Source organism: Rhinopithecus roxellana, chromosome 5 (assembly GCF_007565055.1).
Source record: "Rhinopithecus roxellana isolate Shanxi Qingling chromosome 5, ASM756505v1, whole genome shotgun sequence".
NCBI classification, from domain to species: Eukaryota; Metazoa; Chordata; class Mammalia; order Primates; family Cercopithecidae; genus Rhinopithecus; species Rhinopithecus roxellana.
In genome coordinates, this window is record NC_044553.1 from 132,860,699 (window position 1) to 133,004,877 (window position 144,179).

The 144,179-nt window shown below is 41.5% G+C and overlaps 3 protein-coding genes and 1 pseudogene across 6 annotated transcripts in view; 3 read left to right on the forward strand and 1 right to left on the reverse strand.

Moving 5' to 3' along the window:
- Positions 1 to 21,988: 21,988 nt before the first annotated feature.
- YLPM1 (YLP motif containing 1) lies at positions 21,989 to 97,781 on the forward strand. 3 transcript variants are annotated; one of them, XM_010382646.2, is made up of 21 exons: positions 22,113 to 22,988; positions 37,761 to 37,997; positions 39,753 to 39,932; positions 40,993 to 41,984; positions 57,582 to 59,699; positions 62,592 to 62,712; positions 70,034 to 70,451; positions 70,564 to 70,656; positions 70,874 to 71,069; positions 72,289 to 72,407; positions 73,278 to 73,432; positions 77,595 to 77,657; positions 77,957 to 78,076; positions 78,317 to 78,493; positions 78,580 to 78,663; positions 79,621 to 79,704; positions 82,456 to 82,536; positions 85,662 to 85,713; positions 90,630 to 90,760; positions 96,856 to 97,038; positions 97,366 to 97,781. In XM_010382646.2, exons 1-20 carry the CDS (start codon positions 22,113 to 22,115, stop codon positions 97,000 to 97,002), a joined length of 6,444 nt encoding a protein of 2,147 aa, XP_010380948.1. In that variant the 3' UTR covers positions 97,003 to 97,038; positions 97,366 to 97,781. The 3 variants fall into 3 exon arrangements, 2 of the variants coding, with proteins under 2 accessions (XP_030785946.1, XP_010380948.1); XR_004057239.1 differs by lacking the exons at positions 85,662 to 85,713; positions 97,366 to 97,781 and having other exon boundaries at positions 21,989 to 22,988; positions 96,856 to 96,993; XM_030930086.1 differs by lacking the exons at positions 90,630 to 90,760; positions 96,856 to 97,038; positions 97,366 to 97,781 and adding an exon at positions 88,774 to 90,128 and having other exon boundaries at positions 21,989 to 22,988.
- A 16,755-nt stretch (positions 97,782 to 114,536) lies between these two features.
- PROX2 (prospero homeobox 2) lies at positions 114,537 to 125,431 on the reverse strand. 2 transcript variants are annotated; one of them, XM_010382647.2, is made up of 4 exons: positions 124,127 to 125,431; positions 120,083 to 120,190; positions 118,472 to 118,666; positions 114,537 to 116,963 (listed from the first exon to the last, which is right to left on the reverse strand). In XM_010382647.2, exons 1-4 carry the CDS (start codon positions 125,429 to 125,431, stop codon positions 116,793 to 116,795), a joined length of 1,779 nt encoding a protein of 592 aa, XP_010380949.1. In that variant the 3' UTR covers positions 114,537 to 116,792. The 2 variants fall into 2 exon arrangements, with proteins under 2 accessions (XP_010380949.1, XP_010380950.1); XM_010382648.2 differs by lacking the exon at positions 120,083 to 120,190 and having other exon boundaries at positions 124,700 to 125,431.
- A 10,448-nt stretch (positions 125,432 to 135,879) lies between these two features.
- On the forward strand, positions 135,880 to 136,812 carry LOC104677579 (annotated as a pseudogene).
- Positions 136,813 to 144,156: 7,344 nt separating this feature from the next.
- The window catches only part of DLST (dihydrolipoamide S-succinyltransferase), a 23,702-nt gene continuing 23,679 nt past the window's right edge, over positions 144,157 to 144,179 (forward strand). The window contains exon 1 of the mRNA XM_010382649.2: positions 144,157 to 144,179. This exon is cut by the window's right edge and continues 95 nt beyond it. The gene's annotated coding sequence lies outside the window, so the exon portion shown is untranslated.

Consider the following 144,179-nt stretch of genomic DNA (forward strand, 5'->3'; position numbering starts at 1 on the left):
AAATGCTCATATTATTATTTTTTTATTATTATTATTTTTTGAGACAGAGTCTCACTCTGTCACCAGGCTGGAGTGCAGTGGTGCGATCTCAGCTCACTGCAGCCTCTGCCTCCTGGGTTCAAGTGATTCTTCTGCCTCAGCCTCAGGAGTAGCTGGGATTACAGGCACTTGCCACCACGCCCAGCTAATTTTTTTGTATTTTTAGTAGAGATGGGGTTGCACCGTGTTAGCCAGGATGGTCTCAATCTCCTGACCTTGTGATCCGCCCACTTCAGCCTCCCAAAGTGCTGGGATTACAGGTGTGAGCCACCGTACCCAGCCGCTCATATTATTTTTCTTCATACTAAACAAATGTGAAAACAAACCAAGCAACCATAAACACAGTGGTCCCCAATGTTTTTGGCACCAGGGACTGTGGAAGACAGTTTTTCTACAGATGGCAGTGGAGCATGGTTTCTGGATGATTCGAGCACATCACATTTATTGTGCACTTTATTTCTATTATTATTACATTGTAATACATAATGAAATAATTATACAACTCACCATAATGTAGAATCAGTGGGAGCCCTGAGTTTGTTTTCCTGTAACTAGACAGTCCCATCTGGGGTTGATGGGAGGAAGGGACAGATCATCAGGCATTAGCTTCTCATAAGGAGCACACAACCTAGATCCTTTACCTGTGCAGTTCACATTAAGGTTCACGCTCCTATGAGACTCTTAACATCGCCGCTGATCTGACAGGAGCTCAGGCAGTAATGTGAGCGATGGGTAGTGGCCGTAAATACAGATGAAGCTTCACTTGCCTGCCCACCACTCATCTCCTGCTACGTGGTTCAGTTCCTAACAGGCCGCCGGCCACCAGTGATTCGTGGCCCATGGGTTGGGGACCCCTGCATAACCAGATAAATGGATAAACAAAATGTGATGCATTCACACAATGGAATACTGTTCAGCAATAAAAGGTATAAACCACCGATAGAACAACATACATGAATCGCAAAATTGAGTCAAGCGAAAGAAGCCAGATATAAAATATACAGATAGTGCCTGTCTTAGGATGGTTTGACTTAGGATTTTTTGACTTTACAATGGGTTTACTAGGGTATGCATTTTCAGCTTACAGTATTTTGGTTTACACAAGATTTATTGGGGCTGGGCATGGCGGGCTCATGCCTATAATCCAGCACTTTGGGAGGCCAAGGCAGGAGGATCACTTATGCCCAGGAGTTTGAGACCAGCCTGGGCAACATAGGGAGACCCCATCTCTATAAAAAATAAAATAAAAAGAAGGTTTACTGGGATGTAGCTCCATTATAAGTCAAGAAGCATCTACACACTGTATGATTCCATTTACATGAAACTCTAGAAAAGACAAATGTAATCTATAATGATAAAAAGTAAATCATTGGCCGGGCGCGGTGGCTCAAGCCTGTAATCCCAGCACTTTGGGAGGCCGAGGTGGGTGGATCACGAGGTCAGGAGATCGAGACCCTCCTGGCTAACACGGTGAAACCCCGTCTCTACTAAAAATACAAAAAACTAGCCGGGCGAGGTGGCGGGCGCCTGTAGTCCCAGCTACTCGGAGGCTGAGGCAGGAGAATGGCGGGAACCCGGGAGGCGAAGCTTGCAGTGAGCCGAGATCAAGCCACTGCACTCCAGCCTGGGCGACAGAGCGAGACTCCTCCTCAAAAAAAAAAAAAAAAAAAAACAAAAACAAAAAAAAAAGTAAATCATTGTTATGGTATTAGTGGTGTCCATGAAAAAAAATAAAAAGAAAAGAAGAAAGTAAACGTTCACTGAGGTGGAGGTAGGGTATTGGCTGGGTACAGGCACAATGGAATTAGTGGGGAGGGGAATTCATTGTTTCCAAAAATTATCTATTTTGATTGTTGTGATGATTGCTTGATATATTGATTTGTCAAAACAAATGAAAATGCACACAAAATGATTGCATTTTATTGTGTGTAAATTATGCTTCATTAATTAAAAGATGGAAAAGGACACACAAAAGAAAAGATAGGCCAGGCTCATTACTATAATCCCAGCACTTTGGGAGGCTGAGTGGGTAGATCACTTGAGCCTAGGAGTTTCAGACCAGCCTGGGCAACATGGCGAAACTCTGTCTCTACAAAAAATTTAAAAGTTTGCTGGGTGTGGTGGTGCAATTGTATAGTCCCAGCTACTAGGGAGGCTGAGGCAGAAAGATCACTTGAGCCAAGGAGGTCGAGGCTACAGTGAGCTGTGATAACGCCACTAAACTCCCACCTGAACAACAGAGTGAGACCCTGTCTCAAAAAAATAAGAAAAAAATGGAAAAAGAATATGCTGTTTGAATATGCAAGATGGAAAATATTGAGGTTTTCTTTGTGGGCTAACACATGGAAAATGTCATGAAAGTACAATGTACACTTGAAAAGGAGGTGCACTCTCTGTTATGTAGGTTTAATATTTATCCATAAGATCTACCTAATTTAGGTCTGCTGTATGCTTATACTTTTTTTTTTTTTTTTTGAGATGGAGTTTTACTCTTATTGCCCAGGCTGAAGTGCAATTGTGTGATTTCGGCTCACTGCAACCTCCACCACGCAGGTTCAAGTGATTCTCCTGCTTCAGTCTCCCAAGTAGCTGGGATTACAGGCATGCGCCACCATGCCTGGCTAATTTTGTATTTTTAGTAGAGATGGGGTTTTGCCATGTTGTCCAAGCTGGTTTTGAACCCTTGACGTCAGGTGATCCACCCGCCTCAGCCTCCCAAAGTGCTGGGATTACCCACCCATGCCTGGTCTATGCTTATACTTTTTATTTTTGACTCAGAAGTCAAAAGCAGAAAAATACATTAGAGTGTCCTAATACTCGTGCATTCTTTTTTCTTCTTCTTCTTTTTGAGACAGAGTCTTGCCCTGTCACCCAGGCTGGAGTACAACGGCACGATCTCAGCTCACTGCAACCTCTGCCTCCTGGGTTCAAGCGATTCTCCTGCCTTAGCCTCTCAAGTAGCTAGGATTACAGGCGTACGCCACCATGCCTGGCTAATTTTTTGTATCTTTAGTGGAGATGGGGGTTTCACCATGTTGGCCAGGCTTGTCTCGAACTCCTGACCTCGTGATCTGCCCACCTCAGCCTCCCAAAGTGCTGGGATTACAGGTGTAAGCCACCACACCTGGCCTTTTGTTTTTTTTGGGTTTTTTTTTTTACTACTTAGTGTTTCCATTGCATGAAAGTTGCTACTGTATTGTTTTGTGCATAGATACTTATAACTGATATAGTTCTTCCTAATTGTAGCCTTTGGCATTGTACTAGTCCATTTGCATGCTGCTGATAAAGACATATCAGAGACTGGGTAATTTATAAAGAAAAAGAGGTTTAATGGACTCACAGTTCCATGTGGCCGGGGAGGCTTCACAATCATGATGCAAAGTGAAAGGCATGTCTTACATGGCGGCAGAGGAGAGAATGAGAGCCAAGTGAAAAGGGAAACTCCTTATAAAACCATCAGATCTAATCCCAGCACTTTGGGAGGCTGAGGCGGCCAGATCACGAGGTCAGGAGATGGAGACCATCCTGGCTAACATGGTGAAACCCCGTCTCTACTGAAAATACAAAAAATTAGCCGGGCGTGGTGGCGAGCGCCAGTAGTCCCAGCTACTCTGGAGGCTGAGGCAGGAGAATGGCGTGAACCCAAGAGGCAGAGCTTGCAGTGAGCCTAGATCGTGCCACCACACTCCACGCTCTGCTCTGGGCCGCAGAGCAAGACTCCGTCTCAAAACCAAACAAACAAAAAAACACAAAAACCATAAAACCATCAGATCTCGTGAGACTTATTCACTACCACGAGAACAGTATGGGGGAAATTGCCCTCCTGATTTAATGAACTCTCACCGGGTCTCTCCCACAATGCATGGGAATTATGGGAGCTACAGTTCAGGATGATATTTGGGTGGGGACATAGTCAAACCATATCAGGCATTATAATGTATCCTTTTGCCTCATTTAATGATTTTTGGCCTAAATTCTACTTTTTCTGATATTAAGAACAGGACTTCTGCTTTCTTTTTCTTTTTGTATTGCATTTGCCTGATATATTTTGTCCATCTTTTTATTTTTACCTTTTCTAAATTCATTATCCCCAAAGTAGGGTGCTCCAGACTAGTCACTGCTATGTGTCCTTTGTTTTCTTTTTCTTTTTTTTTTTTTTTTTTTTTTTTTGAGACGGAGTCTTGCTCTGTCGCCTGGGCTGGAGTGCAGTGGCCGGATCTCAGCTCACTGCAAGCTCCGCCTCCCGGGTTTATGCCATTCTCCTGCCTCAGCCTCCGGAGTAGCTGGGACTACAGGCGCCCGCCACCTCGCCCGGCTATTTTTTTGTATTTTTAGTAGAGACGAGGTTTCACCGTGTTAGCCAGGATGGTCTCGATCTCCTGACCTCGTGATCCGCCCATCTCAGCCTCCCAAAGTGCTGGAATTACAGGCTTGAGCCACCGCGCCCAGCCTCTTTTTTTTTTTTTTTTGAGACAGAGCCTCACTTTGTCACCAGGCTGGAGTGCAATGGCACAATCTGAGCTCACTGCAACCTCTGCCTCCCAGATTCAAGGGATTCTCCTGCCTCAGTCTCTCGAGTAGCTGGGATTATAGGCGTGCCGTCAACACACCCAGCTAATTTTTGTATTTTTAGTAGAGATAAGGTTTCACCATGTTGGCCAGGATGGTCTTGATCTCCTGACCTCTTGATCCACATGCCTCAGCTTCCCACGTGCTGGGATTACAGGCATGAGCCACTGCGCCTGGCTGCTGCTTCTTGTTCTTCTTTTTTTCTTTTTCTTTTCTTTTTTTTTTTTTTTTTTTTTTTTTTTTTGAGGAATCTCCCTCTGTCACCCAGGCTGGAGTGCAATGGGGTGATCTTGGCTCACTGCAGACTCTGCCTCTCGGGTTCAAGCGATTCTCCTGCCTCTGCCTCTGGAGTAGCTGGGACTATAGTTATGCACCACCACACCTGGCTAATTTTTGTATTTTTTTTTTTTTAGCACTGAGAGTTTCACCATGTTGCCTAGGCTGGTCTTGAACTCCTGACCTCAAGTGATCCTCCCGCCTCAGCCCCCTAAAAGTGTTAGGATTACAGGCACTTTTCTGTAAAATCTGGGATTACCCAGATTTTTTTCTTTTTTAAAATGGGAGTGTTCACTGTGGATGTTCTGTTCCTATTCTGCCATTGTATATGTGGTGTTTGAAGGCAGATTATTTGTCCTTTTGGCGCATAGATCTCTAGATCAAGTGAAGCCACACCTCCTGATATAGCAACTACTACATATACCCCTTGCTTGCATCACCGACATATACCTCTACTCTGCATCACCTAGATGTGGTGGTCCTTGAGCATGACGCCATTACTGGACAGGACTTTTAAGATTGTCTCTGTGGGTGAGGGAATTGTGTATATGTTGCCTGTGATTGGGAAAGTGAGTTCAACATTTGGTAAACAGAAGGGTAGAGTGTAGCAATGGCTTGTGCTGGTCACCAAGTATTTCTGGCTCTCTACTTTATGGACCAAGGTAGCATTGCTCTTCCCCACCACCTGTAAAGTCAGGTGTGGCAAGTTGACTTGCTTTGGCCAATGAAATGTGAGTGAAGATGACGTATCATTTCTTGACAAACTTTAAGTCATTGTGTGATTAGCTGTGCCCCCTTTGCCCTGAGTTGGTAATCATGAAAGCCTGGAAATGGAACCCAACTTGGCCTGGGTCCCACAGAACATCTTAGCCAGTTCATGGTGGTAACATTAGGGTGAATGATAAGTAAGCATTTCTTGTTTTAAGCCACTGATATTTGGGTTGTTGTTTGTTTGCTTTTATTACTGCAGCATGACCTTGGCCTATACCAACTGATAAAGTATATGTTAAAAAGTTGGAGTTGGAGCAGTTAGAAAAGAGAAACAAGTAAAAGATATCCAAATTGGAAAGGAAGTAAAATGATCTCTATTCACAGATGATGTGATCTTATATGTCAAAATCCCTAAAGAATTCACAAAACACTGTTACAATGAATAAATGATTTCAGCACAGTTTCAGGATACAAAATCAACACACAAAAATCAGTAGCATTTTATATAGTAATAATCACGACTGATCTGAAAAAGAAATTAAGAAACCAATCCCATTTGCTATACATCAAAAAGGATAAAATACTTAAGAGTAAAACTAACCAAAGAGGTGACTGACTTGTACACTGAAAATTATAGAACATTGCTAAAAGAAATTTTTTTAAAAAGATAAAAAATATAGAAAGACTTCCCACACTCATGGATTAGAAGACCCCGTATCATTAAAATGTCTATACTACCCAAAGCAATCTACAGGTTCAATGTAATCCCTATGAAAATTCCAATGGCAGGCGGGTCACGGTGGCTTATGCCTGTAATCCTAGCACTTTGAGAGGCCGAGGTGGGCAGATCACTAGGTCAGGAGTTCAAGACCAGCCCGACCAACATGGTGAAACCCCATCTCTACTAAAAAATACAAAAATTACCCAGGCGTGGTGGTGTGTGCTTGTAGTCCCAGCTACTTGGGAGGCTGAGGCAGGAGAATTGCTTGAACCTGGGAGATGGAGGTTGCAGTGAGCCAAGATCACACCACTGCACCCCAGCCTGGGCAACATAGCAAGACTCCATCTCAGAAAAAGAAAAGAAAAAGAAAAAAACAAAAGAAATCCCAATGACACTTTTTGCAGAAATAGAAAAAGCCATCCTAAAATTCATATAAAATCTCAAGAGACCCCATATAGCCAAAAAAAAAAAAATATATTGAAAAAGAAGACTAAAGTTGGAGGTCTCACAATTTCTGATTGCATACTACAAAGCAGCAGTAATCAAGAAAGCATGGTACTGGCATAAAGACAGATATGTAGACCAATGGAACAGAATAGAGAGCCCAGAAATAAACCCTTGGGTATTTGGCCAAATGATTTTCAACAAGGGTAATACTGGGGAAAGAGCAGTCTCTTTAACAAATTATGTTGAGAAAGTTGGATGTCCACATGCAAAATAATGAAGTTGGACCTTATACCATATACAAAAATTAACTCAAAATGGATTAAAGACCTAAATGTAAGGCCTAAAACTATAACACTCCTGGAATAAACTGGGAGTTTGATGGCTCACACCTGTAATCCCAGCACTTTTGCAGGCCAAGGTGGGCAGGTCACCTGAGGTCGGGAGTTCGAGACCAGCCTGACCAACATGTTGAACCCTCATCTCTACTAAAAATACAAAATTAGCCGGGTGTGGTGGCTTACGCCTGTAATCCCAGCTACTCAGGAGGCTGAGGCAGGAGAATCGCTTGAACCTGGGAGGTGGAGGTTGCAATGAGCCAAGATTGCACCATTGCACTCCAGCCTGGGCAACAAGAGCAAAACTCGGCCGGGCGCGGTGGCTTATGCCTGTAATCCCAGCACTTTGGGAGGCCGAGACGGGCGGATCATGAGGTCAGGAGATCGAGACCACCCTGGCTAACACGGTGAAACCCCGTCTCTACTAAAATACAAAAAAAAAATTAGCCGGGCACGGTGGCGGGTGCCTGTAGTCCCAGCTACTCAGGAGGCTGAGGCAGGAGAATGGCGTGAACCCGGGAGGCGGAGTTTGCAGTGAGCCGAGATCGCGCCACTGCACTCCAGCCTGGGTGACAGAGCAAGACTCCGTCTCAAAAAAGAAAAAAAAAAAGAGCAAAACTCTGTCTCAAAAAAAAACCCAGAAATTTATTTTTTCACAGTTCTGGAGTGTAAGGGAAGTCCAAGATGAAGGCACTGGCATCTGGTGAGGGCCTTTTTGCTGTGTCCTCACATGGAAAACAGATGACAAGCTAGTCGAAGGCTGCATAAATCTTCTTTTGTAAGGGCCTTAATCCTGTTAATGAGGGAGGAGCCCTACGGGCCTAATTACCTCTTAAAGATCCCACCTCTTGGCCAGGTGCCATGACTCATGCCTATAATCCCAGTACTATGGGAGGCCAAGGCAGATGGATCACCTGAGGTCAGGAATTCGAGACCAGCCTGGCCAACATGGTAAAACCCCATCTCTACTAAAAATACAAAAAAATTAGCTGGGCATGGTAGCGCATGCCTGTAATCCTAGCTACTCAGGAGGTTAAGGCTGGAGAATTGCTTAAACCTGGGAGGTGGAGGTTGCAGTGAGCCAAGATCATACCATCGCACTCCAGCCTGAGCAACAAGAGTGAAACTCTATCTCAAAATCAAAAACAAAAATGCCACCTCTTAATACTATCACAGTGACATCATGTAGATTTTGGAGAAGAGACATTCAAATCATAGCAGATGGTAAATTTAATGTTATCTTTAAAAAAAAACCACAAAAGTAAATATAGATATGTAGATCAAAGCAATGCAGAGTGGGAAATGAAAGTTTAATTATCAAAGGAACTGTTGCTCTGAACATCATATCCATTTAAGGTTGTTTTATTGGTTTTTGTTTGTTTGTTTGTTTGCTTTTGAGGCAGGATCTGGCTCTGTCACCCAGACTGGAGTGCAGTGGCATGATCTCAGCTCACTGCAACTTCTGCCTCCTTGGCTCAAGCCATCCTTCCACCTCAGCCTCCCAAGTATCTGGGACACCACACCCAGCCAATTTTTGTATTTATTGTAGAGATGGGGTTTCGCCATGTTGCCTAGGTTGGTCTCAAACTCCTGAGCTCAAGCGATCACCCACCTCAGCCCCCCAAAGTACTGGGATTACAGGCATGAGACACCATGCCTTCCCTAAGCTTTATTTTAAAGGCTGTTTTCAATATTATTTGAAGATTGGGCAATACATGATGCAATCAGACAAAACACAGGTTTCAGATATGTATAAATGCTTATGCTTTATTTCATATATAATGCTATGTGTTCCTTGACACACAGAGTTCTATGTATTCCAAGTGGTCACTGTAGTTTATCACAGCAAATATATCTTCAAAAGGAAAATGTTAATGCCCTAGAAATTTTCATCTGAGGTATCTAAGCTCGTAATAGGTCATCATTAAATAGTCTCTGAATTATTGTTGTGTATTATATACTGTGTGTATTGTATCTATTATATATTGTGTATTATAAGTTACACCACAAATACTACAATATGTTCGCTCACTCTAGAAATTTAAAAGTGGGAGATACACTTTAACAAGTATAACGGATTGACCCATAGATGACTTTTTATTACATAAACTACTGAAGACATATTCTTTGTGCTGCTTTTCTAAAATAGAATATGTTAATATAAACATATTTGAAATTCAAAAAACTTGGCCTGTGTCTGTTTTGTTTCTCAGTGCAATTTCTGTTATCAATGTACTTGTAAGTAATAATTTATTAATACTACTACTAAAAAATTAACATGATTGAGAGGAAAAAATCTGGATTAATTAGCTAAAGAAATAGAGAAGCATGTAAGGCTGGGCGTGGTGGCTCATGCCTGTAATGAGGCTGAGGTGGGCGGACCACGAGCTCAGGAGATCAAGACCATCCTGGCTAACAAGGTGAAACCCTATCTCTACTAAAAATACAAAAAATTAGCCAGGTGTGGTGGTGGGCACCTCTAGTCCCAGCTACTTGGGAGGCTGAGGCAGAATTGCGTGAACCTGGGAGGCGGAGCTTGCAGTGAGCCAAGATCGCGCTACTGCACTCCAGCCTGGGCAACAGAGCAAGACTCTATCAAGAAAGAAAGAGAGAAAGAGAGGAGAGGAGAGGAGAGGAGAGGAGAGGAGAGGAGAGGAGGAGACTGAATGAGACAGGAGGATCACTTGAGCCCCAGGAGTTTGAGATCAGCCTGGGCAACAAAGCGAGATCCTGTCTCTATAAAAAAATACAAAAATTAGTTGGGAGCAGTAGCATGCACCTGTAGTCTTAGCTACTTGGGAGACTGAGGCAGGAGGATTCCTTGATCCCCTGAGTTGAGGCTGCAGTGAGCTATAATCCTGCCACTGCACTCCTGCCTGGGTAACAGAGTAAGACCCTGTCTCAAATGAATGAATGAATGAATGAATGGCCGGGCGTGATGGCTCATGCCTATAATCCCAGCACTTTGGGAGGCCGAGGCGGATCACCTGAGGTTAGGAGTTTGAGAGCAGCCTGGCCAACATGGCTAAACCCCGTCTCTATTAAAAATACAAAAAATTAGCCAGGCGTGGTGGCAGGTGTCTGTAATCCCAGCTACTCAGGAGGCTGAGGCAGGAGAATTGCTTGAACCCAGAAGGCAGAGGTTGCAGTGAGCCAAGATTTTGCCACTGCACTCCAGCCTGGGTGACTGAGTGAAACTCCATCTCAGAAAAAAAATAATAAATGTATCTGTCTGTTCTCACACTGCTATAAAAATCTGTAATACCTAAGATTGGGTAATTTATGAAGAAAAGAGGTTTAATTGACTCACAGTTCTGTAGGCTGTACAGGAAGCATGGTGAGGGGAGGCCTCAGGAAACTTACAGTCATGGTAGAAGGTGAAGGGGAGGCAAACACGTCTTACCATGGCAGAGCAGGAAAAAGAAAGCGAGCTAAGAGGGGAGTGCCACTCACTTTTAAACCAGCGGATCTCATGAGAACTCGCTCACTATCATGAGAACAACATGGGAGAAGACCGCCTCCATGATCTAATCACCTCCCACCAGATCCCTCCCCCAATATTGGAAATTACAATTCAACATGAGATTTGGGTGGGGACACAGAGCCAAATTACATAAATAAATAAATAAATAAGAAACTAGCAATCTAAAAGAGAGGAAGAGAAGAGAAAAAGACAGGACAAGTGCAACAACTGAAAAAGCACAAAATAAACTTGTTAGATCTTCTCAATCTTAAAATATATATTATATATATATATATATATATATTTTTTTTTTTTTTTTTTTTTTTTTTTTTGAGACGGAGTCTCGCTCTGTCACCCAGGCTGGAGTGCAGTGGCCGGATCTCAGCTCACTGCAAGCTCCGCCTCCTGGGTTTACGCCATTCTCCTGCCTCAGCCTCCTGAGTAGCTGGGACTACAGGCGCCCGCCACCACGCCCGGCTAGTTTTTTGTATTTTTTAGTAGAGATGGGGTTTCACTGTGTTAGCCAGGATGGTCTCGATCTCCTGACCTCGTGATCCCCCCGTCTCGGCCTCCCAAAGTGCTGGGATTACAGGCTTGAGCCACCGCGCCCGGCCAAAATATATATTTATATATATATATATGTAATATATATATTTTTTATTTTTGAGATGGAGTCTCGCTCTGTCACCCAGGCTGGAGTGCAGTGGTGCGGTCATGGCTCACTGAAACCTCCACCTCCCAAGTTCAAGCAATTCTTGGGCCTCAGCCTCCTGAATAGCTGGGATTACAGGTACATACCACCATGCCTAGCTAAATGTGTATTTTCAGTAGAGATGAGGTTTTACCATGTTGGCCAGGCTGGTCTCGAACTCCTGGCCTCAAGTGATCCGCCCAGCTCAGCCTCTCAAAGTGCCGAGATTACAGCCATGAGCTACCACACCTGGCCTCAATCTTATAAATATTTTGACCTTTTTTACGTATTTTCCATTTCCTTCTCTTGTGTGCATCCTGGATCTTTCCCCAATTCTATCTTTCAGTTTTCTGATTCTCTCTTCAGCTTTGTCTAATATGCTGCTAACTGTTAAATTCACTTATTCAGTTTTTTATTTCAGTTAGATTTTTTATTACAAGAAGTTCTGTTTTGTTCTTTTTCAGATCTGTGTTTTCTTAGCTCATCTTTTCAAGTCTTTTTTTTTTTTTTTTTTTTTTTTGAGATGGAGTCTTGCTCTATTGCCCAGACTGGACTTCAGTGGTGTGATCTCGGCTCACTGCAACCTTCACCTCCCACATTCTAGTGATTCTTCTGCCTCAGGCTCCCGAGTAGCTGTGACTACAGGCATGCACCACCACGCCCAGCTAATTTTTGTATTTTTAATAGAGGTGAGATTTCACCATGTTGACCAGACTGGTTTCCAACTCTTGATCTTAGGTGATGTGCCTGCCTCAGCCTTCCAAAGTGCTGGGATTACAGGCGTGAGCCACTGCACCCGGTTTAAATTACTCTAAGTATATATTTATACTTCCATCAACACTATGTGTGAATTTCAGTTCTACACAGCCTCATTAGAACTTGGTATTGTCAGTGTGAGATACTGCCAGTTGTCCCAGGATCTACTTTCTCCTTCTTCCTTTAATAACAGATTTGATGAGTTTCCCCTGGATTGCAGCTAGGCATGCCCAACCAAATCATAGACAAGATGATGTGGCTGAAAGTAATATGCATCACTTCGGGGTCATGACCTTAGGAAGCATGCTCCTTAGAAGGTATGCTCCCCAAACTCGAGATCTTTTTGATTATGTTCTTTTTGTATTTGGTCTATACTTCCAAATTCCTTTTTGTGTCCCTGTATTTGAACACATTTGCCTGACAATGAAGGCCCCTTCCCCAGGGTAGTGAATATTTATTGTTTTTGCTTGCCCACATCCACTCCTTCTTCCTAATAGTACCTAAATTTTTTTTTCTTGAAATGTTACATTTTCCTCAATGTAGTAGTAGAATCTAGATCAGAGTGCCCGGCCCTTTCCTTATAGAAACTGAAGGGAAGCACTGAAGGCTCTTTCTTTCAGAACCTTTCTCTCACCATCATCCCATATATCTAAAAAGGCATTGAGTGGCTTAGGGAGAAAAAAAAAGAGTTGAACCTTGTTTCTTCCAGCATCCAGAGCCTTGATGGTGGAAGGGAAGAAGCACAGCATGAATATTGCCAAGGTTATATATGACCAGGTTACTGTGAGTCTGGACACAATCCACTGAGAATCCTGGTGAAATGCCTGCCTAAGGATAGACCCCATAGCATTTAATCTGCATCTAGATCCTGTTGTTTCCAATTGCATAAGCTACAAGAGCTAGCAGAGGTTTTATTCCACAGAATGGTACGTAAACCACGAGCCAATCAATATGTCCTCAAATCACTAGCTAATAAAATGTCACGTCCTCCTGGAGGCTTCATTCAAATCACTCTAGTAACCCCAAGAATGAAATGTAACAAGTAAGAAATGCAGCTGGGTTATAAACCTAGTCTGGAGGAGACTCATGGTAGTTGACTTTGACAGCACTGACAATTAGCAGCTGACTTCTCTGGGGTCTCCCACACAAATCCTTCTGTGTATTTGTGCTTTAACTCATCTTTTAGACCATTCTGAGTCAGAGCACTTTATATTTTTATTGTTCTTTACTTTTTGCGTTTGGAATTGGTGAAATTAATCTCTGAAAACTGGGCTGGGTTGGTCTTTATAATGTGAAGTCAATGTTACTAAGCTGTCGTGAGGAGACCATTATACCAACAATGAAGCTTCCTTTAAAGAATTTTTTGGGCTGGATGTGGTCATTCACACCCATAATCCCAGCAATTTGGGAGGCCAAGGCAGGAGAATTCCTTGGAGCCAAGAGTCTGAGACCAGTCTGGGCAAATAGTGAGACCCTATGTCCACCAAAAAGTAAAAAGTTAAAAAATTAGCCAAGAATAGTGGCGAATGCCTGTAGTTCCAGCTACTCTGGAGGCTAAGGCTGTGGGATCGCTTGAGCCCAGGAGGTCAAGGCTGCAGTGGCTGTGATTGCACCACTGTACTCCAGCTTAGGTGACAGAGTGAGCTCCTGTCTCTAAAAAAATTTCAAAAGGAGGTTGGGTGCGGTGACTCATCTCAGCACTTTGGGAGACTGATCACCTGACATCAGGAGTTCGTGACCAGCCTGGGTAACATGGTGAAACCCCGTCTCTACTATAAATGCAAAAATTGGCCGGGCGTGGTGGCTCAAGCCTGTAATCCCAGCACTTTGGGAGGCCGAGGAGGGTGGATCACCTGAGGTCAGGAGTTTGAGACCAGCCCAGCCAACATTGTGAAACCCTGTCTGTACTAAAACTACAAAAATTAGCTGGGTGTGGTGGCACAAACCTGTAATCCCAGCTACTTGGGAGGCTGAGGCAGGAGAATCGCTTGAACCCGGGAGGTGGAGGTTGCAGTGAGCTGAGATTGTGCCACTGCACTCCAACTTGGGCAACAGAGTGGGACTCTTCAAAACAAAACAAAAAGCAAAAATTAGCCATGCAAGGTGGCTCATGCCTGTAATCCCAGCTACTCGGGATGCTGAGGCAACAGAATCGCTTGAACCCGGGAGGCAGAGGTTGCAGTGAGCCGAGATCATGCCACTGGACTCCAACCTGGGCAACAGAGTGAGACTCCATCTCAAAAAATAATAATAATAATAAATTTTTAAAAATTGCCTGGCACAGTGGCTCCCAGCACTTTGGGAGGCCAAGGCAGGTGAATCACTTGAGGTCAGGAGTTTGATACCAGCCTGGCCAACATGGTGAAACCCCATCTCTACTAAAAATACAAAAATTAGCTGGACATGGTGGTGCACACCTGTAATCCTAGCTACTCAGGAGGCTGAGGCAAGAGAATCGCTTGAACCCAGGAGGCAGAGGTTGCAGTTAGCCGAGATTGCGTCACTGCACTGCAGCCTGGGCAACAAAGCGAGACTCCGTCTCAAACAACAAAAAAAATTAAAAATGAACAAATTTTTTGGAGACAGGGATTCTGTATAACGAAAATGACTGCTGGGTGCTCACACCTGTAATCCCAGCACTTTGGAAGGCCGAGGCGGGTGGATCACCTGAGGTCAGGAGTTCAAGACCAGCCTGACCAACAGAGAGAAACCCTGTCTCTACTAAAGATACAAAATTAGCTGGGGTGGTGGTGCATGCCTGTAATCCCAACTACTCAGGAGGCTGAGGCTGGGGAATTGCTTGAACCCGGGAGGCAGAGGTTGCGGTGAGCCAAGATCGCGCCACTACACTCCAGCCTGGGCAAAAAGAGCAAAACTCCGTCTCAAAACAAAAAACAAAAAACAAAAATGACTATGATCTTTGAAAAATAATTGCATAGGCTAGAAGCTTTGAGTGGCTGAAGTATATGTTAGTTCCGCAAAAGTAAGAATCTAGGGGATAGGATTCCCACGGCAGCTAGCACAACTTTATCTTGAAACAATGATGGGAATGTGAAACGGCCTGTTTAAACAGTGGTGCTGTCTCCCAGCTAGGTGCTGAAAGACCCTTTGTGTTGAGGGCAGGGATCTGGTTAGAGGACCTGAGAGCCGTAAGCTATCAGGCCAGACGGGAAAGGAAAAGGTAAAGAGAAGAGTTTACACCCACCTCCACCTAATCTTATCTTTCTGTGTCTTCCACTACCATCACTTTTTTTTTGTATTTCCCACCTTGTTTTTTCAAAACATTTTTTTTTTTCTTGATACAGGTTCTCACTCTGTTGCCCAGGTTGGAGTGCAGTGGTGTAATCTCAGTTCATTGCAACTTCTGCCTCCTGGGCTCAAGCCATCCTCCCACCTCAGCCTCCGGAATAGCGGGAACTACAGGCATGCACCACTATGGCTGGCTAATTTTTGTATTTTTTGTAGAGACGGGGTTTTGCCATGTTGCCCAGGCTGGTCTTGAACTTGTAAGCTCAAGCAATTGGCCCATCTCGGCCTCCCAAAGTGCTGGGATCACAGGTGTGAACCACTGCACCCAACTTAAAATGTTTTTTAAAATTGTAACACACAGTACACAGACAGGAAAGCACAAGGGATAAATGTTCAGCTCCGTAAGTTTTAACAAAGAAAATATTTGTGAAATTACCACTTAGTTCAAGAAATCGGCTAGGTGCAGTGGCTCACACCTGTAATTCCAACACTTTGGGAGGCCAAGGTGGGTGGATCACCTGAGGTCAGGAGTTCAAGACCAACCTGGCCAACATGGTGAAACCCCATGTCTGCTAAAAATACAAAAATTAGCCAGACATGGTAGTGGGCCCTGTAATCCCAGCTACTCAGGAGGCTGAAGCAGGAGAATCACTTGAATCCAGGAGGTGCAGGTTGCAGTGAGCCGAGAATGTGCCACTGTACTCCAGCCTGGGTGACAGTGCTAGACTCCGTCTCAAAAAAATAAATAAAAATAAAAATAAATAGAACATTGTAAGCACCCTAGAAACCCACTCAGGTCTCTTGCCACCAGGCCTATTCTTTCCCTTCTTCCCAAAGGCAACTACTAACCTCACTTCTAACATTATAATTTGTTTGCTTATTTTTAAAATATATGTAAAGTTAATTGCACAATAAATATTCTTTTGAACTACTGTTGTTCAATATTTTCATGAAGGTACATTTATTAAATTATAGCACATGAAAAAATGCACAAATCATAAGTGGTACAGCTTGACGAATTTTTCACAAACTGAATGTATCTATGTAACTAGCATGCAGATCAAGAAATGGAGCATTGTCAGAAGTCCCCTTTGTGCCTCTTTCTAGTCACTATCCCTCTCTCCCAAGAGTAGCTACTATCCTGAGTTCTAACAGTATAAATCAGTTTTATTGTTTTACCTTATATACGTGAACATATACAGTATAAACTCTTTTCTTTCTAGCTTTTCTTGCTCATTATTATTTGTGAGGTTCATCTGTATTGTTGCACATAGTTGTAAATAACTCATTCTCATTGCTGTTTTGTATTCCATTGTATAAATGTACCACAATTTGACGATTCATTCTAGTGGAGGTGGATATTTGGGTTGTTTTTTTCCATTTTCAGCTATTACAAATACTGCCTGTATGGGCAGACATGGTACCTTACACCTGTAATCCCAGCAAATTGGGAGGCCTAGGCAGGCAGATCATCTGAGTTCAGAAGTTTGAGACCAGCCTGAGCAACATGGTGAAACTCTGCCTCTACAAAAAACACAAAAATTAACTGTGCATCTTGCCACGCACAGTAAGTAGTAGTCCCAGCTACTTGGGAGGATGAGGCGAGAGGATCACTTGGGCCGGTGAGGTTGAGGCCACAGTGAGTTGTCATCATGCTACTATTTGCTTGTATATAAATAGTATATTTGTGGCCGGATGCAGTGGCTCATGCCTGTAATCCCAGCACTTAGGAAAGCTGAGGTGGGCAGATCACGAGGTCAAGAGATGGAGACCATCCTGACCAACATGGTGAAACCCTGTCTCTGCTAAAAATACAAAAATTAGCCGGCCGTGGTGGTGTGTGCCCGTAATCCCAGTTACTCAGGAGGCTGAGACAGAATTGCTTGAACCTGGGAGGCGGAGGTTGTAGTGAGCCGAGATCATGCCACTGCACTCCAGCCTAGTGACAGAGGGAGACTCCATCTCAAATAATAATAATAAATAAATAATAAATAAATAAATAGTATATTTGTGCACTGTTAGAACTCAGGATAGTAGTGGGAGAGGATAGTGACTAGAAGGGGCACAAAGGGGACTTCTGGCTATGCTTCCTTTCTTGATCTGGGTGATACTTAAATAGATGCATTCAGTTTGTGAAAAATTCATCAAGCTGTACCACTTATGATTTGTGCCTTTTTTTTTTTTTTTTGAGATGGAATTCACTCACTCTGTCGCCCAGGCTGGAGTGCAGTGGCGCTGTCTCAGCTTATAGGTCACTGCAACCTCTGCCACTTGGGTTCAAGTGATTCTTCTGCATCAGCCTCCCCAGTAGCTGGGATTACAAGTGTGTGCCACCACGCCTGGCTAATTTTTCTATTTTTAGAAGAGATGGGGTTTCACCATTTTGACCAGGCTGGTCTCAAACTGGTGATCTCAAGTGATCTGCCCGCCTTGGCTTCCCAAAGTGCTGGGATTACAGGAGTGAGCCACCGTGCCCAGCCTGTGCACTTTTTTATATGCTATGATTTAATAAATGTTTATTCATGAAAACGTTGAACAATGTGATCACTCCAGCCTGGGTGACATGGCGAGACTCCATCTCAAAAACAAAAATGAACAAATACTGCCAGTATGAACATTCTTATTTATGTCTCCTGGTGAACGTATCTATGTATTTCTATTGGTTATATGCCTTAGAGTAGGATTCCTAGGTCATGGGCTATGGGTCTGTTCAGCTTTGGTAGATACTACCAGACAGTATTTCAGAGTAATCATCCCAATTTACATTCCCACCAGCAGTGTATGAGAATTTCATTTGTTTCACAGTCTTGCCAACCTTCAAGATTACATCTCATAATTTAGCCATGTTGATGTGTTGTATATATATTGGTATCTCATTTTGGCTTTAGTTCACAAAACCCTGGTTTCTGAGGTTGAATTCCTTTCACTTGTATTGATAATTTAGCTTTTATTTTATGTGAAATACCTTCACGTCTCATTTTTCTCCTATAAGTTGTCTTTTTCAAATTGATTTGTGGGATTACTCTACATTGTCTAAATGAGTCCTTTGCAGGTTAAATGCATCACAAATATTTCCTTGTACTCTGTAGCTTCTCAGTTTCTTTATGAAAGGTATCTTTGTATAGATTATATATGTACATGTTTATTTGTATATTGGCTTTATGCCCAGCAATCTTTTAATTCCCATAATTTACCTGTAGATTATTTTGGATTTTGAATGTATACAATATAAATAAACAGTGATGATTTTGTTTCTTCCTCTCCAATACTTATTTCCTTCCTTCCTTCCTTCCTTCTTTCCTTCCTTCCTTCCTTCCATTCTTCCTTCCTTCCATCCCTCCTTCCTTTCTCCCTTCTTCCCTCCCTCTTTCCCTTTTCCTTTCTTTCTTTTTATACCCATTGCATCAGTAGGGCCTGCATTACAATGCTGATAGATATTGTATTAGTTTCCTAAGGCTGCTGTAACAAAGCATCACAAACTGGATGCCTTAAAACAACAGAAATGTATTCTTCACAATCCTAGAGACTAGAAGTCTGAAATCATGATATTGGCAGGGTCATGCTCCCTCTGAAACCTGTAAGTGAATTATTTCCAGCTTCTTCTTAGCTTCTGGCGGTTTGCGGCCAATCTTGGGATTTCCTTATCTTGTAGCAGCATAATCCCAGAATCCCAGTCTCTGCCTTCATCATCACGTGGTGTTCTCCCTCTGTCTCCGTGTCTTCACATGACCATCTTATTTTAAGGACACCAGATAAATTGGATTTGGTGCCCACACTACTCCAACGTGACCTGATCTTAACTAATTACATCTGTAACTACCTGATTTCCAAACGAGTTCACACTCTATAGTACTGGGTGCTAGAACTTCAATATATTTGACTCATAACAGATACAATGATAGTGGACGTCTGTACTTGATCTTAGTGGGAAAACTTTCAACTTTTCACCATTAAATATGATGTCAGCCAGGCCCAGTGGCTCACATCTGTAATCCCAGCACTTTCAGAGGCCGAGACGGGTGGATCACTTGAGCCCAGGAGTTCAAGACAAGCCTGGCCAACATGGTGAAACCCTACGTGTGTGTGTGCATATATATATATATTTTTTTTTTTTCCTTTGTTTTTGAGACGGAGTCTTGCTCTGTTGACCAGGCTGGAGTACAGTAGCACGATCTCAGCTCACTGCAACCTCCACTGCCCGGGTTCAACCAATTCTCCTGCTTCAGCCTCCTGAGTAGCTGGGATTACAGACGTGCGCCACCACACCCGGCTAATTTTTGTATTTTTAGTAGAGATGGGGTTTCATCATGTTGGTCAGGCTGGTCTTGAACTCCTGACCTCAAGTGATCCGCTTGCCTTGGCCTCCCAAAGTGCTGGGGTTACAGGCATGAGCCACCATGCCTGGCCTAAATTTATACATTTTTCAAAAGATAATGTCAGCCCAAAATGTTAAAAACACAACTAACTAGGATTTCTGGGTTGGGTTCCTGATCTGGGTGCTGATTTCACAAGTGTGATTGGCTTGTGAAAATTTACTGTGCTGTATACTTAAGACATGTATTAAATAAAATTTATAGCAAGTCTTGGGTTTAGACTAAACTGCATTAGGCCCAACAGAACAAACCAAAATGGAGTTTATTGATGAGGCAGTTCCACACCACCATGCCAAAATTAAAATCTTTATCTGCCCATTCAATAAACCAGGAGAGAAATAATAACCAAGTCTGCAAACAGTCCATTTTTAGCCAGCATGATAAAAAAAGTCCTCTCTGCTTTAACCTTATAAGAAAAGAAACTTTGAAACAAACAATCCACTTTTAGTTTTCTGTTTCTCTCTCTCTCTCTCTCTTTTTTTTTTTTAATTGAAATGGAGTATTGCTCTGTCACCCAGGCTGGAGTGCAGTGGCACGATCTCAGCTCACTGTAACCTCTGCCTCCTGAGTTCAAGTGATTCTCCTGCCTCAGCCTCCTGTGCAGCTGGGATTACAGGCGAGTGCCACATGCCTGGCTAATTTTTTTTTTTTTTTAGTAGGGATGGGGTTTCACCATGTTGGCCAGGCTGGTCTCGATCTCCTGACTTGGTGATCCACCCGCCTCAGCCTCCCAAAGTGTTGGCATTACAGGAGTGAGCCGCGCCCGGCCTTTGCGTTTCTTTTCTATGAAATCATCCCGATTGTTCTGCTTGTTGGAACACTGTTTCTGCTTTATAGAATGAGACGTTGCCTGATTCTAGAATAGCAGGTAAAAGTTAATTAAGATCTTTAAATTAAATTTGTTGTAATTTTGTCTTGTGACATGTAATTTTCTGTATATTCGTTATACTTCAATACAAAGTTAAAAGAAACATAACTACATTTCTATTTGAGAACAGAAGCTCTTCCTTCTGAAGGATGCCTTGCTACTCCACTTTCCATTCACATTCACCTCCTGAGAGAAGTGAAGATCTGGGTTGCTAAGATGGAAGAAGGGTCAATTCTGCATGTTACTCAAGTGATGCACTGACACAATCTTCTCACAGTTCTCCCCCCCACACACACACCTAACGGAATTCAGTGTATTAGCTTTGTTTTCAGTGATTCACTCAAGCTAAATAAAGAGTTTATGTTTGGTATTATGTTGAGAGTTTTTGGAAGATTGTCTTCCAGGTTGTCTTTAGACCATTTTTTTTTTTTTAATTTTTTATTTTTTTGAGACGGAGTCTCGCTCTGTCGCCCAGGCTGGAGTGCAGTGGCGCGATCTCGGCTCACTGCAAGCTCCACCTCCCGGGTTCACGCCATTCTCCTGCCTCAGCCCCCGGAGTAGCTGGGACTACAGGCGCCCGCCACCTCGCCTGGCTAGTTTTTTGTATTTTTTAGTAGAGACGGGGTTTCACCGTGTTAGCCAGGATGGTCTCGATCTCCTGACCTCGTGATCCGCCCGTCTCGGCCTCCCAAAGTGCTGGGATTACAGGCTTGAGCCACCGCGCCCGGCCTAGACCATTTTTGTATCTGGTTTTTGCTCTCTTTGCTTTCGCTCTGAGATTCTGCAACACAGATTTATAGGTGTTGAGATAGTCTAAAAAATTCTATTTCTCCCCTTTTACAATTCCTGCAGATGTTACTTACTATATGTCTGCAGGAATTGGTGTAATCTTACACTCGGCCTTGAAAACACCTTTCCATTCTTCACAGCTTTGTTCCCAGTAGAATTTTTGGGTAGACTTGAGTTGGGTCTATTCATTTAATTTGGGAGAAACTGACATCTTTACAATTTTTCCTCTTTTCACCCAGGATCATGGTAAGCCTCTCCATTATTTGAAGTCTAATTTCATCCTACTTGGATATGCTTCTTTATGACTCTGTAGTTTTCTACATATAAATCCTACATCTTTCTTGTTAAGAGTTTTTCCTAGTTGCGTTATTTTTGTTGTTGTTGTTGCGATTGTTGCTATTGTGAATGGAACCTTTTTTTTTTTTTCATTCAAAAATGAACCCGTGGAGCGATAGGATCTCTACTACCCCTTTCGGCTGAGAGACTCTATGGTTTTTCAGTTATATGAGAACATTCTACTCACGCCTACATTATCTGAACCCAAAGGAAGATGGCAACCACGAGTCTCCAAGCAAAGGGCCGCTCTATCTCGCCTTTGTTCTCCTCTCGATGGGTACTGCGCAGACGTAGTCGCCTAAGTCGCGTCCCCGCCTTCCCGGTCGCTGGCCCAGCTAGCGAGCGCCGGCGCACTGGCGCGCTCCGTTTACACGCTCCGGGGCCTGTAGGCGCCGCGAGTTCCGGCTGTCGCCGTCGCCGCCGCGGCTCCTGGAGGTCGGTTGCGACTAGTAACGGTGCCAGGACGAGCCCTACGCCTTCTTTTTCGATATGTACCCGAACTGGGGCCGGTATGGCGGGAGCAGCCACTATCCGCCGCCGCCGGTCCCACCGCCGCCGCCAGTGGCGCTTCCTGAGGCCTCGCCGGGGCCCGGGTACTCGAGCTCGACGACTCCCGCGGCCCCCTCCTCCTCGGGCTTCATGAGCTTCCGCGAACAGCACTTGGCGCAGCTCCAGCAGCTGCAGCAGATGCACCAGAAGCAAATGCAGTGCGTGCTTCAGCCCCACCACCTTCCTCCGCCCCCCCTGCCGCCCCCGCCGGTGATGCCAGGGGGCGGCTACGGAGACTGGCAGCCGCCACCGCCACCGATGCCCCCACCACCTGGGCCGGCCCTCAGCTATCAGAAGCAGCAGCAGTACAAACACCAGATGCTCCACCACCAACGAGACGGGCCTCCTGGTTTGGTTCCAATGGAGCTGGAATCCCCCCCTGAATCTCCCCCTGTGCCGCCCGGGTCTTATATGCCACCATCTCAGTCTTACATGCCCCCACCTCAGCCGCCACCCTCTTACTACCCCCCGTCCTCATCTCAGCCCTACCTGCCTCCTGCTCAGCCGTCCCCTTCGCAGTCCCCACCTTCCCAGTCCTACCTGGCGCCCACCCCTTCTTACTCATCCTCCTCCTCTTCCTCGCAATCCTATTTGAGCCATTCCCAGTCCTACTTGCCCTCTTCTCAGGCATCTCCTTCCCGCCCCTCCCAGGGCCATTCTAAATCCCAACTACTAGCTCCACCACCACCGTCCGCCCCCTCTGGAAATAAGACAACTGTCCAGCAAGAGCCTTTGAAAGAGAGTGGGGCCAAAAACAAGAGTGCTGAACAGCAGCAAGCCGCCCCTGAGCCAGATCCCTCTACGATGACTCCACAGGTAAGAAAGCATCTGCCTGAGCCTCATCTTTCACCTAGAGGGCCCTGAGTGAGCAGGCCGCAGGGCTTTAACCAGTGCTTAGTCTAATTCCAACACACAATGACCAGCTAACACTCCAAAGGATTCCACAAGAGTCAGAGGGCTGACAGCTCAGCTTTTTAATTAGCTAGATGTGAATTACTAAAAAAAACAGCGTTTGTAGATGTGTATGGATTACATGCAGTGGTGGGGTGGCTTAAAAGTTACCTCTCAGATATATTCCTTGGTTTCTTTGACCATCCTCTTAGATGGGAATTGTTGCTGTTGCAAATAGATTTTGTTGCAGAGGGTCTTGTTTTAAAACTGTATTTTAAACTGAAATTTCCATTTGAGAGAAAGCATGAAAAAGAGGCCTCTCCAAGGGCTGACGCTTGAATGTTTGTAAACCTTATGACCAGTTAGCTTCTTTTAAAACTACTACTTAGGGGCCAAGGATCGCTGTCAGCTTCCTGAATTAAGAGGTTTCAGAAAAAGGATGGAAATCTTGTCTTACCAGGAGCATCCTAATTATGCTTATAGGTACATATACAATACATAGGTGACCCTAGACCCTTTTGGGGATCAGTTGGTCCATTTTAGGAGTTGACCCAGACATCCTTTTCTCATATTATTTAAAGATTGTTTTAAGATAATGAGCAATTTTCTGCATTTCATTGTCATTGCCATTCACTCCAAATAAACAGCCTTGGAATATGGCCAACGTAAGAAAAAGTTTGGTGATACCTTTTCATGAGAGAGCCAGCCCTTCTTATCCCACAGAACAGGCAAATTGACAGGGTAACAGTAATAAACGAGTTCCCCCTTGAGACTCAGAGGGAAGGTCAAGCTAAAGCAGAATAAATCAGTTGTTATGATTTCCTAAAGCAATTACTAATTTACTTTAGATTCATTAAGGAAAAAAGAGAATCTTGTAATATAAACGCTCAGTTTTACCTATAAAAGATTTCCAAAAGATAGGATGCAGTATTATAATTTTACGATGGTTTGGCATTAGAAATTAAGAACAGAAGCAAGTTGTTTTAACAAATGATGCTTGGCATATCTTCTGGAGAAAACACTTGGGATGCTGAAATAAAGTAGTAGAATAATGATTCTCTTGGCTTACATCAAATTTGTACCATCCTCCCAGTTTATTTTCCCCAGATTGCCCTATTATAGAGACAGAATTTTGTCCTCTTTCCCACCCCACTCTGAAGTCTTTAGTGCTTTTGTTGTCAAACATTCTCAGAGTTAGTCTGAGCCAAAATAGGACATTTGTATTCTCACTCTACTAGACTGTTTTTCTGACCTTACAGAAAGACAAATTAGTTGTATTTTGGCTTTTTTTGGGAGGAGTGTTTGTGTCAGATCAGGCCTTAATATGTATAGTTACCACGAACAGTGCTATTACTTTTCTGCCTTGTACTCTTGTCTGTAATGAACTCAGTGTCTTGAATATTCAGTGCCTGCAATTCTTTGGTGAGAGGCAGAAAGAGTGGTGGAAAATGAGACTTGTGGTGCACATAGACCAGATGAAGAAGAGCCTTGAAGCCTGTGGCTTTCTTACTTCTTTCTAGAATTCATCCTAACCTCCTCAACCCTCTGTTTCCCCTTAGAGTTGTATTGCTTTCAAGGCATATCTCAAATATCAAGGTTTCCATGAAGCCCTGCTTGCGCTCACCCATCTGGTTTGGTTCTGTTCTTCAGATTGTAAGTTCTTTGCAGGCAGGAAGTATCTTGCTTATCTTATCACTGTAGCACCTAGGACAGTGCCTTGCAAATTGTAGGCTCTCCACAGATTTGTTGAATAAAATAAGAGAGTTGTCATGTTCTAGACTTAGGATATCTTGGTTTATTAGATGATAAATATTTCTTCATGCCAGTGCCAGTCTCTGACAGTCCTTCTACATATTTATTATTCTTCGATTCATATTTTGTTTTTGGAATGTGTCATTCAAAATTTCTTATTGTGAAATATTTTTAAAATACATAAAATAGAGAAAACAGTTTGATTCCCCATATATACCCATCATTCAGATTCAACAGCTATCAAGATTTTGCCATGTTTGCTTCACCTACACCTTTTTTTGTTTTTTTTATTTTTTTTATTTTTTATTTATTTTTTTTTTTGAGGCAGAGTCTCACTCTGTCGCCGGGGCTGGAGTGCAGTGGCCGGATCTCAGCTCACTGCAAGCTCCGCCTCCCGGGTTTACGCCATTCTCCTGCCTCAGCCTCCCGAGTAGCTGGGACTACAGGCGCCCGCCACTTCGCCCGGCTAGTTTTTTTGTATTTTTAGTAGAGACGGGGTTTCACCGTGTTAGCCAGGATGGTCTCGATCTCCTGACCTCGTGATCCGCCCGTCTCGGCCTCCCAAAGTGCTGGGATCACAGGCTTGAGCCACCGCGCCCGGCCACCTTTTTTTATTATTGTTGCATATATATATTGAGATAGGGTCTTGCTGTGTCTGTCTCCTAGGGTGGATTGTAGTGGCATAGTCTCAGTTCACTGCAACCTCTGTCTCCCAGGCTCAAGCCATCCCAAGTAGCTGGGACTACAGGTGCATGCCACCATGCCTAATTTTTTTTTTTTTTTTTTTTTTTTTTGGGTAGAGACAGGATTTTGCTCTGTTGCGCAGGCTGGTGTTGAACTCCTGAGCTCAAACAGTGCACTGCCTTGACCTCTCAAAGTGCTGTGATTACAGGCATGAACCACCACACCTGGCCGCTGCTGAAATATTTTAAAGCAAATCTTAGCTCTTAGGTCATTTCATCCCTACATTCTTAGTCAAGTACCTCTATACGTCTCACTCTGTTGCCCAGGCTGGAATGCAGTGGCGTGATCTCGGCTCACTGCAACCTCCGCCTCCCGGGTTCAAGCTATTCTCCTGCCTCAGTCTCCCGACTAGCTGGGATTACAAGTGCATGCCACCATGCCTGGCTAATTTTTGTATTTTTAGTAAAGATGGGGTTTCACCATGTTGGTCAGGCTAGTCTTGAACTCCTGACCTCGTGATCCACCTGCCTCGGCCTCCCAAAGTGCTGGGATTACAGGCGTGAGCCACTGTGCCTGGCCAAGACCTTTTCTTAGATAAACACACTGTTAACACCTAACAAAATTAACCGTTTCTTGGTATCATCTAATACCTGATCCATTCAGATTTCCTTTATTGTTTCATCATACTAATGGAATTAAAAGTAATTCTTTGATACCATCCGTGTTAAAATACCCCAAATTGACTCAACAATGTTGTTGTTGTTGTTTTCTGTCCCCAAACAGTCTGTTCTCAAACAGTGTTTTATTGGCGTATTCAAATCAGAATCCAAACAGAATACTGAAAAGACTCTTAGTATAGATCAGGGTTTCTCAGCTTCAACACTAATGGATATTTTGGGCAGGATGATTCCTTGTTGTGGAGGGACTTGTCCTGTGCGTTGTAGGATGTTTAGCAGCATCCCTGACCTCTACCCATTAGATGCCAGTGGTGCCCCCAGTTTGACAACCAAAAATGTTTCCACACATTGCCAGATATCCCCTGCAGACAAAATTGCTCTCAGTTGAGAACCCCTGACCTACGTCAGTCCCTCCTATTTTCTTTTTCTACCTCATGCCATTGAACTTGATGAAAAATCTGTGTTGGTTGTCTTGTAAAATATCTGACATTCTGCATTGTCTGCTTTTTCATGGTATCATTTGACTGGTTCCTCTGTCTTCCATGTTTTTTTTTTTTTTTAATTAGAAGTTAACTCTGGAACCTTCATTTAAGTTCAGCTTTCTTTTGGAAAGTGCTGCATTCCATCATGGGACACCCGATGCCTGGTTGTCCCACTGTTAGTAATGCCATTGGTCCCTCCACTGTAAAGCTTTCTGTCAATCTTGCATCTAATGTTTCAGTCTACTGGTTCATCAGTTGAAAGTCTTTGCCTAAGTAAATTATTTCATTAGACAGAGGTTGCAACCTGGTGATTTTTTTTTCTGCCATTTCTTCCACATTTACTATATAGTGTTCTATAAAGAAAAACTTTTGCCACAGATATTTGATTGGAAATACAGTTGGTATAGGAAGGACAAGATAAATACTTGATATTTTTCCAAGTGTTTTCTAGTTTTTTGGGTAAAGCGTTGATGATTTAATGGAATGTGTTTTTTGTTTGTTTGTTTCTGAGAGAGAGTCTTGTTCTGTCGCCCAGGCTGGAGTGCAGTGGCGAAATCTTGGCACACTGCAACTGCTTCCTGGGTTCAAACAATTCTGCCTTAGCCTCCCAAGTATATGAGATTACAGGTGCATGCTATCATGCCTGGCTAATTTTTGTATTTTTAGTAGAGACGGGGTTTCACCATGTTGGTCAGGCTGGTCTCGAACTCCTGACCTCAAGTGATCCACCTGCTTTGACCTCCCAGAGTGCTGGGATTATAAGAGTGAGCCACTGCACCGAGCCGGAATGTGTCTTTTTGAATAATTCATTTTTCTATATGTTTAAAGGACTGATTTATTTATTTAGTTAAAGCTGTTGGCTTTGATTAGTTTTTAGAGGTATCATTTATTTAATGTTTAAGTACTTACTAGCAACTATGTGCCAGGTACTATGAGTACTGTGCTTAATACTGGAGATGAACTGCCCTCATTGACTTCTTGTTTCAGTTGTGGGGGAAGGGAGAAGACATTTAGTAAGAGGAGACATACAGTGCTATGGGATTATAAAATAGCACTAGATTATTCCCCAAGGAACTGGCAAAGGCCAGTTGGTTTTTTTTTGTTTTTGTTTTTTTTAAAGTTACCACTGTATTCCCAGTACCTTGCATAGGATCTAGCACATAGGAGGTGGAGAACAAATATGTTTTAAATAATTGAATATAGCTGGGAGCTCTAACCTAATTAAAGAGGTTTCCCTTTGTAAAGTGATATTTTTTGTTTTTTATTTGTATTTTATTTTATTTATTTATTTTTTGAGATGGAGTCTCGCTCTGTTGCTCAGGCTGGAGTGCAGTGGCGCAATCTTGGCTCACTGCAACCTTTGCCTTCCAGGTTCAAGCAATTCTCTGCCTCAGCGCCCTCTAGTAACTGGGATTACAGGTGCCTGCCACCACGCCCGGTTGTATTTTTATCTTTTTTTTTTTTTTTTTTTTTTTTGAGATGAAGTCTCACTCCTGTTGCCCAGGCTGGGGTGCAATGGCGTGATTTCTGCTCACTGCAACCTCTGCCTCTAGGGTTCAAGCTTTCTTCTGCCTCAGACTGCCTCAGCTAATCCCAGCAGTAGCTGGGGTTACAGGCCCCTGCCACCACGCCCGAATAATTTTTGTATTTTTAGTAGAGACAGGGTTTCACCATGTTGGCTAGGCTGGTTTCGAACTCCTGACCTCAGGTGATCCGCCTGTCTCAGCCTCCCAAAGTGCTGGAGTTACAGGCGTGAGCCAGTGTGCCTGGGCTTTTTTTTTTTTTTTTTTTTTTTTTTTTTTTTTTTTTTTTTTTTTGTATTTTTAGTAGAGAAAGAGTTTCATCATCTTGTCCAGGCTGGTCTTGAACTCCTGACCTCGTGCTCCACCTCCTTCAGCCTCCCAAAGTGCTGGGATTACAGGCGTAAGCCCCCACACCAGGCCTATAAAGTGATATTTAAATGAACTCTAAAGAATAAGTAGGAGGACTGGGTGCTCACACCTGAGGAGTTCAGGGCCAGCCTGGGCAATTAAGTGAGACCCCCTCTCTACAAAAAATTTAAAAAACTAGCCAGGCATGGTGTTGCATGCCTGTAGTTCCGGCTACTTGGGGGTGGCTGAGGTGGGAGAATTGTTTAAGCCCAGGAATTCTCATGCCACTGCACTCCAGCCTGGGCAACAGAGTGAGACCTAAAAAAAAAAAAAAAAAAAAAAAAAAATGAGTAGGCCAGGTGCAATGACTCATGCCTGTAATCCCAGCACTTTGGGAGACTGAGGCAGGCAGCTCACTTGAGGTCAGGAGTTCAAGACCAGCCTGGCCAACATGGTGAAATTCTGTCTCTACTACAAATATAAAAAATTAGCTGGGTGTGGTGGTGCTTGCTTTTAATCTCAGCTACTTGGGAGGCTGAGGTGGGAGGATCACTTGAACCCAGGAGGCAGAGGTTGCAGTGAGCCAAGATTGCCCCACTGCACTCTAGCCTGGGCGACAGAGTGGGACTCCATCTCAATTAAAAAAAAGAAAAAGAATAGAAATTAACCAGAAGTTAGAGTTCAAAGAATTAAGTTCTGTAAGGCTCACCGAAAGCTCAGGGTGAGGATGGTAGGTATGAACTAGATCAGGGAAGGCCTGTAAGGACTTTATTCTAAGGGCAGTAGGAAGCCATTGAAGGATTTTGCATAGGTGAATGTGACAGATTGGCATTTTTGAAAGCTCACTCTGCTTGCAATGTGGAGAGTAGAATTAAAAGGAGCAAGAGTGATTTAGAGAGAATAGTTATTGAAGTAATCTAGGCAAGAGATAATAGTGGTTTGGACTTTGATGGTATTAGTTGAGATGGAGAGAAGTGGGAAGAGTGCAGAAATATTTAACTGCTAGAATCCACTTTGAGATTGAGTAGTTAGGGAGAGGGAGGCATCAAGAATGATTCTTAGGTTTCTGGGATGGGCTGCAGGGTGGATGGTAGTCAAATGTACTAAAACAGAAAAACCTAAAGGAGAAAGAGGAAGAACATTTCTGGGGGTGAGGGGAAAATGATGAGTTAAGTTTCAGACATAACTGAGTTTGGGGTTCTTGAGACATAGATTCCAAATGGAAATGTCCAGTTGGAAGTTAGATATAGCTCTGGAGTCTAGATGTAAGATCTGGGAGACATAGATTTGTAAGTCATCAGCATAAAAATGGTATTTGAAGACACAGAAATAAATGAAGCCTCTCAAGGAATGTGTGTAGAGTAAGAACTGAGGTTAAAGGACATTAAGCCTAGCTCCACAGAATAGCAGTATCTAAGGGAACCAATGAAAGAATGGCCAAATAGGTAGTCATGTTAGGTTGGTGCAAAAGTAATTGCAGTTTTTGCTATTTTAATGGCAAAACCACAATTACTTTGGCATCAGTGTGATAGATGGAAAATCAAGATAGTGGATAATGTGGTGCCATGCAAGTGAAGGAGCAGACTGTAGGAGGAGGGAGTTGTCAGCTGTGTCAAGTACTGCTGAGAGGTCAAGCAAGATAAAGACTGCGAGTTATCTTTTGCACCTACTGACATGTAGATTATTGTTGACCTTGGCAGGAGCAGTTTCATAGTGACTGAAGCCATATTGCATTGATTTGAGGAGTGATGGAAGGTGAGGAAATGGGGATGGTGAGTATAGACAACTCTTTCAAGAAGTTTGACTGAAGGAGAGAGAGAATGAGGGAAGGAACTGGAGGAATAGATGAAGTAAATGAGCATTAAAAAAAAAAAATAGATGAGGACTAAGCTTATCTGGTGACCCATATTATTACAGTAGAATGTGAATCTCAAAAATATTTAAGCCTGTTTTAAATAAATTTCTAAAATGGAAAGCCAATTCATTATTTTACCAAGTGTCCTCCTTGCCCCCTGCTTTAGAATGTAAGACATAGAACATTGTCTTATAGGCATTTATGATAACCTGGATAGGGAAGGTAATCTTCCAAAATTAATCTTAAAACATTACACACAAACACTCACCTCTTTTGTATTTCTCCACTTGGAAAATCATTTAGTATCTAGTTCATTACTAGAAGCAAGTGGTGAGTAAGTGCTTCCTGAGTAAATTAAAATCAACATCTTTTTTTTTTTTTCCATAGAGATGGGATCTTGCCATGTTGCCCAGGCTGGTCTGAATTCCTAGGCTCAAGCGATATTCTTGCCTCGGCAGCACCTTTCTTAGTAACAATATTTGTGACAAATACAAATAGTTCTACATTCTTTTTTTTTTTTTTTTTTTTTTTTTGAGATGGAGTATCACTCTGTCGCCCAGGCTGCAGTGCAGTGGCACGAGAATCTCGGCTCACTGCAACTTCCGCCTCCTGGGTTCAAGCAATTCTCCTGCCTCAGCCTCCCGAGTAGCTGGGATTACAGGCATGTGCCACCATGCCCAGCTAATTTTTGTATTTTTAGTAGAGACGGGGTTTCACCATGTTGGTCAGGCTGGTCTTGAACTCCTCACCTTGTGATCCTCCTGCCTTGGCCTCCCAAAGTGTTGGGATTACAGGCATGAGCCACCGCACCTGGCCAATAGTTCTGCATTCTTTTTTTTTTTTTTTTTTTTTTTTGAGACGGAGTCTGGCTCTGTCGCCCAGGCTGGAGTGCAGTGGCCGGATCTCAGCTCACTGCAAGCTCCGCCTGCCGGGTTTATGCCATTCTCCTGCCTCAGCCTCCCGAGTAGCTGGGACTACAAGCGCCCGCCACCTTGCCCGGCTAATTTTTTATATTTTTTAGTAGAGACGGGGTTTCACCGGGTTAGCCAGGATGGTCTCGATCTCCTGACCTTGTGATCCGCCCGTCTCGGCCTCCCAAAGTGCTGGGATTACAGGCTTGAGCCACCGCGCCCGGCTAGTTCTGCATTCTTTATGTTTGAAATCCCTTCATTCAATCTCATTTTAAATCTGACCTATACTATGATTTCCCTCTACCTATAAAACAACATCCCATATGAAATGGAGTTATCTGATAGGACATTCAGAAGAACTGGTGTTGTTAGCAAGTTCAGGCATGTGTTTTTCTTTCTAAAATAGGGATAATCACGCTTCTCTTAGGGTCACTAAGGACATTTGTGAGTGATACCATTATTATTTATTTCTAGAGCTTCAAAAATGTGCTGAAACCTATCCTAGGATTGAATTAGATCTGGTTACTACTTATAGGGTTCATATTAAATAGAAATTGACCTACAGGGCATACTGTCAGTACTTACATTATCCTCAACTTACAATGGGTTTATTGAGATGTAACCCCACTGTAAGTCAAAGAATATCTGTACTTTTACTATTCAATGTAAGAAAACAGCACACTTGGCTGGGCACAGTGACTCATGCCTGTAATCCCAGTACTTTGGGAGGCCGAGGTGGGCAGGTCACCTGAGGTCAGGAGTTCGAGACCAGCCTGGTCAACACGGTGAACACAGTACACACAGTGAATCAACAAGTACTTCAGCCCTTAACAAGTTCTTAACCCTGTTCTGGATCTAAGACAAAGCATGAAAATAGGTGATAAAGAAGAAGCTGATAAAGAATTTCGACCTGTACAGTTTTCATCCTGTACAGTCTTCATATCTGTAACATTGGCTTAGTTTGTGAAAGATAGTTTGCATCTTTGTATCTTTTAATAATGCTTTCAAAGCAACTTTTAAAAAGGAAACTTTTAACTTCTACTTAAAAGAGAATGAATTTATTGATTTTTTTTAAAACTGAAGGATAAGTCTGTTGAGGTTTTCAGTATTAAAATAATGGAAGAAAGTGTTTTAATGCGACATTGTTATTGACCTTCATGGTCAGTGTGCTGTTTTCTTTCTTTCTTTCTTTTTTTCTTTTTTTTTTTTTTGAGACAGAGTCTTTCTCTGTTGCCCAGGGTGGAGTGCAATGGCATGATCTCGGCTCACTGCAACCTCCGCCTCCCAGGTTCAAGGGATTCTCCTGCCTCACCCTCCGGAGTAGCTGAGATTATAGGTGCGTGCCACCACACCTGGCTAATTTTTGTATTTTTAGTAGAGGCAGGGTTTCACCATGTTGACCACGCTGGTCTCGAACACCTGACCTCAGGTGACCTGCCCGCCTCGGCCTCCCAAAGTACTGGGATTACAGGCATGAGCCACTGTGCCCGGCCAAGTGTGCTGTTTTCTTACATTGAATAGTAAAAGTACAGATACTCTTTGACTTACAGTGGGGTTACATCTCAATAAACCCATTGTAAGTTGAGGATAATGTAAGTTGAACATTTAATACACTTAGCCTACTGAATACCATAGTTTAGTCTAGCTATTAAATGTGCTCAGAAAATTTACATTAGGCAAAGTCATCTGACCACACAGTACACAGTAGAGTATTGGTTTTTTCTTGTTTGTTTTGTTTTCTTTGAGATGGAGTCAGTGCAGTGGTGAGATCTTGGCTTACTACAACCTCCACCTCCTGGGTTCAAGCGATTTTCCTGTCTCAGCCTCCCAAGTAGCTGGGATTACAGGCACCCGCCATCATGCAGTAATTTTTTTTGTTTGTTTGTTTTGTTTTGAGACGGAGTCTCTCTCTGTCACCCAGGCTGGAGTGCAGTGGCGTGATCTCGGCTCACTGCACCTCTACCTTCCAGGTTCATGCCATTCTCCTGCCTCAGCCTCCCAAGTAGCTGGGACTACAGGCGCCCGCCACCACGCCTGGCTAATTTTTAAATATTTTTAGTAGAGACAGGGTTTCACTGTGTTAGCTAGGATGGTCTCGATCTCCTGACCTCGTGATCTGCCTGCCTCGGCTCCCAAAGTGCTGGGATTATAGGCATGAGCCACTGCGCTTGGCCTTTATTTTTTTGTATTTTTGTAGAGACAGGGTTTCACCACGTTGGCCAGGCTGGTCTCGACCTCCTGACCTTAGGTGATCCGCCCACCTTGGCCTCCCAAAGTGCTGGGATTACAGGTGTGAGCCACTGCACCTGGCCCAGGATTGGTTGTTTGCCCTCATGAGGCATGGCTGACTGGGAGCCCAGGGCTCACTGCTGCTGTCCAGCATCACAAGAGAGTATCATACTGAATATTTTGAACCTGAGAAAAGATCAAAATTCATGGTATGGTTTCTACTTTCACACCATCATAAAATTGAAAAATCATAAGTTGAACCATTGTTAAGTTAGGGACCATCTGTAATTATATCCTGGGAGCTGATGATTATATGTATAATAGTTAAAACCAAAAAACCCAGTCATGGGTTAAATGTCAAGATAGAGTTCATGAGATGGAATTTGTTCTTCCCAATAGATTGGAGCAAGTTTCAGGTAATAGAAATGAGTGACTGAGAGGGAAGGGCTTCAGTTGATCAATAACCATTTATTGACATCCTACTGTGTGCTCCAGCACTATGCTTAACTACCAGATAAGATATAAAAAGAGCGGACGGCAGCTGTCCCCTAAGAAATATTACATTCTTTGAATGAAAAGTAGGTAACAAATCAGTATGTTTGGTGAGAAAAAGGTATATATCATGTATATTTAATGCATTTGTTTGCGTATGGAAAATTAGGGGGGTTATACTAGAAAATATTAACAGTGTAGGAAATGCTAGTTATCCAAAGATAATTGGATTAGAAAATAGGCAAGTAAAGTGAATTCATTTAACACAGGAACCAAATGTTTATTGTAAAACATAAAACATTTGATTGGGACCCAGTCTGGAAAAACAAAGCTCAAAGTGATAAGAATAAGCAGATTTTATATTTGATGGAATTGTTATAAATGAAATCATAGCCAAGTTTTAGAATGAACAAAAAATAAAGTGTAGATTAGGTTTCTTTGCTATAATTTTCGTGGGAAAATTGTATGACAACAGTATAGATCATCTTTTATTTCATTTTTTGACATGTTGAAAAAATACTTTAGGGATTTATTGATTTTTATAGGGACTGTTTTTCAACTTTTGGTATTCAGCCATTCTCTTATATAGTTTCTACTGTAAAGTACTGTTTGGTTGTTAACTGGTAGGACTTCTATCAGATCCTCAGCTGGAAGTAATAAGTTCCAGTGTTCTCCAACATCACTTTCTTAAAATACTACATCCATACAATTGTAGTAGAAACATATGCTTTTGTTAGTCATATAAGTATACAGAGCAGTTCATCAGTGAATATTTTTGTGTTATGATAACTTTTGGTTTTCCTTATGCAACCTTGTAACCATGGGAAATTATATAATACTAGGATAATGACACTCCTGTAATTTTTTTCTGATGGTGAGATTTCTTTTATTGATTTTAATTAATTAGTTATTACTTACCTGTGTAGTCAGTTTTTTTTATTTGAGATTTTTAAAGTCACTATAGACACTGAATTAGTGAATACTGAACCATTGCTCCTTGGGGAAATACAGGGTTCGGTTCCTGTGAGTCTCTTGTCATATTTTTATCAACTGATGAACACATAGCCTTGCTTATGTGTGTTTCTGTTTAAAGACACCTTATTTAGTACATATTGTTGATTTATTAACATTGTACTCATGGCCAGCAGTACTGTAGCACTTGCCCAAACAAAGCTGACCTAATACAGATCTTTTCTCTGTGAGACATAAGACTGCTTTCTTGCTCTCGGGACACCCCAGCTCTGTGCCTGGGGGCCATTTTAAACAGTGAAATCAACAAAAAAAAAGCACAAAAGTATGAAAAATGTGGCACTAAATAGACTGAAAAGGACACTTATTTATAGTATAGAGCTGGAACAAGAAGGCAGAGCATCACCTTGCGATTTGTCTCAGCTGGGAATGCACACATCAGGGGACTCATGTTTTTCACTGCTCTCCACATGTTTGTGAATGACTGGGAAAGCTCAGTGAGTATGGATTCTGGGTTTAGAAATAAATTTTAGGTTGGGCATGGTGGCTCTTGCCTGTAATCCCAGCGCTTTGGGAGGCCAAGTCGGATCACTTGAGTCCAGGAGTTTGAAACCAGCCTGGACAACATGGTGAAACCTGTCTCTACAAAAAATACAAAATTTATCCAGATGGTGGCACATACCTGTGGTCCCAGTTACTCGGGAGGTTGAAGCGGGAGGATCATTTGAGGACAGGAGGCAGAGGTGGCAGTGAGCCAAGACTGCACCACTACACTCAGCCTGGGTGACAGAGGGAGATGACCCTGTCTCAAAAAAAGAAAAATAAAAATTTTAGCAAGTAGGCAAATTTGCAAATACAGAATCCAAGAATAATGAGGATTGGCTGTATTTTCTAATATTTCCATACGAAGCTTATTGTTGTAATTTTTAAAACATGAAAGCACAAAATAAGCTTTCAGAAAATTACAGTATGAAAGATAAAACTAAGGCTTTTTTTTTTGGAGACGGAGTCTCGCTCTGTCACCCAGGCTGGAGTGCAGTGGCCGGATCTCAGCTCACTACAAGCTCCACCTCCCGGGTTTACACCATTCTTCTGCCTCAGCCTCCCAAGTAGCTGGGACTACAGGCACCCACCACCTCGCCCGGCTAGTTTTTTTGTGTTTTTTAGTAGAGACAGGGTTTCACCGTGTTAGCCAAGATGGTCTCGATCTCCTGACCTCGTGATCCGCCCGTCTCAGCCTCCCAAAGTGCTGGGATTACAGGCTTGAGCCACCGCGCCCAGCCTAAAACTAAGGCCTTTAAAATAAATCGAAAGCATTTTAAGAGACAGTATATTGGCCAGGTGCAGTGGCTCACACCTGTAATCCCAGCACTTTGGGAGGCCAAGGCTGGTGGATCACCTGAGATAAGGAGTTCGAGACCAGCCTGGCCAACATAGTGAAACCCTCTCTCTACTAAAAATACAAAAATTTAGCTGGGCATGGTGAGGGGGTGCCTGTAATCCCAGCTACTCGGGAAGCTGAGGCAGGAGAATCGCTTGAACCTGGGAGGTGGAGGTTGCAGTGAGACGAGATCACACCACTGCACTCCAGCCTGGGTGATTGAGCAAGACTCCATCTCAAAAAAAATAAATAAATAAAACACAGCATATTCTCTTATATGTGCATACATCTGAGTATGGTTAGACTAATGCCACAACAGGTGTTTAAAAGAGGGAAGAGACTGGATGCAGTGGTTCACACCTGTAATTCTAGCACTTTGGGAGACTGAGGTGAGAGGATTGTTTGAGCCCAGGAGTTCGAGACCAGCCTGGGCAACCCTGTAAGACCTCGTGTCTATAAAACATAAAAAGATTAGCTGGGTGTGATGGTGCATGCTTATGAACACAGCTGCTCAGGAGGCTGAGGAGGGAGGATTGCTTGAGCCTGGGAGGTCGAGGCTTCAGTGAGCCATGTTCAGGCCATTGTACTCCATCCTGGGTGAGAGAGCAAGATGCAGTCTTTAAAAAAAAAAAAGAAGAAAGAGAAGAGGGAGGAGCGCTGGAGGAGAAAGAGAGAAGGCAGAGAAGATAGGTAGTACTGTTCAGTTCTATTCATTAATTACAAGACCCGTCAATAAATCTGAACAAACTGAAGCCAGGTTAAAAATAAGTAGCTGTGAATACTAAAGGGATTTACCCTGATCATTTATCAAGTTCCAAAAGCATGTGTTTATTAAGAGTACAAAAGGGGCTGGGCGCGGTGGCTCAAGCCTGTGATCCCAGCACTTTGGGAGGCCGAGACGGGCGGATCACGAGGTCAGGAGATCAAGACCATCCTGGCTAACATGGTGAAACCCCGTCTCTACTAAAAATACAAAAAACTAGCCGGGCGACCTGGCGGGCGCCTGTAGTCCCAGCTACTCGGGAGGCTGAGGCAGGAGAATGGCGTGAACCCGGGAGGCGGAGCTTGCAGTGAGCTGAGATCCGGCCACTGCACTCCAGCCTGGGCGACAGAGCGAGACTCCGTCTCAAAAAAAAAAAAAGAAAAAAAAAGAGTACAAAAGCATGTTGAATTAGTATCTATGGTTTAATTTAAATGTATAAATTTGAGGAACTGAAATTTTTCTGTAGCCTGTGTTTAAGGTCTTGTTAACTTATTTGTCTTCCTCAGTCTAGCTTTGCCTTTTCTTACATATAGACACATGAACACAGACATAAAGATAGCTCCTTGTCAACACCAAGTTGCAGAGATACATGATTGTCAACAAGAATTCTCAAAAATTGTTTCTGTTGTAGGAACAGCAGCAGTATTGGTATCGACAGCACTTGCTCAGTTTGCAACAGAGGACAAAAGTTCATTTGCCAGGACACAAAAAGGGTCCTGTGGTAGCAAAGGATACACCAGAGCCGGTAAAAGAAGAAGTTACAGTACCTGCCACCAGTCAAGTTCCGGAATCTCCTTCTTCTGAGGAGCCCCCATTGCCACCTCCAAATGAGGAAGTGCCACCTCCTCTCCCACCTGAGGAACCCCAGGTAACCATATAATTAATTGTTTAGTGTTTATTAAATAATTTAACTTTTTTCTGATTCATTTATGTATACTTTTATCATAAATGGATATATATTTTTGTTTTTTAAAGTACCTAGAAAGTTGCATTTGAAATAATCAGATATCTGTTGTATCAGGTTTATTTATTTATTTATTTTGAGACAGAATCTCGCGCTCTTGACCAGGCTGGAGTGTAGTGGTGCGATCTTGGCTTACTGCAACTTCTGCCTCCCAGGTTCAGGCAATTCTCCTGCCTCAGCCTCTTGAGTAGCTGGGATGACAGGCACTCACCACAACGACCGGCTAATTTTTGTATTTTTTAGTAGAAACGGGGTTTCACCGTGTTGGCCAGGCTGGTTTCGAACTCTGGACCTCAAGTGATCTGCCTGCTTCGGCCTCCCAAAGTGCTGGCGTTACAGGCATGAGCCACCGCGCCTGGCCTGTTGTATCAGGTTTAGAAAAGGAAATTTTTCCTAGTTTGAGTGAAGAATTAGATACTCTTCTGAATTGAGTACCTCTAAGCACTAAAGGAAGATGCCAGCATATGTTCATAGTGACAGTACAGGGCAATAGTTGAGTGCTTGAGCTTTTAGAGTCCAGCTACCCAGGCTATAATTCAGGTACTGCCACTTGCTGGTAGTGACTGGGCAAATTTGATAACCATTCCGTGCTTCAATTTACTTCTCTGCGAAATGGGTGTATTCAGTAGTAGCTATCACATAGAGGTATTGAGGCATTAAATGTGATAATGTCACTCCTTGTCACTCAGCATAGTGAGTGGCACATGGGAGGTTCTCATATTGGTCCAAAGGTCATTGTTCTCCCAAGAGCCTTATATGAAGGGTTTATCAAACTATAATGGTTATATTGTAGTCCATCGGTGAAAAGTGACAAAAAAAGAAAGGGATTTCTCATAGAGTGAAAAGGTCTATAACTTAAGGTTCACTTGTTTTTGTTTTTTGAGATAGGGTCTCACTCTGTCACCCAGGCTGGCGTGCAGTGCTATAATCTCAGCTCACTGCAGTCTCAGCCTCCCAGGCTCAAGTGATCCTCCTGCCTCAGCCTTACAAATAGTTGAGACCCCTTTTCTTTTTTCTTCTCTTCTCTTTCTTTTCTTTTTTCTTTTCTTTTCTTTTCCTTTTCTTTCTTTTCTTTCTTATGGAATCTCACTCTGTTGCCAAGGCTGGAGTGCAGTGGTGCGATTTTGGCTCACTACTACCTCCGCCTCCCAGGTTCAAGTGATTCTCCTGCCTCAGCCTCCCAAGTAGGTGAGATTACAGGTGCCTGCCACCACGCCTGGCTAATTTTTGTATTTTTAGTAGAGACGGGGTTTTACCATGTTGGCCAGGCTGGTCTTGGACTACTGACTTCAAGTGATCTGCCCGCCTTGACCTCCCAAAGTTCTGGGATTACAGGTGTGAGGTGTGGTGCCCGGCCTGGTACCACTTTCTACTAGGAAAATTGTTGTCATATTTAGGAATAATAAGATTATTATTCTAGTGAAGACTATGGAATTTATAAACTCCTTTGTATTAGTGTCCGTAATAGTATACATAGAGCTATGTGTTTTATCTAAAGATAGAATAACTGTTCTCAATCCAAAAAGAACTAAAGATAACTGTGTTTGACAGTTAGATGTTTCTGAGTTGTAGGGATTCTGGACTTTATAATACATTTATAAAATATTTTTGGTTGCTGTTTTATGACTTACATAAAGATGTGTCCTCTTTTATCTTTAGTCTGAGGACCCAGAAGAAGATGCCAGGTTAAAGCAGTTGCAGGCTGCAGCAGCACACTGGCAGCAGCACCAGCAACATCGAGTCGGTTTCCAGTATCAGGGAATAATGCAGAAGCACACTCAGTTACAGCAGATTCTGCAACAGTACCAGCAGATTATACAGCCCCCACCGCATATACAGGCAAGTGCTTCCGTAGTCCACAAATAGGAAGTTGCCCCAAGACATTGAAATGATTTGTTATTCTTGAAAGATTTAAGTGTGAAAAACAAAAGATATCAACTGTTGACAATTAATTGTTTCCCAAGGGGTGCCCAAGTTCTGCCACATTACCTGGGGGACTGTGGAGGGATGGGTTATAGTAGAGTTTCCTGATCATGTCAACCCAGGCCAGATGTTAGCTTACTATTGCTAAGGGTCTTAAGAGCTGGGGATTTTTTTTTTTTTTTTTTTTGAGACGGAGTCTCGCTCTGTCGCCTGGGCTGGAGTGCATTGGCCGGATCTCAGCTCACTGCAAGCTCCGCCTCCTGGGTTTAGGCCATTCTCCTGCCTCAGCCTCCCGAGTAGCTGGGACTACAGGCGCCCGCCACCTCGCCTGGCTAGCTTTTTGTATTTTTTAGTAGAGACGGGGTTTCACCGTGTTAGCCAGGATGGTCTCAAACTCCTGACCTCGTGATCCGCCCATCTCGGCCTCCCAAAGTGCTGGGATTACAGGCTTGAGCCACCGCGCCCGGCCAAGAGCTGGGGATTTTAACCATATAGTTACAGGTTAACCTGTGTTTTGCCTATAAACTACTACAGTAACAGATAAGCAAAAAGGCCGAAAACAGCCATCACAAAAAAACCTAAGGAAATATACCATAAAAGATAAAGTGACTTAGGTACTTGTTTGTCTTGTATCTTTGAGGTGTAATGTTGTGTCTGTATATCTATAAGAACAGATCATTTTTCAAGTTCTTAAAATTATCCATATTAAAAACTTGAAAAATACTTATTGCTAAGATAGGTATTTGCTTTATTGTTTGGTTGGTTTTTCTAACTCTGTGGTAAGTCGTGTAAGCCAAAAGAAGGAAGAAGAAATCATCATCACTCAAAGAACTTGACAAACTTATTCTTAGCCTCCTAGTCTTTAGTGTTCTAATTTCCTAAAGTGTCAAATGCCCTTGATTCATCAAAATTTTAATCTATGATTAATTCTCTTAATATGAATATTTTGAAATAGTTTTTATCCTTTTATTTGTAGACCATGTCTGTAGATATGCAGCTGCGGCATTATGAGATGCAGCAGCAACAGTTTCAACATCTTTACCAAGAATGGGAGCGAGAGTTTCAGCTATGGGAGGAACAACTCCATTCCTATCCTCATAAAGATCAGCTTCAGGAGTATGAGAAGCAGTGGAAAACATGGCAGGGACATATGAAAGCCACTCAGAGTTATCTCCAGGAGAAAGTCAATTCATTTCAGAACATGAAGAACCAGTATATTGGGAACATGTCAATGCCACCTCCTTTTGTTCCATATTCTCAGATGCCTCCACCTCTACCTACAATGCCCCCTCCAGTGTTGCCTCCTTCATTGCCACCACCAGTGATGCCCCCTGCCCTCCCTGCTACAGTGCCACCACCTGGCATGCCCCCACCTGTTATGCCACCTTCTCTACCAACCTCTGTTCCCCCACCAGGGATGCCTCCTTCTCTCTCTTCTGCAGGGCCACCTCCAGTTCTCCCCCCACCTTCCCTGTCTTCTGCAGGGCCACCACCAGTTCTTCCCCCACCATCTCTCTCTTCAACAGCACCTCCACCTGTCATGCCCCTCCCACCATTGTCTTCAGCTACACCTCCTCCAGGAATACCTCCCCCTGGAGTTCCACAAGGGATACCTCCTCAGTTAACAGCAGCCCCAGTTCCACCAGCCTCCAGTTCACAGAGCTCACAAGTTCCAGAGAAACCTAGACCAGCACTGCTTCCTACTCCTGTGTCTTTTGGTTCTGCCCCACCCACAACTTACCATCCTCCATTGCAATCAGCTGGTCCATCAGAACAAGTGAATTCAAAAGCTCCTTTGAGCAAGTCTGCTCTGCCATACAGTTCATTCTCATCTGATCAAGGACTTGGGGAGTCTTCTGCTGCTCCATCTCAGCCAATCACTGCAGTGAAGGACATGCCAGTGAGATCAGGTGGCCTGCTTCCAGATCCTCCTAGAAGTAGTTACTTGGAAAGTCCAAGAGGCCCAAGGTAGGTCTGCTTTTTTCTCTCTTTTTTTTTGGTTTGGCTATGTTATTGATTTAGGCTGTTGGGTTCTCAATGGTATAAAAAGCTTCATTTATACAATTTTTATACTCTCTTTCTACTTATATTGTCTGCTTGTTAGACATCATGTATGAAATCTAGAAAAGGTAACATGCCCCCATTTCTTTGATGTCTGCTTTTGTCCTGTCTGTAGAGATTACAGTCCAGAATGAATGTAGTATTGTGGAGTAATGCTTATCATTTTATATTGACTTAGTAGCTTTAAAAATAATATTAAAGTTTATCTTTTTTTGCTTTTTCATTTGACAAATAATTGAATTAGCAATTACTATTTGTTAGATAATTTGTTAGTTGTTAGAGATAAAGATGAATAAGCCAATATTCTACTGGCTTGAGGCAATTAAATTTAGCATAAGTTAAGTAGGACTTTTATCCATTCAGCAAATATTTAAGTTCCTGCTCTTGTACTTAGAGCAGTGAATATAACAGAACGCATAAAATTCCTGCCCCCATGGAGCTTACATCCTTTATTTTTTTCCCAGTTAAGGAGATACTTCTGTTTTGCCAGAACCACATATTTAGAAAGAAAACAAATTGCTGGTGTGTAAGTTTTTTCTCTTTACCTTTTAAAAACTCTTAAGTTCATTTTTTCCAAGTTTGTAAAAATAGATTTTTCTCCCCAAGTTGACCTAAATGATAACTTTTCTATGGAAATTATTATTTTTTGAGGCAGGGTCTCACTTTTTCACCCAGGCTGGTGTGCAGTGATGCAATTATGGCTCAGTGCAGCCTCAACCTCCTGGGTTCAAGCAGTCCTCCCACCTCAGCCTCCTAGGTGGCTGAGACCAGAGGCACGCACCAACACATCTGGCCAGTTTTTTAAAAATGCTTCATAGAGATGGGAGTCTTCCTATGTTGACCAGGCTGGTCTCAAACTCCTGGGCTCAAGCGATCCTCCTGTCTTCGCCTCCCTGCCTGCCTTGGCCTCCCAAAGTGCTGGGATTACAGGCGTGAGCCACCACACTCAGCCAGAAAAATACTTTAGTCAGTTTTTTTCTCAGTTGGGAATTGTAATAGAAATGCATACTTCTTATGCAAAATTCAAACATTACAGAAAAGTGTAGAAAAAAGTGAAAGTCACCTAATTCTACCATCTGGAGAGAATCATTTTAAAAATATATGTTACAAAAATGGGATCATACTGAGTAGATTATCTTGTAACTTATTTTTCCACCAATCTGCATATTGCTTAGATTTCCATCTCAATGGATCTACATCATCATTTTTTTTCAACCTCATTTTAACATTTGAAAACAAAATATCTTTTATTCCCCAAGTTTATAATTCTGAATGCAGTGTGGCACAAAAAACTCCACAATCAAAGTTAAGAGAAAGGGGCAATTAACATGAATTCCTCTGTGTACCAAGAAGCCTTGCTGGAGACTTTACACACATTATTATCTCATGGGAGTTTTCTCAACAACCTGTGAAGTAGGCAGATTATTCTGTACTTACCCTTAACAAACTGGCACTGAGAGGATTGGGTAACTTGCTCAGTCAGGATTATTTAGCTGAGTGAGTAGAACCCCATTACAGGTACAGTTGAGTCTGGGGGGGGTCCCCAAAGCAAAAGTACTATTTAAGCACTGTTTACTGCTGTGATCCAAGCCTATACTGTCAGTGCTTATTTGGTATGTGTATCATCTTGATTTGAATTCGTACTTATCTCCGGGAGTGAGCATTGCCTTTTAGATCTGGTGACTAATTTGCTGTCAGAGAAGTACATTCTTAATACCTCATGAAACATACATTTCCTGCTCCCTTGATTTCTGTCATGTTAATATTTTCTCTCTTTGCCTACTAAATCTTGGCTGTGTGAATTTAGGACCTATTTTAAGTTTTTTCTTACTTCAGAAGAAAATAACTTCTGAAGTTAATAATCTCAGTGCTGGGAGGATATTAGCAATTATCTAATATTATATCCGTCTACTGCAATGCACATTTGTATTCTATTTCAGTTTGTCACAAATGGGTCTTGCACATATCTTATTTATTCCTCTTAGTAATATCAGGAGGTAAATAAATACATAAGAAAAACTGAGATTCAGAGGTTGTAAATACATTGCCTCATATAACACAGCTAGTAAATGGTCGAGATGGGATTAGAATCCAAGGACTTCTGATCCACTTTAAGTCCATTGTACTTTCTGTGATGAGCAGTTGTATACTTGACATTGGCATTGTGATAAGGAACACTACCATATAAGTCATTGATTCTAGAAAGTTTGTTTTTCACATTGAACCTAAATGTGATTCTTTAACTTTTATCTGTTGATTCTAGATTTGCCTCTGGAGCAACACAGAATGAATTATCCTATCCCTCTTCTACAGTGTGTCACTACGGTTATTTAAAAACTATTACCCTCGTGTCTCCCTCACCCTGCCTTACCCAGTTTGCTCTGCCAATCACAACTCAGATTCTTTTCATCTTAACGTTGGTTCTAACCTCCTCCTCTTGTACTGCTCACTGTCCTTTGAAGGGCCTTTGGTTCGTTAGCCTCCTTCAGAATGAACACTTACTTCAGATGCAGAGGACCATGGGCCTAGTACCAACTTCATTATAAATAATGTGCTTATATTGTATAGCTTAACAAATTGCTTTCTTGTTTGTTTTTTCCAGCACTCTCACAGTGTTGACTCTTGTTGAGCTTAACATCAATCTAGCTTCCCAGGTCTTTTTCACATTAGCTTTCATTAAGCCAAGTCGCTCTTATCCTGAACTTGTGTGGTCAGTTTTTTGTTTTTGTTTTTCTTGTTTCTTTTTCTAAGGCTTTACATTTCTTTTTAGATTTTTTTCTAGTTAGGTTTGTGCCATCATTTCAGTCTGCTGAAATCTTGGTGAATGATTATATTGTTTTAGGGATGTGATATTGCTCTTCAACATTTTCATCTGCAGCTTTGATAAGGATGACTTTTTAATCCTTGAATTGGATCCTGCTCACATTATCCACCTTGTTTTGAAAACCTTTCCCCACACTAGTTTATGTCATTGCCATTTCAGTCACCCCTCTGCTTCTTTTGCTCACTTAGCCCTTATAGAGTATAGTTTGGGGCTGTTACCCAGGCATAGTTATTTTTCTCCAGTGTAACTAGATAAAAAATCAGTGGGAAGCTGGTTAGTCAGTGAACAAGACTGAAGTAAGAATAATCTATACTATTAAGGAAACCTGTGAACTTCTTTATTCCTAATTCAGATTTTGCTATCAACATATAACTGATATGGTAAGCCACTTTTTTTTTTTTTGATAATCAAAGCTAAGTAGAAAAGCAAGCGTTTAGAACACAGCTAAACAAATTTACTGATAACATGCTGTTACAAATAAAGTACTGTAAATGGCTTTGAGCTTCTGCAAAATCCAGATTTAGGCTGCTTTCTAAAAACGAGATTTCTGAAAAGTCACGTGACAAAACTGCATGACATGTAAATAGCATGTCACGTTGTTGAGCATCTAGGGGAGCTGTTTTGACACTGTGTGTATCATTGGATTCACTCAGTCTTCCAGAAGACTACTGTTGCTCCAGCAAACTGTCATATCAGTGGATGTTGGTTTTCCAGGACCTTTTATTTTTCACATATAATAAAACTTATTGAAAGGTAACAGAGAAGCACGCAATTTTAAGTGTTCAGCTTAGTGAATTTTCACAAAATAAAGACACACATTGGCCAGGTGTGATGGCTCACACCTGTAATCCCAGCACTTTGGGAGGCCGAGGTGGGCGGATCATGAGGTTAGGAGTTCGAGACCAGCCTGGCCAATATGGTGAAACCCCATCTCTACTAAAAAATACAAAAATTAGCCGATGTGGTGACACGTGCCTGTAGTCCCAGCTACTTGGGAGGCTGAGGCAGAAGAGCTGCTTGAACCTGGGAGGCGCAGGTTGCCTGAGATCATGCCACTGCACTCCAGCCTGGGAGACAGAAGGAGATTCCGTGTCAAAAAAGACACACGTGGTATTACTACTAGATCAAGAAATAGGAATCACTAATGCCCAAGAAATCTCCCTCATCCCCCTCAGTTGTTTTCTAATACCCCAAAGATAACTGTTATACTGAGCCATAGATTAGTTTTGCCTATTTTGAACTTTATATGCATGAAATAATACCGTACGTACTCGTGAGTCTGGCATCTTTCACTTGACATTGTATTATTGTGAGAGTCATCCACATTGTGTGTAGTAGTAGTTTGTTTATTCCCATTCCTGTGCAATAGTTCATTGTATGAATATACCACAATCTGTTTCTCCATTTTAATATTAATGATCATTGAAATTTTTTGGTTATTATGAAAAGTGCTGCTGTGTGTCTTTTGATGCTGTATGTGTCCCTTTAGATGTATGTGTGTGTTTGTGTATGTTTAATTTTGTTTGGATATCTATTAAGGATTGGAATTGCCTGATTATAGAGTATATACATGTTCTGCGTTAATGGGTATTGTTAAACATTTTTCCAAAGTGGTTGTTTCAGTTCATACTCCCACCAGCAGTGTTTCAGTGTTTCAGTTTTTTTGCATCCTTATCAACACTTGGTATTGTTAAACTTTTAGGATTTAGCAATCCTAGTGGATGTTTAGTGGTATCATGATAATGGATTTAATTTACATTTCCCTGATGACTAATGAGGTTTCACTTTTTTCATTTGATTATTGTTCATTTGGATTTCCTCTTTTATGAAATGCTGATTCAAGTCTTTTTCCCATTTTTTGACTGGGTTTTATGTCTTACTGATTTTGTAGGAGTTCTTAGTATATTCTGCACGACAGTTCTTTGTCCATTATATGTATTAGAAATTTCTCACTGCAGGACTTTTTATTTTCTTAATGAGCACTTGAATGTAAATGCTGCAGACCGGGCGCAGTGGCTCACACCTGTAATCCCAGCACTTTGGGAGGCCGACGCGGTCAGATCACTTGAGGTCAGGAGTTTGAGACCAGCATGGCCAACACGGCGAAATTCCATCTCTACTAAAAATACAAAAATTAGCCAGGCATGGTGGTTTGCTCTTGTAATCCCAGCCACTCGGGAGGCTGAGGCACCACTTGAATACAGAGGTGGAGGTTGCAGTGAACCGAGATCAAGTCACTACACTGCAGCCTGGGCGACACAGTGATAGAGCGAGAGTGAGACTTCGTCTCAAAAAAAAAGTAAACTCTGCAGTATAACAGTTTGATTTCAGTATACTAGAAAAGTAATCTTTACCATTTACCTTTTAGGTCCAATGGACCCTTTTTATTTTAAAGTTTAAAGTAATTTTACAAATAATTTACAGAATATAAGAATAAAGGGGCCAGGCATGGTGGCTCACATCTGTAATCTCAGCACTTTGGGAGGCCTAGGCGAGGGGATCACTTGAGGTCAGGAGTTTGAGACCAGCCAGGCCAACATGGCAAAACCCCGTCTCTAGTAAAAATACAAAAATTAGCTGAGCATGGTTGTGCACACCTGTAATCCCAGCTACTCAGGAGGTTGAGGCATGAGAATTGCTTGAAACTGGGAGGCAGAGGTTGCAGAACTGCGCCACTGTACTCCAGCCTGGATGACGGAGTGAGAGTCTGTCTCAAAAATAAAAACAAAATAAAATAAAGGGATAGCGAAAAAATGTTAAAGACAAACTCTTCTCATCCATTAAATTTGGGCACACAAACATTTTAAAAGATGAAATATTTCTGTCACATATACTTTTAGCAAATTGAGATGGTCCAGGTTCTTGTCACAAAATATGTGATAAGATAAGGTTCATCCTGTGTAATAACTAAGTGGATTACTGCACCACATTTTCTTTCTGTTCTTAGAAACATATTGTCAGCTGGGCATGGTGGCCCACACTGATAATTCCAGCCCTTTGGGGGACTGAGGCAGGAAGATTGCTTGAGTTTAGGAATTTGAGACCAGCTTGGGCAACATAGTGAGACCCTGTCTGCACAAAAAGTAAAAAATTAGCCTGGCTTGGTGGCATGTGCCTGTGGTCCCAGTTATGTGGGAGGCTGAGGTGGGAGGATTACTTGAGCCTCCCACATAACTGGGACCACAAGGCAGCAGTGAACTGTGCACTGCACTCCAGCCTAGGCAACAGAGTGAGATCCTGACTCAAAAAAAAAGAAAAGTAATCCCAAGGCTATAAATATTATTATTTACTTTTTCTTATGTCTTTTATTTCTTTAACCTTTTATTTTTAAATCAGTACTCTATATAGAACTGATTTTATATAGTGTGAGGTAGGGATCAATGTTTATTATTTTCCAAATAACTATCCAGTTCACTCGAACACCATTTACTGAAGAAGTCACCCCTACTACTTTGCAGTGACTTCATCATAAATCCAATGTTAAATGTGTTTGTTTCTGGACTCTCCATTCCTGTGGTCTATTTGTCTGTCTTTGCATTAATGCCATATTGTTTTAATTACTGTAGCTTTACAATAAATTTATCTGTTAGTATAGGTCCTCCAATTCTGTGCTTCTAGATGAGGGATTGGCAAGCTTTCTTTCTCTTTTTTTTTTTTCTTTTTCTTGAGATGGAGGCTGGTTTTGTCACGCAGGCTGGAGTACAGTGGTGCTTACTGCAACCACTGCCTCCTTGGTTCAAGCGATTCTCCTGTCTCAGCCTCCCAAGTAGCTGGGATTACAGGCATGCACCACCATGCCTGGCTAATTTTTGTATTTTTAGTAGAGCTGGAGTTTCACCATTTTGGCCAGGCTGGTCTTGAACTCCTGACCTCAGGTGATCCACCTGCCTTGGCCTCCCAAGGTGCTGGGATTACAGGCGTGAGCCATTGTGCCCGGCCTGGCAAGCTTTCTATAAAGGGCCAGATGGTAAATATTTTTAGGCCTTGTGGGTCACATTTGGTCCCTGTTAAATATTTTTCTTTCTTTTTTTTCTATTTCTTTTTTTTTTTTTTTTTTTTTCACATTTTAAAAAAATTTTATTGAGACAGGGTCTTTACTCTGTTGCCCAGGCTGGAATGCAGCGGCAGGATCACAACTCATTACAACTTTGACCTCCTAGGCTCAAGCATTCCTCCCACATCAGCCTCCTGTGTAGCTGGAACTGCAGGCGTGTCCTGCCATACTTAGCTACTTTATTTTTTGTAGAGGTGGATCTCCCTATGTTGTCCAGGCTGGTCTCGAACTCCTGAGCTCAGGCCATCTGCCCGCCTTGGCCTTCCAAAGTGTTGGGATTACAGGCATGAGCCACCATGTACAGCCCTTTTTTTTTTTTTTTTTAAACCTTCAAGAATGTAAAAAAGATCACTTTTAACTGTGTTTGGAACATAGACCATAGTTTGCTGACCCCTGTTCTAAATTGTCTTGATTATTCTTATTAGAATCAGCTTGTCGGTTTTCAAAAACCTGCTGGAATTTTGATGAGCATTGCATAGAATCCATTGACCATTTGGAGGAAGAATTGAAATCTTTATAATATCAAGGCTTCTGATCAGTCACAACTACGTTTCGACTGGCTTTAGGATTGGAATTGTGGACTTCTTCCATTCTATAGCTGTCTTACTAGAATTAGTAAGGGACTGTGAGTGCTATAGGTTTTCTTTATATTTCCATTTGTTATGATTGTTCCTGTTTATAGTGATTACTTATCTTTGGGAATTTTAATTTTAGGACCTTGGTTATACATATTTAGAAAACAGGTGCTATTTCACATGAAAACAAAACGGGAAGGAATTTTAATTCCAGAATTTCGTATCTTGTAATTCCCATGGTTTGTTAATTTTAGTATGTTTCTGCAAATAGTAGAATACAGAAAATACCTTCTTTAAAAGTATTTGTATAACTGCATCATACCTCTTAGGTTTTTACATTTTAGAGTTTTATATCAAATTTTGAAATTTTTATAATTCTAAGGTATTTATACCTAGTTTTAGGGGTTTTTAAAGGGAGTGTATAACACACTTTACAAATAAACACTTTCTAAATACTTAAAACAAATATTTGCTTATTTTTCTTTTCATCTGACCAATGTACAATGCATGCGTTTTTATGTGATTGTATTTAGTGAATTTATGTAATGTTTCTACTATATTTTAAATACATGTTTTTATATGTCAAAAGGATCATAGTATTTCATTATATTGATTTAAAAGTGGCTTATTTTCATACAGATTTTTAATATGAGTATCTCTTGATATATTTGTTAAAAAGGCTTAAAAGGTCTCCAGTTTTATAAATGAAAATGGTTTTGAGTCTGTTATTTTGTACATCTTTGAACGTTGAAAATTTGAAAGTCCAGTAATAGCCAGGTGCAGTGGCTCATGCCTGTAATCCTAGCACTTTGGGATGCTGAGGCAGGTGGATTGCTTGAGCTCAGGAATTTGAGACCAGCCTGGGCAATTTGGTGAATCTGTATCTCTACCAAAAATACAAAAATTAGCCGACCCCGGTGACATAAAAAATTAGCCAGGCATGGTAGTGGGCACTTGTGGTCCCAGCTACTCGGAGGACTGAGGTGGGAGGATCGCTGGAACCCAGAAAGTCTAGGCTGCAGTGAGCTATGATCACGCCACTGCATTCCAGCCTGGGTGACAGAGTGAGACCCTGTCTCAGAAAAGGACAAAAAAAAAAAAAATCAAATAGTGATACATATTTACCATTTATATGTAGTGTTGAAATTGTATTTCAGATGGTTTCAATATTTTCTGGCCCCCAGAATGAAAACAAAATGATGGGCCTTGGCTGTTGATCAGCAATTTGGTCTGAAAACAAAGCACCCTGCCCTTTCAACTCTTCTGCCATGTCCTCTTATCTGCACACCTTTTAATGCCTTCTAATTCCTTTGTCCTTTCCTCTGGGTTTTACACATGCTCTTTTCTTTGTCTGGAATTCCCTTCTTGCCATTCTTTGCTTTATTTATTCCTATTTTTCCTGCCCTGGAACAGCACTTCAGTAATTACAGATCGGGATTCTTTAATGCAGTCAGACATTGGGAATACTTTGGATAGCAAGACAAATATGTTCCATATTTATCAAATTCTGTTCTAATTGTTGAGTTAATTGTCTCACTCTTCCTGTGGACAGTGAACTCCTTGAGGTTAGGCATGACTCTCTTTTTAGCACCAGCACATTACCTGACAATCAGTAGATGTTCAATAAAAGTGGCTTCTTCCAAAATGTCAGTCATGGATAAAATTCTCAAGGCATTCACAATTTTGTTAGGAGGGACTTTGCTCATACTTAGAATTTGATTAGAATACTAGATAACATGTTGATAAGGTCTCTCATGGACTCTTGTACATTGTGGAAGATAGTCTTAATACATAGCAAATGACTTTATACAACTTTCATCCGATATATTATTGAGGCACTTTGAATTAATAAGTGTAATTCCAAGAAAGGAACCAAACCTTCATAAGCCCTAAAGTGGCATACTTTTTTTCCTTCTGTAAATATATACTCTTCATCCTTACTTAGCATTGTGATATATATACTTTGACAAGTTCCTGGTCACCTTCTTTCCCCTTTGCCCATTATAGCTCTGCCAAACCTTCACTACTTCACATAGACCATCTACTCTAGTGCTGCTTTCTTGATGTTAGCAAACGTTTTTATTTTGCATTATATTTATAATTTAGCTTCCTGCCTCACAGGAAATCAAGTCTACCTGTCAAGCTCAGTAAAACATCTCACTTCTAACCCTTAGTTGTACTTACCATGCTTATCATCTTGTGGTCTCAGGAGAAGCAGCCCTTCTGATGAGGGCTAATCCTCTTTCTGTGCCCTTTAAAGAGATAACAGTTTACATTTTTATCAAAGTGATTCATATGCATGATTTAAAAAAATTGGGCCAAATGGCCACCCACTGCCCCATCCCCACACCCCCCAAATGTTTTTTCCAGTGGCATCCTTTTTTAATTATTTAGCTGTTTCTTTTGGTCGCCATCTTCATAGCACTAAATAATTATGCTGCTCTTTTCACGACTTACACACTTACACATTTTAGATATTATATATTTATTTAACTGTCCTGAAAAATAAAGTTTTCATTCTTCCTCGACACTCTGCCATATGGGTGTTAACTACAGCATTCCCCTTGACGATCTTCCAGAATGTGATTAGCTATTTATCGAATCTCATGGCTTCCTGTTACCATTCAGTCCCTCTATTTCCTGGAGGGCATGCTCAGGTAACTTGCTAAGGAAATGTGGGTGAGGGATAAATTTTCTTAGTCATCCTGTATCTGACAATGTCTTTATTCTAATCTCACACTTGCTTGCTAATTTGGATATAGAATTTGATGTTGGAGATAATTATTCCTCAAAGTTTTAGGATCGTTGTTCTGTTTTCTTCTGTCACCTTGTGTAGGTGTTATGCCGTTCCGATTCTTTTCCTATTTTGGTGACTTGCTCTCTCCCAAACTTAAAAAATCTCTGGTATTCTGAAATTTCAGTGTTTTTTGTTTTCTTTTTTTTTTATTTTTTTTGAGACGGAGTCTTGCTGTGTCGCCCAGGCTGGAGTGCAGTGGCCAGATCTCAGCTCACTGCAAGCTCCGCCTCCCGGGTTCACGCCATTCTCCTGCCTCAGCCTCCTGAGTAGCTGGGACTACAGGCGCCCGCCACCTTGCCCGGCTAGTTTTTTGTATTTTTTTAGTAGAGACGGGGTTTCACCGTGTTAGCCAGGATGGTCTCGATCTCCTGACCTTGTGATCCGCCCGTCTCGGCCTCCCAAAGTGCTGGGATTACAGGCTTGAGCCACCGCGCCCGGCCTGTTTTCTTATTTAGTTTTATTATTAATTGTACTGAGTACTCAGTATGCTGGACCCTTTCTATCTAGAGATTGGAATCTCTTAACTGTGGGATATTTGTTTGTGCTATTTATTCATTAATTTTTTTTCTCTCATTTGCTGTTTCTGGAACTCTTCATTATTAGCAGGATTTTGGATCTGTTGGATTGATTATCTTTGTGTCTTTTATCTTACATTTTGTTATATTTCCTGAGATACTTTAACTTCTAATCCTTTTGTTGTATCTTTTATTTTGAGAATTGGAAAAATTTTTTTTGTGGTTCTTTTGGTGTTGATCTTTTTTATAAATAGCACATTGTTCTTGATTTATAGATGCAGTCTCTTTAAGAATCTCTCTGAGGATAACAATTTGAGTTGAAAGTTCTTTTCTGCTTTTTGCATTCTGTTTTCTCCAAATTCAGATCCTATTTATCTTTAGTTTTTCTTTCATGTTGGACATGTTCCTCAAATATCTAGCAATCCTTGGCTGTCCATTTATGTTTAAGCATGGAAGACACTGACAAACTGATTGGGAGCTCTGTGTGTATGGGAGGGGCTTGTTACCTGTCACGTTTCTGCTTTATGTGAAAAGGGTAAGGAACTGTCACTACTCCTAGGGGACTCTCAAATTCAAGGATTGAAGAGACATTCAGCCTAAGGAAAGGCTGGTTGATAGTTCTGAATATAGATTTACATATTTTTAGCCCCAAGTTTTACTCCTTTCCTTCCCTAGCACCCCCTAGTGCCTGAGAATCCTGACCCTCTTTGATGTTCTCTGGGCAAGCCCACCTCCTTTTGATTTTATCCCCTTCTGCCATCAGTACTCTAAACTGTGACTTCTTCCTCCTCTGTAAGTTACCGCTCATATTTGTTCTTTGTCTTTCAGAAGTTACAGACAAGATTCTCATCTTCTGATTACCCCCTCTCTCTGTTTATTATGGGTTTGTGTATTTTTAAGTTCCTTGCAATGAGTTTGTAAAAGGTCAACTCGGCTAGGCTGAACTACATTTCCCAAAATTCCCTTTCTCTCTGTCCCTCTCTCTCTCTGCCTCTTTTTTTTTTTTTTTTTTTTTTTTTTTTTGTTTGAGACGAAGTCTCACTCTGTCACCCAGTCTGGAGTGCAGTGGCACCACCTCGGCTCACTGAATTCTCCACCTCTTGGGTTCAAGTGATTCTCCTGCCTCTGCCTCCCGAGTAGCTGGGATTATAGGCGCACACCACCATGCCCAGCTTAAGTTTTCTATTAGTAGAGATAGGGTTTCACCATATTGGCCAGGCTGGTCTCAAACTCCTGACCTCAAGTGATCCACTCGCCTCCGCTTCCCAAAGTGCTAGGATTGCAGGCGTGAGCCAGTGTGCCTGGCCGCCTTTCCCGTATGTTTCTGATTAAATTGGGTCACAGGGAGATTTTCACGCCTAACATGAGGCATTTATTCCTGGACAACCAAAAACATTCTAACTATTTCCCCAGAAGAGCACAAAAAGTCGTTTTCTTTGTCTTTAGGATAATATTAGTTCATCCTTTTCCTACCTGACTCACATTCCCTCTTTCATGTTCTGTAACTTAAATACTGAAATAATAAAGTTAACTATTAACACATATTATGTTAGATAATAAGGAAGAAAACAAATGAACCAAAAAATATTTGGTTAATACACGCACACACACACACACACACACACACACAAACACATATATATATTTAAACACATATATATCAAATTAAGGAAGAAACACTTGTAACTATTGTAGTCTGTATTTCTACAATAGTCATGTGGTCATAGCTGGTATGTATGTTCTTCCACTACTCATTCCATATTCCCTTTGCTCTAAATAAGTACCTCAGCCGGTGCTGATTCCTTATCTGATGGGGTGACCCAGGCTTTCATTCTTGAAAGATACGGGCTATTAGCAGATTCTTTCTGAATTAGTTGTGCTATTTGCAGTTCTACAAAACCCTTTGCAATTTTCCATGGACTTGAATCTCAGTACATGGGAAATACTAAGAGATGTCCTAGAGGATCTCTTGCATTTCGGACGTACTCCACTTCACCTGTATTGTGTGGTAGTAACCCAGATTCCCCTTGAAGGTTAGGATCAGTCATCCCCAGTGAATACAGTAACCCTCTCTCCATTGCCTCTTGATTTGAAACTTCCGAATAAAGTTGGGGTCTCAACTTCAGGTTAGTGGAATCATTTGTTGTGTCCCCTAGTGGAAGTATTCATCTCTTTGAAACTAGACATTTAGAACAACAAAGCCTAAAGTCACAGGGATAGGAAATAAATATTTTTCCAACACTGAATTTATTAGTCTTCATTGATTTCCCAAAGAAATGAAAGAAAAAGCCTCCTAGCACTCATTAAAGGCATGAAAGGCATCACTGTCTACTACTCAGTCATCTAAGCCAGAAACCTTGGAATCATCTTAAATTCTTCTCTTACCCCTATCATTTTATTTCTACTGGTGACAAAATCTTATCAATTCTACCTTATTTTACATCTCTCACTTTTATCCCCTCCTCTGCATTTTCATATCAGTCATTGCCTTGGGCTAGGCATCACCTTCACTTATCCACATTGTAGAGATAATCTTTAAACTTTTTGTTTCTGTCCACTGTTTTTCTGCTAAAGCAATCTTTTAAAAATCAGACTATATTTAGTGGTTCTAAGTGCTTATAAGGTAACACCAAACTCCTTAACCAGCCGAATTAATTTATCTGTTATTATCGAGATCCAAGTCAGATGGCTTTAACAAGTTAGAAGTTTATTCTCTCTTAGGACTTAGATGATGGCTCAGGAATCCAGTTCCTTCTGATTTACCTGATCCTGGATATTTCACCACCATGTCATAACCAGCATGAAAAAGGAAATAGTGAAGAGGAGGATGTGCTCTTTCCTTTAAGGGGACAACCCAGAGGATGTGCAAATCATTTTCACTCTCAGCTCCTTGGCCAAAACTTGGCTGCCAGTTCTAGCTGCAAGAGATATTGAGAAAGAGAGTCCCTTGTGTGGAGAGCCTTGTGACTAGCTGAAAACCGGAGGCCTGTTATTGTAGATAAGTGGGGAATGGGTATTGGAAGACCACCAGTAGTCTCTGCCACATGAGGCATACACAGTCTTCTGGAGAGTGATCTTCGCTTACCTCTTTATTTTTTAGTGTGCTGCTTTTCCACACTTCCCTCTTTATCAGCTCTCTTGACTCTGTTTCCCCTTTGCATTAGCCATGCTAAACTATTTGCACTTCCAAACATGCTCTGCTGATACAAGTTTCTCTGCCTTTCCTCATCTTGTTTCCTTAGCTTGAGGTGCCCTTGCCATATACTTTCCTCATCTCCAGCTCATTCTGTCAGCTTTATTTCAGATAATTTGTCTTTCAAGACTCAACATAGGCCGGGCACGGTGGCTCATGCCTGTAATCCCAGCACTTTGGGAGGCCGAGACGGGCGGATCACGAGGTCAGGAGATCGAGACCATCCTGACTAACACGGTGAAACCCTGTCTCTATTAAAAATACAAAAATTAGCCGGGCGCGGTGGCGGGCGCCTGTAGTCCCAGCTACACGGGATGCTGAGGCAGGAGAATGGCGTGAACCCAGGAGGTGGAGCTTGCAGTGAGTGGAGATCGCGCCACCGCACTCCAGCCTGGGCAACAGAGCGAGACTCCATCTCAAAAAAAAAAAAAAAAAAAAAGACTCAACATAAGTCTCTCCAGTTCTGTTGTCCTTATTATATACACATAGACTTGAGACATTACACCTCTTAGTACTTATTTACACTTAGATTATCTTTATATTTGGTTGTAAACTCTTTGAGGGCACAGATGATATTTTATTCTTGTATCTCTTGGATGTAATGTAATGCCTGACAGATAGGGGATGTGTTATCTCTTTACTGGATAAGAAAGTGGGTTCATAACAAAAATAACTGTGCAGACTTTTTAAAATGTCAGAGCCTACTCTTAAGATAGGGTTGCTGTTTCTTTTTTTTTTTTTTTTAACTTTTTTCGATTGAAATGTTAGTGCCAGCTCTAACAATATAATCATCCTGTATTTTCTTGTTTGTCTTTTCATATTTAGTTTTTAGTTACAATTTAATTCCAGAAGTGCTCAGTTATGGAATTTGATAATTTTTTTCTCTTTAAAATGAGTAGCCTTTCCTGTCTCCTAAGGCACAGTATTTATAATTGCTTTTTTTTTTTTTTTTTTTTTTGAGACAGAGTCTCGCTCTTGTCACCCAGGCTAGAGTGCAATAGTGTGATCTCAGCTCACTGCAACCTCTGCCTACTAGGTTCAAGTGATTCTCTTGCCTCAGCCTCCAAAGTAGCTGGGATTACAGGCACCTGCCACCACATCTGGCTAAATTTTTGTGTTTTTTTTTTTTTTTTTTTTTTTAAGTAGAGACAGGGTTTCAGCATGTTGGCCAGGCTAGTCTCGAACTCCTGATCTCAGGTGATCCGGCCATCGCTGCCTCCCAAAGTGCTGGGATTACAAGTGTGAGCCACTGTGCCTGGCCTGTAATTGCTTTTTAACTGTTCAGTATATCAGTGACTTGCTGCAGGAGATATGTTATAAATTAGATAATACTGACATGATGTCCAACAGCTGTCCTAAGACCTTCTGAGCACTGCCACCTTAACATACTGGTTTAAAGATATTGGTGACTCAGGATTTATTTAATGACTGAAAAGAGTCATTGTTGTAAACAAATTCTGAGGCAAGAGTGCCTTAAATATTCTTACATGGAGAATTTTTTTTTCTGCTTTACTGTCTTGAGTAATATCTTTTGTTTTACTTGTAGATTTGATGGTCCTCGAAGATTTGAGGATTTAGGGTCAAGGTGTGAAGGACCGAGACCCAAAGGGCCTCGTTTTGAAGGAAATCGCCCCGATGGGCCAAGACCCAGATATGAAGGTCACCCAGCAGAGGGCACTAAAAGCAAATGGGGAATGATTCCCCGGGGGCCAGCATCTCAATTTTATATTACCCCCAGTACATCCCTAAGTCCTCGACAGAGTGGACCACAATGGAAAGGCCCCAAACCAACTTTTGGACAGCAACATCAGCAGCAACCTAAGTCACAAGCAGAACCTCTTTCAGGAAACAAAGAACCATTAGCAGACACCAGTAGTAACCAGCAGAAGAATTTTAAAATGCAATCAGCTGCATTTTCCATTGCTGCAGATGTAAAGGATGTCAAGGCGGCTCAGTCAAATGAGAATCTAAGCGACTCTCAACAGGAGCCACCTAAAAGCGAAGTCTCGGAGGGGCCCGTAGAGCCTTCTAATTGGGACCAGAATGCTCAAAATATGGAGACTCAAATCGACAAAGCCCAAGCTGTTACTCAGCCTGTACCCCTTGCAAATAAGCCTGTACCTGCTCAATCTGCTTTTCCTTCAAAAACAGGGGGGATGGAGGGAGCAGCAGCAGTAGCAACATCATCATTAACAGCAGATAATGATTTTAAACCTATGGGTGTTGGTCTACCCCATTCAGAAAACAACCAAGATAAAGGCCTGCCTCGGCCAGATAATAGAGATAATAGATTAGAAGGCAATAGAGGCAGTAGCTCATCTTACAGAGGTCCTGGGCAAAGCAGAATGGAAGACACACGGGATAAAGGTCTAGTAAACAGAGGTCGCGGCCAGGCAATCAGTCGAGGCCCAGGATTGGTCAAGCAAGAAGACTTTCGGGATAAGATGATGGGTAGAAGAGAAGACAGTAGAGAGAAGATGAACAGAGGAGAAGGTAGCCGGGACAGAGGGTTGGTGAGGCCTGGAAGCAGTCGGGAGAAAGTGCCAGGTGGTCTGCAAGGGAACCAGGACAGGGGTGGAGCTGGCAGCCGAGAAAGGGGACCACCTCGGAGGGCTGGCAGTCAGGAGAGAGGACCTCTTCGAAGGGCTGGGAGTAGAGAGAGAGTACCACCCCGAAGAGCTGGGAGCAGGGAGAGGGGACCACCTCGAGGGCCTGGCAGTCGAGAAAGGGGACTGGGAAGATCAGAGTTTGGTCGTGATAGAGGTCCATTCAGACCAGAACCAGGAGATGGTGGGGAAAAAATGTATCCATACCACCGAGATGAGCCTCCTAGGGCTCCATGGAACCATGGAGAAGAGCAGGGGCATGAAGAGTTTCCATTAGATGGTAGAAATGCTCCAATGGAACGAGAAAGACTCGATGACTGGGATAGAGAGAGATACTGGAGAGAATGTGAACGTGACTATCAAGATGATACACTAGAGCTCTATAACAGAGAGGACAGGTTCTCAGCACCACCATCTCGGTCTCATGATGGAGATAGGCGAGGCCCTTGGTGGGATGATTGGGAGAGAGACCAGGATATGGATGAGGACTACAATAGGGAAATGGACAGGGACATGGACAGGGATGTGGATCGGATTGGAAGACCCATGGATATGTATGATAGAAATTTGGATAATGAGTGGGACAGAGATTATGGGAGACCACTGGATGAACAAGAATCACAGTTTCGTGAACGGGATATTCCATCTCTTCCACCTTTACCGCCCCTCCCACCTCTTCCACCTTTGGATAGATATCGGGATGATAGATGGAGAGAAGAAAGAAATCGAGACCATGGGTATGATCGAGATTTCCGTGATAGGGGTGAGTTGAGGATTCGAGAGTATCCAGAAAGAGGAGATACATGGCGGGAAAAGCGAGATTATGTTCCTGACAGAATGGACTGGGAAAGAGAACGATTGTCAGACAGATGGTACCCATCTGATGTGGATAGACATTCCCCCATGGCGGAACATATGTCCTCCTCACATCATTCCTCAGAAATGATGGGGTCCGATGCAAGCTTAGACTCTGACCAAGGCCTTGGAGGGGTAATGGTTCTCAGTCAGAGGCAGCATGAAATCATTTTGAAAGCTGCACAAGAACTGAAAATGCTTCGGTAAGTTGACTCCTTCAGATCATTTCTTTTAATAAAAAACACATTCAGACTGCTCTTTTTAAAGTGATATATATTTGAATGGAATCATTTTACTTCAAGTTCTTATCACATACTTTTAATTTATATTTCTGGTCATTCGGTGCTGTTTTAGGGTTAGGATGGGTATTTAGGAACTGTGTTAATGATAAACTTATGCCCTAAGATGTGAAAATTGACTGCTCTCTTGGCCTTCATAGATGTGTTGCTGGCATGCCATGCCTGTGCATGTTTCAAGTGTCAAACTTCAACTTTTCATTGCTCTGGATTTCACAGGGTTCATGTGTAACCTTCATTTTTTTCCAGTAAGCAGTTTGTTCTTTGGTATTAGATCTAATAGACTTTCTATTCACTAATCATTGGTATAACTTTGGAAAGTGCTGTATTTTTCTTTGTTGAAGCTAAGAATGGTTTGCTTAGGAGCATCCTCAGATTTGTTTAACTATTGATGCTTTCTTTTGGGGATGTTTTATCTTTCATTATAACTAAAAGCAGATATTTCTCCTTGAGGATGTTACTTGTTTCTACATAACCAAATGTTTTCTTTGTGAAATGGAAAATAGGATTTCTTGACTTACAATCAACTATGTATAGGTATCTACATAATTTTCCTCTTTTCCTGTAGTAACATTAATAACAAAAGCTAACATTTACTGCATGCTTACTCCGGGCCAGGAACTGTACTAAGTGTGTTGTATATAATAACTCATTTAATCCTTAAACCAGCTGTATCTTGGGATAGGAATTTAGAAGTCAGTGACAGATTGCAAGCTTTTTTAAAGCAATTTTTTTGAGAAAGTCAATTAATGATTAGGTTTTGATAGATTCCAATGTATTATATTTCTTCCATTTTTCAATTCTGGTTTACATTTGTGGATCTTACCAATAAATTATAACTTAAACTTTAGAACTAGGAAAGAAAAATATGTTGAAGAAAAGGTAATGATGAAAGACCAGGTACGGCAGGTTTGTGTGGTCTATAGCTGAGAGGTTTATTTTTTCCAGATTACTCATGAAGAAAATGTGGAAAGCATGCTATAGAATATTTAGCTACTACACTATTCACTTTTAAGTTATAGACACCTTTAATTTTAATTTAACACCTACCATGTAACTGGGCACTTGCTAATAATTGAGTGTATATATTATGTCAGTCTGTCTATCTCAAAGGCCTGCAAAGATAAGGTAGTATTATCCCCACTTCACAAATGACCCTAAAGTTCAAAGAGGTTAAGTTCACTTGGCTAGTAAGTGGCAAACCCGGCCTTTGAACTCAATCTGTCTAAAACTCTAAAATCTGTGTTGTTTATGGAGCATACCAAGCTGATTGGTGGTGTTAAGCTGCCAAGGTTTCTTTCTTTTTCCTTTTGAAATTTCTTTTTAATTCGTTATTGCTTTGCATGGCAATGCTGGACAAAAGGTGCTGCTGCTGCGTCATCCTTTTTTTAAAGCTTTCTAGGCAACATGAACATAATTAAACAATATATAGGGAGTGATGGATAATGTGGTCATAGCCAAATACAAGTAGTTGATGTTGTGTCAGTGTACAGTCATAAGGAGTATTGTAAGGGATGTGATGATGGGATTTACCTGAGCCGTAAATAATTTTACATACTTGACCCTTACTTTGTGGTCCCTTGTTTGTGAACCCTCATTTGGGTCACTTACTTTAATGTAGGGAGAAAATTATAAAAGGTCTTAAGAAGTTGTAGTGAATTTTACCCATGTTTAAGGTAATTTTACCCATGTTTAAGGCATTGTGAAGAAAAGTAAAAGTATTTTCATCAGAAATTTAAAGAAAAAACTGAAGGGTTACGTAATTATCTTCAGGAATGTGAAATGTTGTTTTTAAAGGTATGGACTGACAATTGTTCTCACCGTCTACAGCAGGGGCCATAAATTAAAATGTCCCCAAGAATCAGATAACAAAAATGAGTGAAAGTGGGCCAAGTATAACTCTGTCGAGTATGGTGAAGACTGTGACAGGTTATTTCATCTAACATGGGCAGCTTCTGCTGCACTCAGCTGATCGTTGGCATGTGGGAATGTAGGCCTAGTGTTACCGTATCTCTTTAAGATTTGAATTTATATATGAAAAATTTTGCTTTGTAAATATGACAGCTAATTCAAATTTTAAAAACTGATGTGAAAGCCACCTTTTAAAAACATTTTTAGGCCATATTTGGCCCATGGGCCACCATTTTGCAACCTCTGGTCTAAAGAGTTGAAAAAAATAAGCCGGGCATGGTGGCTCACACCTGTAATCCCAGCACTTTGGGAGGCTGAGGCAGGCGGGTCACGAGGCCAGGAGTTTGAGACCAGCCTGGCCAATATGGTGAAACCCCGTCTCTACTAAAAATATGTAAAAAATTAGCCAGGCGCGGTGATGCGTGCCTGTAGTCCCAGCTACTCGGGAGGCTGAGGCAGGAGAATCACTTGAACCTGGGAGGCGGAGCTTGCAGTGAGCCACGATCGTGCCATTGCACTCCAGCCCAGGCGACAGAGCAAGACTCGTCTCAAAAAAAAAAAAAAAAAAAAAAAAGAGCTTTTGGTTGGATCAAAGAAAAACAAAACAAGTAGATGAGATAGTAGAAAACTACTGAGGCAGGTTGTGGAATCTGTTCTCGAATATCTTCAATAATTTATAATTAATTATTTATATGTCTTAAATGACTGATGAGTTAGCTACATAAAAGCAAAAGAGGGTAATCCCAGAGCTGCCCAGTGTATGGCCACTGCGGAGAATTTTAGGACAAGGTTTTTTAGGTCTCTTCTTTCTAATTAAATATTAATTGTAGTCACTTAGGAATGGAATAAGCATGCTTTATGGACTATGCCAATTTTATTTGTTTGCAGGGAACAGAAAGAACAGCTTCAAAAGATGAAAGACTTTGGGTCTGAGCCACAGATGGCTGACCATCTACCACCTCAGGAATCAAGATTGCAGAATACATCTTCAAGACCTGGAATGTATCCGGTATGGGAGAATGTGTGCTCAGAAAATGAAATGGTTTCTACTTTGTATGTTTCTATGTCTGATTTTTTAAAAAATTGAATAAATACAAGTTTCCTCTATAAAATGTAAATTTTGGAAACTTTAAAGTTTATGGTAATTGAACTTTAAACACCTTAAAAGCATGTTCAAAAGAGCTTTTGGTTGGATTAAAGAAAAACAAAACAAGTAGATGAGATAGTAGAAGACTACTGAGGCAGGTTGTGGAATCTGTTCTCGAATATCTTCAGTAATTTATAATTAATTATTTATATGTCTTAAATGACTGATGAGTTAGCTACATAAAAGCAAAAGAGGGTAATCCCAGGGAGCAGAGATGCTCCTTTTCCCCAGATTTTGATAAGTATACCAAGTACACCTGAACTGCATAGCTTCTGTTCACAAAATGGTAGAATTTTCCTAATAATTTTTTATGTTAAAATAGTCCTGTTGGCTGGACATAGTGGCTTACGCCTGTAATTCTAGCACTTTGGTAGGCTAAGGCGAGAGGATTGCTTGAGCCCAGGAGTTTGACACCAGCCTGCGCAAGATGGTGAGACCCCCATCTCTACCAAAAAAAAAAAAAAAAAGTCCTGTTTTCCATCTAGGCAGAGCTGGATGTGGGCCTCCTGATGCTTCCTACCTCTTCAGGCTGCTAGTCCTTCAGATGGGGAAATATCATCGCCCAGTACATTCAGAACTGTTCAGGCAGTATGAAAAGGGGTGTTTAAGTTAAAGACTTCAGTAATTAAGTTCTCCTTTTTTTTCCAAGAGCATGCCAGAACTCCTTTTGTTTTTGTTATTTTACCTTTAAACCAGTAATGGGCTTTTCAAATGTTTTAAATGTTATCTTGCAAGTAGTTTTATGACAGCATAATGGAGAAAAGAGCTCTACTCAACTTCTACTGAACCATTTCATCAAATTAACACTTTTCATTTCTCAGTGTTCCCTTCCATCCTGGTCTAATACTTAACAGTAAGACATAGTTGTTGATATCAGCGACCACCATAGTGTTGTTGACTCCCCAGACTGGATCTCCTGATCTTTTTTGCATCTACCTGTCTGCAGGGTTTCTGTCTGTGGATGTGACTCCTGTCAAATGCAGCATGTTCAAAATGGGGCTCATTATACCCCATTAAATTGTCTTTTCTCACTATCACCTAGTCATGCTAACTTGAAACCTGAAAATCTTGCCCATGTCCTACCCTGCCATAACCATTCTTCTGATTGATTTTACCTCCTTTGAATCAAATTCTCAAGTATAATTACACCCATTTTAAGCCTATAGTTCGAGTTTTTGACAGATGTATACCAAAAGATAAAAAAATTCTCGGCCAAGCGTGGTGGCTCACACCTGTAATGCCAGCACTTTGGGAGGCCAAGGCAAGTGGATCACCTGAGGTCGGGAGTTTGAAACCAGCCTGACCAACATGGAGAAACCCTGGCTCTACTAAAAATACAAAATTAGCCAGGCGTGGTGGTGCATGCCTGTAATCCCATCTACTTGGGAGGCCGAGACAGGAGAATCACTTGAACTCGGGAGATGGAGATTGCAGTGAGCCGACATTGCGCCATTGCACTCCAGCCTGGGCAATGAGCAAAACTCCATCTCAAAAAAAAAAAAAAAAAAAGTTGTCATCACCCTAAAAAGTTCATGCCCTTTTGTAGTTGAGACTACCCCTACACTCCACTTCAGGCAGCATTGATGTGATTTATGGCCAGATGGACATTTTAAAACATCTCACCATGTGGCTACCTGGCTTTAAAACTCTTCAATGTTCTCCCATGCCTTCAGGATGAAATTTAGAATCTCTTGCATGACTTTCTTGTTCTTCCTAAGCTGGCTTGACCTCTGCTGACCATTGCTTGCTACTCCACTCTCTGATGCTTCATTTTCCCTCCACATAGAGCTAGTTAACAATTTTGTGACTGTGCTAGATTCTTTTACTTCTTCATTCCTTTGTGTATGCATGTTGTTCTCTAAGCCTAGAGTCTTTTCTTTGCCTTCCCATCCCCTCCTGCAACTGACTAATGCTTGTTTATCTTTTAGAACTCAGCTCTAGTATCTTTTCTTCCACCTATGTAAGGCAGTTACCCTCATACATACCCTGTAACATCTTGTACTAGTCTCTGTTGTCATCTTTATCATGTTGCATTTTGATTGTTTGTTTTCTTGTCTGTCTTTCCTTCTAAATTGAGTCCATAAGATAAGAACTATATCTTTCATCTTTGCATGTCTTAGTAAATAGTAGAAACGCCAGATTGTACATACACATTTCTGCTTTATTTGCTTAACAAATCATAATCATCTTTGCATATTGTTATATGCTATATTATTTTTTGATTTACAGTAATTTATTGAATTAATTCAATTTCTGTTTGAATTTGTTTCTAATCTTTCAGTGTTCTCTTAATATTACCCCAATGAATGTCTTTGTATTGGGTTCTTATTTTAGATAACTCCTTTTCTTTTTTTTTTTTTTTTGAGACGGAGTCTCACTCTGTTGCCTAGGCTGGAGTGCAATGGCATGATTTCAGCTCACTGAAGCCTCCGCCTCCTGGGTTCAAGCGATTCTCCTGCCCTGGCTTCCAAGTAGCTGGGATTACTGGCGCCTGCCACCACGCCCGGCTAAATTTTTTGTAATTTTAGTAGAGACAGGGTTTTACCATTTGGCCAGGCTGGTCTTGAACTCCTGACCTCACATAATCCACCTGCCTCGGCCTCTGAAAGTGCTGGGATTACAGGCATGAGCCACCGCACCCAGCAGATAACTTCTTAGGAGTAAGTTTTATGTTTTTGTTTTGTCTCTTTTTTTTTTTTTTTTTTGCTCTGTTGCCTGGGAGGCTGGAATACAGTGGTACAGTCATAGCTCACTGGAGCCTCAAACTCCTGGGCTCAAGTGACTCTCCCACCTCAGCCTCCTGAGTAACTGGGACTACAGGCACACACCACTACGCCTGGCTAATTAACAAAAAAAAAATTTGTTAGTAGGGACAGTGTCTCACATTGTTGCCCAGGCTGGTCTTGAACTCTTGGACTTAAGTGATCCTCACACCTTGGCTTCCCAAAGTGCTGGGATTACAGGTATGAGCCCCTGCACCCAGCCAACAGTGGTTTTAAAGTCCCAAAGTGGTATACTTCGGTCAAAAAATAAGCATACTTTTTTTTTTTTTTTTTGAAACCGAGTGTAGTCTGTCACCCAGGCTGGAGTATAGTGGCGCAATCTCAGCTCACTGCAATATCTACCTCCCGGGTTCAAGTGATTCTCCTGCCTCATCCTCCTGAGTAGCTGGGATTGCAGGTGCCCATCACCACGCCTGGCTAAATTTTTTGTATTTTTAGTAGAGGCAGGGTTTCACCATGTTGGCTAGGCTGGTTTCAAACTCCTGACCTCAGCTGATCCACCTGCCTCAGCCTCCCAAAGTGCTAGGATTACAGGCATGAGCCACCACACCTGGCCCAGAATAAGCATACTTTTTAAATGATTCCTGTCACATAGCCAAACAGCTGTCTATAATAGTTGTATAATGGCCATGCGCGGTGGGTCATGCCTGCAATGCCAGCACTTTGGGAAGCTGAGGTGGGTGGATCACGTGAGGTCTGGAGTTCCAGACCAGCCTGGCCAACATGGTGAAACCCTGTCTCTACTAAAAATACAAAAATTAGCCAGGCTTGGTGGCATGTGCCTATATTCCTAGTTACTCATGAGATTGAGGCAGGAGAATCACTTGAACCTGGGAGACTCTATCTTAGGTGCATCACCTGAGGTCAGGAGTTCAAGACCAGCTCGACCAACATGGTGAAACCTCGTCTCTACTAAAAATACAAAAATTAGCCAGGCATGGTGGTGCACGCCTGTAATCCCAGCTACTAGGGAGACTGAGGCAGGAGAATTGCTTGAACCTGAGAGGCAGAGGTTGCAGATAGTGCCACTGTACTCCAGCCTGGGCAACAAGAGTGAGCCTCTGTCTCAAAAACCATATAAATAAATAAATGAAAAAAAATAGTTGCATAACATCTATACTATAGCCTCGTAAGCATTAGCTACTTCATATTTTTGGTATATTTAATAATTTTAATACAGCATTTTTGATTACTATTGAACATGAATATTTTCCATATTTGTTAATTATACTTTCCTCTTACAGAAATTCTATTCGTGTCCTTCACCCATTTATCTGTTTGAGTCAGGTTTTTTTTTTTTAATTAACTCATTATCCTTAATATAATATAAATATTAACCCTTTCTCATATCAACAATACTTTTAAAAAATGTATCTTTTACTCTCACTATATAGAATGAAGGAAGCACTTTTTAAAAAATTTGTAAGTATACTTCTATGACATCTTAAGATATTTAAAACTTGTCTTGATAGATATGCCCAGACAGAATAGTTTCATCCTATATTGGCATTTTCTTAAAATTTACCATGCCATGCTTTAATTAAAAGTTTACCTTTAGGTAATAGCCATTTGTATTTAACTGTAGCCAGTAGTTAACCTCCAGTCAGTAATGTTCCTTCCATATTAGTCAACTCCATTTTATTATTCAGAAGATTTATTTTTAAAGTACTGCCTATGTATGGGCAAATATATAAATAATGTATGTTGTGAGCTCTCCAGGGTCTAAAATAGCTGTCAATAAAGAGAAAACATCCTAGAATAACAGAGAAGTGAAAAACCAAACCAAAACAAAAAAACAAAAACAAAACAAAACAAAACAAAAAACCAAACCAGCCAGACACAGTGAACTAAGAAATGGGAAATAAGTGTTTGAATCATACTTACGAAGATTAAAATAGAGACTAGGCCTGGTGGCTCACACCTGTAATCCCAGCGCTTTGGGAGGCTGAGGCAAGAAGATTACTTGAGGTCTAGAGTTAAAGACCAGCCTGGGCAACATAGCAAGACCCCATCTTTACCAAAGAAAGAATAAAAATAAAATGTATGTGGCAACTGGGTTTCAGTATTGAGTGGATAGGACCTATCTGCTAAGAAGTCCCGCCATCTCTGTCGTAGACGTTTCTGATGGCACCTGGTGATGCTTTGGGAAAACAAATGTAAGCAGGGCACACAACAGTGGCACTCCTTAGATTACTAGATGTTCATTTAGTTTATTTTGTTGTTTCATAGTACTCATGTTCTCTGTTGGTCTCAGCTTTACCACAGACTACTATTGTCAACCAGATAACTGAAAGGAACAGAAGTGTGGAGGCTATCTAGGATTTCTCTCACTGAAAATTTACTGTTTTTGTGGAGGAGATAGTTCTCTAGAGTAGGAAGATAGTTCTTTTTTTTTTTTTTTTTTTTTTTTTTTTTTTTTTTTTTTTTTTTGAGACGGAGTCTCGCTGTGTCGCCCAGGCTGGAGTGCAGTGGCCGGATCTCAGCTCACTGCAAGCTCCGCCTCCCGGGTTCCCGCCATTCTCCCGCCTCAGCCTCCGAGTAGCTGGGACTACAGGCGCCCGCTACCGCGCCCGGCTAGTTTTTTGTATTTTTAGTAGAGACGGGGTTTCACCGTGTTAGCCAGGAGGGTCTCGATCTCCTGACCTCGTGATCCGCCCGCCTCGGCCTCCCAAAGTGCTGGGATTACAGGCTTGAGCCACCGCGCCCGGCCAGAGTAGGAAGATAGTTCTTATTTATTTATTCATTTCTCTCCTTCCTGCACACTGAGAGTAGGGAGATAGTTCTTAACCAAGGGGAATAAATCAGAATTATTCATGGAGGGTTTTTTTTTTTTTTTTTTCAAGACGGAGTCTTGCTCTGTCACCCAGGCTGGAGTGCAGTGGCCGGATCTCAGCTCACTGCAAGCTCCGCCTCCCGGGTTTACGCCATTCTCCTGCCTCAGCCTCCCGAGTAGCTAGGACTACAGGCGCCGCCACCTCGCCCGGCTAATTTTTTGTATTTTTTAGTAGAGATGAGGTTTCACTGTGTTAGCCAGGATGGTCTTGATCTCCTGACCTCGTGATCTGCCCGTCTCGGCCTCCCAAAGTGCTGGGATTATAGGCTTGAGCCACCGCGTCCGGCCTATTTTTTTTAATTTTAAATTACTGGTGGGACCCCACCTACAGAAGTTCTGTAGTTTTGGTAGTGACCTGGGACATTTGAATCGTACGTGGCTACCACCCTAATTTGAAGTATGGAAATTTTAGAACATTTTCATTACCCCTGTAAGATCACTGCACCAGTTTACAGTTAGTTAATCCTCATTCCTGCCCTAGTCCCAGCACTTTCTGTCTATATAGATTTGCCTTTCTGGGCATTTCATATAAATGAACTATATAATATATAGTCTTTCGTGTCTATCTTCTTTTCAAAGTTTATCCATGTTGTAACATGACTCAGTACTTCATTTCTTTTTACTGCTTTTTAAATTTCTTTTTATTTGTAACCTGTTGCATGAATATACCACATTTTGTTTAACCATTCACCAGTTGATGGACATTAGGGTTGTTGAATAGTATGGCTATGAATATTTGTGTGCAAGTCTTTGGATGGACATATGTTTTTATTTTTCTTGGATAGATACCTAGAAATGAAATTGCTGAGCCATGTGATAAATTTATGTTTGGCCAGGCGTGGTGGCTCATGCCTGTAATCCCAGCATTTTGGGAGGCTGAAGTGGGTGGATCGCCTGAGGTCAGGAGTTCGAGACCAGCCTGGCCAACATAGTGAAACCCTGTCTCTACTAAAAGCACAAAAAATTAGCTGGGCTGGTAGCGGGTACCTACAGGCCCTCTCAGTTACTCAGGAGGCTGAGGCAGGAGAATCACTTGAACCTGGGAGGCAGAGGTTGCAGTGAGCCAAGATTGCGCCATTGCACTCCAGCCTGGGCAACAGGAGCGAAATTCCATCTCAAAAAAAAAAAAAAAAGTTTGACTTTGTGAGGGAAATTGGCATTTTCTATAGTGGCACCATTTATTCCCACTAGCAATCTAAAAAGGTTTTTCTTTCCTATATCCTTGCCATCATTTGTTTTTGTCTCTCTTATTAATTATAGCCATTCCAGTGCGTATGAAAATGGTATCTCATTGGGATTTTAATTTGCGTTTCCCTAATTACTAATGATGTTGAGCATCTTTTCATGTGCTCATTGGGCATTTATAAGGTTTGCCTATGTTTTCTCCCTTTCTGTGGCTTGTCCTCATTTTTTTTTTTTTTGATGGTATGTTTTGAAGCACGAAATTTTGAATGAGTCCAAGGTGTTAACTTTTTTCTTATAAATTGAGAACCAGATTTTAATTTCCACTGATCTGTAAAAACATAGTGGTGTGCTTGTTTGCTAATCTGTTTATTCTGTTCTCTAGCCTCCAGGATCCTATAGACCTCCCCCTCCTATGGGCAAACCACCAGGTTCAATTGTAAGACCCTCTGCTCCACCAGCAAGATCATCTGTTCCTGTGACCAGGCCACCTGTCCCAATACCACCACCTCCACCTCCTCCCCCTCTACCTCCTCCTCCTCCAGTGATAAAGCCACAAACATCAGCTGTAGAACAGGAACGATGGGATGAAGATTCTTTCTACGGGCTCTGGGATACAAATGATGAACAAGGACTGAATTCAGAATTTAAGTCAGAAACTGCAGCAATTCCATCCGCTCCAGTATTACCACCCCCACCTATTCACTCTTCCATTCCCCCTCCTGGCCCAGTGCCTATGGGTATGCCACCAATGTCCAAGCCACCACCAGTGCAACAGACTGTTGATTATGGCCATGGCCGAGGTAAGTAGTGATAGTGAACTTGTATTTGGGATTCTACAGGAATTGTTAGCTTCAGCTTTAGCTTTCTCAAGCTTCACTCTTACAGTGCTTTATCTCTGATTTTGTTTACCAGATATATCCACTAATAAAGTTGAACAGATACCTTATGGAGAAAGAATAACTCTGCGCCCAGATCCACTACCTGAAAGATCAACTTTTGAGACAGGTAGGATTCCCGGAGAGGTCAGTATTTTTAAACATTTTAAGGCCTAATTATCACATTATTTTCCTTTTGATTATCTGAGCCTTCATTTAATATAGCTAAAAGATTCTTAAGTTGAATTTAGGGCAAAAATTTATACCAGCTCTGAAGTTAGATTTATACTTTTCTGCTTTTATTTCATAAAAGGGATATAGTTATTTTGTACTAATTGTTTTTATAGAGCATGCAGGCCAGCGTGATCGTTATGATAGAGAAAGAGATCGTGAGCCTTATTTTGATCGTCAAAGTAATGTCATAACAGATCATCGAGATTTTAAAAGGGATCGTGAGACACATAGAGATCGAGACCGGGATCGTGGTGTTATTGACTATGACCGGGATCGATTTGACAGAGAACGCCGACCCCGAGATGATAGGTATGCTATAAAACAATCTTTGCTAGGTGTGCAAATTACTATATACTTAACAGTAGAAGTTTAAGAAAAATTTAATAAGTAACATTTTTCTCATGCATGTGTATATGTAATTTGGAGGGGGAAGAACAATTCTGGACCAGTTTTCAGGAAAGTAGGTCCTTGACTTGGTAGCTTGAATTCCAAAGGAATGGAAATGGTATTGTCAATAAAGGTGCAGTCATACTCAGTGGGCAAGCAATTTATTTTTGCAATTCATGAGCTTTTTATTTATTATTGTTGTTATTATTATTATTATACCTAAGGACATTCTGGTGGGCATTCTGGCAGCCAGCCAAGGAGAAGGGAAAGGGGGACAAGCCCATGAACTATTTATTTATTTATTTATTTATTTATTCATTCATTTATTACTATTTTGTATGGAGACGGGGTCTCTCTCGGTCTGTCACCCAGGCTGGAATGCAGTGGTGCAGTCTCAGCTCACTGTAGCCTCTACCTCCTGGGCTCAAGTGATCTTCCCACCTCAGTCTCCTGAGTACCTGGGGCCACAGGCATGTACCACCATGCCTGGCTGATTTTTTTTTTTTTTTTTTTTTTTTTTTGTATTTTTGGTGAAGATGTGGTTTCACCATGTTGCCCAGGCTGGTCTCAAACTCCTGAGCTCAAGTGATCCACCTGCCTTGGCCTTCCAAAGTGCTGGGATTATAGGCGTGAGCCATCATGTCCAACTTTCCCATGAACTTTTTAGATATATGTATATACAGTAAATCTAAATGAAAAAGCGAAGTCAAAATGTAAATATTAGCCGGGTGCAGTGGCTAACGTATGTAATCCTAGCACTTTGGGAGGCCAAGGCAGGTGGATCTCTTGAGCTCAGGAGTTCGAGACCAGCCTGGCCAACATGGCAAAACCCCATCTCTACAAAAACATAACAAAAGTTGGCCGGGTGTGGTTGTGTGTGCCCATAGTCCCAGCTATTCAGGAGGCTGAGATGGGAGGATTGCTTGCACACTGGAGATCAAGGCTGCAGTGAGCTGAGATCATGCCACTACATTTCAGCCTGGTTGACAAAGCAACACCCCCATCTCAAAAAAAAAGTAAACGTTGTCTGTGTGGAGTACCTGCCTATAGAGAAAATTGGGCAGATAATGCTGTTGCATTATAAAGCAGAGACCTCCAAATATTTTTTATTTGCTGAAGCACTTCCTATTACACCTTCTAGAGCTCAGTCATATCGAGACAAAAAAGACCATTCCTCTTCCAGAAGAGGGGGTTTTGATAGACCATCCTATGACCGGAAGTCTGACCGACCAGTCTATGAAGGACCATCCATGTTTGGAGGTAGAGTGATGCCTTATTAACTACAAGGATGTTGAGAATGTAAAGTATCGGAGATGCTATGGATTTAAGCTTTTAGAGTAAAATGTATTCACAGATTTCTTAGAGCTGGTGGCATTGTCATAAAAAATAGCAATATAATTAATGAAATAAAACATGTTTATTTTTGAAACAAAGTAGAAACAACATTACTAATAATCTCACTACCTACAATACTATAGCTCTTATAATTTTGTAGATTTTCTCTCATTCTTTACAGACATATTTTTGAAGTTGTAATCGAAGTATAATAATACAATTTGTCATGATTGTTCTGATTGATATTGCACCATACACATTTTTGATATGTAAACCTATTTTATTAATGGCTCTGTGACATTCCATTGAGTGGATAAAATATAAGACCAAGACCCTTATTGTTAGGTATTTAGGTTGCTTTTAGTTTTTCACTGCTATGATTTATACTTAAACTAGAAACTCATACCTGTTTATAGGAACACACTCTCCTAAGATTAAGGTATAACTCTTATTCTTAAAACCATAAAGCAGAAGTTACAGAACTTGGGACTGTCCAGCAAAGCATTTATTATTCTTCCATGTCCTGTTGCTTAGCTTTCCTACATTTAATACAAATAAGGATGAATTCAGTGTTTTGCAGAACATTCTATTTGCCTGAAATCATACTTAAATCTTCTCATTTTCTTGACTTCAGTAGATTTTACATTACCTTAAATTTTCTCTAATTAAAGTTAAAAGTGGCCCCAAAATCATTGGACTTGGTTTGAATTATATTACCTTAGGCGTGTGGGGAGAGTTGAATTTCAAAATAATTACTATACAAATAGTAATTTTGTTCAACTGCTGGAATCCTAGGAGAACGTAGGACTTATCCTGAGGAGCGAATGCCTCTGCCAGCTCCTTCACTGAGCCACCAGCCACCTCCAGCTCCACGGGTCGAGAAGAAGCCTGAATCAAAGAATGTGGATGATATTTTGAAACCACCGGGCCGGGAGAGCAGACCTGAGAGAGTGAGTCCTATGAAGTTGATTCATCTTCATGCAAATCAGAAGATAAGAGATCTTGTTAATATCCTGAAATGAATTTCTTTACTTTTCTGCAACATAGTAATAATATCAGGTTCAAGGCATTTTACTATCTCTAAATCACCATATAATCTCATAAATGGCCTACACTATAGAATCTTCAAGAATTTATCACTAAAGTACTTGACAAAAAACATGTTGAATTTTAAAACATATTCATGAGACCTCAATTAATTGCACGTTGAAGAGAGGAAAAGTGGATTTGGTTTTACGGTATGTGGAATAGAAAGGGAGAATCTTTAGGAGACTTGATTAGCTTAGGCTTAATTTCCTAGTGACCTCCAAATGTGTGCATTCTTTTAAATTTGTCCTGTATTACAGAATAGTTAGACTGACTCCATTTGAATTAACTGGTACTGGAGATTTCAGCCAGATATTTCCATTCCATATATACAGAATTAATAGATTCCTGTTTTAAAGTCTTTTTGCCTACTATTAATATATAGCTACTCAGCCTTTCCTGTGGTTGCTGTTTGCGTGATAAATCTTTTACCATTTCCTTACTTTCATTCTGTTTGTGTCTTTTAATGTAAAGTGTGTCTCCTGTAGTATGCCTATGGTTGGATCTTTTTTTTTTTTCCAGTCAGGTTCCGTTTATTTCTGACATTTCTTCACCATCCCTGCAAGGGTAACTCCCTAATCACTCTAGAAATTCAGATTCCTATTTCTGACTCTAGGATACAACAGATCATGTTTTTTAATACAGTCTGACAATCTCTGCCTTTTGGTTGGATTGTTTAATACATTCACATTTATTTATTTATTTTTTAATTATGGATTCAGGATACATGTGCAGGTTCATTACACGGGTATTTTGTGTAATGCTGGAGTTCGGGGTTCTTTTTTTTTTGAGACAGAGTCTTGCTCTGTCACTAGGCTGGAGTGTAGTGGCCAGATCTCAGCTCACTGCAAGCTCCGCCTCCTGGGTTTACACCATTCTCCTGCCTCAGCCTCCCGAGTAGCTGGGACTACAGGCGCCCGCCACCTTGCCCGGCTAGTTTTTTGTATTTTTTAGTAGAGACGGGGTTTCACCGTGTTAGCCAGGATGGTCTTGATCTCCTGACCTCGTGATCTGCCCGTCTCGGCCTCCCAAAGTGCTGGGATTACAGGCTTGAGCCACCATGCCTGGCCTGGAGTTTGGGTTTCTAAAGAGCCTGTCACTATTTCACCATGTTGTGCAGGCCGGTCTTGAACTCCTGGTCTCAAGTGATCCACCCACCTCAGCCTTCCAAAGTGCTGGAATGACAGGCGTGAGCTGGAATGACATAAAATAGTGAACATAGTACTCTGTCGTAAAGTTATTATTGATGGCTTAATTTCATTTTGGGATTGTTTATTGCAAATATATGGAAATATGGTTTATTCTTGATTATTCATCTTGTATCCTGCAATGCCACTGAATTCATTTATTACTTTTAGTAGATTTTTTGTGGATTCTTAAGGTTTTTCTACATGTAAGATCATGCCATCTGCAAATATACTTTTACTTCTTTCTTTCTCAATTGAATGCCTTTTATTTATTGCCTAATTGCGCTGGCTAGAACCTCCAGTGCAGTGTTGAATAAACATGGCAAGAATAGACATTCTTGTCCTGTTTCTGATCTTACAGAGAAAACATACAATCTTTCACCATTACTGTGGAATTTTTTTGTAGATGTGCTTTATTAGGTTGAGAAAGTTCCCTTCTATTCCTAGTTTGTGGAATGTTTTTATCATGAGAGGATATTGGATTTGTTGAATGCTTTTTTTTTTTTTTTTTTTTTTTTTTTTTTTTTTTTTTTTTTTTGAGGCGGAGTCTCGCTCTGTCACCCGGACTGGAGTGCAGTGGCCGGATCTCAGCTCACTGCAAGCTCCGCCTCCCGGGTTTACGCCATTCTCCTGCCTCAGCCTCCCGAGTAGCTGGGACTACAGGCGCCCGCCACCTCGCCCGGCTAGTTTTTGTATTTTTAGTAGAGACGGGGTTTCACCGTGTTAGCCAGGATGGTCTCGATCTCCTGACCTTGTGATCCGCCCGTCTCGGCCTCCCAAAGTGCTGGGATTACAGGCTTGAGCCACCGCGCCCGGCCTGTTGAATGCTTTTTTTGTGTCAGTTGAGATGATCATGTGATTTTGGTTTTTAGCCTGTTGATATGATGTGTTACATTAATTGATTTCATATGTTAACTTGCATTCCTGGGATAAATCCCACTTGGTCATGGTGTGTAATAATTTTTATATGTTGCTGGATTCAGCTTGCTAATATGTTGTTGAGGATTTTTTTTATCCATATTCATAGGAGATATTGTAGTTTTCTTGTCTGTATGTGGTTTGGTGTAATGCTGGCCTCATAAAGTAAGTTAGAAATTATTCCTTCGTATTCTATGTTTTTGAAGACTTTGTGAAGAGTTGGTATTTAAATGTTTGGTGAATTCAGTGATGAAGTCATCCAGGCTTGGGCTTTTCTTTGTGGGTAGTTTTTTAAAATTACTGTCTTAGATTCTTCACTTGTTATAGGTCTATTCAGATTGTTTATTTGTTCTTGAGTAAATTTTAGTAGTCTACGTCTTTCCAGGAATTTGTCTGTTTCACCTAAATTACTTAATTTGTTGGCATACAATTGTTCATAGTATTCCTTTGTAATCTTTTTTTATTTCTGTAAGGTTGGTAGTAATGTCCCCTCTTTCATTTCTTTTTTATTTGAGGCAGAGTCTCACTGTTGCCCAGGCTGGGGTTGCACTCCTGGGCTCAAGTGACCCTCCTACCTCAGCCTCCTGAGGAACCGGGATTATAGGCACACGCCGCTGAGCCCAGCTTTCATTTCTGATTCTGGTAATTTGAATCTTCTTTTTTTTCTATTCAGTTTAGGTAAGAGTTCATCAATTTTGTTGGTCTTAGCCAGGCGTAGTGGCTCACGCCTGTCATTCCAGCACTTTGGAAGGCTGAGGTGGGTGGATCACTTGAGACCAGGAGTTCAAGACCGGCCTGCACAACATGGTGAAACCCCATCTCTACTAAAAACACAAAAATTAGCTGGGTGTGGTGGCAGGCGCCTGTAATCCCAGCTGCTTGGGAGGCTGAGGCATTAGAATTGCTCAAACCTGGGAGGCAGAGGTTGCAAAGAGCGAAGATTGCACCACTGCACTCCAGCCTCAGTGACAGAGCAAGACTCCATCTCAAAAAAAAAAAAAAAAAAAAAAAAAGACCAACTCTTTTTGGAGTGCAGTGGTGCAATCTCGACTCACTGCAAGCTCCACCTCCCGGGTTCATGCCATTCTCCTGCCTCAGCCTTCTTAGTAGCTGGGGCTACAGGCATCCGCCACCATGCCTGGCTAATTTTTTGTATTTTTAGTAGAAACGGGATTTCACCATGTTAGCCAGGATGGCCTCGATCTCCTAAGCTCGTGATCCGCCTGCCTCGTCCTCCCAAAGTGCTGAGATTACAGGCGTGAGCCACCGCGTCTTGCCAAAGTTGGTCTTTTTAAAGAACCACTGCCACTGTTTGGTTTTATTGATTTTTTCTTTTGTTTTTCTGTTTTCTATTTTATTAACTTCTGCTTTAATCTTTATTGTTTCTTTCCTCTGTTTCTTTAGTTTGCTCTTCTTTTTCAAGTGTCTTAAAGTGGATGATTAAGTTATTGATTTGAGACCTATATTCTTTCTTACTATAGGCATTTATGGCTATCAATTTCTTTTTAAGCACTGCTTTAGCTGTATCCTGTAAGCTTTGGTATGTTGTGTTGTTTTCATTCATCTCAGAGTATTTTCTGGTTCCTTCTGGTTTCTGGTTCCTCCTGGTTTCTGGCTTCTCTTAATTTCTGGTTCCTCTTCATTTCTTCTTTGATTCATTGGTTATTTAGGAGTATGTTGTTTAATTTTCACATATTTGTGAGTTTCTCTAACATTTTCTTACTATTAATTTCCAATTTCATTCCACTTGGTCCAAAAACATACTTTGTATTATTTCTATCCTTTCAAATTTATTAAGGTTTGTTTCATGGCCTGTTGTATAGTCTATCCTGGAAAATGGTAGGTCATTGTTAACTATTATCTCATTGCAGAAACTTTTCTCTGAGTGATTTTTTTTTTTTTTTGGTCTATTCTGTTTCAGATTGTCGTTATAATGAGAGGATTACCTGGCAGTGGAAAGACACATGTTGCAAAACTTATTCGAGTGAGTATGGGGAAGCTGAAAAATCAGCTGCTTGTGTTAGTAGTCACTTGCCTTCTTATTAATAGCAGGCAACATAATACCAGTAGAATTGTCTTCCATTTGATCCATTAGAGTTGGCCCATGTGGTAGATGTTGTCCCATATATATTTTTATCTACTCAGAGAAACATTTTGCCTCGGCTTGATTTGAAACCACCAGAAGATTATATATTATTTGGCCACAGGAGGGAACTTTGATGTGGTAATTAACTAATTTATTCCATAAATTCGTTTTAACCTTCTTGACTATATGATTCTTAGGATAAAGAGGTAGAATTTGGAGGACCTGCACCCAGAGTTCTAAGCCTGGATGATTACTTCATCACTGAAGTGGAAAAAGAAGAAAAAGATCCAGATTCTGGAAAGAAAGTGAAAAAGAAGGTATGGTATTTATGTCAGATCTCATTCTGATTCATTAATAGTGTTTAAAGGAAAATGTGTTTGGGGAGAAGTGTGGCTTTTTTAAGGGCAAGGACCTCTCTCTTTTCTGAACACAGTACTTTAGTACTTGGCTGTGAAGGAAAGACTACAAAGTAATCTCTATCCAAATGCTAACTGAGGAAAAGATTTAGGATGATTCTTTGCTTTTGCTAATTCCATATCTCTTTTGGGGGACCTTAGGTAATGGAATATGAATATGAAGCTGAGATGGAGGAGACTTACCGCACCAGCATGTTCAAAACTTTCAAAAAGACTCTGGATGATGGCTTTTTTCCCTTTATCATCCTGGATGCCATCAATGACAGAGTTAGGCACTTTGACCAGTTTTGGAGTGCAGCAAAAACCAAGGGATTTGAGGTAGAAACTTAAAGAACTTTAAAGTACTTTGTGTTGTCATGTAAATGTTATATATCTTTGCCTAATTATTATTCATTCTTGCTTAGGTATATTTGGCTGAAATGAGTGCAGATAACCAGACTTGTGGCAAGAGAAATATTCATGGAAGAAAGCTTAAAGAAATAAATAAGGTGATTTTAAGAAACATAGAATAATAGAGTACCATCATGCACAACATAATGATGTTTTGGTTAAGGAAGGACTGCATATATGGTGGTCCCATAAGATTATAATAATGTATTTTTATTGTACTTTTTCTGTGTTTGGATATGTTTAAATACACAAATGCTTCATTGTGTTGCAGTTGCCTACAGTATTCAGTACATTAACATGCTGTACAAGTTTGTAACCTAGATGTGCAGTAGGCTTTATCATCTAGGTTTGTGTAAGCATACTCTGTGATGTTCACACAATGACAAAATTGCCTAATGACCCATTCCTCATAATGTATGCCCATTGCTAAGTGATGTGTGACTGTACTCTAAACCTCATATTATCTGTACCAACACTCTTGTCTGGAAGCTCTTGTTTATCTCCTTTTTTTTCATAATAACTTTCCGATCTGCTTTAGTAAATGTTTCTCTTCCTTTGTTTCTTTTCCTAGCTCTTCTTGAAATTAGCCTGTTATGGCCTGGCGCAGTGGCTCAGGCCTGTAATCCCAGCACTTTGGGAGGCTGAGGTGGGCGGATCGCTTGAGCCTGGGAGTTTGAGACCAACCTGGGCAACATGGCGAAACCCTGTCTCTACAAAAAAACACAAAAATTAGCTGGGCATGGTGTCATGTGCCTGTGGTCCCAACTACTGGGGAGGCTGAAGTGGGAAGATCACTTGAGCCCACCATGTCAAGGCTACAGTGAGCCATGTTGGCGCCACTGCACTCCGGCCTGGGTGACAGACCGAGATTCTGTCTCAAAAGAAAAGAAATTAGCCTGTTAGACTTTACAATATTAAATTAATATTTAACAATTAAATATTTAATTAATATTTAACAGTATTTTAAAATATTGTTAAATGTTGTTTATCTTGGATGCTTGCTTGGTGTTTGAGTAGTTTCCAGAGATAACTCGACCATCTGAATTTTTCAATAGATGGCTGATCACTGGGAAACTGCACCTCGTCACATGATGCGTCTAGATATTCGTTCTTTGCTGCAAGATGCTGCTATTGAAGAGGTAAGTATCCTTTGGTTCAAATGCAATGCAAAGTGACATTACTTTTTCACCTTTTTACTTTGAAAAACTTAAAACCTACAGAAAAGTTACATAAATAGTATTAATACAAGAACACCTACTGGTATGCCTTTCGTTGAGATCACAGTTAATACTTTGCCACATTTTTCTCTGTATGCATATATTCTTATTAACATTCTTGTTAATGATGTCACTATTTTTGTGGAACCATTTGAGAATTAAGTTGCAGATCTCGTAAACCTTCACCCTTAAATACATCAGCAGATATCTTGTAAGAACAAGGACATTCTCTTTTGATTTGATAACAGTTATCAAATGCAGGAAATTTAGTATCAATAAAATACTATATTAGGTAATATAAACTTCCTGAATTAAATTTCTTGAATTATCTCACATATAGTTTATATTCACATTTCACCAGTTGTCCCTATAACATGATTTATAGAAATTTTCAAAAATCCAAGATTCAATCCTTTAATGTAAAATATAGTTTCTCAGCCTTGTCATTGTCATGAAAGATAAAGAATTTATGAAGAGTATAAGCTTGTTTTGTAGAATGCCCCTTAATTTGAATTTGTCTGTTTGTTTCCACATGCTTAGGTTCAGGTTAAACATTAGCAGGAATGCTGCATAAATGATACTGTGCCCTCTCAGTGTGTCACATCAGGAGTCATATGGTATTAATTTATCTCATTGTTAGTGATTTAAGCACTGATTACTTGGTTAAGGTGGTATCCATCAAATTTTTCTGCCTTTTTCTCTTTGTGATAAGTAAACTGTAGGGAGATACCTCTTAACATCTTTTCCCCAACAAATTTTCATTCATTGGTAATTCTTGCCTGAATCAATTATTAATTTGATGGAAGGAGAAGTTTTCTATTTTTACCAGTTGTAGGTTTCTGTTTTGTTTGACCTCTTAATACTCAATATTGTCATTATGCTTTTTTTTCTTTTTTTGAGGTGGAGTCTCACTCTGTCGCCCAGACTGTAGTGCAGTGGCATAATCTCGGCTCACTGCAACCTCCACCTCCGGGTTCAGGTGATTCTCCTGCCTCAGCGTCCTGAGTAGCTGGAACTACAGGCATGCGCCACCATGCCTGGCTAATTTTTGTATTTTTAGTAGAGACGGGGTTTCACCATGTTGGCCAGGCCGGTCTTGAACTCCTGGCCTCAAGTAATCTGCCCCCCTCAGCCTCCCAAAGTGCTGGGATTACAGACGTGAGCTACCATGCCCAGCCATCATTGTTCTTTTATGTGATTTTAATTCCCATGCCATTCCTCAACCTATTTCTTTCTGGCTTCTGCCACTAACATTGTCTGGCAACCCTCTCACTAATAATTTCCATGACAGTGAACAGTTCTTATTTCCCCTATTGATTAATTTTGCAGCCAAATGTAATATAGTTGACCATGCCCACCTTCTTAAAAAACATATTTTTCTCTTGGCTTTTGTGAATTCACATTCTTCTGGTTTTCCTTTTACTTTTTTGGCTATCTCTTTTCAGTCTCTTTCACTGGCTTCTCTTGCTACTCAGTCTTTAAAAGGGCCCCCTTAGGGCTCCATCCTAGGCTCTGTTTTTATTTTGTACCCTCTGTATAGATCATCTGAATCTTTCTAGTAGCTTAGATTGTCACTTACGTGCCATTAATGTTATAAAGTCTAGACTGAATTATATGACTATCTTAACAGTAATGTTTCTGAATGGAGGGAGTATGGGTGATTTTTATAATATTCTTTTTACTGTTATTTTCCAAATTCTCTACAAAAAATATATGTTATCTTAGTATACCTCAAACTCAACCTATCCAAAATGTAGTTTGTACAAACCTGTTTTTCATTTAGTAGTCTCTGTTTTAGTAATTAGAACCCTAACCACTTGATTGCTGAAACCAGTACTCTGGGAGTTATCCCTGACTCTTTTATCATTGTTGAGACAGAGTCTGACTCTGTTACCCTGGCTGGAGTGCAGTGGCATGATCATAGCTCATTGCTACCTCAACTCCTGGGTTCAAATGATCCTCTCACCTCAGCCTCCTGAGTAGCTGAGAGTACAGGCGCATGCTACCGTGCCCAGCTAATTTTTTATTTTATTTTTTTAGAGATGGGGCCTCACTATGTTGCCCAGTCTGGTCTTGAACTCCTAGACTCAAGCGATCCTCCTGCCCCAGCTTCCCAAAGTGCTGGGATTATAGGCATGAGCCACCGTGCCCAGGCCTGACTCTTTACTCTGCCCTTATACCGGTGTTCAAACCTGTCATGTAGTCAAGAAAGTTTAGTCAGTTTTACTTTTTAATGACCTCTCTAACTCATCTGCTTACTTGCATTGCTACCACTCTGGGCCAAGCCAATATCATCCGACTTTTCAGTATACTTTTTCTTATATTTTGAAATTTGAATCATGGACATGTTTTTATCTGATTGGAAAAATATTTGTTAAAGATTTTTAAAAGAAAATTCTAGTAATCCATAGGCATTCAAAATAGGTAACCATCTACTTAGCACTTAACTTTACAGGGAATTATACAGATGGATATTCAAGGAAAATTAAAGGCAACAATATCCTGTCTTTTATCAGTTCTGTTTCAAACTTTAGGGTATTAAAAATTACTTGGTATGTAACAGTGAGCCTGTCTTGCTCTAGGCTGCTGTGTTCATTCCAGATCTCAATGAGGGAGTCAACATTTTGCTAAATGTTAACTCAGTCTTTTTTTTTTTTTTATTGGTTGGTATAGGTAGAGATGGAAGATTTTGATGCAAATATCGAAGAACAGAAAGAAGAAAAGAAAGATGCAGAGGAAGAGGAAAGCGAACTGGTAGGAGACAGACCAACCACTTTGAACAGTGTCTCTTTATTAAAATTCTTAAAGAAGGTTTAAATTCAGATCTGTGGTCAGACAACCACTGTTGATAATACACTTTAGCGGTATAAGTTTCCATAATCATCTTCAAGGAGACTTTTGGATACTCTTTCTTTTTCCCCAGACCAAAAGAACCCTCTACTGTGGTGTTAAAAGAAAGTTTTAACAGAGTGCTAAGAAACTTACTCTTGTACTCATCTATTTGTGGGTGGTTTTAGGGGAGTATACCTTTTAAGAAAATAATTACATATGAAAGGGCATTCTTACATTCCAGCAGATATGTGGCACAGCCTACCCAACATAGGCATAATTGTCTCTTCTTTGCTACAAGATCTCCAAATTTAGTTCTGTCAACTGAGGCAGAAGAACTTACTGAATGGGGAGGCAGAGGGTTGCCACTGGCTGCTAGATTTGTTCTTGCGCATTTTATCCTAAGTGACAGGGAAAAATTAAATGACTGTGTAGGCAATGGATTTTGCTTAGGCTGATTAGAGGCTTACATAGTGTGAGTTTAAAGTTTCTGGGTACCTAATGTAAAATGCTTTCGATCACACCTCTGTAGAGACGTTTGCCTTTCCCTGTCATTCAAGAATATGCGACCTATAGAGTTACGTTGACTTTTCAGTGTTTGCTGAAGTACAGAGATTAGCAATGCCTTGGAATAGTGTTGCATTTTAAATCCAGAATATTACTCGGTTTATTTAATACTTGAGCCCTTGCTAAAGTTGCTCATCATATTCCTTTGAAAATGTACAAAATGAGAACTCTGATTCCTACCCCCTAGAGTATACAGAATCTTCAGGGAGTGGTCCCATCGAACCCGTGTGTGATATAGAGGACTCTTGATAAAAACTGTGTTTATATAAAGATGGTGTCAACCTCTACATTCCAAGATTTCAAATGTGGATTAAAAAATAAGTTTTAAAGTTAATGGCATTTGAGTCTCAGTATGTGTTTTTTTAAAATCTCTTTTTCTTAAGTTGTATTTTGGCATACATAATTTAAAATTTAGGCAGGATATTCACTACAAGGTCCACGCTCTTCTGGAATATGGCTAATGACTTCTTTAGCCATTTGCAGCGTGTGTACTAGAAACTGACTATGTGAGAAGTCTATAATGTTTTAGCTTTCTGAAGCTCCGTCTTTCTATTGTGGAGATTTCAGTTCAAGATATGGTTCGTAACATCTGACTTGCTTAGGTGTAGGTCAAAACTTGGGAACTTTTAACTGAATGTACTATTACTTTTTTAAAATGAAACATATTGTAATACTATATTTTTATGTCAGAGTCATGGCAAGGAAGCCTTAGAATTCTACCCTGCTGGATTATCTGCTTTATTTCCAAGTGGCCTACAATTTCAAGCAATGGGAGGATAATATAGTTTAAAGGAAGAACAGGATGATTCCATTAGTGGGGAATGAATACACTTGTTTGCCTAACTTGATTATAAAACTTCTCTTAACCCATTCAAAGATGCAGAATTGAAATCTTTTACTATTGGAGTCTATTCCGAGAGTAAAAGATTCTTGGAGAATATATTAACCAAGGGTTAAGAGCAAGTTTCACACCAACCACTCAGACCATTTAAATGGAATTATCAGTAAACCTTGCATTTTCCACTCTGCAGTTATTAATATAGCTGGGTGAAATCCAAAGTTTTGCTGGTAAAGATAATCCTTTGTAGGGGATCATTGGTATGATAGTTTGCCGCCTTTAGTGCTTCAGTGAACCTAAATAGATAAAATTTATAAATATATTATTCCAGTGATGCTTAGTTTTCAGATGATTTTTAAGATGTAACTTGTCTTTGGTACTTTTAGCACTATCACTTCAGCATAGCTTTGTCTTGGTTTGTTCTAAAAAATGTATTTGGAAAATATATAATTTATAATCCAAAATACTACCTAGTAAGTTGAAATTGAATTATTAGTTCTGGCTGATAGACTAGAAATGTATGAAACCCATAGGATTATGCTCTAGTAAACTCTTACACAGAAGCTATCATCATGAAATCTTCAAAATGCTTTGTGACTTACTTTACCTGTGTGTCAGTTTGTTTCATGAACTTGAACATTACCAACAGTAGAGAGATAGATTGATTCATAAAAGAAGATGCTGACACCTTTGATGAATCTGTCCTATTTACTAGATTCCAATATTTACATTTCTGTATGTTAGATCTAATGGAAAACAGTCTAAATGAAGGTAAAGGGGAATCATGATAAATCACATGGTAAAAGCATATACTTGCTAGGTGAATAAACAGAAATGATTACTGCGTAGCTCAATAGGCACATTGGGAAATTTGAAAATCTTTTCGGAGTGAGTTTGAAATAAGCCACCCAGTTATTTTATGAAATATAAGATGTAAGTTACCAGTGTAGATTTCTGGTTTTGCATGTAATAGGATAACATAATTTTTAAAAACATCAGAAATAATAATCTAGTTTTCAACTAATAAAAATGTTCTGAATTTGATTCAGTAAAATTAGCCTTTGTATGCTCTAACTGGTAAATGAATTGAGTCGTTTTAAAATGAAGTTGAACTTCCTAATCGGGTAATTGGGTTAAGTGCTACCAATTCTTTTCCTTTCTTTTGAGTACTTGAAATTACTGAAATATAAAGTAACTATCTTGAAGAACACTTTTTGGACCTTATCGCTACTATCAGTTGATAATAGCAGTTATATTTAGAAGATAACCTAGCTAGTATTACAAGTTATCTGATACTCTGAATAATATTAATATTAGCACAGTAACTACCTGTACGTTCTTATCATATTTGCTATACAGCTGTTGTTCAGACTACAGTTGTGAGTCCTGAACTGTAGCTGCCTCAGAGCGCCTTCATGATACTATTCTGAAGTGACTACTCCGAAATATGGACAGTGCAGTTTGGTGAATTTGATCATTTAGTTTCTTCAAAGATAATGAGGTTGTGTTTCCCCTAAGGATGTATTTACAGCTAGTCAGTGGAAACTGAATCCATTCCCAGTTTTAATGCTTTTCCAGTTCAAACGTGATATGCATGTATGTGTCTCTTTCTAACCCTTCGAGCTTCTCTCTGTGTACGATTTAGGGTTACATTCCGAAAAGCAAATGGGAGATGGACACATCTGAGGCAAAGCTAGGTGGGTATTTCCTTTTTCCTGTTTTTATATGTGATACCTGATGGTAATGGTCATAGATCTTTTCTGCTATAAGAGGAACAAATTTCCTAAAACTTCTACTTGAACAGAGATTTCTGGCCTACCTTATATCCTCCAATCTATTTTGTTAGCTTTTATATCTTGTGACAAAGTCATAAGTATTTTAAAAGAACTGCTTTCAATACTATTTAAAGTTTTTAGAGTCAACAGAAATATTTGATAATTCAGCAACAAAATATTGTCACTTATAAAATCTATTCTTTTATATTAATCAGAAATGTTGGTGCTGATGAGATTTCTTTTTTAAAGAATATGTAAGTGCAGTCCAAAGTTAAACCTGATTATGAATACTTTAGATAATAAAAATAATATATAAAGTTTAAAATTAATTAAAAGGCATTTATTCTCCTTGTATAATAAATGAGAATTTCTGAGTAGAGAGAAGCAGATATGTAATTCAGGTTTTTGAGGAGCCTGCTTTATAAAATTCAGTTTAAATTTTTCTTCAAATTGTTAATGCCAAATTCCAAGATAAACCAGTTTAAATGATTGTCTAAATCAGAATTTGAAGTTGCTTAATGTGAAGTTATCTGTCAAACAAAAAAGTCATACATACCCAATGAATTCCCTCTAGTATTTGTTGGTGAAAACTGCAAAATATTTTTTCAGTTTTACTTCGTTTAAAGAGAACCATTTAACATGTTGATTAAGATGTATTAATAAAAATCTAAAACAATGTGCTAAGGACTTTTTGAGATCAGCCTTACTGATGTATGAGGTATGACTGTCAGTTTATGTTTCTTTTCCTGGTATTATACTCCAAAACTAAAGGAACCATCTAAGTATCTTAAATTGATACAGGAAGTTTGAGTCATTTAGCTGCTTCATTGCTTGGGACATGTGTTTCTGACATCAAAGGAGTGCATTTTACATGCAATTACATAAGCTATGCCTTTAATTTGCCCCAACTACTTGTGTTAGCAGTTGGTATTGACCAGGTCCTGTGTTAAAAGACAGTTCCGCAAACTGTATTATTACATTACTGGTATAGGTGCTTTGTTGTCAAGTCTAAAAGATTTTTTTTAGTTTATGTCATGTGAAAATTTTATGTGGTTTTTGACATATTCTTCTAGTCGTCTTCCCTCTGTGGGAAATCTTAATAATAACTAATTGTCATCTTCCAGAGACCCTTAAAGCACTTATGTGTTTAAATGCAATTAAATATGTAGGAAAATAAAAATTACAAAATACTTTAAAAATAATAATAATGCTTTAGTTCTGCTTATTTCGACGTTAGATTAACTCTCTGTGAAGTTCTGTACATTAGAATGACCCATAATATGCTAAGATCTTTTCTCTCTTCTGGTTCTCTAAATATTGATTATCTTTTGGGGCAAAGAGAGATCATAAAGATAGTTAAGGGGGATGTAAAAGTGATACATATTAGCTTAACATGTAATCTTTAGAGGCCTCATGTAATACATGATCTGGGGTAATGCTGTTTTAAACTCAAACCAGTCCATCTTTTACTTTTCTGTTTTTAAAAGGAAAAGGGAATTTAGTTGTGATGATTATTCAAGCATATATATTAATATTGGTATTTCTTGGAATTTCTGGAAAAAATTCTGGCCCGTCTACCATTTGCTTTTCAGAAAATACATTTTATACAAATTTTCAGTTTTAAAGACAGAATAGTAGATAACGAATTCCAGAAATGGATTTTTTTAAATAAACCATTTCAATGAAAGGCACTGAAGATCTGGTAATAAATCTAGGAAATAAATTTTAACATATTTGCAGTCGGGTTTTATTTTTTAACAAGAGTGACAGTAATGTTATATATAAGGACTTGTATCTTGCACCACTGTATTGAGAGCTAATCCTACCACAGAGGAAGGCAAATGAGTGTGCATTCTTGAAAGTGCTTACTACTTCAAGGTTGGTCCATTGACCCAACTGAGAAGATTCTTCTCTAAAACATGAGGATCTTGTGTCAGATCTTGTAGCCTATTTATGTTGCCTTCCTTATCATAACAAATTTAATATAATTTGATTACCAAGTACAATTTATTTTTCTGAGTACTTTACCAACATTCCCCAATTACTCATGGAAAATGATTATACTGGGTGGAAATGTATTATGTTTTAGCAGTGTCACATGTTGAGCGAAAACAGTTGAATCTGAAACAGAGGAATTTTGATTCACAAATGAGTCTGCCAGTGAGAACATACTTACCTATATAGTCTTTCAAGCAGCTGGTTAGATCTTATTGCAGATTCTTGATCTAGGCTCATTAAGTATAGTACACAGTTCAGCCTGTGCCTGAATGTTAAATTGAAAGTGATGTGATTTTAGAACAGTTCACAACAGGCCTGAGCTACCTCTGGCATGGAGTTGTTGAAGGCTGCCTGTGGCCCACCTTCAGTCCCACCAGACTGGTTCTTCCCTGCTGGGACACAGACATCCTAATGCAAGGGCAGGTTGTTACTTGCCACATCAGGTGCTGGGATTCAGCATTGAAGCTACTTAAACTCCAGTGACATGATTTTAGTTTCTCATACTGTGAAGCTAGAATATTTGAGACTGTTATCATCCTAATTTAGGTTTCTTCATATAAAGTACTTTTGCTTTTCTCATCTCAGTGTCATTTGTCTCTACTCATGAGTTGTATATTGGTTTTCTACGTGTCAGACAGATTCATCTCTTCGGAGTTGGAATATAATTATTATTTGTATAGGTGCATAATCTTGTATGTTTACTTTGAACAGATTTTCAGAAATACCATTTACATTTAGAAAATACATAGCTGTATCTAAGGAATTTTTCTGTTGTGCTATAATACATACTGTTTCAAATATGTGATAAAATTCTGTGACCTGCCAAGTTGGATTTAAAACTTCATCTTCATCTTAAAACTTCATCTTTTGAAATCTCTGAAAATCATTAGTGTGCATGGATTGAACACCAGTCTTTCTGTAATTAACAACCCCAGATTTCTCTCCCCTCACCTTATGCCATCCATCTGTGTGTTTGGTTTCCAGTATGCCATGTGGAAGAGGTGTGAGCCTTTCTTCAGCCCAAGAAGGAAACTTTAAACATATTTGCACAATAAAATTTCAAATTAAACATTTCAACAAGGGTGCTCAGACTAGAAATACATGCTCTTCTGAAATTCCATGTTGCAACTGTAACTCCTGTCATATATACCCAGTGTATGAGGAAAAGTTCTTGCAGTTTTCATACTGCCCTTCTGTATTGCTGCCTGGCTGTGCTGTGTTGTTGGAATTGAAATATGAAATTTTTACTTTGAAGTATGTTAATGTCAAAGTTGATCGTATTAAGTTTGGAAATCCTTTGAGGTTTATTTAATAAGTGTGTTGGAGCTTCTTTCTCTTCTGGTAATACTGTACACTGTTGAAACCGAGAACAGTTTTATTGTTTGTGGGACTTTGTTGGTTTTCTAATACCATAACCTGTGTCCCTGTGCAGTCAGGGGGTCACTTCTTTAAGATCATGTATAATATGGCCCGTCATATACACATAGATAGAGCCATTTGGTACAGCATGTGATTCCAGAGATTAGACGACTGGATCTCTTGAATCCATACATGTTAAAATTTTGCCAAAATGAGATGATTAAAATTTTTGTGAGTTTTATAAACTGTTGCAGTTTGCCTTACTGATTTTTCAATGATAATCACTTTTATGGGAAAGGGGCTTAGGAACAAAAAACTTTGCCACGAATGCAAAATCTTACTGGTTTTTAAAGCTTGTAACAGTTAGTTGTGTGTAAAACTTTTATATTTGAAACATAAACTCACCCTTTCTGCCACTGCTTTCATTGCACTTTTCATACCAAGTTTTCTCCAACGTGGTGTCTAAAAGATTTTTATTATATACACTCTTTATGGAATTCAATGAAGTGTGGTTATGCTGTGTTTCTGAAGTTTTTAGGCTTTTCTTCATTGGCCTGCCTAGTACTAGTGTGTTTATATGACTTCAGATGATTCAGAAATTTAGTGCTTCATTGTAGCAAAAAATGTATATAACTCATAATATCCTACATGTAGCATTCAAAATCAATTATTAATAACCAATAAAAGACTCAACACATTTTCATTGCGTGTTCTTCTTTAAGACACCTAAACTCATATCTCATAATTTCTGAATCTGCAATCCCTATTCATTAATTGATTATAGTTTTTGAGTTGTTGGAAAGCCTAGCCCTCTCAGATTCAGGGTTCAGAAAGAATTATCAGGTCTGGTAAAATTGTCTGACTAGCCCTTAGCCTCAGAATGGTCAACTTCATAGTATGAGCAAAGAAAGTGGTGATCTCATATAGTCAGCTTATTCATGAACATTAATTCATGGTGAATGCACTCACAGCAACCAAAAAAAAAAAAACTGTTCATCTAAAACCTTAAACGTTAGCTTGGCTCATTAAGTTCTTGGTACTACCTGCTTTTCATATGACACAGTATCAAACATGATTGCAGATGAAATGGGTGGTGGTAATATTGTGTTAAAGAAAAAAAGAATGGAAGACACTGTCTGGAAAAGCCCAACTTTGCATTTGCCGTCAGAACATGAGAGCTATGGTGGGTGGGAGGACAAGGAAACCAGGAGCCAAGTGCCTTTTCTTGCCTTGCCCATATTTGCTCTTAAACGAACATCATAAACATAATGGCTACCAGAGTGAATACCAAACAATGGAAATTCTGGCACAGAACTTGATATTATCTCAGCCAAGAAGATAGTTTGGATCTGCAAGTGATGCTGCACTCAAAAATGTGGATATGCCCTCTGAAAGTGTTCCAGCCTTCTTTTCCCCTGTGTGTGTGTCATGTGCAAACTCACACTCTTCCTTAATGTTACGGCTCTGTGTTTGTCCCTCAGACAAGTTGGATGGCTTGAGGACTGGTACTAAAAGGAAACGTGACTGGGAGGCCATTGCCAGCAGAATGGAGGATTATCTTCAGCTCCCCGATGATTATGATACTCGTGCTTCTGAGCCTGGGAAGAAGAGGGTAAGAGACTTTGTCAATAACTGCCAACAAATGAAGGGCCCATTTAGGCATCTGGTTTTAGGAAGTTACAGGCAGATAATCACATGAATGCTATTTTTAAAATGATTTAGTTTACGCTATGTCATGTTACACTTCCCAAAAAGGAGTCATACCTTATAAATTATCTCATCAAAATGTACAAGTAACTTTAAAAATTGGAGAACAGAACCTCACATGGCTAGTGTGTTGTCAACCTTAAAGGCATTGGGAGTGGCCAGTCACTTGTGCCATTTTGTCATGGGGCAAAAGAAGCCAAGTACAGAGTAGGGTATTGAAGAGAACCTGTGGAACTTCTTAATGGATGGAGTGTGGAGGGTCCAAAGGTAGATAGAATCAAGGGTGACCCCTTGGTACTCTGGCCATGAGCACTGCATGTATGTGGTGCCATTTAGTGAGAGAGAGAAAACTGAGGTCATGATTTTTGGAACTGAGAGAAATAATTTAAGTTCTGTGAGAGAAATTTTAATTTTTCTTCTAATTAAGTTAGAAGTGTAAGTGAAAATGTCAAAATGACTGTTGGATTTATTAGTACAAAATTCACCAGGGAGATCAGACTGAACTAACAAATTTCAGGAAATGGTATTTAAAAGCATGGGACCGAATGATCTTGCCCAAGGAAAAAGTATAAATGGAAAAGGCAATAAGACACCAGACTCCAAAATTTAGTTCAGATAGAGCTAAGTGTTTCAAGAAGAAAAGAGTGTAGTCAGTTTTTAAATGATGCAGAAAAGACAAGTAAGTTTGGAACAGATAAATGACTGCTAGATGTGGCAACATGGAGGTCACTGATGATTGTAGTTTGTCATCAGTCTACAGTGATGAGGGGGCAGAAACCAGTTTGGAGCAGATTAAAGAATGAATAAGAAATGATGAAGTACAGTACAGCATATGTAGGCAACTTTTTGAAGTTTTGCTATGAAAAGGAATAGAGAAATGAAGCTAGGGCATTAGATAGGTCTTTACATAAATGTTGAATTCAGTAAAAGTGATAGATGTGCATATCCTTTAAAACAAAATAACAGGCCGGGCGCGGTGGCTCAAGCCTGTAATCCCAGCACTTTGGGAGGCCGAGACGGGCGGATCACGAGGTCAGGAGATCGAGACCATCTTGGCTAACACGGTGAAACCCCGTCTCTACTAAAAATACAAAAAATCTAGCCGGGCGAGGTGGCGGGCGCCTGTAGTCCCAGCTACTCGGGAGGCTGAGGCAGGAGAATGGCGTAAACCCGGGAGGCGGAGCTTGCAGTGAGCTGAGATCCGGCCACTGCACTCCAGCCCGGGCGACAGAGCGAGACTCCGCCTCAAAAAAAAAAAAAAAAAAAAAAAAAAAAAAAAAATAACAAAGCAAAGGGATCATATATACTGTTCTGTACAAGTCTTTTTCAGCTATTCCATCTTGATCTTTCTATATAAGTATATACAGACCTACCATTCTTTTTAAAGGGCTCCTTAGTGTGCCATTGTTTGGTTGTACAATCAGTTATTTAACTAGTCCCTTTGTATTAGTCTGTTTGCATAGCTATAAAGGAATATGGGAGACTGGGTAATTCATAAAGAAAAAAGATTTATTTTGGCTTATTGTTCTGCAGACTGTACAGGAAGCTTGGTGCTAGCATCAGCTCCTGGTGAGGCCTCAGGAAGTCTTCAGTTATGATGGAAGACAAAGGAGGAGCCAGCGTGGCAAGAGAGGAACCAAGGGGAGGGGGTCCCAACTCTTTTTAACAACCAGATCTCATATGAACTCAGAGTGAGAACTCACTCATTACCATTAGGAGGGCACCAAGACGTTCATGAGGGATCCTCCTCCATGACCCAAACACCTTCATTATTGGGGATTACAATTCAACATGAGATTTGAAGGGGACAAACATCCAAACCGTAATATGAGATTTGAAGGGGACAGACATCCAAACCGTAATATCTTTATTGATGGATGCTTACAGTGTTTCCATTTATTGCCAGTACAGACGTGAAGGTTGTGGTGTGTATGTCTCTCTTTAAATACCTACATGCAAGTAATTGCCTGTTTTTCTACACTTCGACCAGCAGTGCTGTTATCAAACTCTTTAACTTTTAATAATCTGATAGGTGAAAAAAAATAGTATCTCATTTTTCATTTATTTAAGAATGAGGTTGTGCATCATTTACCTCTATGCATCATTTCTTTGTATTTGTTTCTTAATGAATTTTCTCAGTGCCTTAGTATACTTAGTGTACTTTGTAATGGACACTATTACAAAGAATCCAGGTTTCAAAACTTTTTAAAATACTGCAGATACTCCAAAGCCTGTCCTTGTCTGTGTAACTTCAAGGGATGGGGAAGGGAGAGCCCACTGCCATTTGCACCCAGCCTCACCAAAGAACTACTTGTAGTGATACCTCTTACTCAAGTTTTAAGACTGGAGCCAACAGAGGCAGAAGTGGCCCTTCCTTGCAAATAATAAAGTGTAGTTCTGGTAACAATTAGTAATCTAAAATGAGAAATATTTTCTCTGTTTTTACTCAGGTAACTATCACTGTCTTCACTAAGGAGTATGTAATGCCATGCAGTTTATTTTGTTAGGTTGGGTGACCAAAGAGAACTGAATGGTGCACATTCTAGTTCTTTAAAGTTACTCCTCTTTAACTCTCCTCCCCTGCCTTATACCTTGACTTCAGATAGTTTTTAACTCTTGAACTACTCACCAAAATCAACATTAGAGCACAAGGAGATCCTACAGGTAGTAAAGAATACAGAATGCTGTACATTACTCATTCCTTTTCTGGGGTTTTTTTGTTTCTGTGATCCAGCTTTTTACAGATACCAGGTGGGTTCTTGGGATTAACTTCCTCTATAACGAAAAGGCGGTTCTGTAGAGTTGGTTATATTAGAATTTTGCCTAAATGGCTAGGCTTTAAAATATAATTTACTTTTAAAATGTTTGCTTGCTTGGGTATAAAATGGTAACTTACTTGGACTTTAATTTGTATTTCTTTGATGACTATGAAAGGCGAACATTTCCCTTGTTTGCTTGCTGAATTTGTGTATTTTAGAAATATTTATAGTGACAGTGGATGAAATATAAGGACCTCAAACCTTTGAGTGCTAGTCGAGATTTTTCTGTATTATAACAGTTTTATTTTTACAGGAAAAAACAACAGCAAAAATGTTGTCAGTCTCAAAAGTACCTCTAGGAAAATTAAAAGGGACACTCACATTTAAGAAGCCATTTCAAGCTGAAAGTCATTATTCTGCTTCTTATATTTTTAGTGGTTTGGTAATCATTTATTAATTCCATATGTTGAATGTCTTTGTATGAAGTCTATGAATGAGTCCTCTTAAGGAGCTGACATCCAGTGGAGGAATTCAACATGTAAATAAATAATTTTACTATAGCATCAGTATAAATTAGAGATATTAACAAAATACAGTAGTTTCCAAAATAGTTTAATTCCAGCTTCATTTGTTGTTGGTTTTTTTTTTCTTTTTTTGAGACGGGGTCTCACTCTGTTGCCAGGCTGGAGTGCAGTGGCGTGATTTTGGCTCACTGCAAACTCTGCCTCCCAGTTCAAGCCATTCTCATGCCTCAGCCTCCTGAGTAGCTGGGATTACAGGTGCCCACCACCACACCTGGCTAATTTTGTTTGTATTTTTAGTAGAGATGGGGTTTCGCCATGTTGGCCGGGCTGGTCTCAAACTCCTGACCTCAGGTGATCTGTCTGCCTCAGCCTCCCAAAGTGCTGAGATTACAGGCGTGAGCCACTGTGCCTGGCCGAATTCCAATGTTAAAATCTTGGGCATTTATTTGCAAACATACTGCTTATTTCAAAAACAACTGCACACTTTTTCTTCTAATCCTATCATATAAGGGGCAAACTGTGGCCACTGAACAAAGAAAAAGTAACCAGCCCACAGCAAATTTAAATCCATTCCCATGGCATCCTCAGCACAGTAGTGTGTTTTCACATAAATGCCCAAAACTTAGTTCATAATGACCTTTCGCTAAAATGTGTATCCTTGATCCTAGGTGGAGCTGAGAGAGTATATATGAATTTTATTTATTTATTTATGTATTTATTTTTGAGGTAGGGTCTCTCTGTCACCCAGGCTGGAGTGCAGTGGTGTGATCTTGGCTCACTGTCACTTCTGCCTCCCAGGCTCAAGCAATTCTCCCACCTTATCCTTGTTAGTAGCTAGGACTTCAGACACCCACCACACCACCATGCCCAGCTAATTTTTGTATTTTTAGTAGAGACACGGTTTCGCCATGTTACCCATGCTGGTCTCGAACACCTGGGCTGAAGTGATCTGCCGGCCTCGGCCTCCCAAAGTGCTGGAATTACAGGTGTAAGCCACTGTGCCTGGCTGTATATATGAATTAATCAAAATAGGTACTTCAGCGTTGATGGGCAGAATGCCCAAAGATTTTTCTATATGGAAGCCCACATTATTTATTAGGCTTCTTACTAAGGCCCATGAAAGACATTGAGCCATAGGTTTTCTATATACTAAAAACCTACTTTCTGGGAAGTCAGGTGTTATCAGTTTCTTCCTACTGCTATTACTGTGACTCCTCTCTTTGACCAGGTGATACTGTTAGAAGCCTAGTTATTTCATTGCCAGTCATGCAAATAGTAATTTGTGTATGTTAGAGCAATAATGCATTTCCAGGTCCAGTGTGAAGAGCATGGTGTTTCCATGGTCTGGTTCCCTCTCCTTGTCACAGATAATAAATCACAAGCCATGTTTAAAATACATTATCTGCAGACTTTGGTACCATGTAGTGCAAGCAACAGATTCATAGTTTCTTTTTAAGAATCTGAACTTTTACAGAGTATGTATATCTCCATATACTTTTAAAAACATGTTAACATAATATGTGGCTGGGCATGGTGGCTCATGCTTATGATCATAGCACTTTGGGAGGCCAAGGCAGGAGGATTGCTTGAGCCCAGCAGTTTGAGACCAGCCTGGGCAACATAGTGAGACTCTGACTCTAGAAAAAAAAAAAAAAAATTACAAAAATTTTAAAAAATCATATGTAAGAATATATATATATTTTAAAAATCAGAATACCAATAGGAAATATCCCTGATCCATGTATTTGTAGTTGTAATCTTGCCATGGATATCAGCTGAGTCTGTTTCTTGGTCTCTTTATCTCATGAATAAAAGTAGTAATACCAGCTTACTGTTTTCTCTAAGATTAAATTTCAAGAAATATTTTTGTGTAGAGATAAATAAAATTCAGTTACTGATCTAGGGTGTTGATAGTCTGTTAGGAAAGACAGATCTATAAGTAGATAATTACAGTACAGTGTGGAAGTTCAAAAGCAGACATATCAAAATCCAGAAGTTAAGTGTGGGAAGCAGTGATTATTTGATTGGCAAAGGAAAAGGGGGTAAGTCAGGGAGGGATGATTGGACTCATGCCAAGCGGATAAGGTTAGGGAAAAGACATTTCAGGAAGAATGACTAGTACTTATATGCAGAGTTAGAGAGACATGAAATGGTGCAGTGCGCTCTGAGTGCTAGAAGGAAGTCTGTATTGTTTGTATAAAATGCCATAGGCACTGGCCAGAGATGTTGCAGGAAAGTAGTTGGGGCCAGCTCAAGAGGGACCTGAGTTCTTGGACTTTACCTGGTAGGTAGGGGAAGGAGTTAAAGCAAATGAGTCACAACTGTGTGTTTTAGGAAGCTCACTCTGACAGCATGAATCTGGAGGGCGTGAGTACAGACAGGAAGACTAGGTAGAGATTAGTGCTTTGCTTTCAGGTGAAAAAAAAAAAATGAGTCAGTGAATTATTAAATAAAAAGGAATGGCAGAGGAGAAAGAGAGGACAGGATTGAGCTGAACTGTTCAGGAGCTGGAATGGTTAGGACTTGGATTGGCCAGAGAGTTTTCTCTCTGTGACTTAAAATATGTGACTTTTCCCAATTTTCCTGGGTTAGTTTTTAATTTTTTAAGCTTGAGGTTTCAGATGAGTCATTCTACCCCTTAGACTGTCCAGAGAGGGAGGGGGCTCTTTGCATATTTATTTTTCCTAAAGCTCAGCCTAATGCTGTGTTCTTTTTAGGTCAGATGGGCAGACCTGGAAGAGAAGAAGGATGCAGATAGGAAAAGGGCCATAGGTTTTGTGGTCGGACAGACTGATTGGGAGAAGATCACAGATGAAAGTGGTCACCTGGCTGAAAAAGCCCTCAATCGAACCAAATATATATGAGACTTAGTTTTTGAACGGAGTCATTATTCCTCTAAGGTAAGAGTACACAGTCATATAAATAGCCTACTGTGTGGTTGCTTCAAAGGGTTTGAGATAAAGAAGACAGCATGCTTTGCTAAAAATGCTCTCTTCTTGTGTTATTTTATAGTTCTGAAAGAGTAAGTATGTGCTAGTTGTTAACATTTACAATACTATTAGAAAAGGAAGCCATTTTCTACAACCTGGCTCACTTATAAAAATAAAAACCTTGAGAAAAACTTGAATTCGATAGATTTGGGAAGGAGTGAAGTGATGTTATATTAAGGGTTACTGAACCTTTTGCCTGTTCTTTCCAGGTGTCACAGCCTTGTCTTTTCTTTCCAGGTGGTTCGCTTTGAGGTGATCTGAAGCCAAGGCCTCACGGAGCTTCTTTGTGTGTCACCTTGCTTCCACGTTTCAGTTATTGTTTTGTTTCTACTGCTTTAGTTTTTTTAAAGTTCTCCAGTGTCCCCAAGAGGTATTAGAATCTTGCTTGTACCCAAGCAAGACGTTAATTTTTCTTTTAACTGTTTTGGGGAGGGAGGGAGTGATAGCTTAACTGCTGAAGCCAGGTGGGGGTCCGCTGGAGGATTCCAACAGAGAATATTTCCTCCACTGTACAATGTCACAGACTATCTCTATCATCATTGCTTTGTGGCTGTTTCTGTTTTTTACTGTATGTAACTGGTAGCTGATTGTACTAGGATTAAAAACAATAAACTTTCATGATAAAGCCGATGAGATTCATGGGCTATACAGCATGGGCCCTTTTCTCTTGTTTTCTTAATTTTATTTTTATTGCTTTTTAAATATGGTATGTCCTAATTAAATGCTAGCTGAACATCCCAAAACCTCTTTTTAATTGAATATTATGTGGCTCAATGATTCCGTAGCACATGTTGTAAAACACAAGGTTCAAATGATGTTCAAAACACTCATCTTTGTTTTATAGCTGATTTATTTCTCTATCTTTGTGTCTTGAAGACTGATGAACCTTAAGTTCAAATATTCATCAGTTCCCTGGAGCATATCCATTCTGTAATATGATGCTTTATTTAAAAAAAAAATTTTTTCCTCTCTGTTCTTCCCTCTCTTCTTTCCTTTCTTCTTTTTTTCACTTTCTCCCTTTATACTCTGTTAGGTTTTTATTTTTTCCTGATCTGGCTTTGAATCCTGGTAGACAGAACTGATGTATTCCATGGAATTCAAGCTTGTTGCCTTACTTTGAACTTGAATTGTAGGTTTTTAAATGAAGATTGCAGGGAAAGAGTGATAAAGATGCAGAGCACTCTGGCATGTAACCTTTAAGCCTGTCAGGTTTTCAAGTTCTTGCCAGATTGTTCATTACTGGAAAGCATGGCCTTCTGCACAGAATTTCCTCTCTTGTGGTTGATACCAGGTGGAACCCAGAAACATACAGAGATAAAACCCAAATATTCTTTGTATTTAAACATCCTGCAAAGAAAAAAGTCATCTTTTAGCATGAAAGAAGATGAGCCTTCTTCCTCAAGCATCATTTCCATTTTGTAATCCAGCTCAGCAATTTGTAAATGTGTTCACTGAATACTTCGATATTTTGAAATATTCTCTTTCAGGCCACAGATGAAAATCCTTTAGTTTTATGACCTACATTAAAGACTGTATGAATAGAGCTAATATTTAGTAGCATTTGAACAGTATCTCTTTGAGTTCAACAAATTGATATTATAGTACTGAATACCCCAATTTAATGGAAATTCTAACAACTTTCTGTACTTTTATCTTCCCTGAAAATCTGAATTTTTAAGCAAAAGAGACTTTAAGTTCATTAAAAGTCAATATTGAATGTATAAATTGCTACATTAAATAACTTCCACTGTTTGCAGTATTTAATAAGCTATTTTGATTGCTTATTGGCCTACAATATATTTCTGTGTACTGACCTTTCTCAACCGCCTTTTTTATGTTGAGTGAAGATATGTCGCAAAATAGCCAAATAGAATTATTGTTTGTACAGAGACTCATTTACTACTTTCTAAAGCCACCCAATGCCTATTTTCATCAAAAACAAAACTTCTAGAATGTGTTCTCTAGTTCAGACGAAATGGAGGCCAATATGTTCTTCTGTAGGATGCTTTATTTCAGTTGTCCTTAACCTTGTGACGTTCTAACTGACAGTAGTCAGAATGCCAGTGAAATGAGTGGTGACTACCTGTGAATCACTTAAGAATCATGGGTAATTTTGCATGTGTGTGTTTTCACCTTACAGCCATGGCTTTATGTCTGTTCTGTTATACCAGGGCAGGGTGGGGAGCTGCGGAAGAGTTAACAGAGTCAGAAAGGACCTCTGCCAGTTTTCAGAAGATATCGATTACATGACCTTAGAGAATGAACATCGAGTGCTCCTACTTTAGAAAATGGGTATATCAACCTTCATGCAAGGGGATTAATGAAAAAAGATTTGGCACCAAAAAGAGTAATGGAGACAGCCAGTTGATAATTGATTTTGCTAGTCCAGTGTGGGGCTTAACAAAATTCTTGCACTTACATTACTACTAGAAGCAGAATAGAATAGGAAGTCCAAGGTATCTTGAAGAAGAAATTTGCTGTGGGTAGAAACTGCCTTGATAATACAAATATTATTTTAAGTTTGTTAAGAGGTGCCCTGGAAATGCAGAGGACAAATCTTGGGTTCCATTATTTGCTAGCATTTAATTTTAATTTTATTAACATTGTTTTTCTTCTCTTAGAAAGTTGCTGATTTTAGTCATATGAGTTTTATTTTAAATCTTTTGTGGTGTCATGTTACTTAAAATAATCTTATGTTGGGGAAGGTTTCTGATACCTTGGTGGATATTTCAGCTTTTTTTTTTTTTTTTTTTTTTTTTGGTCAGCTCTGTAAAGATGATTTCAGACATTTTAAACTAAAAGTGAAATCTCTTGCTTAAGTGATCCACTTTTACTTGTAAACTTCCTGTATGAGGAATTCGGTAGATGAGACCCAGAAATTTTTCTGTTTGAGAATATTTAGGGTTAAGTGCTGTATTTGAAATATTCAGGGACTGATTACAGAAATCAGAAGCCATTAATAATAATACACAAGTAGTCTATTGACAGCTGATTCATATAATTTTCTAGAAGTTTGAGTTTGATTCAGATATCAGTGTTTAATCCAGAAGTTTATTGACAAAGATAAAATCTTAAATTTTCTGGTTAGATGTATTTTCCTTGTGAAAGAGTTTTGATCATTGAGCAAACCAAAGTAGGTGCCATCTCATCTAGGGATCAACTATTAAATTTTTTATTAGATTGACTAAGAGTCTCAACTTCGGCTTTCTTATTTTGGAGCCCCCTCAGTTTTTGTGTTAAGTATTGTATCCTGGCCGGGCGCGGTGGCTCAAGCCTGTAATCCCAGCACTTTGGGAGGCCGAGACGGGCGGATCACGAGGTCAGGAGATCGAGACCATCCTGGCTAACACGGTGAAACCCCGTCTCTACTGAAAAAAAATACAAAAAACTAGCCGGGCGAGGTGGCGGGCACCTGTAGTCCCAACTACTCAGGAGGCTGAGGCAGGAGAATGGCGTGAACCCGGGAGGCAGAGCTTGCAGTGAGCTGAGATCCGGCCACTGCACTCCAGCCTGGGCGATAGAGCGAGACTCCGTCTCAAAAAAAAAAAAAAAAAAAAAAAAAAAAAAAACCGTATTGTATCCTGCTAACTGCAAGTTGCAGATATTTTGATAATAGGTTTCTAGAGCCTAGCTTAATTACTAGGATCGTAAAAGCAACAGATTCTCAGCTGAGGTAAGTTTTACTAAGCTATAGAAGGAAAATGATGTCTCATTTTTAGTATTGACAGGCCCTAGTACAAGTTCAGGTTCTTCTCTTAGAAACTGTATGACCTTAAGCAACTTTATTTTTATTTTTATTTTTGGAGACAAGGTCTCACTCTGTTACTCAGACTGGAGTGCAGTGATGCTAGATATAGCTCACTGCAACTTCAACTTCCTAGGCTCAAGTGATTCTCCCATCTCAGCCTCCCAGGTAGCTGGGACTAGAAGTGTGCACCATCACACCCAGCCTTTTTTTTTTTTTTTTTTTTTAAGACATGGGTTTTTGCCATGTTTCCCAGGCTGGTCTCGAACTCCTGGGCACAAGTGATTGCCCACCTCAGCCTCCCAAAGTGCTGGGATTATAAGTGTGAGCCACCATGCCCGGATGAAATATGTAACCTATCTGAGCTTCAGTTTCCTGCCTATAAAATGAAAATAACACAACACACCTATTAAACATTGAGATAACGTATGTAAGCTACTTGGCACAGTACTGAGCACATAGTAAAAGCTCAAAAATCAGTAGTCGTCATCATCGTTACTTTTTGATTTGTTCTCACATGTTCTTTTTGAAATTCAAAATATCCAGCTGGCTTGAAAATAGTTGTCATGTTTTATAGTCAGCTATCATAAACTGAGCTATGTCATGTGTAATAGTACAGTGTGTTGAAAGAGTAATTACTCAGAAGCATTTTCAGGTAACCAGTGACATTGATTTTCAGAACTAGTATGGAGGCTTGAGAGGCTTGGGTGCAGAAGGTAATTTAGTACTTACAGGGGGTTGAGTAGTAACAGAAAGCAGTTGCCAGACCACAGGTATGAACAAAGGTGAGGGCACAGAATCGTTGATTTGCCTTGATTTTCACATATGCAAGAAGAAAGTAATTTTGTGAATAAAGGTATAAAATTCAGGAGTTTCAGGCATCCCATCCATGTTAACACTCAGCCTCCCGTGACTCCATCTGTAGAGGCAACTAGTGTTAATTGAGAAAAATTGTGTGGATAAGCATTAAGTATTAATGTTTTTACCTGGTTTTTGTACACACACTACCTTATTTTTCCTTTACCAGTATGTTTTAGAATTCATTCAGATCATATATAAAATATTCCCATTTTCTTTCCCCTCCCCACCTCTCTCTTTAGTTTTCCAAAGGTACCTTCATAATAGAAAGAGGTTTACTGAAAATTTTCAGAAATTGTTTCAAGAGCATCTCTGTTCTTTTCATGGCGTGGAATATATGGTATGGGTATATTTGTATACAATACTTTCATATATGTAGGTTGGTGTAACCACCCTCCACCTTTCTCCTATTCCCCCAACCCCACCATCTCTAACCCTTGGCAGCCACTAATCTGTTCTCCATTTTTATAATCTTGTCATTTAAAGAATGTTATAAATATGAAGTCATATAGTATGTAACCTTTTGGGATTGGCATTTTGGTTTTTTTCATTCAGCGTAATTTTCTTGAGATTCATTTAAGTTGTTATGTGTGTCAATAGCTTATTCCTTTTTATTGCTGAGTAACTTTCCAGCTCATTCTCTTTTGCAGCTGCAGAATATTTTATGTCTTTACTATCATTTAACTTACAAGGTCTCTATTAATGGGTATTCATGCTTTCGTTTGCTGTTATAAATTATGAATTTCATATATACTCAATCGTTCTGCGGCTTCCTGTACTTGCCTGATTTCTAGCAATGAAGGAAAATACCAATGGCATCATTTCATAGACATACTCAAAGGATGACAAGCGCTTAAGGACCAGCACAGCACAATGGTGAACTACTATCAAGACAGTATGACAGTAATGAGATGAAGAAGACACATCTTGTTTCCTGGAAAATCCTGCATGATAGGAGTCTGACAAAGCAAAGAACCATGATGTGTCTTAGAGAACCAGAATGGCCAGAGACTCTGCTGATCCCCTGGTCCACACATGACTGAGAGTTAATACCTTAGGTCACTGTTCTCAGAACCTGGATATTTATATGCACGTGCACCTCAGTGACTGATCAGATCTCACTTTTCAGGTCCGTTGCTTTCACGTTTGAAATAATAAAGGAGCATCCTTATGGGGCTAAGCTTCTGCATTCAAGAGCCCTCTGCCTGCCGGCAGTGCCTTGCATTTGTGATCTACAAAGAGCCTGTGGACTTAATTGCTTATAGGGAAAGGCTTGACTTTGTGTCTTCTACTTAAGAAGCTTGAACTTTTTACCAAATATTCATACTCCTTTTCCTGAAAATACTGATCTAGGCTGCAGATCCATCTCACCATATTTGAAAAATTGAAATAATATCTTCTGCCATAACTTGAAATTCCACTCTCAAAACTGTTATTTCTGACAGTGAGTTTGTATTTCTCAAGTAGATATGTCTGATGCTTATTTCTTTTACAGCATCTGGCTCAGTGCGTGGCTCATATAGCTGTAGAGTGAGTAAATACAGGGAATGTTTCCTATGTGTATGGCAAGGGTCACAGACTCAGGCAGGTAACAAATGAGCAAGGCAGAGGGTGGAGACTGATAAACTAGACAACTAGATAGTTCAGGTCAGTTGGGGGCAGCACCTGCTCACCCATAGCAGATTGTGGCCATGTGGGGGTGTAGGTCTCATATTGCCACATTCCCTGGGTTTTCAAGAAAAAGTGAAAAATCTGTATTTTTATGTGAGATCTTTCAGTGTTTCAGCATGAGGTTCTTTTTGTTTGTGAGTGCTTTGGCCCGCACAGCCTGCCTGCCACATCTGACTTGTGGGCTGCCAGCTTGAAACTTTTGATATTTAGAGAAGTGATTAGACCTTAGAGTTTGTTCTGGTGAGATCCTTCTTGTTTTACAGGTGAGGTTTCTAAGACTGAAAGAAGGGAAGTGACTTACTCAAAGTCTCACTGTTACTCAGTGGCAAAACAAGACTAGAATTTGGGTTTTCTGGTCCATAACCTGGTACTTTCTTTTTTCTTAACTACAATACCTCCTTTATGAATACCTTCATAAATTCTAGGATGGTGAGTTCTCCTTTATCGTGTGTGTCGTGTGCAAGTGCCCATATGTGTATTTACTAAACTCTGTGGACCTGGAAATACATTCTGATATGACTATCAGGAACGATGTGATTACTTCTGAACCAACTTCCTTAAACTCTCATAAGTATAAGGTAGCTATATACCTAGGATCCCTCTTAAACGCTTACTGCTTAGTTGGGTAATTCTCATTAATAATAGAAGCTTGAAAATTAACAAAGAATATTGGATTCAATGATCGCACAAGAGCAGTGGAGTTTTCTCCACAAAGTAGAGAAAATTGTGTATTGTTATGCAAATAGCTTACAGAAGTATTAATTATTTTGTTTAATTTGTAATTTCTTATGTAACTAGTCCATTTGCTTTCACTCCAGTGATGAGCATCTTACCTGCTTCACTTGGTAGTGCCCCATTCCTCATCTTTTTAAGAACAAATTCATCAACTTGGCGTTAAAGTCTATCAGTAACATGATCCCAGTTACTTCTCCAGCTTCCTTTTGCCCTGTCCTTCATGTGCACTACACTGCAGCTACACTGTGTGACTTATTCCCCAGGGTTTCTGTTGTTTCTGCCTTGCTTTTCTCATCCTTTAGATATTATCATTATCGGCTGGGCACGGTGGCTCACACTTGTAATCCTAGCACTTTGGGAGGCCAAGGCAGGCAGATCGCTTGAGCCCAGGAATTTGAGACCAGCCTGGGCAACAAAAATCTCGGCTGCAGTGAGCCGATACTGCTCTCCAGCCTGGGTGACAGGGTGAGACCTCATCTCAAAAAAAAAAAAAAAACAAGCCAAACATGGTGACTCATGCTTATAATGCCAGCACTTTGGGAGGCCGAGGTAGGTGGATCACTTGAGGTCAGGAGTTTGAGGCCAGCCTGAACAACATGGTGAAACCCCATCTCTACTAAAGCTATAAAAATTTTCAGCTACTTGGGAGGCCGAGCCAGGAGAATCACTTGAACCCAGGAGGCAGTGACCCAAGATTGTGCCACTGCACTCCGACCTGGGTGACAGAGCAAGACTCCATCTCAAAAAAACGATTGGTGGTGGGGAAAACTATCCCAAGGCCCAGCTCACATGGTGCTGCCTCCCTGAATCTGTTCCTCATCTTGTTCCCTCCCAGCTCTCAGGCGTTGTTTGTGCGTGTCCTACCGTCTTCTCTTAATTTGCCTTTCTAGTAGAGTAACTTATATATCTATCTTTCTCCCCAATCCCTACCCACTTACATGCAAGCTCCTAGAAGGTGAGAACTATGTTTTACTCATCTTCCATCCTTGTAACACATAATATGCAGTGTCTGTTACATATAGTTGCTACTCAAGAAGTATATTTAGAATTGATGACCTGGTGAATTTTAAGTATAAAATTAATGTAGGTTCATATATATATAATTTATAAAACCAATTCTTGTGTTTGCTTTTTCCCTACCTCTGTATCTTCCAGCTGGTGGCATATCCATATTTAAGGCATAGCAAATTCAAATCCCTTCGAAGGACAGGAAGATACTGCAAATGAGAGAATTGGCCAGTAATTTCATAATATATTTAGTTGTATTCTTTCAACAGAAACATAGTTTGTTTGCAGATTAGACATGTAGAAATAGTCTTCAGTCTTATGGAAAAATACTCCTCATTCTCAGAACTTCTGGCACTCTCTTAGTTTTCCTGCCTTTGGTAGAGACGTAAGTACAGTATTATTTTTTCTTTACTGTGAGAAAAACAACAGCAGAAGCAGAATAAAACAGGGTACTTGACCCTCTCAGCCTCGGGGTTCAGGAAGCAGTAGGGTATGGTGGAGGCTGGGATGGTGCAGAGTGCTTGTCCTTTCTCAGTGGACAGTTCTCCAACCAGTGGTTGGAATGAAGAAAGGTAGACCCAGTGTTACTAGATGAAGATGAAGTGGAAGTCTGGACTTTTATGTGAAATAGTCACAGTAGAAACATCACATCTGGAAGCCACATGTTACCAATAGGCTGTCATTTTGGGACTTTTCTGACATTAAAGGATGATGACAAGTCTGAAAGACAGTTATGGCAAAGAAGATATTTATAGGAAAGGAAACATCAGGTTATATTACATATAAATATTTTGAGCAGCACCTTTTTACTGGTATCTTGGAAAAGTGTTTCTGTCTTCATTGAGCCAAGTGGCAATACATATGTAATATACTGATGCTGAATTTGCAGTGGGTTGATTTTTGTCCATTGCTGGCTTTCACATGGAAGCATGAATATTGTCTCCGTGCTACCCCTTTTGAGTGACATCCTTCCAGTGCTTCCGTTTCTCAAGTTGCAGGTAAGCACCTTGTGTGTATACAGTTACATAGTGGGCACACACCTATCCCAGGAAAAGAAGACAGTGAGAATTCCCTTTGGTTAAGTGGAACAGCTGAATGGCCATACCTGGATGCAAATTTGATCAGAATTTTCTGCTCTAAACCCTCCACTGCTTTCTACTATTTCCACTGAGGAAAGCCGATGTGTGTCACTAAAGCTTTGTTGGCACCTGTCACAGTTAAGGTGGGTATAATTATGTTTAATTTCTTAAAGTGTTTCTGGGCATCATCTTTTTTGGATTCATTTATTCTAGCCAGAAGATGTGAATTCATTTTCATTATTAAAAAATGAAATATTACAGGTAAAGCTCAATACTCCCCTCTTCCCTGTAAGCACAAATACCTTGAATCTTAGAGGTAATTACTGTTATCATTTTGGAGTGTGGCTTTTTCTAACCTTTTTGTGTGTATTGTATACATATGTACTTGCCTATAAAAATATAGTTTTACTGTTTTTTACATGACTGATATTCTTTACATACTGTTCTGCAGACCCACTGTGTCTTGGATACACACACATATGCAGGTGTGTGTGCGTATATATATATATGTAAATATATATATAGGTAAATATATATACATGCGTACATGTTTGTATATATTCCGTGATATGTGTATAATGGATTACTTTTTTCTTTGTGAGTGTTTCACTGTCATACCAGTGTTGCATTGAACAGCCTTATAAATGCCTTTTTCAGGCTTATTTCCAAAATTTCCCTAGGGAAAATACAGAAGAATTGAATTACTGGGCTACAGAGAAACCATTTCTCCTTTTATGTTCTCCTAATAATTATCTATATGTGTGTTTTAGAAACAGTCTTAATTTAACATTGGGGGTTTCAAAAAAATTTGTTTTCTCATTATTTTAAAATTCCAGCTTTATATGCTGCCCTCATTTGAATTCTGCCTTTTGAATCTAGATTTGGAATTGATATAGATAAGCAAAATAGGTTCTAAGCAGTAGCGATAGTTCATAACCAATACGCTTTAGGAATAGATGCTGTTTCAGTCTTGGGGAAGGTAAAATGTCAATTGAGAAAATAATCTTTAATCATGAAGTTCTTTTTTCCAAGTCATTCTCTGCTCCCTTTGGAATTATGACAACTTGGATCCAGAGGTGCTGTGAAAATATTTTCTTACATCATACCTCTTCTTTTCATACAAGTTTGAATGATCCTGGAAAATACAGTTTTAGGCTCTGTGCCCCTTTCAAAAAAAAAAAAAAATGAAGTCTGGAACACCCACTTTTCTTAATAGGATGTAGTTTGTTTGGGTATTAAAGCTTTGATTAAAAAGGACATACTTTGAGGATTTTCTGTTTCTCACCTGAGCCTTCTGTTTTCACTAGATATGAAACTGAGTGCATTGACAGGGCCTCTACTAGACCTGAAAGGCAGCATTCCCAGTGTTTATTTTCAGGGCCAGAGGGAAGGCTGGCGTTAACTCCTGGATTGATAAGGTTCTGGTGGAATAATTGCGTAGATTCCAAAAGACTTGAATAGATGATAACTCCTTTCTCTATGTATGCATTTTTGGAAGAATGATGAAATATGATAAGTGTGAAGAGTTGTGCACTCATGTGGTGGTTTTGACCTGGGGAGATTTTAAAACTCCCAAAGCTCAGGCTACACATCATAGCAATTAAATCAGAATCTAGGAGTGGGACCCAGGCCCTGGTAATTTTTTAAAAGGCCACCACGTCATTCTAATATGCAGCCAACTTTGAGAACCGGTGGGGTAAAGGGGATTTTAAATTTTATTTCATCTCTAGCTGATGATAGGTCCATTAAGCAAAATTTTCGAACGCCCTGGTCTGTTGGTTAACTTTGCAGGTGTGAAAGATACAGTTGTTGGAAGGATACTTGTTAATAAAACTCTTTAAATGTGCAAAAGAAAATCCACCTAGCCTGAAAGAGTTTATGCGGCTTCCAAAGGTGCTTGATAGCCAAGGGAACAGCTTAGGCATAGGGACAGTTTGGCTTCTCGGGAGCTCATAAAGCCAAGATTTAAAATGCCTTTTAATCTAAAACATATGTTTGCCCGTGGGCCTGAAAACAAGCCTAGGCGTTTTCTGTTGTGAAGTTTCCTCACGATAGACAGACATGAGTTGTGGTCCAGTGTTATTTAAACTTGAGAGCTTAGAGGAGAAATCTGGTGTGTGGAGGAGGTTGTAGATGGGAGAAGAGAAGTGCAGTGGGCGGGCAGAACAAATTATTTTTCTGTGGCTTGTCCTTTCTGATTTTAAGGAGAGCAGAACTAGTTTGTAGTTCCAGTTATCACAGACAAAATGGAACAAACCTCAACAAAATGAGAATTGCTATTTTCAGTAAGCTAGATTGTATCTCTCTAAATTAATCTGCTTTGATACCTAAGATAATTAATCTCTATTTGTGGCGTAAGTGTCCTTATAAATACACTCTATGGTGGTGTGGACTTTTTTGAGTCTCTCCTTTAGAGTACATCACTCCTTCAGTAGAACTTTTCCCCAAAGATTCTGATTTCTCATTTAAAAAAAAAAAATTGTTTTGAAATAGTTACAGATTCATAGGAAGTTGCAGAAAAAATGTGCAGAGAAGTCCTAGTGTTTTCTTCAACCAGCCATCTCCAATGATAACATTTATACAATGAGAAGTGTGTGTCACAACTTTTAAAAGCCAAGAAGTTGATGTTGATACACTCCACAGAGCTTATTCGGATTTTACCAGTTTTACAAGCACTCATGTGTGTGTGTTTTGTTCTGTGCAGTTTTATCTAATGTAGCTTCATGTATTTGTGTTTGGTTCTGTGCAGTTTTATCTCATGTAGCTTCATGTAATCACCGCCACCATAATCAAGATTCAGAACTCCATGTGGGAATGTGAAGAACTGTTAAGAGAATGAGTATAGAATGAGTCACTTTGCTTGTAGTTCCATCATGACTTAAATTCAGGACTTTATATTGTTGGGGACTGCCTCTTTGAGGGGGTAAGTAGCATAGCTTTTGCAACATGAAGTGGCTTTTTAGTCTTTTTTTTTTCATGAGGTCATCAATATTGGTGCTTTTCTCAGTAACTATGCTTTTGAGTAGTTAAAGCATGGTCACTTGCTTTATTTGAAGGGAGTAAAATGAGAAGTATACACCCCAGAGCGTCAGAATCTGTTACTGATCTTAATTTTGATACAAATTGAATACTAGGAGGTTATTTTTCTGCCACACTTCAGAACATTTGAGACCTACTCCGTAAATAGTCATTATATCTTTTTAGTCCTAAAACAGTAAGAAGACTATTGGCCTCCCAGAGAAATGCCCTGATGTGTTTGAATTGAATAGGCATGGCTTTATAATAAAGAAATAGAAAGTCACTTTAAATAGCATTTTCTAAGCATTGAGTCAACCTGTCAAACCCTGCCTCACATTTTTTAGGTGATTACTGTCTCCACAGCATAAGGATACATAATCATGTCTACCATTCACATGGCATGAGGATTTAAATTATCTTTGCAACTAGTATGTCAAAATTAAAGTGGTTAGGAAAGTCTAGTGTTATTAAACTTTCTGTTCCCAGGACTTGCTGATAAATTACAATCAACAAAACAGTTTGCATTTGTGTTCTGTTCTTGTACCCACATCCCACTGTCTACCTTAGAAATTCTTTTTTGGGGCACCATTTTTGGCAAGAATTCTGTAGGAAGTAAGAGTTTCTGGAGTTTGTTCTGATTGGTTCAGAGTCAGCAAGCTCAGCTCTAATGAAGTAATAGTATGTGTGAAAAGAAGTATCTAAATGCCAAGATAGGAATCTTGAGCAAAAGCAACTTTGGGGTATTTATCAAAAATGCATTTTGCCTGACGTAATTGTGGTTTTTTGTTAGAAATTTAATACAGTAGAAGTCAGCAAAACTTCATTGACAATCCCATTGTCTCATAAAGCTTGATTTGAAAAAGACAATGTAGAAACAGACTAGCCAGAAGACATTTAGAGCGTTAAATATTCTGATAATCACCATCCCACACTCATGAAAGAGCAGAAGAGAAGATAATCAACATTAATGACTATAAATGAAAAGAACCAGAAAGGAGGCTGGATTACTTTCATTCAAAAAAAGCAGGTTGGGTGTGGTGCCGCACACCTGTAATCCCAGCGCTGGGAGGCTGAGGTGGGCGGATCTCTTGAGCCCAGGAGTTCCACACCAAACTGGGCAACGTGGTGAGACCCCATGTCTACAAAAAATAGCCAGGCGTGGTGGTGCATGCCTGTAGTCTCAGCTACTCAGGAGGTTGAGGTGGGAGGATCCCTTGAGCTCGGGAGGTGGTGGAGGAGCTCAGTGACCCAAGATTTTGCCACTGCACTCCAGCCTGGGTGACAGAGCAAGATCCTGTATCAAAAAAAAAAAAAAAAAAAAAAACCTGATCTTTTTGAAAAAATAATCCTGAATATAGATTTAACTGTTAAGGGTGGGGGGGGAACCAGGATTCCAGTTATGTTTCCCTCCCCACCCCTCACCAAGTCAAGAAAGCAGTGAACCAGCCCCTTTTAACAAGTGGAACAACTACAGAGATGTTTTGAGTAACTGTACGGAAGTTAAGAAAATATTCAAGCCAAAACTAGTCTACTCAGTGGACGTAGATACAGCCCCAAGAAGCAGTGGTTAGAGATGGCAAGTTGCATAATTTTAGAAATATCACTTTAGTCACTGAGCTTTTAATTAAGAGGATGTCTGCAGTGTAGGCCGGGTGCAGTGGCTCACTCTTGTAATCCCAGCACTTTGGGAGGCAGAGGTGGGTGGATCACAAGGTCAGGAGTTCAAGACCAGCCTGACCAATATGGTGAAACCCCATCTCTACTAAAAATACAAAAATTAGCCAGGCATGGTGGCGTGCACCTATAGTCCCAGCTACTCAGGAGGCTGAGGCAGAAGAATCACTTGAACCTGGGAGGCAGAGCTTGCAGTGAGCCAAGATTGCACCACTGCACTCCAGCCTGGGCCACACAGCAAGACTCTGTCTCAAAAAAAAATAAAAAATAAAAAATAAAAATAAAAAAAGCAGTGTATCCCCCTGTGTAAGGAAAAAGCAGGTCAGTGTCTAGCTAAGAATTCTTTTTCACTGTGAAGCAGTACAAATTCATGACTTTACTAACAATTTATGACTGCTGAGCAGTAATACAGCTAACATTTACTGAGCACATACTATGCTCTAGAAGTGTGTTGAGCATTTCACATGTATTGTTTTACCTGAACCTTAGAACAGTATTATGAGGTAGGTGCTATATTATTATCTCTGTTTTACAGATGACCAAGCTGAGGCCAAGAAGAATAAATAATTTAGAGATCTGTAGCTGATAGGTGGTTGAGCCAGGATGAAAAGACACTCCAAAGCCCATGCACCTAACAAACTACTCGACTTGGGAAAGGTATTAGGTGAGGTGGAAAGCAAATGGGGTGGGGGAAGCAGCGTCAGGTCAGATAGCTGATGATAAAGTGGGGAAAAGGTAAAGGGAGGAACAACATTCTTGCTGACAGCTGAAGCTCCAGTCCGGAAGCAGTTACTGAGAGCATGGAAGTCAGAGCCACAGAAATCAGTAAGTAGGGGAAAGAGAAGGGTTTTCCTAAGGGAAGAAAAGGAACTGACATTTGTTTGAGGTGTGACTGGAGAATTGGAAATGGCAAAACAAGAGTTTCTGAGCATGAAGGGGTGAGATGGTGAGAAATGAAATCACCCTGAAAAACTGTTAGTGAAAGAAAAGCAGACTCCTAGTGAGCAGATGGACATGTAAAACTGGTGACGTTTTGGGTTGTTCCTTTACTGTGTTCATTGTCCACCTGCCTTCAGCAGTTCATCAAACACTCCCTTCCTCTGGAGGCTAGCATCTGTTTTGCTTTTTTTTTTTTTTTTTTTTAATAGGACTAAGCATTCAACTCTTAGGCAGTTGGTTATATATACTACTTAGGTCATTGCAAAGAGGGCGAGGTGCGGTGGCTCACGCCTGTAATCTCAGCACTTTAGGAGGCAAAGGCAGGCGGATCACCTGAGGTCAGGAGTTCAAGACCAGCCTGCCAACCTGGCAAGACCCCGTCTCTACTAAAAATACAAATATTAGCCAGGCATAGTGGCGTGCACCTGTAATCCCAGCTACTCGGGAGACTGAGGCACAAGAATCGCTTGAACCCAGAAGGTAAAGGCTGCAGTGAGCCGAGATCACGTCACCGCACTCCAGCCTGGGTGACAGAGCAAAACTCCATCTTAAAAAAAAAAAAAAAAAAAAAAAAAAAAGCTTTGTGTAGGAATTGTCTAATCCTGAAAAATACTTTTTCATGAATCATCTTCTTCCACAGGTGAGTGCTTAGTAACTCTTTGTAAATGTAGATACCGTGATCTACCTCAGAGGTACAGCATGTATTATTAATACTCTCAAGTAGATCATCTGAACTTATACCTTACAGATGTATATGTGTATATTTGTGGTAAATCTGACCATGAATATTGTATACAATACTTTCATGAAACGCATTATATTTGCCATATTGTCACAAGTTCATTTCCCGCCACCCCAAAGCTTCAATCCCTGAAGCAGTTAAGACTTACACAGAACTCAAATTCAAATGTATAAAATCCTCAGCCTGATAGAGCTATATTGTTCTAGCTAAAGTATTCAGTATCTCTTTCGTGCCTGTCACTGTTTCATTATCTTGTCTGATGATGTTGCTTTATGTGAAATTTGTGCAATACTTAACAGTTTGTGTAAAAACATCAAAGGATTTTTTAAATTTCTGTTTTGTTTTGATTGTATATATTATCAAACTATGATCTGCTTTACAGAGCAAAGGATCAAAACTGTAAATAAAAGGACTAGAATCAATTATTATGAAAATCTAGACTATATAGGACTTCAGAAAACTGGTTACCAAAATTTTGGCTAATTTTGTAAGGACTTTTTCTTTTTCTGAGATAGAGTTTCACTCTTGTTGCCCAGGCTGGAGTGCAATGGCGCAATTTCGGCTCACTGCAACCTCTGCCTCCTGGGCTCAAGCGATTCTCCTGTCTCAGCCTCCAAAGTAGCTGGGATTACAGGCACACACCACCACTCCTGGCTAATTTTGTATTTTTACAAAAAATACAAAATCGGAGAGACGGTGTTTCTCCGTATTGGTCAGGCTAATCTCGAACTCCCAACATCAGGTGATCTACCCGTCTTGGCCTTCCAAAGTGCTGGGATTACAGGCGTGAGCCACCACATCCGGCCTTTAGGACTTTTAAAAGAAATAATTTTTATCTTTTTTCTTTCTTTCTTTTCTTTTGTTTTTTTCTTTTTTTCTTTTTTTTTTTTTTTTAGGCAAGGTCTCACTCTGTTGCCCAGGGCTGTGCAGTAGCATGATTGCCGGCTCACTGCAACCTCAACCTCCTAGGCTAAAATGATCCTCACCTTAGCCTCCCAAGTAGCTGGGACTACAGGCACACGCCGTGATGCTGGCTAATTTTTGTATTTTCTTTTTTGGTAGAGACGGGGTCTCACCACATTGCCCAGGCTGGTCTCAAACCCCTGGGCTCAAGCGATCCTCCCACCTCAGCCTTCCAAATTGCTGGGATTATAGGCATGAGCTACCGTGTGCAGCCAAAAATATATTTTCAAGACACTTGTAAAATTAGGTTAGGGAAGTGGAATTTTAAATTATTTTCTTCTGAGGATTCTATATTTTGTCATTGAGAGCAGACAATCTTTTAAAAGTGGACCTACGTAAGAGGGCTGGGTGTTAGAGCTTTATTAAAGAGTGCTGTGCTATCTGTTTGCTGTTTATGCTTTGCTCGTTCTCTGATGGAAAATAAATTGTTTAGATACGCCTTACATGTCCAGGAGATGCCTTCAGCCTCTCACCGTTTGAGTCTGGTTTGGGATTTGTATACTATATGAAACCGTGTTTGAAATAAAGGTTCCTAATGAACATTTTCCTCCATAGGATACCAATCAACTGCCTGCTTTTAATTGATAATTGGGCATTGACTCCTCAGTAGTCCACCATTGAAAAATTAGACAATTATGCAGTATTTGAACATGTCTAATCTAGGAGAGAGTAGCACCCAAAGCTGGGCATGGTGGCTCATGCCTATAATTCTGGCACTTTGGGAGGCTGAGGTGGGAGAATTGCTTGAGTCCAGCAGTTCAAGACCAGCCTGGGTAACATAGTGAGACCCCCATCTCTACAGAAAAATTTTAAAAAATTAGTTGGGCATGGTGACATGTGCCTGTAGTCCTATCTACTCGAGAGGCAGAGGTGGGAGGATCACTTGAACCTAGGAGATTGAGGCTACTGTGATCATGGCACTGTGCTCCAGCCTGAATGACAGAGTGAGACCCTGTCTCAAAAAAATAAAATAGCGCCCTCATATACCTTAATGGAAAAAATGACCAGATCTTTGGCAAAGTGTGATTGCTAAAAGAACATAATAACTCACTCAGCTTACACTCCATGTGTTTCCAAGAGAGAGGGATACACACTTGGTAGAAACAGAAAATTATAATCAAATAGAATTCTTCTGTTGGCAGAGCATATGTATTTATACATTCTTCTGTGTTTAGCTCAGTGGTTAGAGAACACTTCCTGGAAAGAGTGCAATACACAAATGTTTTCAATTTGAGCTTGTACATTTCATCTAATTGGTCCCTGAGACAAGGTTCACTGCCCTGGAGGTGACTTGGCTCAGCCTTTAAACACACACTAATGAATTTCAGGTTTGGGACAGAAGAAGGGCTGCTCTCAATTGGACAATCATGTGAACTTGTTTCCCCTGTGTGTCTAACTTAGGTATGTAATGTCACTCTGGATAGAGGGTTCTTCTACTGTCTCCAGACACAGAAAACTGATTGCCCATGCCCAGAGCACTCCATGCTTGCCTGTGTTTAAAACTTAGGTTTGGCAGATTCCTTCATTTTTGTGAAAATAGGGCAAAGATCTTCTGAGTGCAGTTGGATGTATTGGAGGGCACTTAACCTTTAGCCTGTAAAGACGGGTTTGGGCTAAGTCTGTTTTGTTTTTCCTTTCAGCTATTTGAAGAGAAAATGTGAAGGAAAATTCATCTTTCATACCTTTTTATGCTGATAGTTCTAGTAATAGTTTAGGGATTTTATCTCATCTGCTCCAGCAGCGCCCCAACAGAAAAATAATGGAAGTTGAGTGGCCAAATATGAAACTTGTTTTATATAGATAGGAAAGAAGCTAATGAACTCACAGACACCCCTTATCAGGACTACAAAGCCCGAGCTATGTATTACCCCCACCCAACCCCGCGTACCTTTGGCAGTGCTTACAAAGACTTGATCCTGACTAGCTTAGAAGACAGATGCAGTTACTCAGCTTTGTACGTGTCTCGCCTGTGTGCTCAAGAGTGGGTCACAATTTGTGTTGGGCCAGCAGTGGGGTAAATGTTGATTTCATGAATTCCATCATCAGTGGAAGGTCAGCCATGGACTGTAATTTTGTTACGGAGTGGGAGAATTTCCATTTCTGTGTGATGCTGCATTTGTCCCAGTTATGCCATTTATCATCTGCAAGGCTGTGCACAGCCTGTGCAAGCCTCCTGTCTGGACCACAGTTCTTCCTTCCTAATTTAAGCAGCGTGGGCCAGATGATCTCCTAAGGCCCTTTCTACCTTTCACAGTCTGAAGTTCAGCTTCTGCATATATGAGGTTGGGGCACCAATAGCAATGGTCAACTGGAGACTATTTGCATTATCCAGCTGATAAACTCTTCCAGCAGACAAATGTGAATAAACAGCAACACTCAAGTCCTGCAGAAAGTTTGTCTTGAGTTTGCTGAAATGATCAGCAAAAATCTTGGGCGGTGAAGTGCTCCTAAGTGCTGAGCAGGAGTTGTCAGGTGATGGTGCCCTGTCAGCGCTGGATGCTTACTAGGGGTGGGGTCCTGCCTGAGATCCTGAGTTAGCTGCAGGAGATGGGTCCAGCATGCAGTCGGGCATCAGAAAGTCTTGGTTCCTCCAGGCTCCTGACTGTCCCTATCAACCCAGATGCCCTGGCCTCATAGGCTTTGGCGAGTTACTTTGCAGTTCTAAAGCTCCTGTTTGGTCATTTTTTAAATGATGATAATAACTACTTTTCAGGGTGAAAGCTTAAAGATAAAGTATGTGAAAGTATCTAGCAAATAGATGGCACTTTATAAGTAGGAGACTAAAAACAGCAATTTGTAAAAACCCCAAATAAGATAACCTTATCTGAAAGAGGGATTCAAAAACCTAACATTTGCGTGTGAATAACACTGCATAGGACATACTGTCCTTTAATACTTAACAACCTCATTTTACAGATGCAGAGATACCAGGAAGTTCCCAGGGTCACAACACCTGGAAACAATGGAGTTGAGCTTCAAGTCTTCTGATTGAAAACTTGTGTTCCTTTTACAATATACTACCAATACAGTTAGTCCATTTTATAGTTCAAGTTCAATTTCTGATGATTCTGGAAAGGGAAATAAATGATCAAAATGGTAATAGTACCTATTTTGGTAGAGGAGATTTCCTTGTGCCCTTTTTATATGACTACAGCTATATTGCCATTTAAGACAAACCCAGGAAACGCTAGCCAGTCACTCCTCACATTGTGAGATCTTAACCCCAAAACAGCTACTGGGGATAGCTGGAAGATTTGAATATCTCTGGGATATCACTGTCCAGTTTAGAAATAATTTTATAAATGGGTTTCTTCCAGGAAGGATCTGAGTCTCTCCCTGCGGAGACAGCCCTGAAGAATTCCTGTAACGTCAAGCTGGCGATTTCCAAGAAGCAATCTGGAACCTGCATTTCCAAAGAGACCCACAAGAAGGAAAAGACGTGAGGTTGGGGAGCACTGGTGCCAGAGCCCTCACTAGCGGATGCTGCCTGTTTCTTGGGAAGTGGGCTAGGAGCATCCCTGCTCTACCGGCCCCTGATTCTGCAACCCTAGGAATCCTCTGCTCCCTCATCAGACACAAACCTTGATATGACAGCTCCAATGAGAAAGTCCTGGGAGAAGGTGAATTAAGGACATTTCCTTTGTAGGAGAAGCTGATCCCGCTAATGAGTGACTTTTTACTAAGTAGGTCAGAAAATCTTACTGAAAGTAAATCTGTGGCTCAAAGAGACTTTGGTATTCTTTTCCCTAGTACTAACTGTGGAAGGAGTGCCCCCAAGCTTCTGACTGTCATACCTCATTCCACTGCCTTTTAGGGCTGGGTCTGAAGAGCTTACACTCCTGCTTTCAGAGCCGGTTGACAGGGGTGCTGTTCTAGAATCCTGATGCAGACTGGCACCATGAATGATCGGTCGCTGCACCGCCAAGCTCCAGACCCAGCTTGGCTTGGGGCTTGCCGCCACTGCAGGCCAAATAACCACCCTCTGTGGAAAGATGCGGCAGTGCTGCCTGTCCCATACTGGCCCTGACCCCTTGAGCCTCAGAAAGGGAGACATGGACAATTTTCCCCACAGGTAGCCTTAGCTTTCCAAACGTATTCTGACTGACCAGTCAACCAGTGGATGACCACAGTTCTTGTATTTCTTGGAGGTATCAATAAACCACTCTTGGTGATCACAGTCAAGGGAGAAAGCAAGAAGAGGGAAGTGTAATCTGTGACCAGATATACCCAGCACCTGCAGAATCGGATGCCAGCCTAACAGAGCTGTCGGCCGTGCATGAGGCAACATGCGTCTCTTGATTAGGAATGTGCACCACTGACACCTAGGCTCACCCTTCACTGATGCTTTACCTCTGAGGTGCCACCAGTGTGCCTTCATAGGGATTCCCGAGGGACTGAGCTTGAGTGTTGTTTATTGTTATTTCCAGAAAGGATTTGAGGTGACTTGAGGGGCCTTCCATAGAAGGCCCACAGATACACTTTCAAGGGAAAATACAGATAAGAACCAAATCATGAAAAGCATAGAAATTGTTGAAAAAACCTAGGCCAAGACTAGGTGTCACAACTGAGCTCAGGATTCTGTCCTGAGCCTCCTGGCACTAAGGCAAAAAGGTCAGTAAGTGATGTAACTTGATAACGACAGGGTATTCAGTCTAAGATGGTGTAACACCTGGCAGACCTCTCCCTAAGCTTCAGAATGAAGACTGGCTGTAGACTCAGTTTGCTGCTTCCACCTATTGGCCGAGTGAAGCTGTTGAGGCTGTGATCTTTGTGGATGATACAGGAGATTGGCACAGGCTGCCCTGGCTGTCAGTAACTTAAGGAGACACAGAAGGGGGATCTTTCCTAAAATCCGAATCATGTAGGGAAGACACTCATCAGACCTCATGGGACCCCAGTACATGGTCTTACCTCAAAGTCATTTCCCTTGTTATAGTGCATATTGAGAGCTCGAAAAAGTTCTGAATTGCGGAGAACCACCAGCATTTTGGGATTTGTGACACCATCTGAAATTGCTTGCCGGGCAGATTTTTCCATTTGGATGTAATAAAACTCACGAAAGTTGCTGAACCACTTGATCATCTGGGAGGTAATGCAGCGGTTGAACTGTACAAACAAGAGGTCCATCCAGTCAGACATTTGCCATGAGGTGCTCAGAATTAGAACCGTCTGCTTCCAGCTCAGTATAGGGGTTCATATACATGCCTTTAACCAGTATTAACAGGGGCTTCCTTTAAGAAAACAAGCGAAGCCACTGCTGTTTTCCAAGCCTATTCAGTTATACTCAGAAAAATCTAAATTGGCTTCAGTACCCGTTATAACAAATTTTTTTTTTTTTTTTTTGATATGCTAGATTCATGAGGGTTGTTTTACCCATGAAAAGCTTTATGTGGTGTTTGAGTGGGACTTAGGGGTCAAGACCAGTGTGGTGCCAGATTTTGCTGCACCCAGGTGGATTGCATGGCAGGCCTGGGGCCTTCTGCCTGGATAAAGGGCCAAGGGAAGGGCAAGGTATAGGTCAGGGAGCAGTTTATTAGCAACTTTGAATTGTGGAATGAATTGAAATCAAAATCAGAGGTTGCTTCAGGGATCAACCAACCAACTGAATATGAGGGAAAGAAAAGCTTGAATGATGTAGGCCGAAAGTATTAACAGCCCCTAACCCAACACCCAAGGTAAAGGAGGCCCTCAGAAACCTTTCATGGGAAAAGGAGAGGTCTGGTCCTAACAATTAGTTTGATTTTCCTTATTGTCACACTTCATCTGTATGTACTTTCACTCAGTTTTGAACTACAGCAACTTGAACATAAATTTGACAGTGTCTGACACTCTCTCTCTCTCTCTCCATATATATATATGGTTTTTTGTTTTTGTGTGTTTTTTTGAGATGGAGGCTCGCTCTGTCGCCCAGGCTGGAGTGCAGTGGCGTGATCTCTGTTCACTGCAACCTCTGCCTCCCAAGTTCAAATGCTTCTCCTTCTCCTGCCTCAGCCTCCGAGTAGCTGGGATTACAGGTGCCCACCACCACGCCAGCTAGTTTTTGTATTTTCAGTAGAGACGGGGGTTTCACCATGTTGGTCAGGCTGGTCTCGGACTCCTGACCTCAGGTCATCTGCTCACCTCGGCCTCCCAAAGTGTTGGGATTACAGGCGTGAGCCACTGCACCCAGCCTATTCTTTCTTTTTCATAGTGTCCCCAGCCAAGGCAGAAAACTAGCCAAAAAGTCCACTAACTAGTGTTTCTCTTTCCCGCTACTTTTCCTGCCCATGTGTTTCTGTTTGGGGGGACTATCTACAGCTCAGTAGCTTAAGAATTTAGACAGCCAACCTTTCTAGCCTAAAGTTATTCATGATTATTTGGGTAGAGTCTCAGCCCAGAAGTGGACATTGCACCGATTCCATCAACAACACTAAGGGGAGCTTGAAGAGCACATATGATGACTTAGGACTTGCCTCACACCAGGCGAAACACACTGTCACGTGGGAGTTCTGCAGAAGCTGCAATTTAGTTAAGTGACTTTACCTGAACATCAGGAAAATAAGCCTTCAGGAGGTTGGAGCTGGGATATCGTGCGAAGAAAAACATTAGTTTGGCCTTCTTCAAGTGACCAGGGTTTAGACCTTCTTGGATTTATCTCAGTGTCAAGGAAAATGAACACTTTAAAATGCCAGTTTATCAATTAACTAGTGAATTCTTTGTTCCTGTGGTTTCTGTTTGATTTCGTTTTGTTTTTCTGATTGGAATTGTGTATTTCCTCCATTTTTCTGTCTCTGGAAGCTCTGGTCAAATAAGCTGAATGCCATATGTGCACAGTTAAGTCACAGGATGTGAAAACCATCTCGATGTGGAAAAGTTATGTACCATAGATGATGTCAAATACAGTTTGGTGTATTGTGTGTGTGTGTGTGTGTGTGTGTGTGTGGTGTTCCAGTGGGATGGGAAGAGAGGGCAGTTCTGTCCCAGATAAACAATTTCAAAGCCCCAACGGAGATTTACTTCCCCCTCTGCCTCAGTTTCCCCAGCTGTAAAACGAGAAGAATAAGCTAGGTGGTCCCCATTCTGGCTGTCACTCTTACCATTGCCTTTGTAGTGTTGGCTTTATAACCAGCAAACATCTAAGCAGGCTTAGTACCAGCTCACATTTTGTTCTTGCTCAAGAAGCTTAAATGGTTGGGCAGCACCCACTCTCCATTTGCCTGGCAGAACTGTCCTTCATCTTTCAGATCTCAGCTGAGAAGCTCCCGCCTCTGTTAAACCCTTCCTTGCCAAATTAGGCCTTCCTTACCCTGGGCTATGAAGACCCTTTGTACAAACTGTGTCAGCAATGACCTTACTGGAATTTTTACTGCATGTTTGTCTCCTTGTTTAGACTGTGAGCTCCTTGAGAGTGAGGACCTTATCTTTTCATCTTTGTGCCTAGCCCAGTTCTAGGAACGTAGTAGGTGCTCAATAAATATTTGTTGTGTGAAGGAGTGAGTGAATGGTCAACCTTAATCCATACACATATATGGAAATTATATTCCAAACTATACCTTACTCTGGGAACAGACAGATTCCTTCCCCTTTAACAAGAGTTGGAGAATTGTGATGTGACTGCCGAGCACTGGAGCAGGACAGAAATGAAAAAAAGATTCTTACACAAATACACCTTGCATTTTCAGGGACACTCCTTAGGCTGGGTGAGAAGCATTGCACAGAGTAACTTGGGATCTCAGATCTGAGAGCTGTATCTTAAGACAATTAAGACTTCCACATAGGATGAATCTATTTAACCAAAAGAAACCAGACTGACTAGTTATAGGTGGCCCAGGCACCTGGTTGCTGCACAGAAGACCCCTCCCTGCTACCCCATCAGCCCTACTTATCCTTCCTACAGATCCACAAATGGTGTGGAAAGAATCCTGGATTGGGATTCCAAAGACCCAGTTTCAGACACTGATTTTACCACCTATTAGCTGTGTGACCTTGGGCCAGCCACTTAACTACTCTAAGCCTCATTGCTAAGATGTGCAGTATAGTGGTTAAAGCTTGTACTTGGCCATCAGATCCCAGGTTTGAATCCTGGTTGCTCATTAGTGTGGGGCTTTGGGCGAGTTCGCTCCCTTCTCTGTCTCTGCTTCTTGGATACCCAGTCTTAGAGTGGATGCTTGAGAACAGTGAGATAATACAGGTCTAAACCCCTTATCTGAAATGCTGGGCCAAATGGAGTTCGGGTTTCAGAATTTGTTAGCTTATAAAGATAATAGGATGTGTGTACCACACATTAATATCCACAGCTGAGACAGTCTATAATCCAATACATTCACATTTCTGCAGCAAAATGTATGACTTACTAAGTGGGATAAAATCTATAAATAGCCTCCAGTCAGTGCAGGCCAGGTTTTGCTACCGGAAAAAAGATTGCATCAGTCTTAGGTGGGGGAAAAAATCATAGGGCTTTATGGGTTTCAGAATGTAGCTAAGTGGTGGTGGGCACATATGTGTGAAATGCTGGTAGCAATGCCTGCCACGGAGAAAGTGTTCTGTCAGTGCTCCCCTCATGATCTTCACATCTGCCCTACCTATGTCACAGGATGTCATGTGAACATAAACGTTCTTTTTATGCTGTAAAGCAGCTTGCTCTCAGGTGGTTTTCATGGTCCACAGGAATAAATCTCTGGTCTTGGAATATAGGCAGCAGGAATGGGGGAAGAGTTGAGGGGCCAGGGTGCTGCCAGGGGGCCCCAAGTCATTCCAAAGATAGTCAAGTGCTTCACCCATGCAGCCAGTCCTGGCTTAGGTATTTCTTAGGATAGGCCCCAAACCTCCAGAAGCTCTCTGAGCCCAATCCCCAATTTGGGGGGCCAGCAACAGGCACATGTAGGTGCTCAACAAATAGCAAATTCTGGGGGACCATCTGCCTGAGGTGTTTTTGCAGCTGTCTGTATTTAATGGAGAGTCAACTAGTGGTTATCAAAGGCCCAGACAGTTAGCCTTTCTTATAAAGAAAATCTGTCTATGGTGGAATCTCTGCCTCCAAGAGTGGTGGCAAGTGAAGTGTTCTCAGCGTTGCTTTTACAGTTGCTCGCTGACTTCCAGGTTAACTTTGGGGTGTTTCCAACACCTTTGACCGGCAGGGGGCGCTCGTGGCATTTAGGACACAAAGGCAGGTTCTGGCATGGTAATGAGCTGGTCCCACCCCATCCCGCTGCCCGCACAGCACCTGCCAGGCAAAGGACACGACTGTTCCCACCTGGATATGCAACTCCACAGACTCATCAGCCTCTGGAGATTCGCCTCAAAGCTGCCCACGAGAAGCAGCAACGTGAGCACAGCTAGCTTAAAAAGCAACATCGAAAATATATTCTCAAGAACTCAAGTTCTGCAAGACGCTTGTTAGAAGTGGATTATTCTATGGGTCATATGGGTTTGGGGCTGTATACATTCTCCTCTTAGAACTTCCACTTACTCATGTTAAAGGCTCAGAGAATTCCTGCAGAAAATAAACGATCTCAGTATTTCCCCAAGGTACTTTTTCTCCTAACTCAACAATTATTTATATCCCGAGGGTTACTCTGGGAAATACATTAAGAGAGTAGCGTTTGCTTAGGGGTTGCAAAGATGATGCAATAAGATCCAGACCCCTGCCCATCAGCCTGGACCACTCAGGCCTCCTCATGGGGAGCCTACTCTCCCTTCATATGCCCAGCCCCTAGTCTCCAGGCACTCCATTGCAGCTGGGAAGTTGTTCCTTAAACTGAAGACTTCTGGCCATTTCCAGCTGCCTCTCTGGGTTTAATCCCCGAGGAAAACTCCTTTTCCATCTGGCCCAGAAGTTTCTGGTCCCTCATATGCTCCCCATGAATTATCTACACAATACAGAATTTTTGCTTGTAGAGTTATGGGGTTGGGGAGGCCATACCTCAGATGAGGTCATTCCTTTGACCTTCTCCTCCTGAGTGTATGGGCAGCTGACAACCAAATTATGGGGTTCTTTCTTCCGTAGAGTATTCGTTGTATTTCGGAAGCCTATTTGAGTCTCAAAACAAAACCCTTTACACCCAAAGGAATAAGTCAAGTGGCAGAACCCGATGGGTCACAGAAGAAGGTAAGTAAACCTTCCCAGGTCCTTAAATTCCAGAATGTGGTCGCCACTTTAAGCTGAAGGCCCAGAGCAACATTAAGAAGACCCTGAGTGATCTGTCGCCACCTCCTCTTCAACTTTCAGTTTTCTTGTTTCTCTGCACAGTGCCAATGATATTTTAATTTATTTTTTGAGACATTTTTTCTCTCTGTTGCCCAGCTAGAGTGCAGTGGTGCAATCACAGCTCACTGTAACCTCGAACTCCCGGGCTCAAGCAATCCTCCTGCCTCAGCCTCCTGAGTAGCTAGGACTACAGGCGTGCACCATCATGTGCAGATAATTTTTTACGTTTAGAGATGGGATCTAGCTATGTTGTCCAGGCTAGTCTTGAATACCTGTCCTCAAGTAATCCTCCCACCTTGGCCTCCCAAAGCACTGGGATTATAAGCATGAGCCACTGCACCTAGCCAACAATGAGAACTTCAATTGCTATTAAAGGATATGTGGACCGAAGAGAAAGGTAGCGCCTCAGTGACAGCATGCAGGCCTCCCTGTTCCATCTTCACCGAGGGAAGAAGGCGCAGACTTTCCAGATGGGCAGAGGTGAAAGGCAGGGGACACTGCTGCTGGTTCAGGACCAGTGGTTGCAGTTTAGTAGCTCTCCAAGGTCGTAGGGCGGCCTCTGAGGAGGGGTGCCTCTGGGAAGATGAGTCCTGGGGAGGACTGCTGCTCCAATGGCCTTTGTTGCATCCATAACCCAGTAGCTCGCTAAGAATCTGATTTTCCTGGATGTGGGAAGGTGCAGTCAAGGGACAGTTTGCTGGGAGATCCTGACAGCGTTTGGGGATCATTCTTGGAGGGATAGGGTACCTAGGAGAATCTAGAGGCTTGGCCAGTGACAAGTTTCCTACTGGGACCCCAGCTTGTAGCTGGACCCTCCTGGGCAAGGCAGCCAAAGCAAGTGGATCTTCACAGGCCTCTCCCACAGGAGGTGAGGGCTCGCTTCTACCCTCTGGCACCTGCCCCTGGAAACTTCTGCCCAGATGAGTCAGGCGGCCTGGTGGATCCAACAGTACCTTTTGTAATACTGAATCCACAGCCCGGGACACTGCCCTGGTCAGCTCTTTCCTCAGAATCTCCAGCGAATCTGGTGCTCCAGAAGGAAGGAACCTGGGCTCCTCAGACTCTTGGTGTTTTTCTGCCCCAGAGAGGTCCTTGCTGGAACCCTGCTGGTGGTCACCATCTGCAGCCCAGGGACGAGGCCCACAGCCATTCCCCTGCTTTGCACTCAGAGGGCCTTTCCCGGTGCCACAGCCTCCTGGCCCCTGAGCTGTGTCCCTGGGCTTGGCAGCCTGTAGGATGTGCTCTTGCAGATGTCTTAGCTGTTGATTCAGCAGGTGAAGTTGTTCTCTCACACGAGGGCCCCCCTTCCTGTTGCCCTGGTCCCAGGCAGGGGGTGGCATCGGGAGGCCTTGCTGTGTGGGAAGGCTCTGCTTCCTCTTCCTCTCTCGGGCCTTTTCTGGGCAGCGTGGGCTGTCCCCAGCTTGTGCACTGCCTAGTACCAGAGGATTCGGGGAGAGACACATGCCTCGGACGATGGTTTCCACTCTGGCCCTCTTCGCCTGGATGTGCTCATCACCAAACCATTCGGGGTCTGAAGGGCTGCAGCTGGGGACCTGGCTCCAGGGAAACTGGGAGTCTCTACCCAGCTCTGGAGGAGATGAGCTTCTCTCACCTTCCAAACAGACTTCTGCCAGGTGGGAGCAGATCTGGGGCTGAGGAGAAAGCAAGATGGAGTTTGGATCCATCCCAGGCACTTGTTCGGGGCTTCAGGAATTCCTCCTCCTTATTTCCTCAGCTGGAAGTGCACCCAGAATGAGCTGGGCTTCCTCCTCTGCACTTAGAAGGGTGAAGAGCCACCGACACTAAGGAAGGATTCAGATTCTGGGATGCCACGGCTCATGAACCTTCTGGGAAGACTCCTGAAATTAGAGACAGGAAGAAAACAGTACATGTGACTTTGAACAGTCCTTTTAAAATTTGAATGTGCAAACATTCAATGCGATCTTGTTAAAGTGCAGATTTCAATTCAGTAGATCTGGGGTGGGGCAGAGATTCTCCATTTTAAACCAGCCCTCAGGTAATGCTGATGCTGCTGGTCTCAGAACCCCACTTTAAGGAGATTCTCAGAGTGATCTTACAGGGAGAAAAATCTTCTCCTGCTTGGGCATAACAATAAAATAATAATAATAATATCATAGTGGCAGCCACCTGAACAAGTGGCATTATGCCAAGAACTCTACGTCCATTACTTAATTTAATTAATTTGTCATAACAGCTCCATGAGAATGTGGTCATGCCTATTGTCTACAGATAAGGAAACAAGATCAGAGAAGAAGCTACTTCCCTATGGTCATGCAGTTAGAAGTGACAGACTGGGGTCAAACCAAGCTTTGTTTGATTCAGAGTGACTTTTCTAGTGACTAAGGGCAACAGAATTACCCAAGGCACTTTTTAGAAATAGCAAATCCGGCAGGGCACGGTGGCTCACGCCCGTAATCCCAGCACTTTGGGAGGCCGAGGTGGGCGGCTCACCTGAGGTCGGGAGTTTGAGACCAGCCTGACCAACATGGAGAAACCCTGTCTCTACCAAAAGTACAAAATTAGCTGGGCGTGGTGGCGGGCGCCTGTAATCCCAGCTACTTGGGAGGCTGAGGGAGGAGAACCGCTTGATCCCGGGAGGTGGAGATTGCCGTGAGCCAAGATCGCCCCACTGCACTCCAGCCTGGGTGTCAGAGCGAGACTCCTTCTCAAAAAAAAAAAAAAAAAAAAGCAAATTCTGACCGGGCACGGTATCTCACGCCTGTGATCCCAGCACTTTGGCAGTCCAGGGTGGATGGATCACCTGAGATCAAGAGTTTGAGACCAGCCTGGCCAACATGGTGAAACCCCATCTCTACTAAAAATACGAAAAATTAGCTGGGCGTGGTGGCACGCACCTGTAGTCCCAGCGACTCGGGAGGCTGAGGCAGGAGAATTGCTTGAACCTGGGAGGCAGAGGTTGCAGTGAGCCGAGATTGCACCACTGCACTCTAGCCTGGGCAACAGAGTGAAACTCTGTCTTAAAAATAAAAAAAAAGGCCGGGCGCGGTGGCTCAAGCCTGTAATCCCAGCACTTTGGGAGGCCGAGATGGGCGGATCACGAGGTCAGGAGATCGAGACCATCCTGGCTAACACGGTGAAACCCCGTCTCTACTAAAAAATACAAAAAACTAGCCGGGCGAGGTGGCGGGCGCCTGTAGTCCCAGCTACTCGGGAGGCTGAGGCAGGAGAATGGCGTAAACCCGGGAGGCGGAGCTTGCAGTGAGCTGAGATCCGGCCACTGCACTCCAGCCCGGGCGACAGAGCGAGACTCCGTCTCAAAAAAAAAAAAAAAAAAAAAAAAAAAAAAATAAAAAAAAAAGAAAAAGAAAAAAAAAACCATTGTCCTAACTCTCGGAAAAATCAGATTACGTATTCAATGTTCAACTATTTATTGAACAACTATTTAAAGAGCACCTGCTGTGTGTCAGGCTTTCTTCTGGGCACATGGAGTGAGCAAGATCAGTATAGTCTGCCCTCCTGGAACAGGCCGTCTGGTAGGGAAAGCAGAGAATAAACAAACATATATTTTCAGTGTGTGATACCTGCCGTGAAGAGAAAGCACAATAAAGGGTTGGAAACTGGAGAGAGTGGTTGGGGAGAAGGAGGGAGCTATTTCAGGAAAGGCTGCCTAGAGCTGTTTTATTCCCACAAAGCATCAAAGTACGCTATACTCCAACTATGTCACTTGCTTTCTAACTAATAATCATCATTAAACTGAGCTGGGCGCGGTGGCTCACACCTGTAATCTCAGCACTTTGGGAGGCCGAGTTGGGCGGATCACGAGGTCAGGAGATGGAGACCATCCTGGCTAACACGGTGAAACCCCGTCTCTACTAAAAATACAAAACATGGCCGGGCGCGGTGGCTCAAGCCTGTAATCCCAGCACTTTGGGAGGCCGAGACGGGTGGATCACGAGGTCAGGAGATCGAGACCATCCTGGCTAACACGGTGAAACCCCGTCTCTACTAAAAAATACAAAAAACTAGCCGGGCGAGGTGGCGGACGCCTGTAGTCCCAGCTACTCGGGAGGCTGAGGCAGGAGAATGGCGTAAAACCCGGGAGGCGGAGCTTGCAGTGAGCTGAGATCCGGCCACTGCACTCCAGCCTGGGCGACAGAGCGAGACTCCATCTCAAAAAAAAAAAAAATACAAAAAATTAGCCGGGCGTGGTGGCGGGTGCCTGTAGTCCCAGCTACTCGGGAGGCTGAGGCAGGAGAATGGGGTGAACCCAGGGGGCGGAGCTTGCAGTGAGCCGAGATCGCGCCCCTGCACTCCAGCCTGGGCAACAGAGGGAGACTCCGTCTAAAAATAGTCATAATCACAATCATAATCATTAAACTGGCAGAATTAATATTTTAACCAACAGGGACCCTACAACGATACCCTGGACATGTTAAATTTGATATAAGTACTAGACAGACATCTAAATGTCAAGATGTCAAGAAAGCAATTGGAGGCCAGGTGTGGAGGCTCATGCCTGTAATCCCAGCACTTTGGGACGCAGAGGTGGGTGGATCACAAGGTCAGGAGTTCAAGACCAGCCTGGCCAACATAGTGAAACCTTGTCTCTACTAAAAAAAAAAAATACAAAAATTAGCCAGGCGTGGTGGCACTCACCTGTAGTCCCAGCTACTTGGGAGACTGAGGCAGGAGGATTGCTTGAATCCAGGAGGTGAAGGTTGCAGTGAGCCAAGATCACACCACTGCACTCCATCCTGGGTGACACAGCAAGACTCCATCTCAAAAAAAAAAAAAGAAAAGAAAAGAAAAGAAAACCAGAAAACAATTGGAGAAATAAGACTGGGGTTCAGTCGGGGAGATCTGGGCTAGAAATATAAAATTGATGGTCGGTCAGGTGCGGTGGCTCATGCCTGTAATCCCAGCACTTTGGGAGGCCAACGTGGGCGGATCACAAGGTTGGAAGATCAAGACCATCATGGCTAACATGGTGAAACTCCGTCTCTACTAAAAATACAAAAAATTAGCCAGGCGAGGTGGCGGGCGCCTGTAGTCCCAGCTACTCGGGAGGCTGAGGCAGGAGAATGGTGTGAACCCAGGAGGCGGAGCTTGCAGTGAGCCGAGATGGCACCACTGCACTCCAGACTGGGCGACAGAGCGAGACTCCGTCTCAAAAAAAAAACTGAGAGTGGTCAGCATGTGGCTGGATGAGGTCACGAAGGGAGTGAACGTAGACAGAGAAGGGAGGAGGGCCAAGGTCCAAATCCTGGGACACAGGGACATGAAGAGGCTCGGGGCACGAGCTGGAATCGACAAAGGCAACTGAGAAGGAACAGTCAGACAGGCAGAAACCTAGGGGTGTGCGAGGTCCTGGGAACCAAGCGAAGTGTTTCTAGGAGGAGGGAGAGGCCAAGTCACAAAGGGATTGTAAATTGACCATTTGAATTAGTAATGTGGAGTCACTGGGAATTTTGATCACCAGTTTTGGTGGAGTACAGGGAGAAAAAGCCTGACTGAAGTGGATGTAAGGGAGAGGACAAGAAGAGGAGTAGGTGACACTGAATTTGACAACTCTTTCAAGGAGTTTTGTAAAGAGGACAGAAATGGAACAGTACTAGAAGAGAAAATAGGGTCAAGAGAGAGTTTTTCAAGACAGGTAGAATAACAGCATATTTGTAGTCTGATGACAATGATGCTGCAGAAAGATGAAATATGTTAATGTAGGCAAGAGGGGGAGAATTTCTGGAGCCATGTGCTTGAGTAGGAAGGAGGGGAAGAGATCTAGTGCACACACGGAGAGATTGACTTTAGACAAAGGAGCGCCCCGTTCATCCATGCAGCAAGAGGAAGAACAGTGGATGCGCCAGTGCAGGCAGGTGGGTAAATGCGATGGGAATTGGTGGAAGTTTTCTTTTGATTGTTTCCCTTTTCTCAATGACATTGTCACTGGTATTAATCCTCTAAAATGTAGCTCTGCGTATGCCCCTCTATGGAATCAAAGTCTTTGCTGGCTTCCTGTGGACTAGAAGGTTCAGGTGTTTCAGCTCTTCACAAACATGGTCTTGATCTAACTCCTTTTGAGCCACTACCCTCAACACTTGCCTGTGTCCAGCTGTCCCGGACTTTGCATTCACGGAACAGGCCAAGCTCCTTCCAGCCTCCGTGTCTTTGTGTTTACATTCTCTCAGCCCGACCAGCCCTTCTCCCACTTTTCCACTGACAAACTCGTATTCCTCCTTCAAAATCCAACTGAAATGTCACTTCCTCTCTGAAGTGATCAATGCATCTTCCCCTTTAGACTGTGAGCTCCCTCTTTGCGTCCCCAAGTAGTGCCTGACTGCCAGATGTCACCAAACAGATGTTTGCTAACTTCATTGAATCAATTGTCCTTAAATACTTCATTTATACTGATTTTTGTCTCCTCAATAGACAATACTTTATTTCAGATCTCTCCAGCACCTAGCATGGAGACTTGTGCAGGGAACAAAATCAATGCAGACAGAAAGACAGATGGTAGATAGAGTCATTGATTAGAAGAGCATAGAACGACTACCATTGCTGAATCTCCCTTCTGGGTTATTCAAGGTATTGTTTCTGAGGTTCTGTGTAGTCTGTGTGCTCCAGAAGACAGATCTACTAGGGTAACAGATGGGACCAGTGTGTTTAATGAAGCAAGAATGAACAGAAATATCTTGAGGCCAGAAACTGGAAATCCAGCCAGACTCCACTGTGGTTGGGTGCCCAGAGATGTTTACGCCCATGCAATCATGGAAACTCTGCCTCTGGGCTGCTGAGAAACAGGAAACCTCTGTGCTGAGGCCGGCGTCCTGCCCACAGCCCTTTATCTGGGTAAGTCTGCATGAAGCAGTGATGCTTTCTGTCTGAAAATTAGCTAGTAGCACTCTCATGTTCACTGATGGAGGTAGCAATTGTCACAATCCTTTAAAATTGGCTTTATTGCACCTCTTAGATGATGAAAGTAGTGTAGGATCATTTTACTTCCCAAATATAGAAATGTATTAAGAGGAAAAGAAAGACACTCTAATGCTGCTCCCATAGAAAATCAGTTAAAATTTTGGTGTTCATCATTTTTGCCAAACTCTTTTCTCCATGTACAGAGAAGTTTATAATTTCTTGTAATTATATACATATATAGAAAAAAACAAAAATGGTATTATAGATATATAGTTTTATGCCTCCATTTTTTAATATTTCATGTGGATGAATATCAATCTACAGCAACATTGTGAAAGCTGATAATATTCCATTGTATGGATGTACCCTAATTTAGTTAACAAGTTCCCTTTTGATAGATTCCTTCTTATATTTTCACTATTATAGAAGCATAGACAAGGTAGTACGAAGATGGAGAACATAGACCCACAAGTCAGACTGGCTAGACTTGAATCCCTAGAGCCACTTAGCTAGCTTTGTGACCTCTCTGTACCTCAGTTTTCTCATCAGTAAAATGGGCATAACCATAATATCTATGGTTATTGTGGGATTCATGTCCGGATCCAATAAGTTAACTAATGTTATATTTTTAGAACAGTTCCTGGCACTTAGTTATTGCTGATAAGTTGTAGCTATTGTTATTATGAATAATATTGGGATTAACACTCCTACATAGATCTCTGGGGACTATACTTCTAGAAGTGAAAATATCACATCAAAGGCTAAGACTATGTTAAACTGTTCTACTTCTTTTCTAACTGTCCTCCAGAAATGTACCAACTGAATGGGGGTAGAGAGGAGGGACTGAAGGAGAACTTCAACTTTTTTTTTTTTTTTTTTTTTGAGATGCAGTTTCGCTTTTGTTGCCCAGGCTGGAGTGCAATGGCATGATCTTGGTTTACTGCAACCTTTGCCTCCCGGGTTCAAGCGATTCTCCTGCCTTAGCCTCCCAAGTAGCTGGGATTACAGGCATGTGCCACCACACCCGGCTAATTTTGTATTTTTAGTAGAGACATGGTTTCTGCATGGTGGTCAGGCTGGTCTCGAACTCCCGACCTTAGGTGATCCGCCCACCTTGGCCTCCCAAAGTGCTGGGATTACAAGCGTGAGCCACCATGCCCAGCCTCAACCTTTACTCTGCATATTTCTATATTAATTGAATTTTTGTAAGAATATATTCACGTGTTACTTGTATATATATACTTTTAAATAGCCAAATTGTGCTCCTACCAATGTATCTATAAAAGGACATAAATCTCCTTATCTTTATCAACACTGGGCATTATCTTTTAAATCTTTGCCATTGTAATAGGTGACAATGTTACCTCATTATGTGTATTTCTTTGATTCTCAGTAATCTTGCTTAGTTTTCATATATTTTTTGGAAACATTCATGGATTATATATTAGGAAACTTAAAAATGTTTATACCATTTGAATCAGTGAGTCTATGTCTATGAAGTTAAGCTAAGAAAATGATGGCTAGACTCATAAATTTATGTCAAAGATGGCCATCCAAGTATTATTAATAAGAGTAGGCACTGGTTAAAGTATGGTATAATCTAAATGATGCCATATTATGCAACCATTTTGAAAAACATTGTTTAAGTAAAGTTTATGTAACATTATTTTATAAAACTGGAGTGGGGGGTGTAAGAGAAAATTAGATATTAAAAATACAAAGAAAAATATGAGGCCAGGTGTGTTGGCCCATGCCTGTAATCCTAGCACTTTGGGAGGCTAAGGTGGGAGGATTGCTTGAGCTCAGGAGTTTGAGAGTAGCCCAGGCAACATGGTGAAACCCTGTCTCTCCGAAAAAAAATCAGCTGCGTGTGGTGGTTTGTGCCTGTGGTCTCAGCTACTAGGGAGGCTGAGGCAGGAGGATCACTGAGACCAAGAAGCTGAGGCTGCAGTGAGCTCTGATTGTGCCACTGCACTCTAGGTGGGCAACAGAGTGAAAGCCTGCCTCAAAAAAAAAAAAAAAATATATATATATATATATATATATATGTACACACACACACATAAATTATAGAGAAAGAAATATATCAAAATGTTGTTTATGGGTGATAGAATCACAGATAATTTTTTCTCTATTTTTTATTTTTATTTTTCTGTTTTCTATATTTTTAATGGATATGTTTTCAGTTTTGTAATGAAAAAAGGCAATCTTGCCTTTGTTAATTAAAAATTTGCATGTATGGAGAAGGCTATGCATGTTGAAGGCAGGGGATATATGGAAAATCTCTGTCTGTACTTTCCATTCAATTTTGCTGTGAACCTAAAACCATTCTAAAAAATAAAGTCTAGGCCAGGCGCGGGGGCTCACGCCTGTAATCCCAGCACTTTGGGAGGCCAAAGGGAGTGGATTGTCTGAGGTCAGGAGTTTGAGACCAGTCTGGCCAACATGGTGAAACCCTGTCTCTACTAAAAATACAAAAAAATTAGCCTGGCATGGTGGCGGGTGCCTGTAATCCCAGCTACTTGGGAGGCTGAGGCAGGGGAATTGCTTGAACCGGGGAGTGGAGGTTGCCATGAGCCAAGATCAAGCCACTGCACTCCAGCCTGGGGGACAGAGCGAGACTCCATCTCAAATAAATAAATAAATAAATAAATAAAGTCTAGACAGATGTGGTGGTGCTTGCCTGTAGTCTCAGCTACTCAGGAAGCTGAGGTGGGAGGACTGCTTGAGCCCAGGAGTTCAAAGCTGTAGTGTACTATGATCACACCTGTGAATAGCCACTGCACTCCAACCTGGGCAACAAAGTGAGACCCTGTCTCTAAAAACATAAAATAAGTAAAGTCTATTTTTCTAAAAAAACTGCACTTTTTTTCTCATTGACTCTTTTCGAAATACATATTTCTGGGTACCAGAAATAAAAAACCCCACTGGAGAAGCAAATTTAGCTACAAACACAAACATAGAACACAGGGCTCATAAGATAACTGTGAAGGTACATAGGATTTTATAGCTGGCAAATGTAAAATGAGGGTGAGTTTGAATTTCAAGTATATAATGGACGACATAAAGCTAGATGTGGTAGCTCATGCCTGTAATCCCAGCACTTTGGGAGGCCAAGGCTCAAAGATCGCCTGAGCCCAGGAGTTCGAGACCAGCCTGGGCAACATATCATATCCCATCTCTGCAAAAAATAAAAAACATTAACAGGTGTGGTGGCACCTGTCTGTGGTTCCAGCTACTTGGGAGGCAGAGGTGGGAGGACCTCTTGAGCCTACGAGGTCGAGGCTGTAGTGAGCCATGATAGCACCACTGCACTCAGCCTGGGCGACAGAGAAAGATCCTGTCACAAACAAACAAACAAGAACCTACGAGAGAAATTGTGTGTTGTCTCCTTTCAGCTTTGTGTTAGAGCACCTGGACATGAGCTGAAAAGGAATAGCCAGTGTCTGTGGCATCATCACCTGCACAGATCACCTCCTACATGGCAGCCTTTCTCCCTGTGGATCTGTGCCCTTCCATGGAATATCCCTGGAGAGCTCCTGAAGCTCTGCCCAAGTGGGACAAAGGGGAAGGGCTGCCTCTGGGGCCAGCTGAGGTGAGACTGGCAGCTCACAGGTCATGTCTCCCCTTCTATAATGTGTACACATTTAGGGAACAGCAAACACCTTTGATGCACTTCACCTGGGTCATGGGAGAACCAATCAATAAGGCAAGGTGGGCTGTGGAGAGTCCTTAGGTAAAAGGCACCTCGTGAAGCCCAAGAGATGCTAACTCATTCTCATCACTGTCACTGAAGCTCAAATCAGATTTTATACAAGAAGTTTTATTGTTATTTCCTTGATAAAATTCCTGCGTGGTTTTTGATGGGAAAATACGTTTTTCTTTGCAGGATTTTGTTCATTCGTTTCCTAGATTCAGTTGGATTCCAACTGGACCAGGATGTGCTTAGTAGATGACCACCCAACATGATTGGAAAGGTATGGAGGAAAATGCCTTATCCTGAAACAACTGCTTTTACCTTCATCAACACTTATCATGGGATCTAAGGGCCCACTACTGGCATTTCATCATAATAATGACTTAATCACACCTATATATGAATACATTTTTGCCTTATCCACTGTACTCCTGAACAGCCTCCCATCCAAATACTTGCCAGACAGAGCTAACTTTAGCTACTGATGAAGACTTGTTTAGGGTAGCACATCTCAAAGTCACATAGCGTTTGTATGCTTTACAAAGGCATTTTCACATACAGCCTTGTCCTGTTTCATTCTCTATGATCAGAGGCCCCCTGCACTGTCCCCACTCTGCTGCAGATCGGAGGCCACCCATTCATCTCTGGTCCAGCCCTAAGCAGCTTTGTTCACTGCACTGGCTGATGACAGAAATGAGGAGGGGGGTCAGACTGACAGGCCCAGGCCACACAGCCCTGTCCATCACAGACACAGACACAATGGAGTCAGAAGCCCTGGCGGTCTGCATCAATGACGGCTGTGCACTATGGAATGATCTACCAGGTATTAGACCTGGGGGGGAATTGTTACCTTTTCTTTTTCTTTTGAGACGGAGTCTCGCTGTGTCACCCAGGCTGGAGTGCAGTGGTGATCTCGACTCACTGCAACCTCCACCTCCTAGGTTCAAGCAATTCTCCTGCCTCAGCCTCTCGAGTAGCTGGGACTACAGGCACATGCCACCACGCCCAGCTACTTTTTTGTATTTTTAGTAGAGGCGGGGTTTCACGATATTAGCTAGGATGGTCTCGATCTCCTGACCTCATGATCTGCCTGCCTCGGCCTCCCAAAAGCTGGGATTACAGTCGTGATTACCACATCCGGCCTGTTGTTAGCTCTTATGTGAACTTACACAAATTAACTTTGCCTTTTTCCCTTCAGTTTCTCTGGCCGTAAAAGGGGGTTGATAACAGCCACTCTCCTAGGATTGTCGTGGGGAGGATCACATGTGATGGGCCCTGCATTCTCTGGTGCTGGAAATAGGCACTCCTTAAACTGGTTTCCTTTCCTCCTAGGGTGGGTTTAGGAGCCCCCAGAGCCATAGAACTCTAGAGCTGGAAAGGGCTTAGGAGCATCTGGTACAGTGGCTGGTCTCCAGATTTTTATATTTTTAGATTTCAACCATTAATTAAATGAAGAGGTCTTCTGGCCCCGGCCAAGGTGCCAGTTGCCTCCTGAGATTCTGTGCCTTCAAACCCTGAGAGTCCATATTTTAAAAAAAAAGAATGAAGGAATTAAGGCTTAAGGAACTAGAGAATTGCCTGCAATAAGTGGATAGATTCGAAAAGGCCAAGCTACTTCTAAAACAGTATCCCACCAAGCTTCACATTGCAGCATGTATGCTCTACGCAATCCATAACCCTTATGATGAAAATGAAGTTTTTGCAGATCTAGGCTGTAGTTGTGGAATGCTTAGCATCGGAACTGCAGTGTTAGGAGCAAGGTTGTGTGTTGGATTTGACAGAGATGAAGATGTATTGGAAATATTTAACAGGAATGTGGAAGAGTTTGAGTTAACAAATATTGACATGGTTCAATGTGATGTGTGCCTGTTACCTAACAGGATGTCAAGTCATTTGATACAGTAATTATGAATCCTCCTTGGACCAAAAATAATAAAGGGATAGATATGGCTTTTCTAAAGACTGCTTTGGAAATGGCAAGAACAGCAGTATATTCTTTATACAAATCCTCAGAGAACATGTTGAAAAGAAAGCTGCAGAATGGGAAATCAAGATAGATACGATTTCAGAGCTTCAGGATGACCTGTCAGCATCATACAAGTTTCTTCTTCTTTTTTTTTTTTTTTTTTTTGAGATGGAGTCTCACTCTATTGCCAGGCTGCAGTGCAGTGGCATGATCTTGGCTCACTGCAACCTCTGCCTCCCGGGTTCAAGCGATTCTTCTGACTCAGCCTCCCAAGTAGCTGGGATTACAAGCGCCCACTACCGCACCGGGCTAATTTTTGTATTTGTAGTAGGGACGGGGTTTCACTATCTTGGCAAGGCTGGTCTCGAACTCCTGACCTCGTAATCTACCCGTCTCGGCCTCCCAAAGTGCTGGGATTACAGGCATGAGCTACTGCGCCCAGCCCATACAAATTTCATAAAAATAAATCAGTGGACATTGGAGTGGACCTAAATCAGTTTTCATTTTAAAAGTCCCCCCAAAACAAAAGTAGTTTAAAACTTATTTAAAATGAATAAAACATTCGTTTACGAAAAATAAAAAATAAAACGAAGAGGAAAGATATTGGACCAGTTTGAGAGTTACTGACATTTTATTTTGCAGGTAAAGGCACAAAAAATTAGTATACAAAAGACTCTATCTACCATCACTTTTATTTCCTTTTTAAAATTTTTTTATCTCCCTTCACTGACACATGATTTTTAATTCTTAAAGAATCTTGGCTGGGCGGGGTGGCTCACGCCTGTTATCCCAGCACTTTGGAAGGCCGAGGCAGGCGGATCACCTGAGGTCAGGAGTTCGAGACCATCCTGGCCAACATGGTGAAACCCCGTCTCTACTAAAAATACAAAAATTAGCTGGGCGTGGTGGCATGTGCCTGTTATCCCAGCTACTCAGGACGCTGAGGCTGGGACACTTGCTTGAACCCGGGAGGTTGAGGTTGCAGTGAGCTAAGACGTGCTATTGCACTCCAGCCTGGGCGACAGAGCAAGACTCCATCTCAAAAAAAAAAAAAAAAAAAAAATAGAATCTTAACCACCTTGTTTTTAAAAGAATAAAAGGGGGAAAGGCATAATATACAAATAAGTTTAGCTTTGTGAAAAACTCTTTACAATGTCTTCTCATTTTTCTAAAAACCAAGGGAAATATCACAGACTAGCGTTAGGGATCCTGGGATCTTCATGACATGCCTTTACTTTATGGATGAGGAACCAGGAGCCCAGAGAGGTAAGGTGACAAGCCCAAGGTCACACAGCAGCTGCAATGCCTCCTTGCTCTCTAGGAAAACACCCCTGGGCATCAGAGATCCTTTCATGTGGCTGTCCAAGCACTTGGGCTGGGAGTTAGGAGGTCTGGGCTCTACTCCCAGCGATTGGCCCTAAAGTCGCACTTTCTGCATTCCACCTTTTATAAAACAGAGATGATAATCACCCCTTCATTCAGAACTTGGGTGAAAATCTAATGAAAGAAGAGCTTCGAAAGGGCCCCGGAGATGCATACATGGTATTATAGAGTGAGGAATTAGGGAGTGAAATGTCTCTATGTCTATAATTTGCCTGAAAGTATTTCAGCCAACAAAAATAAGCAAATACATATGAACAATTGTTAAATCTAGACGATGAATACAGGGGTGGGTATTGCTATGCTACTCTGTCTACTTCTCTGCATATTTGACAATTTTCATAATCTTCCATAATTTTGTAAAAAGTACTCTGGCAAGGTAAATGGAAAAGATGATGTTACTCACAGGGAAGAGGTCCTCCGGGAGGTCTTTGTCTTGGGCTCTGTGGCCAGCTGGGGCCAACCACCCCAGAAGACGAAGCAGCCCACTCTTCACCAGCCTTGGACAGACAGAGCCATGGTCAGGAAGTGCTTCTGGTTTCCCTGCTTCCTCTCCAGGCAGGCCAGGTGCCTGTGGCTGAGTAAGGGGAGCCTCTGGCCCCTTCTTAGCACAAGGCACTGTCTGACAGACCCAGTCTTGCTGCAGCCGCTAACTCTGGGGACAGTGGGGGCTGCTTAGTGCAGCCAACCAGCATAGGGGGCTTATGAATATGCAAATAGAGGCCAGCTGGTTGGCTGCTCCCCATGCCATTTCTCATCGCCACCCCAACTCAGGTGCCCAGAAAAGCCAGCTCAGAGAGGACCTTCCTGAAATTCCATCTCTTCTGTCCTTGCCTATGGACCACAGAGCCCTTTGAAAACTTGGGGACTGAATCACCCAGCTTCTGTCATTGCTCTGGCCTCCAGCGGGAAGCTCCTCACTTCTGCTTTCAAATTCCCCAGAGAGGCAGCTCCAACATGAACATCTTTCTCCCTGTCCCTCAAGCATCCTGAGAAGACTGGAATCAGCCCAACAGCAAACCATGGTATCTCAGATCTGCAGGAAGGAGAGGTTGCGTGGTCCCTCCCTCCCGCAGAGGCCTGAACACTGCTGAGGAAGCTGTCGCTGGGCCAAAAGCACCCATCCCTGACAGATCTGGGAGAACTCACTGGCCAAACCCACCTACTCCCGAATGTAACCCAAATTTTGCCATCCCCTCTTCCTTCAGCTTGGGATGTGGAGGGGATGTTGTGAAATACAGCAATGAAAATTAGTAAACTACAGCTCCAGTCATTAACATGGATAAATCCTCAAAATACAGTGTTGACCAAAAGAAGTAAGTCACAGAGGCTGGGCTCGGTGGCTCACGCCTGTCATTCCAGCACTTTGGGAGGCTGAGGCAGCAGATCACTTGAGCCCAGCGTTCAAGACCAACCTGGGCAACCTAGAGAGATCGCATCTCTACCAAAAATATATATAAAAAAAAAAAAAAGAAAAAAGAATCCCAGCACTTTGGGAGGCCGAGACGGGTGGATCACGAGGTCAGGAGATCCAGACCATCCTGGCTAACACGGTGAAATCCCGTCTCTACTAAAAAATACAAAAAACTAGCCAGGCGACGAGGCGGGCGCCTGTAGTCCCAGCTACTCGGGAGGCTGAGGCAGGAGAATGGCGTAAACCGGGGAGGCGGAGCTTGCAGTGAGCTGAGATCCGGCCACTGCACTCCAGCCTGGGCGGCAGAGCGAGACTCTGTCTCAAAAAAAAAAAAAAAAAAAAAAAAAAAAAAAGAAAAAAGAAAAAAAAATTAGCCAGGTGTAGTGTCATGAGCTTTTGGTCCTAGCTACTCGGGAGGCTGAGGCAGGAGAATGGCGTGAACCCAGGAGGCAGAGCTTGCAGTGAGCCGAGATCGTGCCACTGCACTCTGGCCTGGGCAACAGAGCAAGACTCCGTCTCAAAAAAAAAAAAAACACAAAAAAGTGAGTTATAGAATGATACAGGCACTGTGATTCCATTTCTACTAAGTTAAAAAATAGACCAGGGCTAGGCGCAGTGGCTCACGCCTGTAATCCCAGCACTTTGGGAGGCCAAGGTGGGTGGATCACGAGGTCAGGGGTTCGAGACCAGCCTGACCAACATGGTGAAACCCTGTCTCTACTAAAAATACAAAAATTAGCTGGACGTGGTGGTGGGTGCCTGTGATCCCAGCTACTCAGGAGGCTGAGGCAGGAGAACTGCTTGAACCTGGGAGGCGGAAGTTGCAGTGAGCCAACACAGCGAGACTCTGTCTCAAAAAAAAAAAAAAAAAAAAGACCAAAAAAATGCCCACACAAAAACATGTCTAGATTTCCATTGTGTATTCATCTGTCCATTATTTTGAATTACAACTGAAAGAAGAGATAGACAGATAGATGGAATCTAGGTATCACAGGTAATATGGAGTGAATATAGGGCATAGTTCCTATTTTAAGGAGCCCAAAGATGGAAGCATAGGCTATAGCCCCATCTACTATCTGGCCAATAATATTCATAAATACGTAGGCAAGGATGTGAATGTATGGTTCAGAACACACATAAGACAACCGGGGGATTTGAGGTAAATGAGCTACTTAATCCTTTCTAAAAACACACCTTTTTTCTTATTTAGTTTGAAAGTAAATACATGTTTCATTTTCATTTTTTATTTTTTTCTGTATCAGGCCACAGTGGCTGGAGACATCTTTTTCTTAATTTAAAAACATAGGCAAAAATGTGTATAGTTTAGAACATAAGCATATTGAAGCTATAATGAAAACAAAGGGATGGTCAATATATAATTCAGTATAGTAGTGGCTAACTGGGTGTGATGATGGAGGAGGCCACAGGGAACTTTTTCATTTCTTCAGCTGGGCAGCAAGTATGGGAATTCCTTTTATTATTTTTCTTTTAAACTGAACACATAGATTTTTATATCCTTTTTAGTATGTATTTTATAATGAAAATGTTTTTAAAAATTATCTTTTGGGCTGGGCGTGGCGCCTCATGCCTGTAAGCCCAACACTTTGGGAGGCCAAGGTGGGGGGATCACAAAGTCAAGAGATCAAGACCATCCTGGCCAACATGGTGAAACCCCATCTCTACTAAAAATACAGAAATTAGCCAGGCGTGGTGGTGTGTGCCTGTAGTCCCAGCTACTCGTGAGGCTGAGGCAGGAGAATCTCTTGAACCTGGGAGGCGGAGGTTGCAGTGAGCCGAGATGGCGCCAGTGCACTCCAGCCTGGCGATAGAGTGAGACTCCATCTCAAAAAAAAAAAAAAAAATTCTCTTTTGAGCCCTGCCACAATTTATATTCATAAACTCTGCCCCTAGTAGATAGTGCTGTGTCTTGGAAGGCTCTAAATGAAGAAGAGTGCACTAGCTTATTGGGTTGCAGCTTGGAGTCCATGGAAGCTCATATGTTAATCTCAAGGAAATCAATTTCAACTCTTACCCTCTGAAAGGGATTTTGTATGAAACCATGCTCGAGTGTGTGTGTGCGTGTGGTGTCTTAAGACAGTAATATCTAAGTATACTAAGTATAAGTAATACTAAGTAATAGCTAAGATTAACTTGGGTGATCACTAAAACTCCAGAAGTGCTTTGCCACATTATAAGCAGGTTTGAAGCCTTGAAGCCTCTACATCTTTTTTTTTTTTTTTTTTTTTTGAGACGGAGTCTTGCTCTGTCATCCAGGCTGGAGTGCAGTGACACGATCTTGGCTCACTGCAAGCTCCACCTCCCAGGTTCATGCCATTCTCCTGCCTCAGCCTCCGGAGTAGCTGGGACTACAGGCACTCACCACCATACCCGGCTAATTTTTTGTATTTTTAGTAGAGACGGGGTTTCACCGTGTTAGCCAGGATGGTCTTGCTCTCTTGACCTCGTGGTCCGCCCGCCTTGGCCTCCCAAAGTGCTGGGATTAAAGGCGTGAGCCACCGTGCCTGGCCTGAAGCCTCTACACCTTCTATAAGAATCTCAAAAATTGTTAAAGACCATGAAAGCCTGTAATCCCAGCACTTTGGGAGGCCAAGGCGGGCGGATCATGAGGTCAAGATATGGAGACCATCCCGGCCAACACGGTGAAACCTCGTCTCTACTAAAAATACAGAAATTAGCTGGGCATGGTAGCACGCGCCTGTAGTCCCAGCTACTTGGGAGGCTGGGGCAGGAGAATCACTTGAACCCCAGTGGCGGAGGTTGCAGTGAGCCAAGACGAGATCACGCCACTGCACTCCAGCCTGGGCAGCTGAGCAAGACTCCGTCTCAAAAAAAAAAAAAAAAAAAAAAAGACTGTGAAAGAACTGAGTAGCTCTCTAAAAAAAACATTAACAGCAATGCTGGCAAGAAATTGCCACAGCCCCTGACTACTATTCTTGGATTCTTCAGCTGTGTCCACCAATGTTGTAAACATGGAAGTATTTAGTCATTCCACAAGTATTTATTGAGTACCTACAGAGTCCCAGGAACTCTGGTGTTCCAGGTGTTGTGTTTGGAGGATTCAGGAAAAGAGAGAGTCATCTCTTTCCACCTGCTGCTCTATGCAGCATGGGAGACAGACAGGTAAACAGGCCATAATAATACAATGCAATGTAGAGAGCCAGACACAGGGCTTTGAAAGCATAGAAAATTTATCTGTTAACTCTGCCAGAGGGGTTAGGAAGGAATTCAGAAGGAGATTCAAAGGATGACTAGGAGTCCCCAAATAGGAGGAGGGAACAACCCATGCAAATAGCTCAGTGAGGCTATGGCCAGTAGTGTGGTTTGACTAAAGCTCACAATCTGTGAGAATGTGGGGAGAGAATCAGAATATAATCAGAAGCCTGATGTCCAGGTGCCTGGTCAAGTTGAGGAGTTTGTACTTTATCCTCAGTGCAATATCCTTGTGCAATTCTCTTGCCTCAGCCTCCCGAGTAGCTGGGATTACAGGCATTCACTACCACACCCAGCTAATTTTTGTATTTTTAGTAGAGACGGGGTTTCACCATGTTGGCCAGGCAGGTCTCGAACTCCTGATCTCAAGTGATCCACCTGCCTCAGCCTCCCAAAGTGCTGGGATTACAGGTGTGAGCCACCGCACCAGGCTCAGAAGGATCTTTGACACAGATACAAAGGATAATGGGCTAGAGAAAGCGAGAGTGGAGGCTTAGAACTGCTTAGGGAGCTTTTCAAATAATTCAGGTGAAAGCTACTGAGGAGTCGCTTGTGAGTGGCAGCAGGGCAGAGGTGTTTTCTCTATTTCTAGTTAGGACTTTGGCTCATCCTTCCAGAATTCTAGTGGCAGTGCTTTCAGGGTTCAGGTGAGTGAAGGCACTTTAAAGGTCCTGATGGAGTTTGAGGCAACATAGTGAGATCCCGTCTCAATTTATATTAAAACATAAATTAATTAGAAAAATAAAGGTCCTGAGGGCCAGGCAAAATGCTTCCGATAAAGAAACCATCATGAACAGGCACCAAGTGGTTAATTTTTTCATTCGTACATTTATGTGTTACTAATTCAGCCAGAGGTTTAAAGAACATCTTTTTTTATTAGGAAGTGAGCCTTAAAGGTGAATACTCATGCTATGTGCTTTCACTTCAAGTCAGCGGGAAGAATGGCACACTTAGAGTGGGGAGGTCACCTTGGCATGGTGGCACCTGTAGTCCCAGCTACTCCAGAGGCTGAGGCAGAGGGATCGCTTGAGCCCAGGGTGTCAAGGCTCCAGTGAACTATGACCTGGTTTCTTTAAAAAAAAAAAAAAAAAAAAAAAAAAAAAGCTGGGAGTTTATATTCTAGGGATAGGGTGACAAACGAACAACTTCCAAAATGCACAAGATGTATGGGGAACAATTAGTTTGGCTGGAATTTGCGTAGGGGGAAAATCAGAAGCTGTTGAGAAGTAAGGCTATAGTTGGTGAAGATATGCGGCTCGTAAAAAGGCAATGGGAGCCCTTTAGAAATTCCTGGGATTCTGTTTCTTTGACTCGGGGTTAGGAAGACAGGGAAGTAACAAGTGCTTTTTTGTTTCTTTGTTTTTTTTAATAGTTAAGGAACCTGATGCTGGAGGTGGGGGGCAATGTCATCTGCCCGAGGCCACACAAGTGTAAGATCAGGCATGCATGTCTGACAAGGTTTCAATTCAAAGTCCGTGCCTCTCCTTCGCTCTCTTCCCAAGGTACAGAGGAGGAAAGGCGCGGTGCCATTGGGTCCCGAAAGAGAAGGGCGCCAAGCTCAGAGCCAGTTCTGTGGAAGGGTAGGGGGAGGCCTGACTCCGGGGGCAATCTGGTGGCGGGACAGTCGTAGACACCTTCAGGAGAACCATCTCAGGCTGACAGGCAGTGCAGAGGGTCCCGAGAGCGCCTTAGGGTTGCCTGCTCCAGAGAGCAGGACTCCTGGGCTGCAGCGCGGGCAACTGGGCGCAGCCGTGCGTCCACCCCCTGCCAGTGGTTCGCTCCGAACACCCCTCGTCGGGCAGCGGGTACTGCGGCCCGCCCCACTTCCGGTTGTTGCCGGGCCCTATATCC

Excerpts from the sequence above, each read along its gene's own strand:
- YLPM1 (XM_010382646.2), top strand. The coding sequence starts at position 22,113 with ATGTACCCGAACTGGGGCCGGTATGGCGGGAGCAGCCACTATCCGCCG. Across the intron at positions 71,070-72,288 it reads CGCCGACCCCGAGATGATAG|AGCTCAGTCATATCGAGACA; the intron begins GTATGCTATAAA and ends TACACCTTCTAG. Across the intron at positions 78,077-78,316 it reads GAAAGAAAGTGAAAAAGAAG|GTAATGGAATATGAATATGA; the intron begins GTATGGTATTTA and ends GGGGGACCTTAG.
- PROX2 (XM_010382647.2), bottom strand. The coding sequence starts at position 125,431 with ATGGATCCAAACTCCATCTTGCTTTCTCCTCAGCCCCAGATCTGCTCC. Across the intron at positions 120,191-124,126 it reads TACCTTTCTCTTCGGTCCAC|ATCCAAGAAGGTCTAAACCC; the intron begins ATATCCTTTAAT and ends ACACTGAGATAA. Across the intron at positions 118,667-120,082 it reads CTTATTTTCCTGATGTTCAG|TTCAACCGCTGCATTACCTC; the intron begins GTAAAGTCACTT and ends TTGTTTGTACAG.